This window comes from Centropristis striata, chromosome 8, assembly GCF_030273125.1.
Source record: "Centropristis striata isolate RG_2023a ecotype Rhode Island chromosome 8, C.striata_1.0, whole genome shotgun sequence".
Lineage (NCBI taxonomy): Eukaryota > Metazoa > Chordata > Actinopteri > Perciformes > Serranidae > Centropristis > Centropristis striata.
The window spans coordinates 20,932,301-21,076,479 of NC_081524.1; the positions used below are offsets into that span (position 1 = coordinate 20,932,301).

At 38.4% G+C, this 144,179-nt stretch overlaps 6 protein-coding genes across 10 annotated transcripts; 3 read left to right on the plus strand and 3 right to left on the minus strand.

Moving 5' to 3' along the window:
* Positions 1 to 13,638: 13,638 nt before the first annotated feature.
* Positions 13,639 to 80,302, minus strand: crppa (CDP-L-ribitol pyrophosphorylase A). Of its 4 annotated transcripts, none has more exons than XM_059338954.1 (10): positions 79,957 to 80,299; positions 74,305 to 74,569; positions 69,274 to 69,423; positions 60,452 to 60,556; positions 58,506 to 58,551; positions 55,617 to 55,714; positions 47,406 to 47,483; positions 47,114 to 47,206; positions 38,171 to 38,305; positions 13,639 to 15,893 (listed from the first exon to the last, which is right to left on the minus strand). In XM_059338954.1, exons 1-10 carry the CDS (start codon positions 80,184 to 80,186, stop codon positions 15,789 to 15,791), a joined length of 1,305 nt encoding a protein of 434 aa, XP_059194937.1. In that variant the 5' UTR covers positions 80,187 to 80,299; the 3' UTR covers positions 13,639 to 15,788. The 4 variants fall into 4 exon arrangements, with proteins under 4 accessions (XP_059194937.1, XP_059194936.1, XP_059194938.1 ...); XM_059338953.1 differs by lacking the exon at positions 13,639 to 15,893 and adding an exon at positions 20,769 to 21,965 and having other exon boundaries at positions 79,957 to 80,302; XM_059338955.1 differs by lacking the exon at positions 13,639 to 15,893 and adding an exon at positions 21,935 to 22,064 and having other exon boundaries at positions 79,957 to 80,301.
* A 1,118-nt stretch (positions 80,303 to 81,420) lies between these two features.
* sostdc1a (sclerostin domain containing 1a) lies at positions 81,421 to 85,120 on the minus strand. The gene is made up of 2 exons (XM_059338965.1): positions 84,879 to 85,120; positions 81,421 to 82,469 (listed from the first exon to the last, which is right to left on the minus strand). Exons 1-2 carry the CDS (start codon positions 85,081 to 85,083, stop codon positions 82,024 to 82,026), a joined length of 651 nt encoding a protein of 216 aa, XP_059194948.1. The 5' UTR covers positions 85,084 to 85,120; the 3' UTR covers positions 81,421 to 82,023.
* Positions 85,121 to 93,161: 8,041 nt separating this feature from the next.
* On the plus strand, positions 93,162 to 96,944 carry LOC131976071 (leucine-rich repeat-containing protein 72). Its single transcript, XM_059338966.1, has 7 exons — positions 93,162 to 93,207; positions 93,309 to 93,382; positions 93,494 to 93,563; positions 93,657 to 93,738; positions 95,022 to 95,135; positions 95,298 to 95,387; positions 96,285 to 96,944. The coding sequence occupies exons 1-7, from the start codon at positions 93,193 to 93,195 to the stop codon at positions 96,383 to 96,385; spliced, it is 546 nt and encodes a 181-aa protein (XP_059194949.1). The 5' UTR covers positions 93,162 to 93,192; the 3' UTR covers positions 96,386 to 96,944.
* A 1,069-nt stretch (positions 96,945 to 98,013) lies between these two features.
* Positions 98,014 to 107,743, minus strand: ankmy2a (ankyrin repeat and MYND domain containing 2a). The gene is made up of 10 exons (XM_059338958.1): positions 107,342 to 107,743; positions 106,111 to 106,175; positions 105,074 to 105,212; positions 104,887 to 104,985; positions 104,177 to 104,337; positions 103,097 to 103,311; positions 101,647 to 101,782; positions 100,807 to 100,935; positions 100,003 to 100,132; positions 98,014 to 98,980 (listed from the first exon to the last, which is right to left on the minus strand). The coding sequence occupies exons 1-10, from the start codon at positions 107,406 to 107,408 to the stop codon at positions 98,859 to 98,861; spliced, it is 1,263 nt and encodes a 420-aa protein (XP_059194941.1). The 5' UTR covers positions 107,409 to 107,743; the 3' UTR covers positions 98,014 to 98,858.
* A 7,262-nt stretch (positions 107,744 to 115,005) lies between these two features.
* pkdc (protein kinase-like domain containing) lies at positions 115,006 to 118,673 on the plus strand. Of its 2 annotated transcripts, XM_059338962.1 has the most exons (4): positions 115,006 to 115,166; positions 116,365 to 116,746; positions 117,942 to 118,142; positions 118,283 to 118,451. In XM_059338962.1, exons 2-4 carry the CDS (start codon positions 116,376 to 116,378, stop codon positions 118,308 to 118,310), a joined length of 600 nt encoding a protein of 199 aa, XP_059194945.1. In that variant the 5' UTR covers positions 115,006 to 115,166; positions 116,365 to 116,375; the 3' UTR covers positions 118,311 to 118,451. The 2 variants fall into 2 exon arrangements, with proteins under 2 accessions (XP_059194945.1, XP_059194944.1); XM_059338961.1 differs by having other exon boundaries at positions 117,942 to 118,673.
* Positions 118,674 to 121,700: 3,027 nt separating this feature from the next.
* On the plus strand, positions 121,701 to 133,479 carry herpud2 (HERPUD family member 2). The gene is made up of 9 exons (XM_059338959.1): positions 121,701 to 121,835; positions 124,417 to 124,820; positions 127,766 to 127,843; positions 128,437 to 128,544; positions 129,763 to 129,923; positions 130,811 to 130,936; positions 131,369 to 131,704; positions 131,907 to 132,018; positions 132,603 to 133,479. Exons 2-9 carry the CDS (start codon positions 124,674 to 124,676, stop codon positions 132,789 to 132,791), a joined length of 1,257 nt encoding a protein of 418 aa, XP_059194942.1. The 5' UTR covers positions 121,701 to 121,835; positions 124,417 to 124,673; the 3' UTR covers positions 132,792 to 133,479.
* Positions 133,480 to 144,179: the final 10,700 nt, after the last annotated feature.

Sequence of the window (144,179 nt, forward strand, 5' to 3'; positions counted from 1 at the left end):
ATTAAAGATGATATTTTATCAGTCGATTTGTATTTTGTATTATTAATCTGAATCTTTAAAGTAACTAGAGTCAAGTAAAAAGTACATTTACCTTTGAAATGTAATGTAGCTGTATAAAGAGCAGAAAATGTAAATATTAAATCATAAGTCATGGATCAGCTCTCCTGCTCTGATCCAGGTGATTGGAAACAACATATTTTAGGTAAATACTGCTGATATAGAGCTATCGGACATTTATTAATATGGAAAAGTTGCAGTCGTTACTTTACAGAATGAACATGAGCGTGTCTCCCCGTGTGTTTGTGTGTGTGTGTGTTTGTGTGTGTGTGTGTGTGTGGGTGTGAGCGGTGATGGATGGACGTCCTGTCTCGCCCGCTGGAGGTGGGCTCTGATTGATTGGCGCCGGAGGAGTGGAGGAGCAGAGAGGAGCAGCCAGGATGGATGTAGAGAGGAGAGAGACGCTGAGCTCGGCTGATATTTCATCGTCTGAATCACGAACAGAGCTGCAACACGCCGGGCGGACCCGCTGCCAGACCCACAGCTGCTTCCAACTAACTCTCGCTCAGCTTCAGCTCAAACCAGTGAACTCTACTGGCAGCAGAGTTAAAGAGAAACATTTCACAATGCAAGATAAGACATCAGCGTTTCTCTACTAAATCTCATTTCTGTCTTCTATCAGCGAGTGCTTCTGTAGCTCAACAATGCTTCTTCTCTTTCTTGCCTCTATCCACCTTTTTCATTTTTCCACTTTTATACTTCTTTCCTTCCATTCTTTGTTCCTTCTTTCGTTCCTTCCTTCCTTTTTACTTTCCCTTTTATCCTTATTTCCTTTTAATTTTCCCCTTTCTCCTTGCTTCCTTCCTTTCTACTTTCCTTTTTTCTCCTTCCTTCCTTCCTTCCTTCCTTCCTTTTTACTTTCCCTTTTCTCCTTCCTTCCTTTCGTCCTTCCTTCCTTCCTACCTTCCCTCCTTCCTTCTTTTTGACTCTCCCTTCCTTCCTTCCATTTTACTTTTTGTTTTCTCCTTCCTTCCTACCTTTCTTCCTTTCTTCCTTCCTTCCTTCCTTCCTTCCTTCTGTCCTTCCTTCCTACCTTCCCTCCTTTCTTCTTTTTGACTCTCCCTTTTCTCCTTCCTTCCTTCCTTCCTACCTTCCCTCCTTCCTTCTTTTTGACTCTCCCTTTTCTCCTTCTTTCCTTCTTTCCTTCCTTCCTCCCTCCTACTTTCTGTTTTCTTTCTAATATGGTTTCTACATGAAAATGCTCAAACTGTGGATTATCTTGACTAACCGGGTCATGATTTCGGGAAAGAGACATTGCTGTTGAGATTTTTCAAATGGTTCTTTTTTTCTTTTTTGGCTCTTTGATCACCAAAGGCTGAGTGCCATCTAGTTCAATTATATTCGAGAAAAGGCAGACATCTCTAGGGATGATATCGCCAACACTTGGCCACTCACATAAAAAACACTGTAGAGAGATATAATAAGTATTTTTGATTTTGAGGTGAACTGTCCCTTAAAGATATAATATGCAAGCTTTTCCTAAAGACACTCTACAGACAGAAAAGAACAAACCCCTCTCAATCATCACTTGTAAAGTGTGTGGCGGTGTCTGTATCTGTATTTGTTCTTTTCTTCTCATTTTGCTGTGTTTGGGACTTCACTGGGTGTCAGCAAAGAGACAAAATCCACAAAATCTGCCAGTGAAGCACCTTTCTGCAGGTTTGTGTGGAGGTGTTTATAAGTGCCTTAGAATGTAACCTAGGTGAAATAATTAGAAAATAATGTTTTATTCCCTCTCTTAATTCACCGTCTAGCTCACTCGACCACGTCTTTCTCTCCAGTTAAACGGGGGAAGAATGCTGACAACCGACAAAGTTTAGCTTTTGTAGCCTACATAAATTAACCAATGCAAGTTATGACTTAGATTGCTCTTTAGACACCTGACTTCCTCGTAAATTTGGGCCGTAACATGATGTTCCTTCAAAGGACATATGGGCTCGTTTTTGGGGGCCATTCTCACTTGTTTCCTTCCTTCCTTCCACCTTTGTTTTCTCATTCCTCAACCCTTTCCTTTCTTGTTTAACCCCTTCCTTTCTATCTTCCTGCCATCCCTCACTTCCATTGTTTTAATCTCTTTCCTCATGTCCACCCTCTTGTTCTCACATAAATGTTTTTTTCACATTCTTTCTTCACCTCAACGCTCCATACAGTCTCATGTTATGTGCTTCTGTGACATCCTCCATTTATATAAAGACTATTACAGCAAAAGCACAAAGAAAAAAACTCAAACAGACACACATTCACGTCCAGATGAGTCATTCTCTCCTGTTCTCCTCCGATGATGGAGCACCCATTAACCCACAGCACCCGGCCGCCTCCAAACACAAATAATCAGCTCTGATGTGCCATCGCGTCCTCCCCCTGCCATAATTGTAGATAATTGTTGGACCTAATTTGGACCAATTCAACCTATTACAGAACTCTCTCTTACATCTAATCCACTTCTTTGGCACCGGTAATGTAGACAAGGTTTGGATCTCCGAGCTGCTGACAGAAGGAAGATTACAACACCAGAAAGCTTCTGATGTTGGACTCTGTATGCAGAGGTGAAACGTTCTGTGATTATTCAGGGGGATTCTGCAAAGACCATTATGAGCATGAAATGTCATGTAAAAGGATTCATGCATAGTGACTGACTAAGTGTACAGAATATAGGGTTTTTTTTGCCTCTTTTAGCTCATTCTTTCAGTTTTATTCCATATTATACTCTATAAACAGATTCTGCATTGATATAGAGAGTCTGCTTTGGTATCAGAAGCCTTTTGGTTTTCATTTGTTGATTATTTGTAGTCTGATCAAATGTGTTTGAGCATGTTTGGTTGCATGCAGGCAGGTAAACAGTGGAAAAGAGGCACATTGGCCAAAATGCATTCTCGGAATCGACGCGCTATCATCTGACAACAATTTAGCTTTATATTTGCTAAGGCAACTTAGCTAAACTAGCTAATGGTGAAACAATCTGGCTGTAGACATCATCTCTCATCATCTCTCAGCTCCAATTCTGTGTCCCAAGTTGGTAATCTGACTGTAAACAATGACCGGCACATTGAAGAATAAATCTTGGCCCTGATATCTGTTGTCCGGATATTCTCTGGCTTCTTTGGAACACCAGAATTATTGATAACAAAAAAAAACTTATCACAAAAGCAAACTCATCATCAGGCAGATAGTTGATGGGAGATTGATAGTACAGTAACTGTTTCAGTTTAGTCAGTATATTCACCCCCAGGCAGCAGCCAAGCTTTGAAAAAAAATCACTATCTACAGACGACATCACCAACACTTGGCCACTCACATCAAAACACTGTAGAGAGCTATAAAGATTATTTTTGATTTTGAGGTGAACTGTGCCTAAAAGATATAATATGCAAGCTTTTCCTAAAAAACATTCTACAGACAGAAAAGAAGGAACCCCTCATCACCCCCAATCATCACTTGTAAAGTGTGTGGCGGTGTCTGTATCTGCAGAGATCTTCTCCCTGTATTTGTTCTTTTCTTCTCATTTTGTAGTATTTTGGACGTCATTGGGTGTCAGCAGAGACAAAATCCACAAAATCACAAAAATTCACAAAAAAGGTGAAGCACCTTTCTGCAGGTTTGTGTGGAGGTGTTCATTAGTGCCTTAGAATGTAACCTAGGTAAAATAATCAGAAAATAATGTTTCATTCCCTCTCTTCATTCACCGTCTAGCTCACCTGACCACGTCTTTCTCTCTGAAGGCTGATGTTTTGAACAGCCAAGCTTTCATAAAATCACTGTACACTACCGGCCGAGCAGCTCCAATCATAAGACAGACAATGGTAGCAGCTAACTGGTTAGCATAGATTATTTAGCAGCTAAGAAGACACACATTGTGACACTCTGTGGTTGGTATAAAGCAAAAACAGAACCAAAATGAGTGAATAATGGTCAAGTAGACCAGGCTCTTCTCATTCACGGTTCGTATTTATACCTACAAAAAGTAACACATGTATAAGCTCATCTAAGAGCCCAAGAGGCTACTGTTCATGTCCTGAGTGAAATGAAAAGTCAACGTTATTTAGTTTTATAAGTAAGCTAACTTTGTACATAAGTTCATACATACATATACATCATATACGTACCCAGGCCTTGTTGTTACATATGGAAGTAGTAATTTTAACCCAAACTTTTCTCATTTTGTCACACATAATGAACACACATGAATGCTGCTGCTAAATGTCTTAGAATGATTGATACTGTTTATCATGCTTCTTTGAGGTTCATTACTAACTGTAAGATGTCCACTCACCATTGTGAATTATACTCTCGGGTAGGATGGCCTGCTCTGGCCACTCGAAGGGCTAGTCATTGGTATACTTTCATCTATAATGGGACTGCTGCCTTCGTACATTTGCAGCTTAATTACTGTGAGAAATGCAGGATCTTATTCTCTTCGTTCACAAGATCAATTGTTGCTTTCTGTCCCTAATGCTCGTACGGAGTTGGGTAAAAGGGCATTTGTTTACTCTGCACCTTATGCATGGAATATGCTACAGAAAGAATGGAAATTAACTGAATTTTTTACTTTGAGCACTTTTAAATCCAAACTAAGAGTTATTGAGGCCAATTCCATAACATGCACTTGTTTCTCATGATGTGTTTATGGTCTGTATGTTATGTAAATATGTAACTGTATTCTGTGTTTGCTGCCTCTTGGCCAGGGCTCCCTTGAAAAAGAGGTTCTTAATCTCAATGGGATATTCCCTGGTTAAATAAAGGTTAAATAAAAAAAATAAAACATACTGCATCCAAAATCATCAGCCTTCCAACACCCAAACTTTCAGACCTGAATGACAATAACTAATAAACTCTGAACACCCCCTCAACCAGCACTTCACCATTATGCAGTCTGGTCGCAGATACAGGACTTTAAAATGGAAGAGCGTTCGCTTCAGGAGGAGTTTCATCCACTCCGCCATCGACTCACACAACAAAACTGCCTCGCTGAAAGGCTGTTGAGTGCGAGGCTGTTTGGATGTAGTCATGGAGGCTCAATGTTCTGTTATTAATTGTATCTTGTGCAAGTGTGTTGTATGTTGCTGTGTTCAGTCTCTGTGTGTCTTTTCTGTATTGAACAGACTGTGAAAACAAATCTAATAAAGTCTACATTGCATCAACACAAACAAGTCTTTCTTCTTATATATTGTTCTTTTATGGTGAATATCTAATTGCCTTAAGCTTTGTAAAAACATAATTGCAAGACTTTTACATTGAAATTCTTCCATTGTGTTATTCTAATCATTCACTGAAGGGTTCGTACTTCCTCCACTGATAAAAAGACATTACTACGACGGCGTATTAGGGCCAAGTATGAATAATAATTAAAAAAATGGATCCAGGGGACGGGGATAATATTTTGAGAAAAAACTTTAAGACAAATTTAAGAGATTAAAGTGCCAAATCTACGAGAAAAAAATTATGAGGAAAAAAAAGTCGTGAAAATAGTGTTTTGTCTTTGTCAAGGAACCCTGAACACACCACAGACGGCGCCTGGAAAGCAGGGGATGCCACACGGACACGTTAGTGAAGAGGTGCATCAGTATGGAACATATGCGTATAAATTGCGGTGAGTCCAGACAATCGGCTCCCCAAATGCCTTTTTCTTCAGCCATTATGGAGCCATTGAGGCCCAGGTCTTAGAGGGCTGCACCTTTACTCTTAGAATCTGGAGTTACAGTACCTAACTAACCTTTTATTTTGTATAGGCATCGCCCTCTAAGAGCTATTGCTATTGGGTTAAGGGCGAAGTAGGATATGGTCCGTCCGGTGCCACAAGTGCAAGCGCAAACACACACACACACTTCAGAGATGATTAAAGAGTCCCTAAACCAGCCACCATGGCATGCGTAAAGACGAATAACATGAGGTGATGGCACTACACCACCACATTTCATTCGTTTCTACCCACTGGATGTCTCTTCTTCTTCATGACTCACTCTGTTTTGGGTGTTTTATCAGAGTGATTGTTTATGAGTGATTCTACTGACGCTGCCCTCCAGCGTGCTGTCTTTTCGACCTTACTCTGCTCCTTGCTTGACAGTTACAGTGTAACGTTTGTCTTAAAAGTTTTTCACAGCAGCAGGTTTATTGTTCCCAGCCTTCATTCCTCACAGGCATTCTCATGTGATGCGTCTTTACGCGTGCCATGGTGGCTGGGTAGGTGGTGTATTCAGGGTTCCTTGACAAAGACAAAACACTATAAATCTGCTACTTTTTTTCTTGCAGATTTGCCACTTTAAATCTCGTAAATCTGTGACTTTTTTCTCGTAGATTTGGCACTTTAATCTTGTAAATTTGTGAGTTTTTTCTCTAAATAATATCCTCCTTCCCCGCATCCGTGTTTTTTTTTTTTTTCCATACTTGGCCTTAATACGCCGTCGTACATTACACATTACTGTAAAAAACTATTCTGGATCCATTTCTGTTTTACTTCACTGGATTTGAGTGCTGCAGCGAAGACAAACTTTTATTTGAGACTACTTAATGAAAGCCTGCCTTCCTCTGCAGCAGATCTTCACAATCTCATCACCTGGTGCCTCACCACACAGTCGTGGTGTACCACAGCACCACACCGTGGGCCCTGGGGCCCGTTCGAGGCTGCAGGCACGCTGACAAAGCTTCACACTGACTGAGCGGCCGAATCTTTGTTTTCAGCAGGTTGTTTTAGACGCGGCTGTCAGCGAGAGCCCTGCTGAGTCTCATTTATAAGGCGAGCCTCAGCTGTGCGTGGACCAGTGACAGCTCAGGAGGGGAGAAATGTGGATTTCATTTGGCTCGTGGGGGGACGGAGGAAATATGTGGGAGTTGGTACGGGGGCTGGAGAAGACAGAACAATAATAAATAAATAATTTCTACATTTGTTTGGTATTCAAACACGACCACGCAAGTCTGAATGAAAGTTATTCTCCAGCAGTGTTGATGATCCCTGGCATCTTAAACAAACATCTGTCTGACTGTTTTCCACTCACAGTATTTTTCTGTGGCCTTAAAGTGCTGTGGGGGAAATTCAATGAATATACAATGAAAGCACATTAAAGATAAACTCCTGGTTTTGTTACAGAGTCGTGAAATCCCCAAATTTCCCTTCAGCTAGTTTACGGCTGTTTTGAAAATCAACTCTTCTGTGACCAGTGGACACAGAAGAAGCCATATAAACAATTAAAAGTATCAGAAATAAATACATGCACATTCAGAGAATTCAGTGCTGTTGTTTGACATAAAAAAAGCTTTATTTTGGAGATTTTTTGTTTGGTTTATCAGTCTTTCGCTGCAATTTGCTTTTTGCTTTTAGTATATACATTTTCTTGATAGATTATGCCAAATTATATTTTTATTACCACACAATCAGTTCAATGTTAAATAACCACTACAATCAAAAACAAGAAAAAAATAGAAAGTGCAAGCCCCATGTATTTGTGACCGTGCTTCAGCCATCCACCAGCGTTCATTAAAATATGGACAGATTTAATTTGTAATCCTGCTGAAAAAACCCCAAACCCAACTGAAAACGTAATATCATGTGTGGAAGAAACAATATGCATATTGAACTAAAAGCAACTAAAATTGTGCATTAATGTCAAGTAATGTTCAAGTTAAAAAATCTAATTATAAGTGATCAACATGCAGGTGCATTATTTAAAAACAGCAAAAGGTCAAATCAATTAAATCTGGCAGATTTTACAAAAAAAACGTTTTTTGGATCTGATCTTAAGCAGTAACAGGGCCACAATCACCTCTATGGATATACCAAACACTATTTCTTTTTTAAACAATAATAACTTTGTGTTTATTAATTGATATCTATGCACAGACAAGATGATTACTGCACACATGCAACAGCAGCAGAGAAGAAAAACAGTGCTCAAGTGTGCAGGATGTGAACTTTCTGTGACCTCACTGTTTGTCAAGAAGAAACAGTTTAAAACAATTCACAGAAAAACAAAAAAAGAATAAAGGATAAAGCTGCACACTGAAAACATTTTCAGGGAAACTTGCCTGGATTATTTTTCTTCTTAAATTGATTTTGATTTTGACATTTTTCTGGTATTATTCTGGTATCTACTGGCTGATTTCTTGATTACACAGACCTGTGTTTGGTCTCAGGTGTCTCTGTGGCCTGTTGATTGCTCTGATTTCTAACATCTGTCCCAGTTGGTGTAAATGGTCAGTGGATTGCTGTGTTGTTTCCTGAAGAAGGCAGTTTGATTCATCTTGATTAGCTGAAATAAATGAATTTCCCATTGTTCTTTCTTCATATCTGTCTGCAAGCCAACACCTCAAAAGAATACATTTTTCCTGCAGCTTTTTATGAATTGATATTAAGCAAATGGGATATGGCAGACATAAAGATTATCTAGCAAATGCACAAATATCATTGATTTGCACACAGGAGCAAACAGAGACAGCCTTATCTAATACAGACCAAAGAGATTCTCTTGTTGTGCAACTTTTCAGCAATTTAGGTGTTTTTTGCAACATCATCTTGAATGTGTGAGCAAGAGGAGAATGCGTCATTAAATTCTTCCTTCTTGGATTTTCCCACACTGACTTGATCTCTAAACCTCCTCCAGACCACCAAAATCACAACTTAAACCCCTCAAATTCTGTATAAACTCATTTCTCCACAAACTGACATCATTCCCAACATGTTTACGCTGCAGCGTCTCTGCACTGCGATCGTTTCAACATCCATCTGTTGTTGCAGTCTGATGGAGCTTTAGGGGATGCTTAATGTGAGTTTTACAGCACCCTTTATTGCAGTAATTGTGGCTGTGTGTGAGACAGCAAACTTGCATACATTTGTTTGGATTTTGGTGGTTGGCCTGTTGAGTATTTGTTTTAAATCCACCATGGAATTCAAACGTAATCTCCACCAGATGGCACTATTCTCCACAGATGTTTCCGTCTGGATTCAGGTGCCATTTGCAGGGCGCTTTAATCTGAAGTGACGTCCAGTGCTGCAAACATTTATACTACATTTATGTTTTCATTGGTAGCATTGGTGGGAATCCACAGAAATCCAACCCTGACAGTATTTGTGCTACGGCAACACAAACAGACTCTAAATCCCACTGATGTCCAACAGAATCAGAGTGAGTTTTAAGCTCCAGGATACCAGACAATGTGTGCTCGCAATGACTTCATGAGGTCAAATTCCTGAACACCTTCCCTCCTGTATGCATGGCTGCGTTGTTGTACTTGGCGTCCCACCTCACGGAGCTTCCTGACCCTTCCAAAGTCCTCATATTCTTAGTCTGCTCTCTTGACCTCCTCGCTGTGTTTGTTTTCTAGTCTCCAGGAAGAAGTGCTTTCTTGTGGTTTCTCTCAGTGCGTTAGGCGTTGCTGGCATGGACGTGCTTCTTTTATTGTGATCCAGATTTGGGAATCCTTCGGCCATGGATGAACTCCTGGACACGGGGGTCTAAATTTAGGCTTGTCACATTCATTTGAACCCCAGGAAAACTCCAGTGGATGTGCTTGTATGGAAAGGCGCATAAACCAAGGGTGTAATCAGAGCTGTGGTCGGCTGGTCGGGGTGACGACGTGCCGTCTGAGCCTGGCAGACCTACAGACAGTCAAACTGCAGGATCTGGCTTCGTTCTCCCTCCCTGCAGCACCAGCTGTGGCACTATCAAAACAGGACCTGGTCTGAGGTATCAGCCAAGGCCCGTGGCTCTGGTTAGCATTAAGCTAGCTGGGCTCAGACAGAAGACACCACAGCAGCTACAACAACAAGCAGAGAACCATCCGGCAGCATCCACAACCACAGAGTTTAAGGGTTAAACACAGGTTTAGGAAATAAATAATAAAATAAAAAGATAATCCATGTGTGTTTCTAAAATAATTTGAAACTGTTGTGGCACTGAAGGAAGACAATTATAGAGAAGAGGGCTTTTTTTCTTAGAGCAGAGACAGCAGAGAAAAGACAGGAGAGGGAACAGCATGCAATAAAATACTCAAACTGCACACACTGTTGAATCCCTGAGCCACTGTATAATCCTCTATTTTCCATTTCCACACTTAAAGGTGCAAGGTGTAATACCTGGCCACACGCTGCAAACCAAAGACGGTATATAAACAGTGGACAGTCACCCTGACGTCACCCGTTGGTTTGTGGACTGTAGTTTGAAGCTTCGAGTTTGGCATTACGCCATCGACATCTTTGTTTGTTTGTTTTTAAACCGGAAGAGACCATATGTGGACTGGGGAGGAGCGAGGGGCGGATCTGCCTGAGAACTGAGGACACTGCACTTTGTTAATCACAATGCAGCCACGCCCCAAATCATACCCTGCTTTATTATTCATTTTCATTACATAATTAACATCATATTGTATTGTATTGACTTTAAACTAACAATTGAGACCATAATCTTGCCATTGACATTTTTTCTGAGGTAATAAATCAAATAAAAATCGAGAAGTGATCTAATACAAAGTAATAAGAAGTCTCATTTTATATTTAGATAGATAGGACCGGACTTCTTTTGCATCCAACGATGTCGCCCCCTGCTGGACTTTTTGAAAACAATGCATGCTTAAGGCACTTCCACTGTTGCTTCACTGCTCAGACCCGGAGGTTTGCATGCTCCACACTAATAGGAGGCAGAATTTCACCTCCTCCTGTCCCATATTTGAACAGTTAGAGATGTATAATAAACCTTTCTTCTTGTTCCTCAAAACTGTTCTTGCATGAGGTTTTACAGTAATGCCAAGTGGTTCCAGTATGTTGAAATGATCAATAGATTTACAGTTGGTCTACTACTGGGTCCACACATAAAGTTAAATTCACAGTCATCAGTTTAACAAATAACAGGTTAAAATGCCAACTAACCAGCAGCAGAGCAAGACCAGTACCAGACTGCTGAAAGTCTGGAAGCTGGTCAAAGTGCTGCCTGCTTTACCAGGCACACCACAGGATACTCAGAGAAATTTCGGCTTCTACTCTGTGTCAATGTGCCACAAGCAAATCTTGCAAGAAAACTCACTGAGACTAAATTATAAATGACAGAAATTACATATATTTCTGATATAAATAATGTAATTTTAATAAATGATCAAATATGCACCCATTTGAATATCTTTAAGGCTACAGACCATGCTTCTGGTAACACTTTGTCTATACTATGCAGTAATATATAGAATAATATAGAATAGAATAAATTGTAATGGGTAGATATGACTACATTTAGTAGGCAAAATAGCCTATAAAGTGCAGATAAGTACAATAGTGGAAATAAACAGCTGGAGGTGTGGTTTGAATACAGAGCATATATAACAATTACTACTTACAGTTGAAAACTATAATTGTCACCTTTTTCTGTAAAAAAGGCTATGAAACTAAACATAATTATTGTATATAACTTATATTTATAACTTAAATTCCTTTTAACCTTTTTTTTTTACATTGTTATTATTTCTCTTTCTGTAACTGTCTTCTGTCTTTTATTGTGAAGTTTATTTTTTTCCTACTGCGTCATAGTAAAGTATACACAAATCTCATAATCAGTATAATCACATTACATTTCACACCAAGAAAAGTTTAGAAAATGCTGTTGAAGCAAAATACCTTTTTTCCCAAAACATGTCAAAGTGGCAGGTACTTTCCAAGTCCTTGCACAGACAAGTCCAATGTGGCCCTCTTGTGGAGAAAGAACATATAACACTCATATCATACCAGACTTTTATACTATGATGTCCACCAGATGTCACTGTACTCAAAGAAATACATCACAACTCACCAGCCTCACCATCCAGGCAGAACAGTTATTGATGAAGTCATTCCATCCAGACTTTTCTTTCTTCTAGTTGATAATAACCTGAAACCCCTTTTATTCACGAGGTTGTCTCCCGGTCACATCATTTAAATCACCTGAGTTTCCTCCTGTTGTTGTCAGATGTTCCTGTCTTTAAAAAAAAAAAAAAAAACATCCATTTTTCTGCAGTCCCTCACCCTGAACCATGGACAAGTCCAGAGAAACTCCATGATCAATAGTCAGCAGAACAAACCAACTTCATTTTCCCTTGTAGTAATAATAACGACAGACAGACAGACAGACAGACAGACAGTTAGACAGATAGATAGAGATACTTTATTGATCCCAAAATGGGAAATTACTGGGACAGCAGCAGCATAAATTCAAATCCTGTGAGATCGCTTTTTCTTTTCCTTTATTTTAAAAACAACTGAAAATGATATAGAACAAGGGCAGCCGGATCCTTTAACTCAGCATCCACAGAAGTAAGGACAGCCAGGAAGCATTCAGATGTGTTACAAGTTAAAAGGAAACACAACAAATGTGGATACACTATTAGTTTGGATACACTATACGTTTCTTGCAGCGCTCACCATATACCTCTGTGGCTATCCCTACTTTTACTGCAGGAATTCAGAGATGCCCGGGGCAGCTCTCCATCAACAGCTGGAATTCCACGGAGAAATGCAGGAAACTGGAGATGACCCTGTGAGTGAGAGGAGTACACAGAGCGACCAGGCCTTTGTGGCCATTGCAGAAATGTTCCGGCATCAACACTTTTTAAAGACGCTTTGATGTGCACGGCTGTTTGCATCCTTTTCCTGTGACTAATACATGATCCTGAGGGCGGCTGCAGTCACCTGTAGCAACATACTCAACAAGGAGTTCTTAATATTCCCCAACATTAGGTTATGCTTCAGATATGGAACATTATCAAGTGCAGTTTTGTTGGAATATCTTTTCCAGAGAGAAATTATTGCATTTTTGACTCTGCATCTACCTGGGTGACGTCATTGCTTTCTCTCCTCTGCACTGCAAAGATGCTGCATGCTCTGGTGGTATCAGAGCCGGGTCACTGCAGCTAACAGGAGCCTCCTCGGCACAGAGCTGAATCAATCAGAGCTTCACTGATGCATGAGGTCACAGGCAGACAACCAGGCCTGCACCTGAACTTCAGTCTATCAAATCCTTCTGAAAACAGCTTCATTTGAAATCCATTTCTTCAAACACACTTGAATGTATGCATTAGTGGTCGACCGATACAGGGTTTTTTATGCCGATACCGAATATTTTGACATCAGTCTTAACCAATCCCCGACCCGATATGTGCTGCAGATTTTTCTGGGCCGATTCTTGAAGCCAATATTGCCTTTTCTCCCTCCATTTACATGATAAAAATGACACAATAATAACAAATGTTACACAAGTCTCAATTTAAACAAAAAGAGAGAAAAAAACAAAAAAAACATTAACATTTTGATAGCAAACAATGTGTATGTTGTTCTAGGCCTGGAGGTGGTGGCGCCGCAGATGATCCACATATTTGATGTGTTTTTCTTTTTTCCCGGTATCAGCAGCAGCTCACCAGAGAATGGCAGATGTTGCACCAAGCCTTGCCTGCTGTTGGCTCAGTTAAATGGGCTAATTGATCGGCGAATGCACGCATGTATCAGCCGATACAAGTAAAAAACGCATATATCGGCCCCATATATCGGTCAACCTCTAGTACGCATGATGAGTCTGCAGAGCCAGGAAGAGAAAACATTTTCTGAATTAATCCTTGTACAAGAGAATATGAAAAAATGCATTTTATCATGCCAGTTTTAAATAAGCAGTTTTAATGGAGTATAAAAATATAAGCAACCTCTTATTACATATTAGTGTTTCAGTCATGATCATGAACAACATCCAGTGGTTATGACACAGTTACATACAGGACATTCAGAACATTTCTATGACAGTAAACAACTTTTCTTTGTTTTTTGTTGACAACAAATAACAACATTGTTGTGGTAGCCGGTCTGATCTCTGCGTGAGTCCATGTGTGTGTCCCAGTCGCTGCTGCTCTGCTCTCACACTGTGGTTATCGCTGATCTCAATCAATACGCTCTGGATTCCGTGTAGAGCCACTTTAACTCTTCAACAGCTCCCTAAACGCTCCTCAATCAACTGGCAGACGTGCAGGTTGCCGGTCTCACTGTGATCCACGATGGTCTCATCTGTTTGAAGCCCATTTGTGTTAGATTTTTATATGAATGCATGTGTTGTGCACCGTTGTGTCTTCAATGCAAGAAAGTTTGAAATCCAAAGCATAGGGGCTCTAATTTAATGGGGGGAAAAAACAAACAAACAAAAAACATGTAGCATCTTTAGGATATGTTCATAAAGCTCCATCAGTGACATGACTGCAGATATGGGGATGCTTTTTTTAGCTAATGTGGACAGAAGACAAAACTGTACAGAAGAGGTTAAGGTCCAGGTAGAGGGAAAAAAATCAGTAACACTTTATATTAGGGAACACATATTCAACATTAATTAGTTGCTTATTAGCATGCAAATAAATAACATATTGGCTCTTAATGAGTCATTATTAAGTAGTTATTAATGCCTTATTATACAACCAGTAAGACATTAACTAAGAGTTTTCCCTCAATAACCTCAGAAGTATTGCTTATTAGTAGTAAGGAAGTATGAGAGTTACTATCTTAATATGCTTTACTTTATATGGACTTTATAAGTCTCTACATAGCGGTGAACGAAACCATGGAAACGGCAAATAGCAAACACCTTCATCTTCTCCAGACCTTTAACATGACTGGTGGCTCCTTTTGGATGATTGGATGAGGATTGGTAGATTGTAATGTCAATCATTACTCTACAAAGTGGGTCACTTTGCACCAATGTTAGTCTACCAGTGACCCAGTAAGTAATAAGTAAGGAAGTTTCAACAACTTCCTTACTTACTACTAATAAGCAATAATTCTGAGGTTATTGAGGGAAAACTCTTAATTAATGGCTTACTGGTTGTATAATAAGGTCATGCAGAATAAGGCATTAATAACTACTTAATAATGGCTAATTAAGAGCCAATATGTTACTTATTTGCATGCTAATAAGCAACTAATTAATGTTGAATATGTGTTCCCTAATATAAAGTGTTACCAAAAAATCAATAGGCAGAGAAAAGTTGAAATGACAAGCTACAACCTGATAATCCTCAACACGTCTAATATATGTCTAAAAAAAAAATCACATAAATTACATAATATCTGATTTTCCCAAAACAATAGTCATAGTAGCTACTACCAAGAATAGCTCATTTATATGTCGGGGGATTTTAGTTCTACCATTAAATATTGTGGTTATTGCTCAATTTAGAACATTGATGAAAATCAGGCTTCAGTTGTAGCTGCAGTAACTGTTTGGAAAGAAATCAATGCTCCTCTGATGACTCATTGACACGGGAACAATTAATCTGTGAAGCTCTCTCCAACTTTACCCAACACAAATAAAAAATAGTGTCCCTCTCTTATTTTTTCTCCTACCTGGCCCCAATCATCTCCATTCATCTGCCACTGATTCACGCCAGAACTTATTTTAGAAAAGTTTGATAGATTGATTATAGTAAAGACCATCTTTCACTGCCACAACATGTTTTTATCAGAAAGCCTGGTTTCAATGGAATAACAGCAGAGCCAATGCATTTTAAAGATATGGGTGGTTCAACAGACAGGGAGGATTAAATGAGACACTTCTGAGTTGCATTATGGGAAGTGTAGGATTGTCGAATTTAGGTTCAAAGTCCCCACCCTTTATGGAAGTGCAGGAGTACATTGTGGGAGAATCCCTTTAACCTAGCTGTAATTGACATGGATGGATTCAGAGCAGAAACACTGTCTCATCCCTGCAGTGTCCATGAGTCACACTGAGGGGACTTTCTGCTGCTGCTGCCTTCCTTCAGGCCTGCAGAAGCTGTCCCACCAGGGCGGGGCTCCTGTCCCGGATCAGGGCTGATGTGATCTCAGCGACCCTCAACACTGACCTCTCCCAACATTCACTATCCTGAGAGAGAGAAGAGGAGGAGGAGGAGGAGGAAGAGGAGAGACAGGGAGGTTATTTGTTAAACAACATGAAATTACAGACAGACACTCATTACGTGAGCTCAGTAGTAGAAGATCGTGCAATAACAAACTCAGACATCTCCATGCAGATTCACATTTGTTCACATTTATCTCTTCTCCCACTAGTCACGACTCTGAGTCTGAGTCATCCACATGTTTGTACACCAGCGGGACTGCCAGCAGCCTTCAGTTACATTCAGCAGCCAGTTCAAACTAGCGGGGAAACAAAGCTCAACCATGTTGTTCCACTTGTATGATGGCAAAAGCAAGAGGCAGGCTTGTTAGGAAGGAGTTACAACATCAAGAGTTCGCTGTGGTGGAAGAAGCACTCAGAACTGAGAACTGAAAGTCCCCCTTAAATCAAAAATGTGTTTCTTATGTTTACGTCACCTAAAATGTTTGACCTTGACTGTAATGACTTGTATCTGTGCAAAGTTTTTCATATTCCTCTACTGAAGGGGGAGATGTCTGCACACTTATGCAGGATACATAAGGTGCATCACTACTTCCAAAGCCAATCAAAACCCAGAAAATGAACAAAGATAACAAAGTCTTATTTTGGTAATTTTTACAATTTGTTTTTGGTAAATCTTTTTGGTAATTGTGTGTCTTTTTGGTCATTTTATATCTTTTGTTGCTCTTTTTTTTTCTGTCTTTGGTGGGGGTCATTTTTAAGTATTTTTTGTCTCTTTTTTTGGGGTCAATTTTACATCTTTTTTTTTGTTGTTAATTTGTGTCTTTTTGTCATAGTATTACTTTTATGACTTTTGGTAATTTTTGTCTTTTTGGGGGGCAAATTTGCGTTTTGTTTTTGTTTAGTATTTTTTTTGGTCATTTTTACATCTTTGTTGGTAATTTTGTGTCTTTTTTGGCGATTGTATGTCTTTTGGTAATTTTTTGTCTTTTTTGAGTGTAAACACAAGTACAGAGAGTAGAAACACACCAACATCTTAGCTTGTTATCTCACGTACATTTTTTCTAACAAATACTAAAGATTCAAACTGTACTTACCACTCTTACAATCCGCTAGTCGCCAATTTTTTTGGTGCACAACAGACTCCTTGTCTAGAGTCTGGAGGCTTGTCGAGAAATTAGAGCAACACTATCGTTGCGTAACCTGCAGGCACTGCTCTTTAACTGGTCAACCTGGCACGTGAACAGTGGTGCTCTCAATTAGTTATATGTTATATACTTTTCATGTAGTAAAATCATGTTAAACTAAATATTAATCATAGCAGAGTAATTCTATTGGTGCAGAAATACATAAGAAAATAAGAAAAAGTACATTTTTTAGCAAAAGTACTCTTTATGCAGAATGGGCCATTTCAAAATATAATATTACTGGATCATCATTACCGATGAATTCACGTTAATCTTGCAGCTGGTAAAGGTGGAGCTAATCTTGATTATTTTATATACTGCTGTGTAGCTTAACCTATAATGATATATCATAATTGGTACATTTTGTATTCATTGCCTCTGAATTAGTAGTGGAGTAATTGTAATACACAAAATTGTACTGAACAACACAATACCTTGGCTTCACTCTGAGCTGCATGAACAGCTCTGACAGTAAAAAGGAAGTCAGCAAGGTTCCAAACAGTATCAGCTGACATTTTCTTTTTTAAAAATGACGACACTCTATATAAAAATGTCCTTTGTTGTGACATTTACACCCAGATGCTCCTCATGAGAGGAATGTCCCGTTCCACTCAGCTGTGAGGTCACACACACACACACACACACACACACACACACACACACACACACACACACACACACACACACACACACACACACACACACACACACACACACACACACACACACACACACACACACACACACACACACACACACACTGAATTCACCACATTTAATTTGATTGTAAGAAACACAAAATCTGGTGGAGGATTTCTCGTGACTCCCATGTTATTTTATGTTTGAATCAACAGACGGAAGCAATTTTCCAAAGGAGGAGGGGGGAGAAAAAACACACACCGCAGAATTAACTTTCTTTTTTCACAAATTTGTGTTAATGTCAAGTCCTCTGAAGCTTGTGAACCAATATAGCCTACTTTGAGATTTATGGCGCATGATATTGGACAGATCTCGGCTAAACCACACGCAAGACAAAAGGAGGCCGTGCATTCTCTCATTCTCTCAGTCTGTTTCTGTTCAATGTGAACTCCACTGTTGTGGTTGTTTTGCCTTTGTGATTCCTCTCTTCTGTATCTCTTTCTTCTTCTTTTTTTCCTCTGCAAACCGCCTGCACAATGCACTTTTAATGGTTTTCACTCCCCTGACTCTGTTCCTCGGGCTACAGCGACTCCCTACTTTGATTTAGTTTCTTGATGAGGCCTGAGAACGACCTGTTTTCCATCTTTCAAAGGCCCTGAAGTTCAAGGAGCTTTACTGTTTTTACTTGTTCCTCTCACAGATTTATGTGTCATGCTCTACCTGGACTTCTTCATGAATGGATCATGGACTTTCATAAAGCTTTTGACAAAAGCTTTTGATGTTGCTGCATGCATGAAGGAGAAAATATAAAAAAAGATTTACTTAGATTTCTTTAACTTTTAAAGATATAGTTATGCCACTGAGAACACGCTAAAGGATGTTTAACCACAGGAGAGAAAAGAAAGCCTGGGACACATTTTGGTTTCACTTCAGTTCTGCATTCAAATACTTAAAACAGTACTTTCATGTTCATGTTAAAGGATAAGTCAGGGTTTCTTTTACATCCTGGATCCTGTTTTCACAGTTTTGGCCGAACAAATTGTTTGCTAAGCTCCATCCCACTAAGTTACTTTTGCAACGCCTGTCAAACTTAGTTCTTGCATGGCACAAATGCCATTTCCAATAATAATAGTGGCAGATTTCATAAATTTTAAATTCAACGACCGTGTCAACTGCAAGTTGACGACTGTAAACTGTGATGGATGTTTTCAGTGGATACTTTGGATAGTCATTTTGCTGTTTCTAATCTTTTCTAATTGGTCAGCAAACAGTAGAAGAAGTAGAGATTACGAGAGAGAGAAAAAAACAACAAAAAACAGGTTGCTAATCGGACAATTGGACAAAGAAAATGGAGAGAAGTCTTCAGCAACTGGATTCAACTAGGCAACTTATAATTGTTCTTTCATATCAGAGTGGAAACAGCTGATCAGTCATCTGAGCTAAAAGTACGCTCCGTCAGAACTTATTCAGAAAACGTGTTTCCATCTCCTGTTTACTGCATTAACAATTTTTCAAAATAGACAAAAAACACCTCAAGCTTGACGGAATTTTGTTGTTTCCATCATGCTTTTCTCATGCAAATTTTAAAAGTGTGCATAATGTTCGTGTGTCTGGTGTCTCTGGCCCCAGTTCATGCTACCAGATCTCAGCAATATATGTTTCACAGCCATTACTTTCAGGGCTGCATAATTAATCCTTTAAACATCAACAATGAATTAGGAAAAGGTGCAATATGTTTGCACAGTTCTGATTTTTTTTTTTTACTAATGTAACCAGCCAAGCATTCCTCTTTAAGAAACTTTGTCTTGTTTCTATGTGACGACTGACGACTGACCATTCTTCAAGCTAGTTACCTGCTACGTGCTAGGCCAACGTTAAAGCTAAAAGAGTTATTCTCAAGAAACTGGAGGTCTCCCAACTACAGTTTGGAGCCGCAGAGCTGGAAAAAAGCTGGAAGATAAGACTAATCTACAAGAGAAGCCTGTTTGTTACTAATGACATGCTGCACTGCAAACCACCAATCCCAATTATTCCAGATAATTTATCAAAAAAACAAACAAACTAGTGGTAGATAACAACCTGAAAATGAATGAGGAACAAGAGGGGGGCAACATTAGGGAAGCCCCTATTTAGGGCTGGGTGATATATCGATAAAAAAAATATATCGATATATTTTTAAATGTGATATGGAATTAGACCATATCGCATATATCGATATAGTTTAAAAAAATATTTTATATATATATATATATATATATATATATATAAATGCTGCCCTTACTGGGGTTTGTCATATTTAGTTATTTTCTCATATATATATATTTATTTCAGAAAAAGATTGGCCTATTTTATTTTATAGGCTATTTTTATTTAAGATTCTTTTTATGCAAATGTGCACTTTATGGAGCTTTGATTTGAAAAAAGGTTCTCCTGTTATACAGTATTTATGTTCACTTAAATAAACGGTTTCAATAAAACTACTTGTGACATGTCATATTTGGCTTTGACTTTGACTGAACATTTGCTTTCACTTTGTGGTAAGAATTTTGGGATATATATCGTATATATCGATATTCAGCCTAAATATATTGGGATATGACTTTTGGTCCATATTGCCCAGCTCTACCCCTAATTGTAGGTAAAGAAACATGCGTCATTAATCTGACATGTTAGACCGAGGGTGGGCAATTAATTTTCCCAAGGGGCCACATGAGATACTGCGAAGGTTGTCGAGGGCCGGACCAAAACTCTGAACTAAATTTTGCTCAAAATTAACTTCATGGCTTTATGAAATGCAGTAAATTATCTGGTTTTGAGCTGCTACTGGTAAGAATACATGTTATGATAAGACTATGTTAATGTGGAATAAATCAATTATAGCAGTAAAAACTCCAATCATTATCTCACATTTCCATTTATTTTAAACACAACATACATTCAAACCACTGAAACAATATAGAGCATGTATGTTAGGCAGAAAACCAGCAACTTATTAACTTTATGCAAAAGCAAAAAATTTTTTCACAAGCTAACTTTTTTTCACAAGCTAACTCAGTGTTTTTTGTGCTTATGCATGCACACACATACGTAAATTGCCTTCAAAATAAAAGCACTGCAGCTGTACCGATTTCTAATTTCCGGGTAACCTAATGCCCTGAGTATTGCAATGGTGCCATTTTAGCTATCCAGTGTATTAAACAGCCTAATTAACCTCCAATATGACTTCAGCAGACTCACAGCCCTCTTCTTTTTTTGTGTTTGTTGTGTTGAAACTAATTGTATGGCATTAAAGTTTAAGTCTGTAATCAGAGGTGAAGAGGAAGTCATTTTTTCTGCTTTAACAGTATTATTTTTTATGCATGTCATCAGGTAAACAGTCCTGAATTTTCTCTTATTACAATTTATCGAAGAAGATAAAAAAATATCTAGTCACATGTCATAGCAGGAAAAGCCCCGGTGTAACTGATGACATTATTTGACGGCTCTGTTCCATTATTACCAGAAAGCCATGACAGTGTGCCAGGACAGACAACACCAGAGAACTGCATCACCTAGTTGGGATGCAGCCATTACTACTTCAGATTTTTCTGTCGAAACATCTGCTGTGAAAAATATCTTTTACTTTGGCGAGTACAATATTATCAAAACAGACAGAAACTATGGCAAAATCTACAAAAACTGTATCCAAGTTGTAATAAATTGCAATTATCCTTTAAATCAGGATTGGATGTGACTTGTGTTATTTTACCAACTAATCTGACACTTTCCTTTTCTGGATCTATAAACGATTTCATCAGCCAGCTCTGAAATAGCAGGTTTGCTTTAAGGGAAATAAAGTAATTTAAGAGGGCTAAAGAAGGCTTTTCACAAAGCTTTTAATGTCCCAACATCCACAGAGAGGAACATAAAAATATATTAAAAATGTATCCCACTGAAATGACAAAACAGCGATGATTTGTAATGTGGAACATCCTATTAAACATATCTTAAGATCTGGTTTCTAAATGCATTTTGCATTACAAAAATGTGTTGGCAGTTTTAACACATTTGGAGCTGAGCACACGATCAACAAAACAGAAATCATCTTTCACACACTCTGTCCTTTCTCCATCTTATAGCCGAACTTCACCGGCCAGCTCCTAACAGCACACAGTTTGTGCAGGAACTGGAAGGGAATGTGACGAGGTGTGAGAGCGATGAGCGTGGAATCAGGCCTGACCGTGGTTAATGGGAGCGAGAGACCCGGGATCCAGAAATCCTGGAGCGCTCCTCCCTAATCAGAACCAGTGGAGAGGGGAGTCAGATGACATGGATTTTCCACACCAAACCGACTGAAGGGGGAACTGGAGTACAGATCAGCGACTCCAGCCTCCTCATTGATTAAAGCAACACGGAGGAATGAAAAAAAAAAAATGATGGAATCAAAATATGATAGCTTTGAATGAGCTCCTGAGGCATTCTCTGTCAGCTTCCACAATCTTTTCTTAATCCGCTTTTAGATCTACGCTTGGCTTCTTTTGAAGTTTCAAAAGAAATGGAGTAAAAGACAAACAGTGAGGCTTTCCTGTTTTTCTTTACAATGCACCCAAGTCATTGTTCTGTGGCTTAATCACTGGTACGAGGCGATGGATTGGGGAGATGAGCCAGTACATGTGTTAGCAGTCAACAGAAAGCAGCCGATAGCACATCATCGTCCACACATCCTCAGGAATATGCATAAGTTCATCGGTGATCAGTTAAGAGCTCCGAGTGAGAAATCAAAGTGTTCTAGAAATATCTAATTGCATCTTTTCTTAGTTTACACCATTAGCAATCAGATCAAAGCATTCCTCCCATTGTTATCTAAAAGCAATTACAGCTCCACACGGAAAGTATGCGAGATGTTACATGTGTTCAGAGCAGCTTAAAAAGGCCACGGGGATGATAAATGTGATGAGCACGATCGCTGGTCGATTGCCACCCAAGTGCATTGACGAGGACGATGGGAAAGTCATGGAAACGCTGGGTGCTCGGGCATATTGAAGACAGCTACAGCCATCAAGCCACAGCTAATGACTCTATTACAGAGATCTGTTTTCTTACAGGCAGAACAAAAAAAAACACTTAAGTTTGCACACAAGAAAATAAGAAAAAGCAAGTAGAGATCACCAACGAGGATCAAAGTTTTAAGCCTGTCTAAGCCCTAGCGCTGAATTATTTCCACTCCAGATATGCGGCCTTTGAAATATGAATCATGCTTCATAAAACAGCATTATTAAATCAAGTAGTTGCTTGCACAGTGGAACACAAATACGACTTGAGCTCTTCATTGACTCGTGGCACAGCTTTAAGTAGTCACAACTGCCACTCAGGCTTCAAATGTGGTTTGTGAAAAAAGCATGACAAAAGGGTCACATTACTCTGCAGCAACAAACTCAGAGGCTTCATAACGATTTGCATATCTAACTGCTTTCAGGCTGAAATCTATATGACTTTAGTGTGAGGAACATGTGATTTATTGCCACAAGTCTTGACAGACAAGAGCTGGTACCTCTCCTGACCCGGGCTCTGCTGCAGTAGGTGGGAGGGTGGTGCCCCCGTTCAGCTCATGTCTCCTCTTTCCGCTGACGGCCATCGAGGAGGAATAAAGCAGCTCGCTAATGAGCAGCTCGCTGGCTCGTTTGCTACAGGCACGCTAACATCCATGAGAGGGAATACATGTGTTGGGACACATAAGAGAGCATGCACGGAAGACAGACTGGGCAGACACTTCATCGTGTGTACATGTGCACCCTGGAATGTGATCCTGAAGGGATTTGCATGTCTCCAGATCTTCATCATCGCAGCATATGTCCTCCAACGTTTCCACCGCCTCTGCCCCAGTGTCTCTTCCAGCAGAATATGGATATGGAGAAACCAGTTAACGAGCGCTTGAGGCTGAATATTTCTCACTGTGGCAGCGCTGAGACAAACATAACCTGAGTTGTGTGTTTGGACGGACATGAGATAAAACCTTAAGCAAAGGCGTAACTGAGCCTTCAAGATGAAACCACAAGCAGATTAGTCTGATTGATAGAGCAATTTAGGCTAATAGGCACTCCTCACCTGTTTACAGTGTGGAATTAATCTACATGTGTTCCAAAGGCAGAAACGTCTTCTGTGCCAAAGTCTAAGTGCAGTTGCAGGAGGATATTTTATTCTATTCTATTCTACAAGTGCCCGTTTTTACGACATTCACTTTACTATTATTAGACGTAAGGGAACCTCAGTTTCCACTTCATAATGATTAACTGCCACAAATCCTCACTTAAAGGATCTCCTGGCCAAAAGTATCATCATTTATTCGCATTAGTGGAAGAACTATCACTGCTAATGTATGCCATGTTAAATGGGAAAGCGACACATTTACATTTTGAAATACAACACTTTTTTTCCACTGACAGCCGAGCCTCTGCTACATCGATTACTGACACGTCCAATCCCTTGGTGGCCCTGGATGGCATTTATATAGTTTCTCTTGACAGATTTCACATTTAAAAATAGAGAGACCTAGCAAACAATATATGAAACGGTATCAAGGGAAAAATACCACTGGATACGAGTCATAGCTGGAAAGAGGGCCGGGGATTTTAGCAGTGTTCAGTTTTTTATTTTGACTCTGTGCAAAAAGATTATAGTCCAAGAGACAAGCCATATTATGAAATTAACTGACAGCATTGTTTTAATACATAAACAATGCAATAAATAATCATCTGACTGGGCACGGACTAAAAGCAAAATGCTCTCAATCACTCCCATGTGTATGAATGCACAAACACATGCAACAGGCTTGTTATTGCAAACTGCGACCACAAGTTTATGGAATGGAACTTCAATCATTAGCTTCTATTTTTGCTTACTGTTTAAAGGGAGGATTTTGACAAGCCGTGAGGCGACAGGTCTTTGAAAGGGGGAACGGGGAAGAACGCATCGGCGGACCACACAATAAGCAATCCTCAAACTCTCCCTACTCTTAAATGCCACAGATGCAATCAACCTTTCCATGTGAGAGAGGAGCGCAGCAGCACTCCTGCCACACAAGAAGAGCCTGCTTTGAAGCTTAAAGGTTTCAGGCAATTAGGACCTTTAACAGTGACAATTTGTATGCCTCTGTCATTCTCCCGAGATCCCCAGCCCCGAGGACTGCTGCTGCTGCTGCTGCTGCTGCTGCTGAGGGCTTCCACTTCTGTTCCCTTCATGAAATGCCAAAAGCGCTGGGTCCTAATTGAAAAACAGCTTACGGAAAAGCTTGGCGCTGAGCCCGAGCCAAGAGAACTGGAAAGAGTTGTTAGAGTCACACCAGCTACCATAACCAAGGTGGCCAAGAACATTTAGAAAGTTTTTACGGCCTCTTTTACTGTCACTGTTTTTTTTTTTTTTATCCTGTGTCAGGAGGGTGCTGCAGTCCTGATAGTTGTAGCATCCACTTGAGGGCAGTATCATTACTAGCAATAAGGCATTCTCCACCCTGGGAATCTTAAAAAGCTAAACCCCCCTAACATGAACTTCACTGAGCATTACTCTGACTTCTGCCCCTTTTAATAGATGAAGTAATTTCTTGGAAAAACTCTCCCTAGATGACCTGCGTGTTGAATCCCAGTGATACAATACTGCTAAAAACAGCCAGCGAGGTCTTTGGTCTGAGAGAGGATAGTGTTTCAGGGCTTCTGACAGCTCGTCCCTGAGTGGGTATTGTGGTCTTGCTGCCCTCACTCCCCTCAGTGTATCATTGAAGACAGGCAGTAGCTTGGGGGCTAAACTGAGAAGAGAGAAGATGGTAACAGGTCCAATTACTGACCAGTCCAAAAGTCTGATTAGAGCTGCAAATTCTACACCGCCAAGGTGCTGCAGAGCTCATTTAGTACAATTAAGAATGGCGACAGAATGACTTTAGTGTCGCAACATCACAGAAGGAAAGTAAGGCATGAAATCTTAAGCTTCCTTTTGTTTTTTCAAGGTTTATTCCACTGAGTCTGACAGTATCATATAGATTCTGTATCTGCTTGTTCCAGCTTTTCATTGAAGACACACAAGGGAAATATGAAAACTCAAGACTTCATGTTTTTATGATTGGAAATATTCAAGATGTCCCATGCATCATTTTATACACATTTTTCCCAAAGTTCAGCCTGACATGTTTGGTATCTCTGGAAAACTTCTCATATTTTACATACATTTCCCAGTTTAGTCTGATATATTTGGCATCTTTTGTAATCTTTTGGTATCTTCTAAATTTGCTTGACTTTTGCGTTCCTGATTGGTGCTTTCAGATGAGCTTAAGAAAGAAGAGAAGGAAGAATGGGTTTAATAAAGACAGAACATTGGAAATGGAATGGAGAAAAGAGAAAGAAAATTGTAGATAATTAAGTTCTGTACTTAATCAGTTTTTTGATACTTTTATAGGTTTTTTTGTTGCTCTGTAGGTCCTTTATTTCTAGTCTTGGCTTTGAGTTTTTAGATCAGTAACAAAAGAAAGAGAAAAGGAGGTGTAAGTATTTTCCACCTATAATAATGAGCCAGATACTGACTGTAAAACAGAACAGGATCACTCAAAGATGAACAATGATTCCTCTGGTACTTGAGGTGCATTAAAGTTCACGGAGAGGAGAGAAAGCCTCCTCACGCTTCTGTGCAGTCAGTTTTAATATTTACTGCTGGGCTTTGGATCTAAACAACCTTCAGAGTGTACATCATGCTCACACCAAAAGTTCAGCCATAAATATTAAAAATGCTCTGGATGAAAGACTGAGCGATGAATTTGACAGAGACGACATCGACATAAGCGTTATTTTCGTGCTTCTGGGAATGTGTTTTATTGAATTTCTGCGAAGTATTTAGTGTCATTGCCTGAATGTCTGTACTTTAGCTACCCGTGTCGTTCCCACTCTGCCTCACTTCATCTGAAAGGGATCATAATGTAGGAAAATGAATAAGTCTGTATCCCACCCTACTTTTTTGTATTTTTCCTCAGACTTTCCAGCCGGAGGAAAAAGCAAACTTTTGTATTGATAACTGCTTTTCAGAGGCCATTGAGAGAACAATTGCTGCCACACAAGCCTTTCACGGTACGCTGGTAAAGCTCTTTCAACACGGGTTTCCAAAATATCCTGTCTAGGGGCGTCCATTGGGCAAACATAGCAGTTTGTTAGTCACGTCTAATGTACGACTTCTCTTTCTGCTCTTCAGGGAAGGCAAACAGAAGAACGGGACATCGAGGGGGTCTGTATTTCCACTGCAACCCCTCAGTGAGAACTTTCTCAAACAAGTTCTGCTGAGAGACAACTTTGTTTGAATTCAACCTACTGAAAGACATACCTCAAAACAGTAAGCAGAACAATGGCTTTTTAGTTGAGGAGGTATGAAAGCATGGAGGCATGGGTGGGATTTATGAACTGGGACATACAAAATCCCACATGTGGTGAGAGAGAGAGCCCCAAAAGCACACACACACACCCTCCACGGATGCCTCGTTCACTTATCACACTGTATCACTTACACCGAACCAAGGGAAGCCAAATACAGTCCATATCCTGGGCCATCTGAGGTCAGCTGCAGGTGCAGGAATATTTCACAAACAAGACATTTATTACAAGCAGGTTTTCATCAGCGGCGGACATGCTGGCCGAGGCTTACTGCCCTCACTTCCATCCCATACAAGCAGCAGATTGTAATCGCAGTAGGTCATGAGCCAAACATACAAACATAGGTGCAACACTGCGTTTTTGTGCTGCTGTCAAAATATCGGTGCACCGCAGACTAAACATCAGGGGGATAAAGCCAGCCGTGTGGCTTGACAGATGTAGTGTGAGAACAAGAAGGGACCGAGGCGAGAAGCTGTGAAGGGAAATCATTTTCACATGACGCGTCGTGACTGTGAGATTCATTTGACGACATTAAATGCAAGACCAGATTTAAGTTCTTGAATCCTACCTTGATATCTGGTTATTTATAACTATACACTTCAAGTTGGGGTTTTCCATCAGAGTGAGCAGGAAATTTGATTTTTAGCATTGAGGACATAATCCCAAGTCTCACCAGCCGTTTTCAACCGACTGACCTCCAGACAACTTGGTTGGTCATTACCTCCATTTGAGTTATGCTTCATGCTGTTTCAGTCCTGTTTTGTTTTCCAAAATGTTGTGAAAGGTTCAGCCACCAGCCAGCAAACAGAAGCTTGATTTATGACTTCAGTGCAGCGGCTACATGTGCTGGCTCTGATGCTATTCTGTGAGTTACATTGGACCTGATGCTCACTTCCTATATAGCATAGCACATCACCACTCTATATCGTTGAACACTATGGGGAATTCCATCACGTATGGTGTTGTGTAAATGGTTGAAATCTGATGCTATAAATTACAAATCACTATAAATCAAAACGTTTGCCATTACAGTGGTTTAACCCCTTGCATCAAGCATAAAACAGTTTGGCGACTTTTGGTGAGTTGCAAAACTCTTGTTGCTGTGGGAAAATCAAATTAAAGTTTGATGATGACACAAATCAAGTTGTAGCGATTCTGTAAAATGATATGTCACTTGGCTTTACTAGTAGAGCAACAGAAAGTCCTCCAAGCTGAGTAACCACATTGGTCATTTGTTCATACCATCTAATACGGCCAACAGTACTGTTTGCCTAAATAAGGGCCCCTAATTTATTTTCCAGTGGCAGATCAACAGATTCTCATACCTAGAGGTAACGGTCAGTTTTGTTTTTTTGAAATGGTCACAGTTTGGTTTCTAAAACAATTTGGTTAGGTTTGGTTACATATGTAAATTAACCTATGGTACGTATTTGATTTACGTTAAGTAGTAACGTTAAGTTAGCTAAAATAACCTAATGTTGACTTTTTGTTTCACACAGGACACAAACAGTGGTCTCCTGTTTTCTTTAAACGGTCAGGGTGGATCCCTGACTTTCTCCCTATGCGGACTTTGTCACCATGTTTTATACCATGTCACCCTTCTTTGCTCCAATGAGAAAATGTATGGAGAGGTTGGCGACTAACAATAAATGTTAATATAAGAATGCTTGTGAAAACAGCCAATAGGGTTGTTTTTGGGGGAAGCCAACCTTGTGGCTCTTATTAATATTCCTGTAAAGGATTCTCCAAAATCACATCCATGAGCAGCCAATCAGAATGATGCAGATCATGCAGATTTAAAATGTTTCCATTATTAAAATTACAGTTACATGCCCTCTGAGTGACCGTAGGAGCAGATGCATTGACCAGCTTAGCCAACAATTTTACCCATATTTCGGGGCACGTGGAGGTATTTTCCCTGGTCTGAATACACTGTGTGCTATTCCACAGCTATTTTCCACCACACCCCACCAGACAAGCATGTGTACAGAGAGGTCCCTGCAAATAAAAGCACAAGCAGAGCAGGAAGGTGAGCGCCGCAAAAACAATCTTTGATGAGGCCTGTTAAATGAAAGCATAATCCCTGCAGAGCTGTGCTCACCCACGACATAACTGAAGAGCTGCAGGAAAACTCAAACCAGGAGTACAGTGGGTGGTCAGAAACAGCTCAAAACCAAGTGGCAAAACAAACATACACGCATGTTTTGCTCTTTCTCTGAGTGATTGAATGTTTACAAACTAATTGTGAAGAGCTGGCTCACATTAATCCTCCACGAGTCTGTTTGTAACACTAATTCCTCTCTTGGAATGTAATTTCCAAATTGTCTGTACGAGTCGGAGTCAAGTCATATCAGCCCGAACAGCGTGCTCGTTGGTCTTTTTAATCTAAGAAATCAAAGCTGAGTAAACACCGCTTTGGTATGTCTAATTCCTTGAGCCAAACTCCAGCGGTCAAGTTTCACACATACCGACACACATCTGGAGCACTCACAGCGTGGAAGATCAAGCTTGATATCCTGCACATGTTGCGGCACTGCGAGACTCTACCGAGGCTCTGACCCTAACTCTCTACAAATACATCACTAAGGAGGGGAGCGCTCCCCGGGCTTCTGTCTGTATGGAGATGTCAGGATTCCACAGACGAAAGCCAAGTGCTCTCATCCACATTTCCAGTGGGGGATCTGAGATAAAGTTTAAAGACATAATTGTCAGAACAAAGACAAGTACTTAGGCAAACATCAGGGGAAAAGTGTGTGAAGGGGCAGGGTGGATGTTGGATGCTAAGTGCAGTGGATCAACTGGAAGTCTCGCCAAATCTGTCAGCCCGCCCAGAACCACTGTTAGGAAAACTGAAAACAGCTTCACGAAACGCCACGTCATTTCTTATCTCGGCTGCTCTCCGCAATGTTTTCATTAACTCCTCAAACACTTGTTCTGTTAAGTGTTTTTTTCGTCATACTTAAATTTCTCCTCAGCCCTCAACTGACCGACACTGGCCAACGAGGTTAATGGATACAATTTAGTGATCACATTTGTATCGTAATGGAGATAAGACACGGACATGGAATGAATGAGTCTGTCAGAGGATATTAAAGGTTTCAACGGCCTTTCATCATAGAAAATTTAACACCAGTCATATATTCATCCAAGGACAATTGTTGGATTTACAAAGAGAAAGGTCAGGAGTGTGCTGAGACAGCAGAGACAGACGCCATCCCTGATCTCCCTTGACCCCGCCAGGGTGCGAATACATAGGTGTCAAAGCAAAAGCCTCGCTTCTTGTGTTGGGTTTCACCTGTCTGCAGTTGTGGGACCTGAACAAGGCAGGCTGTGTGTTTCCTGACAGATGCAGTGTGAGAGGAAAGTGGGGACAAAGACCTCTGGAGAAATCATTTTCCCCTTGGTGCTTCATTAAGAAATTTCTCAAAGAGTGTGTAATTCATGTTGAGGGAATTAACTAAACGACCAGATTTCAGTTATGGAACTTTGCAGTGGGACCGGATTGTTTATGACTTTATAAACTTTGGCTTCACTTTCAGACTCATTTTAGCCGTGCTAGCTGTAGCTCCAGGGATGGAAATGTCAGTCGGTTGGCCCACCACTTTAGTTCAAACTGAAATATCCCAATAATTATTTCATGGATTGCAATAATGTTTATACATTCACAGTCAGCAAAGGATGAACCTTTCTGACTTTCATCCCCAGCAGGTCAAAGTTTTCACCTCAACACATCGACTACAGGGTTTGACGGAAATTGGCACGGACACTCATGATTTATGACTTCTGCTGATCCCCCGACTCGAGCACCACCATTAGTTTAACATTTGTGATTTTAAGTTAAATATCTCGGCAAGTTTTGCATGGATTTGGATGACATTTGATATATAAATTCACCCACTGGTCAAGTTGAATTTTAATAACTTTATGACCCTTTAACTTTTCTTTTACCACCGGATCAAAATGTTAATTTGTCTGATATTTTGTTTCCATCAGACTCAACACAGTGCTTGTTTTAAATGCTAATTAGCAAATGTAAATGCAAAAATTAAATGGTGAAGATTGACATTACCTGCTAAACATCTGCATGCTGTCATCATCAATGGGCATGTTGGCATCCAGATGTTAGCATTAAGCTCAAGTACAGTCTCACAAATACTATAATGGTTTTAAGACTCTGAGTCCACTAATTAAAGTAGTTATTAATAAATAATTAAAAGATCAGAACACGTCACTCACATCACACACTATTGTGCAAGCATGCCAGCTGCAGGAGGAATCAGAAGTAGGCATATATATTACTAGGGTTGCAAAGGCTTGGAAAATTTCCGGTACATTTCCAGACACTTTTCATGGGAAGCTAAGATGATGAATTCTGGAAATATTCAAAATAAAAAAACATGACATTTCAACATATTTATTTGTAAGTAGAACTTTATGTAGTTTTAATTTTTTATTTACCAAAAACAGCAACAAAAAATCCCTAATCCCCAAAAAGTCCAAATATCTTTAAGTTTCCTATAAAGGGCCAATCTTCAATTTTGTAAATTCCAGGTTTAATCCCATACATTCCAGTTAATTCTCGTGGAAAGTTTCCAACTTTGAAAACTCCTGTAATTTTGCAAATCTATACATTACTTAATTATTGTATACATTTACATATACAGTTTGTATACTCCCTTATCCTCATGCAGGGTTTGTACGGTCATGAAAAACCTGGAAAAGTTATGGAAATTGAAAATGCAATTTCTAGGTCCTTGAGAAGTTATTGAGAAATACAATCCTTTCTTAGGTTTTGGAAAAGTCATTGAAATATTGCTTGATACTATTTAGAATGTGTAAAATAGGCCTATTAAAAATAATATAATAATCCCTGTACTGTAGTTTTAGGAGTACGTTTGTTACCTTTAATTGTCGGTGCCAGCTATTTTTACAACGGCAGAGCTATGCTATAGTAGCTTTATCGCCTAGCAACAGTTTCGACCATGATCCGTGATCACATACGCGATTGATTCAACACGGGAGACGTAACTGTGGCCACCGTCACTAACTGTGCACAACGTCAGCAGCTGATCACAAACAAAGCAGCATGGCTAATTATAATAATAAAAAACATAGTGATTGTGAATTAACCAGCATAGCTAACTGTACACAGAGTGTCCGGTGCTTGTTGTAAACAAACTGTAAAACAGTATTGGATGAGCATTTAAATGTGATGGCTGCATTTGGTGCTGAATTCTTATGCATTAGTATTTCTTAAGCAGGTGTCAAGTAACCTGGAAGATGTTTCAAACACTGCACGTAACTTGGCTGTAGTGCAAATAAAATTTCAGTCAGTCATTTTTTTAAAACTTTAATACATGTAAATGTGTGTTAATAAAAATTCAAGTTGCAATTAAAACATAGCAAGGTGTATCAAAATGTGTCTGTGGTTTGATTTAGAGCCACCGACTACAGTGGTCCGACTGAAATGCGTTAATTTTTTGGTCTTGAAAATGAATTGAAAGGTTATGGAGAAGTCATTGAAAAGTTATGGAAAACCATTGCTAAAAAAAAGTGTACGAACCCTGCTCATGTGACAAGTTAATATGAGACTGCATTTCAGCAGTAAAATAAAGTTTTCTTTGCAATCAAGGTGTTCTTGTCTGTTTGGTTTTTCTGCAGCCGACATTGTCAATGTTTGTCTAGAAATAATTGGTCTCTTCTTTAGATCATTGGGTCCACAACTGTTTGGCTTGTGACACCATAAAATGAATCTGTCACATAAATCAGATGCCCCGATTCCTTTCAAGAACATCACTGTTGCTTTGGTTAATTCAGCGGAGGAAATCTGTCGGGTTTATCCTGAGAAAAGTCTGGAGTGTGCTGAAACCACAGCGTCGACAGTCTCCCTGATCTCCCTTGACCCCAGCGAGGGTACAACTCCACGAGTGTCACAGCAAGAGCTTCACTGGGTCGTGTTCGGTTTCACCTGTCTGCCTTTCAGACCTGGATCTGAACAGGTAGAGGAGAATAGGCCTATAGAGTCCTCTCCTTTTCTTCTCCTCTCCCCTCCCTCCTCTCTTTTCTCTCTCTCTCTTTTCTTCCCGGCCGGCTAATCTCTTCTCAGGTTTAGGATTCCCGGTCCGGGCTCTTTGAGGAGGAGGAAATATGGGGTTGGGTAAACATCAGGGCTCTCACTGCAGGGATTACAACACCCATATATCACCGTGACAACTCCCTTTTCAGCGGATGACAAGTGGCCAGGACCCTGTGCAAGGAGGGATCCAATGACACTTCCTATCGCCACTGCAGACACTGATAGCGTATACCGTCACCGTTTTCACAACAACGTGTCAGTTTATGAGGATCCGGTGTCTGCACATCCCCGGCCAACATCTTTAGGTTTGATGTTTTCACACATTATCGCACCTGAAGTTTGGCTTGTGGGCATCTTCGCAGAGGTAACAACACAAACGGAAAAAAGCTCTAGAGAAGTGCTTTGATCACATGTCGTTTCAGAGAGACTGCTGTTCATTGTCCATGACTCCATTTCACTCTCTCCTCTCGACGAAGCGAAGTGGCACGCATGGCGACACGCTGCTGGATGCTTTGTGCCTCGGCGGTTCAGTGTAATTCTGAATAATGTGAAACCACAGTCAGGCCTCGTTTGAGAGAATCCACTCTTGATCCAAAAAGACATCACGAAAGGTCAATGAGGTGGATCGTTTTCCCAACCTCTTTGGGACAAACACAATTCCATGTGCTCATGCATTTTAACTGTCAGAGGCTAAAATTCAATTAGCCAAATGGCCAGTCTTTTCCAAAGAGGTGGGTGCGTCCAGTAATTCCTCAGAGTGATACATAATGAGAGGCAAGGGACACTTTAATGTTCTCCACCGTTGTTCTTCTCACTGGTGTCCAGTTATGTCAGAGCACACAGTGAAATCATTCAGGGAGGAACAAAAGGGATTTAGAGTTTATGGTGGATAATATTTTAACAAGGTTTTGTATAAAAATGGGGATAATAAACAAAGTATTGATGTCATACTTTGTTTTACTGTCGATGGCAACTTGAAGGCATCACGAAATGTCAAAACTTTAGTTTATAGATAAAAATTCCATGTCGTTTTTGAGATATGCAAACAACTCTGCTCTAGTTGCATTAAAAATACATCATATTTAGGGCATGTACTACATGTTGATTCAGAATTTGAAGAATCACTATTGCAAGTCATAATTATTGTCTTTAAACCTTATCTCAGAAAGTGATGGTTTTTCTAGAGGTATTTTTTGATTAGAAACACTACATTAGTACTGCCATGTTTTCTCATTACAGGTTACCTAACACTTTCACTCCCCTGCCCATTTAGACTCATTCAGCACACGAAACACCCAAGTTTGAATGTTTTTGTTCATCATATGTGATGTTGAACATCAGATTTACACACAGAGAAAGTAAAAGTGTGCATCCCGGTCCAGGTTTGAGTCAAAATCCTGGTGCACCTTGGGGCTTCTCACCTAACGGGCTGCTGACAGCTCCATCAGACCAAGAAACCCAAAGCAGTTTTGCCAGTTTCACTGAGTGTCGTGCCGCTCTGCCTCACGCTGCTCCCTGTTTCCATCACTCTTCTCCACTTCCATTACAGTTTTGTGGTGAGGTCATTCTGAGACGAGGATTGTAAAGTTCACAGCCTGCCACGCTGTTAGTCCTGCATTGCTCTGTGAACAATTACACAGCTTAAGAAACAGATCAGCTGCGAGTTGACTCAAGGTCTTCTCGACTGAGGAGATTTAAACAGTCAGCCGAAGTCGGTGTTTGAAAAACGTGATAATCCACAAAATTAGGTTTGTTGTAAACCGCATACTTTTCCTTTTTACTTTGAGTACATACTGCAGCTGCCTTTAAAAAGTATATACTGTTGCATGCAGTATTCAAAAGATATACAACCCCATCATAACATGGCGCCTTGAACTTTGCCTTATATATTATACAGTATATATATTGTATTAGGTAGGGGGATAAAATCAATACAGCATAGTATTGTTATATTTTGAGTGGCAATATTATATTGATTCATGGCGATACTTAGTGTTCTGACGGCCAGCGGGCTGCCAGTATTTTCACCATTTTTGTTTTTTTTGGAGGCCATAGCAGGCTCACTTTTTGGAATATACTGGAGATACTGGTATCACATAAAACTAAAAGATCTAAGGAATCTATAGGCAATCTATGCTTCAGGATATTGAGTTGGGAAGTTGTCGAAATAACGATTCATGGTAATTTTCAAAGCGGTCATGTGCACTCTGACGTCATGTTATCTCAATGAAAATAGGCTCTCTGGGTTCCCACAAGTCTTCTCTTTACATACATGACTGCCTTCCAATTCAGAAGGCATGAAAAAAATAACACAATCCGTTACTTTCTTTATTTGCAAAGACTTGAGGCCATGTGACGTTGTGGAAAACGAGAGCTACAGGCTAAAGACACTGGAAGCAGATATGTGACTCCGTCGCCACGTTATTTTACGGACACAGCCATATCAAAGCTATACAGAGCAATGAAGCTTAAAGTTTTTGCAAGTTTAGTAAAAGGCTGCAGTTGTTGTCGTCCATACATGTTTGATATCAGTTGAGTTCAGTTTGACTGAATACTTTGTTGGTCAGTCTGTTGGTTTGACTCTCATTGTGGAGAAATAAAAAGACTGAAGTGAGATGAATAGACTGAGAATTTTCTCTCATTTGACAAAACAATTCTTGATTAATTTAATTTTGTGGACACAAAATGTATTTAAACAGTTAAATCGCAATATATTGTATTGCAACATTCACCTTATTGCAAAGTGCTTAAAATTGCAATAATATCATATCGTGACTCAAGTATCAGGATAAAATGATATCTTGGGGCCTTTGCTGATTCACACTCTAGTATATATGCTGCCTGAAGGACTGTGGGTCACATTAGCCATAAAAGTGTGATGGTTTTTATTCTGCAAAAGCAGACCTTATACACTAGGATATCCTGGTATTTTTGGCCATACTGCACTTGACATACTATGTATTGGGACAAACTAAATATTTCTCTGGCATACTGAACAGTATAGTAGAATGGGTATTGGAACACACAGACTGCTTTGTTGTGAATCATTTCGCTGCTTTGTACTGAATGAGAGAGTCGCAGATCGAGCTTGGGCTTTTTTTTTAATCTAATAATCATTGTTGGTGAAGCTGACAGAACACATAAAGACATACACACAAATAAAAGACACGCTCACAAACTAAAGAGTATATTGCAGGTAACTTTGTTATTAATATGAACTGAGTGAATGTTTATTGATACAAAGTGAACTGTCAAAGGTCACAGGAAGAACACATGTTGAAAACAGCAGCAGAACTAAATACTTGCAGTTTTCTTCCCTTATAAAGAGATTGTTTTACTTCCAAACAGGAAAACTTGACCTTTCCTTGCAGGGAACAGAAAATGTATTCCAGGCTGTTTTGTCGTGGTGAAAACACAACATGTCAGCCTTCCTGTGACCTTGCTGACAATAACATCATCCCTCTGGATGTTGAAAATGTTGGATTGAGTGGTGCGTGGTACTCAGTTATATTGTTGCCCATGCAACCACAGTGTCATCTCAGCTGTTTTCATGCTTTTCATGGGGCTGTTTTTCAAGTTTTAATTAAAGCCACAAACATTGAGGACAAAAACGAAGAAAAAGAAGAAAAACTGCATTTTTAAGCAGTCTGCACTGATTGTATTTTTCTTTCAACAATCAAACAGATTGCATGGAAATGTTCACAGTGTGTGCATTATTGCCTGCTGTCACATCTTTTTTTATTAAAGCCAAGGAAATAAAACAAACTTAGAATTTGTGAGCAATATTCATATATACAGTACGGCTGAGAGAGGAAGTGTTGGCAGGCATCTCCACGAGTATGAATAAGGCCATCTGGGAAGAATTATCCTCATTATAACAAAAAAAAGGCTAACAGTGATTTATGCAAGGCTGTATTCCACTATCTCATAACGATAAGCATTTTATCATGGTGAAACACGCATTATCTCCGTCCACTCCCCTGTTTCTCTGTCGAGGCAGGATGACTAATTAACAGCATTAGTTCCATAATTCGGAGAAAAACCGTGATGTCCAACATCCGATAGTTAAATCAAACTCACATGTGGTGCAGCATCTCATTCCTCGCTATCAGGAACACAAAGCATCTCGTTTTAATTAGGCGACACTGTGATGTCAAGGCCCGGATCACTGACCACAGAGGACCGGGCCTCCTTCATCAGCTCATCCTTCTCAAATAAATCCAACCGGCTCAGACATCCCCTCGCCTGAGGCCCACAGGCTTTTACAATTGATTTGTGAAGTGATGCTGCTGCCAGGAAACCTCGTTTATCACACTGCTGCAGTCAGTCATGAGCATAAATCATGATGGATGTCATATTTAAGGCCAACGACACCATGAATATTCAGCGTTTGTCTTCGGTTTGCCCTGCACATCTGGCCCAAATGTTGTGATTTGACTTGACGGCTTTGGTAGCATGAATCCTGACATTTCTCACTGTACTGGATGAATAATTCAACCTTGTATAATCCTATAATTACTGAGCAGTCAGTTATGGATTTCAGGTCAACCGCATCCACCCTGATGACTCCAGCACGCACTTGGCGGGCCTGGAAGAGGATTCCCGTGACACGAAGCTTAACTGTGGAGGTTAGGCCTACGCGTGCGGTGGGCTGAGCTGCTTCAGACCTGAAGCACCTCCGCATCCTTTTCATCCCTCTGGCGTTGGTTTGAAACAATACCACACAACACGTAAAGCGGAGGGTGAAAAGTTGATATCTTGCCCTTTTAATAACACTAGCAGGCAACACATTTATTCCCGCTTGCACATAAAGAAACTCACACCTGTCCAAGTCTGCACTAACACGTAAAAGATGTGTGATAAAAGACAGCAACCTCGCCTGAAGCATAAAAGCATGACAAGTCTTTGGAACAAGACATTTAAAAGACATTTCCCATTCTGTTTTGTTTGGCCTCTCCTTCACATGCATTCACAGCACAGGAACTCTGAGCTCACAGGAAGAAATAAAAAGAAAGAGCTTACCTTTGACTGATGAAGCTGGATGCCATAGAGGAGAATATTATGGAGCTTAGCAGCCTTAGAGGCCAGGTCCATGATAGCTGCCTGCTCCACCGCTCTACCGCTGACGGACAGCTCATCTGAAATGCTCAAATGCACCTATCAAAACAAAAGTCAGAAAAAAAGAGAGGATCTCTAACCAGAACAGCAATTATGCTCCTTTTTTTTGAGAAATTGCAGCTCATTGTTCTAGCAGTCGTTTTAACATGTTGCAACTCAATCGTCCTGCATATTTAAGGTAGTGTTTCAGAGTCGCTCTACTGTGCTGAAAGTAAACAGAGGTTGCACCGTCCTGTCTGAGGATATAATGATTCTCTAATTCAGCTATAAATCTGTAGGCCTCTGGGGTTTATTTTCCCCCAATTAGGGCAGCGTAATCCAGAGACATTGGCTCACATTACCGTGTCATCCCTAATCCAAAACTTAGCCGATTTCCATAACCGTCCTGCTGACAGAAATTTAACTCGAGATTTATTACCTGCAATTATTTTGTCATACACCCTTAAAATCTGAGCGCGATAGTCAAAAGGATCGTTTCAAATGTGTCAAGACGTTGGCTCTGAACGTGCAGTTATTACACTTATACTGGAGCATCAATCAGACGTTTGCTGTCATCAGGTGACGTTCAAGTTGAAGAGTGACTATTCAGCACATTAGTAGGTGTCAAACCTCCAGGCCACTCGTTCATGAGTCTGCTGAAGCACTGACAGTGATATTTGTGCCAATATGAATTATCAAGATCCAAAATAGAAACTGACACATGTAGAATAATGAATTATATATTCAGAAATCTGTCTTTAGTTGTGGCGACATCCTAAAGCCAAAAAGGTTGAGAAAAATGGATGTTCTACTTCATTTACACTTCATTTGGGTTACACAAGGTAACATCTTGGAACTATTAGAAACACCTTCTCTGGTCGCTGGGCTGCTCTACTGGGAGGTTAAAGGAAAGAGCTAATCTGACTAACTATTTTTTTAAAAGTACTGGAGCTGTTCGGTACTTTGTAAAGGATATGTTTCCATCCAGATATTCATAAAGCAGCTACTGCAGAGTACAATAACAGAAAATTCACAGTATAAATACAGAATGCAGGTTTTTATTCATGTTCAGCTGTTTTTTAACCGAGAAAACACTTTATTATTAGGGCCACGGGGCAATCGCAATCTTCTTCCTCTTCCGGACGCAATTTCGTCCCGCTACTAGTCCTACAACTTGAAGAGTTGCAGGCCAAATTATATATCAAAACGTGCGGTTTGATCGGGATCAGAGTGCTATTATTTTTCTCTACAGAAAATGTAGAGAAACCTCCGACACAAGTCGCGAAAAACTGCCCAAAATTTTGCATTGAAATGAATGGGACAGCTGAAAAAAAAAAAAAAATTGGAGATTTTTCAACGTCTACTTCTCCGGCATAATATCACCTAGAGACTCCATTTAAACTTTAAACAGTAGACACAAGTCTTGTGTATCGCTGTATTAATCCACGTTTCGATAGGTCATATAGTTTTTTATCAATCCCTGTTCAATGACCATGATCATTTTTGGAGAAATTCTGAGATTATAATGGGTGTGTATTGCACGGAATGTTCGTTTCACAGTGTGTGACATCATCGCCAGAGTGTAGAGGGAGAGAAAAAATTGTCAAAAAATAAATTTGAAAACTGCGCTCCAGGCCGCAAATTCCACTCTACAGAAATAATTTATACATAGAAACGTAGGAAAATTTGTCTTCTCACTCACAATCATCTGGTAAAGCTGTCAGAGTTATAGTTTGGGCGTAGGACGCACAGATGCACCACCAACATGCACCAACAGACTCATTGGCTCCCATATTAAAAACGCAGGAAGATTTCTGAAAAGGGGAGATGTAACAGTTGTTTTAGATCGCTCTAACAAAGCTATTTTTTCATTTTTCTAAAAAAAACAAAAACATATGTAGACGTTCAGGAAGAACTCAGGACGCTCAAAGTGAAGTTGGATCAATGATAGGTATTATGGTTTTGCCAAAAATGCTTTCTGTTCGAGGCCAGAAATTCCAGTCTGTCCACCTCTGGCTGCTGTCAATGTTCCGGGACATTGGCAGGTGGCAGTTAATTCTGTTGATTGCTTTGATCTGATTGCCTTTGATCTTTGATGTGATTACAGTTACAGATACACACACACATGCGCGTAAGCGCGCACACTCCTCACACATGCATACACATGCTTCAAACACACGTAAGTTAAGTTACCACAGGTAACTTTATGCGATTTTCACTACACACACACTCCTCCAGATACACGTTTCTCTCTCTCACACACACACACACACACACACACACACCACACTGAGGTTAAAGGGCATAGTTTGAAATTTCTGAAGAATCTCATCATAGTGTACACACACCGGCAGTAGCCCCCATGACCCTTTCAGAATTTCCCCAGAGGAAATTTTCTAGTTATTATTATTGGTGCATGTCTACAGCTGTTAAAGTCACTGACAGCTGATCCTGATATTTATTTGACATTAAGTGGCTATATATAGAGAGAAATTTTATTCTTATTTGAAGTGTTGAGTATCAGGGGATAGGCCTAGATAAGTATTTTATACTTCAGCCTACTCCCTTTTTTTCCGGACCAAAATGATAACAGGAAATGCGTAGTGAATATTAAGTTAACTGGTTCTTATTTCGATCTTATTACTTAGATGGGGCAGATGCATGTATAGGTACAGGTCTATATATACTGTATGTGTGTAAATGTTTATATGTTTATGTACATCTGTTTAATGGTGCCTATGTGAGTATGTGTATGAATATGTATATGCATCTAGCCTACGCTGTTGTAGTTTATGTTTGTTTATTTTTTCGGTTCGAAAAGAAGAATTAATTAATAAAAAAATAATAATAATAAAAAAAAACAATTCATGTATCTTCTGTAAGTATGGAAGAGATGAGTCAGAAGGAATAAATGTGCATAAAACAAACACTTGTTCTCTTCCTCTATCAAACCACAAATGGATACTATCAGACATTCAATAAAAAGCAAAATAAAAGGAGAAAGTAAAAGAAGAAAAACAAGAGATGCTCCTCCATCAATGCATCCACAAGTTCTTTAATTGGAGGTGCGTCTGCGTTCATGCACACTTGATTTTTAGTGGTTGCTGCTATAAGTAGCATAGGATGCCCACAAACTTAAAAATCTTACACTAGCTTAAACAGAAGAAGTGGGTGCACTAAAATGAGTAAACTCACACAAAGTGGAGTTTACTACTGCTTACAATGAGTGCTTACAATTGAAACTAAAGGGTGACTGTCATTAATTTAGTTTGTTTGCAGTGGTGGAAAAAGTATTCAGATCCCTTTCTTAAAAGTACTTATACTAATTACTAATACTAATAATACTAATACCACACTGTGAAATGACTCCACTACAAGGAAAAGTCCTGCATTCAAAACTTACTGAAGTAAAAGTACAAAAGTACCTGCATCAAAATGTACTTAAAGTATCAAAAGTAAAAGTACTTGTTTTGCAGAATGGACGCACTGAGATTATCCATCTAAATGGGTCAGTAATAATCAGTAGTAATACAATCCATTTATTGGATTATTACTGATACATTTATATAAGCAGCGTTGTAATTTTCTTTAGGTAGGGCTCCTTTTAACAACTTAATATACTGTTATGAGGTTTAATGAAAAAATAAAGAAATGTTAAAACCCTTTAAATTGTTCATGTTTTCATGTTAAATCTTGACCTGAAAAGTAACAAAAGCCTTAATGAAGAGAAGTAAAACATATGATATTTTCCTCAAAATGTAGTGGAATAGTAGTATAAAGTGACATAAAATGAAAATACTCAAGTAAAGTACAAGTACTTAAAATTGTACTTAGTTACATTTCCCCACTATTTGATTGTAACCCTTGAAACTTAGTTTCACCATTGACTCAAACGCTAACATAGTGTTAACACTAGACGTGCTGCTGTGGTTATTTGCAGTTTATTACAGCTCCGGTAATGATTTAGAAAGGTGGTTAAACTGATTGCCAGAAATATGTCCCAATGTGATTTATACCACCAATTACTTAGAATAGTGTCTACTACATAATGCAAAAAACTCCTGGAACAAACATCAATCATAGATTTACGATACCTAACAACATGAGACTTGAGGTGCTAATATCAACAACATGGAGCTCTGTCTTTGAATACGATGCTCACGGCCATGGCACCTCATTTTCACAGACGATTTGAAACCGTGACCTCCGTCAGCCGGTCTGCTTCTCTGCCCTCGAGGCTACCACCTACACTTCAAACTCTGTGATCCCACCACTGATCACTTCCATGTGATCAAACTGCGTACGTGTGCAATCTAACAACAGCCCCCTGGTGCTGAACTAAGCTTCATCACTTATAAGCGTGAAACTCAGAGGCTGCTTCACGTTTCTAGTAGTCACAACTTCCCAGACAGTTCACACACATTCTAACGTGACCATGAAATCAGGTTATACAGGGAGGGTAAAGTCAACTCTGTGTGATCTGTTATGGTAATGGATTGTTTTCACTATTTGAAAAAAATGCCTTAAACTTTACAGACACAGTAGATTTTAATATAGTCTTAGTCTTTGGTGGTTTTTGTGAGGCTGCATATTGAATATTTTCATCATCGATCAATCATCTCTTGTTAAATTTATCAGTTAGTTTTTGTCTCTAAAATATTGATCGGCCAGTCAGTCGATAAATGACTTAAATAACTTATTGTCACAATAGAGCAGACTAAAGCCTGATTTCCACAGTGATTTCCACTGCGGAACGGCCGCGCCGCGGTCACCGTTGCTGATCGCTGCCCCTCTAATCAATGAGACCATCCCCACCGGGCGCGCAATCCGTAGCATTTCTATTTTCTCCGCGAGCAGTTGCTAAACCACGTCAAGCTCAACAGAGCAGATTGCACCAGACAGGAAATCCGACACAGAATCAATGCAATAAACTTCCGCCGCTTTCAAAATAAAACACAGTACGCAGTTCATGCAGCCTAAAACTACTTCACATCAACATTACATCTTGACTGGGGCACCAGATCAGCAATCAATCATTCAAAGGGTCTCAGAGGATCGGCGACAAGGAAGACAAGAGACTGATTGTTGAAGTGGAACATCATACAATCATTTATGACATAACACATTGTTTTTATAAGGATAGATGATCAGATCAACAGATCTTCCACGTCAGAGAAGCAAAGTAAGCTGTTGGTAGTTGTTGTTTACTTTATACACATAGTTTATCACGGGATCTCGCGGTCTCCCGTACGTTCAGGATTATCGCGTGTTCTCGTTATCTCGCGTGTATACGGCTGGCTCGATACAGTGCCATTCCGTGGCCGTTCCGTGGCCGGTGGAAATCCCCAGTAGGATAGAGTGGAGAACAGTACAGTAAAGTACAGTCTAGAAGCCCAGACTAGACTGGAGTAGAGTAGAAGGGAACAAAATAGAAGAGAGTGGAGTAGAGTACAGCAGAGAAGAATAGAGTCAAGTAGGTTAGACCGGAGTAGAGCAGAGCACAGTAGAACACATCCAAAATAGAAAATACTAGAATTGGGTGGAGTAGAGCAGAGTAGAACAGAACAAAGTTGAGTAGGGTAGAACAAAACATTACAAAATAGAATGGAATAGAATAGACTAGACTAGAATAGAATAGACTAAACTAGAATAGAATAGAATAGACTAGGCCAGGCGAGAGTAGAAAACAGTGGTACAGTACAGTAGAGTACAGTAGAATACAATAGAAAATGGTCGAGTCGTGGAGCAGAATTAACCTGAACAGAATATAATAGAGCGAAGCAGAGAAGAATAGAACAAAATAAAGCAAATACAATATAATAGTAAAGTCCAAAGCAGTAGAATAACAGAACAGAATAGAGTGAAATAGAATAGAACATGTTGATAGTGGGACTTGTGGGAACTTTGACATGCTTTTATAGGGAGTCAATCCCACTAAAACCCAGATTCAATCTGTGTGTTTATACATGTGAGTGTGTATGTGAGTGTGTGTGTGTGTGTGTGTGTGCGTGTGTGTGTGTGTGTGTGTGAGAGAGAGTTCCAATCCTTGTTGAAAACTTGGTACAACAAACAAGAGCAGGGGTTTCAGTGGAGTAATGCTGCGTGACATTTGCAGTGATTGAGGCTTGTTCAGTGGTTAAAAAGAAAAGAAAAACGTCCCTCTGTACGTTTATTTTGTTCTTATTACCAACCGTTGTTATGGCACTTGCTCTTTGTTTCAGTTGAAGAGGTCAATTTCCAAATTAAAAGAGAATAAACAGGCCTCTCACAAATATTTAAATGTTTCTTGCATCAGATTTGATCAGTTTGTTTTAGGTTTATCTCAAACAGTAAGCGAGGGCGAGCTGCGGCGCTCTCCTGGGAGGTGTACGGTTTCCAAACAGCCACAGAGCTCATCAGGGGACCCGAGGTGGACTACAGGTGACGTTTTACAAGCAAAAAAAAAAGAAAAAAGACACAAGGTTTGGCTCACTGTGTGTGTGCATGTACCTCAAAGAAACCGAATCCGTTCTGAGCCAGATGTCTTTATTCACGAACATGCAAAGAAAAGTTCATTCAAAGTGTGGGAAATGATACTGAGACATGTTTAACTCTACCAGAAACACACACGTGCACGCACACACACACACCATACATTCGCTGACTTTCGAGTATATTTTCAAGGACACACAAGATCTGATAAACACCTAAAGTAGTCTGTTCTGCCCCTTCAAAAGTCAATAACAGCTTATTCTTGTAGTTTTTTTTATTACAATTAGTCATAACTTCTAGAAAAAAGTTAAAATCTGTTATAATTGCATATTCTTAACTTTTAAAAGTAGTTTTTCCTCAAAAAAGATTTGTTTGTAAAATATTGTCCAAAAAAAAAGACATTTACAGTCTAATATCATTCATATTTTTAAATAATTTAACTATTTAGACTATTAAATACATTCAGACATTCAAATAAATGTATCAATGTGAATTTTAGCTTAACCTTTCTAGTGGAAATCCTGCAGTTGCTCAGACTGCATATTAATGTTTAGAGTTATTTCCAAGGAACTGTAAAATATTCAATTCCTGTGCTTCCTTTCAAGGGAAAAGCAACCACATTCAGGATGACCGTGGGGCTGAATGTGTTGTGTTGTATTACTAGTGATGGACTGAAGAACAGCCATAAACAAAAATAATAAAAAAGTAAAAAACAAACTCACACCCCTGACACACAGACTGTATTTCAAGTGAAGAAGAAGAAAAAAACTAGAAGGAAAACCATCAACCCTAAGTAGAGTGAAAAATAATTTCTGTGTCCGGCCTGTGATTTGTACACTGACAAACAGACAAACAAACCAAAGCGGAAACATAACCTTCTAATAAATAAGTCAGATTTAAACAGATCTTTTTGTTCTGGCGTGACAGACCTGAGTCAATCCCATACTAGTGAAACATGCTGTGTGGTGACTTGCAGCTTTATTGAAAGTCCAGCGTATCAAACGCATCAAGGCAGCGGTTTAATCTAGTAATGCTGTGTGACATTTGCACTTATTAAATTGGAGTTGCCACAGAGAGCCGGCTATCCAGGTTCTGTTGGCCTCATTACCGAGTTTTATCCTGGCACCGGTCTGCTGGTCACAGTTAAAAAAGTTGAGATCGGCTTTTGCAAATTCAAGGGTTTTTTCCCCCCTGTAACAACATGCCAAAGTTAATGTAAAGTTGATGCAAGGGAGCATGTTACTCCCAACATCTATGCATTCATTCTTCTTCACTGGTGGGAGATTAGTAATGGAAACAGACAGGAGTCTACGGAGTGTGGGATACATTTGGACGTGTGCAATCTCAGGTGGCTTTGGTGACTTGGCTCAAATTACAGTTAGGCAGTCCTTCCCTTTGGTCCAGAATGAAATATCTCAAAAACTATTACATGGATTGCCATGAAATTCAAAAAGGCATTCTACTGACTCTGGCGAGACCTTGACGTTTCATCTAGAGTCACCATGAGTTTCACATTTGGATGAATTGTCATGAAAATTGGAACAAATATTAATTTCTCAGCCTCACAGAGAGAGAGATTGCCAGGGAGGCTGTGCAACTCTTGGTCTTTCTTTTTTTTTTTTTTGCAAAACCATGGCTGCAGTGGGCTGCACGGTGCTGTAATGGTTAGCATGCTTGTCTCACAGCAATAGGGTCGCCGGTTCGACTCCGGCTTCTGTGTGGAGTTTGCATGTTCTCCCCGTGTCAGCGTGGGTTCTCACAGGGTACTCCAGCTTCCTCCCACAGTCCAAAAACATGCTCTTAGGTTTAATTGGTGACTCTACATTGCCCATAGGTGTGAATGAGAGCGTGATTGTCTGTCCAGGGTGTACCCCGCCCCTTGCCCAATGCCAGCTGTGGTCGGCTACAGCCCCCCCGCGACCCGATTGTGGACAAGTGGTTAAGGATAATCAAGGTTCATACACTTTTTGAGTGGTCAAATTCAAGCACTTTTCAAGGACTTTTAAGGTCCATTTTCAAGCTTTTCCAGTATCTTACAACGATTGTAATTGCATGTTTTAGATGACTAATCACATGTTAAAAGGGGTAATTTCACTCATATCTCCATACCGACAGTGATGATTTTACACTTTTAACAACCAAAAGTACAGTTTGCTAATCTCAATATTCAATTTAGTATTTTTTCATTGAACATGTGATTATCTATAGTCAGATTGCAAGAGAAATACAGCAAGAATTTCAAGCATTTTCAAGCACTTTATTCAAAATCCAAGCACTTTTTAAACCTTGAAAATACAACATTAAAATTCAAGCATTTTCAAGGATTTCAAGCACCCGTACGAACCCTGGATAATGAATGAATTAATAATTGGCTGCAGTTTTCATGCCTGGACTCACCCAAATCACAACCAGCGGGTGAAGAAGAGCCCGATTTGCTGCCTCCAAATCCGTCAGTATGGCCTCCACTTCAGACAGGGAAGAAGGATTGACCTGGAGACCAAGGGAATCAAGAACTAGATAAGAACTTCTGAGGCAAAATGGCAATATTCTCCAAGACGAACATCAACAAATAAAGTCTGCGAGAAGCTTTTAGAAAATATAGACCCTCCTTTGCTTAGACAAGATCATGAAAATGTATGCAGATATGTTTTCATTTCTCAGAAACGCTGTGCTTAAAATAGGCACTTACAGAAACCTGGATGAAGTTCCACTCCTTCAACAGATATCTGACGTTTTCTCCCATCAGATCTGGAATGACATCCAGCTCCTGTGAGACAGAGATACCCTGATGTTAAATATACTGTTCATACTTCTAACAGGATCCTGAGTGATACCGCTGCAGTACCAGGGTCCTAAAGCATCTGATCTCTAATGACTGATTGACTTCAGAGCTCAAAAGGTCAAAATGCGTCTGGTTTTTGTTTCAGCCACTTCTTCAATCATTTAGAGTGAGAGCACACTCACCTGTTTTCCTGTCATGACTGATTTTATGATTCTAAAAAAGTCTAAATACCCTCAGGGAGTATGCAACTGAATGGCATATTTCCATAAACTGTAATCAGAAGCTTATTAAAACAAATGGAAGAAATTACAAAATAGAAACTGTTTCTGGGCTCCTTTTTACTTCTGAACTGGCAGGAAAATTCGGTCATATGCAAAACCCGGGGACATCGATCAGACACAAGCCAACTTAAATTTCATTACACTGCAAATTGAGTCAAAGGCCTACGCACGGCCAAGAATCGTAAAAGCTTTTTTGCACAAAGAAGCAGGACATTTACATCCTGATCTTTCCAGTCAGCTTAGACCTTGGCACACGAGTGACATGAGGCAACCGGATAACACGCCGTGTCCGCCATGTTCGTTTCACATTCATCTCTTGTTGTTGTGCCTAATTACAGCCTGGTACTACAATTTCACACATGCAGGAAATAAACAGAAATAAACATCCAGAGGCCGAGTCTGGCACGGAGATACAGTTGTTGTACCCATTAAAATAACAGAAAGTCGTTGGAAATGTGAAAGGCTTATGGGAAACATATGTTGGAGGGTTAATTGGTCTTGAAAGATAACTGCCCATGGCTTCAGGAGGAAAATCATTTCGGTCCGAAATGTAGATTTGCAGGGTTTTAAAAATTTGACATGATCTAAACCAGGTTGGGCATGAAATCCCAGAGTAGGAATGTTTATTTAAATTTAGGCCCGGGGAGCCAAGAAGCCACGGAGGCTCGGCGGCTAAACCGCTCTGAGGACACAAGAAAAACAAAGTGCTCAGCAGAGAATTGAGCTGCCCGTGGAAATGAATTTTATACTTGTTATAGATTTTTTTTATTTTAGACGAATAATGTACACTAGCGTAATTAGCTACTTTACTGACTCCATTGCTGGAGAACGCGAAGTGGCGGTCGTCGCCAGTTTTCAGAAGCAGGCAGGAGTAACATACATTCAAGCCACCTTAAAAAAAGACCACCAGTGTACGCTATAATCAGAATATTTTCACTGCTTTACGATGGATAGATGGATATATGGATATATGGATAGATAGATATCCTTGCTGTCTGGCAGGCCTTAACAGCAGCCATCACGTCTATGTATTCTCTCCTCAGAGCCATCAGACTCCTTAAAAACAATACATTTTGCCAAACAGAACATGCAAACTTCCTCTCTGTCTAAATGACAGATCCTCTTATAGGTTGAGGTTAATCATTAAAACCCTCCACTATGTTGATACATGAGTCTGGGGATTGTCTTTGATCTGGGCTAGATATGAGAATATTATCATACATCAAGATAAAAGGGTTTGTGTTAGGGGGAGAATACAGAGGAGGTAATTTGGCTGCTTTTTTTTTTTTTTTTAAATGAAAAAGGTCTTTCCTCGTTCATGTACTTAGGTGCCCATAAAACTTTTCCTTGTCTGAGCTTAGCCTTTGATCCAAATGCACTAATGTTTGAATAATTGATAGCTCTAAATTAAAATTATGCAATAAAAGAGGAAAGTAGGATGGTGACAGACTGCAAAAGTTAGTTCAACATGAAGGAACTCGTACATAGGAAATAGAGGTTTACCGATATTTAGTATTTAGTAGACTTTAGTATTTAGTATTTCCTTTTCGATGTTTATGAAACACGGACAATTGTTAGGTGACTCATAATAACAAAGCTTAAAATTTGCTCACAAATGGGACATCTGATATGGGACTTTGTAGGCCAGGAGTTCTTGGCATTGTTTGTAACTAGAGATGGTTTATTGATCTGACAGTATAACACAGCAGAGATGATTCAGGGTTATTTATACTTTCACAACAACTACCTCAATCACAAAACTACTTGTCTTCTTGTATGTCATCACATAGGACATGATGGCATTTTATATCATGGAGAAACATTCTTAAATTTCATGTAATTTGTTATGTTATGATTAGCTAATATAATACAACAAAAGATGTATCAAATTAGATTTGAGCAACATTTCTATTTTCTGCCTGTAGCCCCTATAGGACAGGTCAGTAGAGTAATAAGATTAAGCTGCTACTTTGTTTAAAACTGCTGATTTGACAGGCCCAAACAGTTTTTTATGTTTTAGGTTATGGGTGTACAAAGAGAAAGACAGTGGCACTGTAAATCAGGAAAATGCACATGTATTTGTTTGGGTGTTGGGTTAAAATATCTGGAATATAATATAATATAATTCTGGAATATTTCTCCAGAACTGTAGCCTCGAACTGGTGAAGACCCTCATTGGTCAAGAAGATGAAAAGGTGTGAATGACTAAACAAAAACAAGAAAAACAAACAGCTGCTCCGTCCTGTGTCCTTGTTATTTTCTACTATCTTCAGTTTCAACTGATGCTGTGGTAGTTGACGTCCACATTGGTATTGAAATTAGGGTTGCAAAGGGGTGGAAAATTTCCAATAAATTTCCTGAAACTTCTAATGGTAAGTTATGCAGAAGAATTTTGGAAATATTCAAAATAAAAAAAGATGACATTTCAACAGATTTATTTGTCAGTAAAACTTTATCAAGTTTTCATTATTTTATTGAACAATCAATATACTATAAAAAACATTACAGATCCCCCCCGACCCAAACCTAGGGCTGGGCCATATGGACAAAAAGTCACATCCCGATATATTTAGGCTGATTATCGATATAAAATATATATCCTGATATTTTTATCGCAAAGTGAGAGAAATTGTTCAGTCAAAGTCGAAGCCAAGGAGTGCCTTTTTTTTTTTTTTTTTAATCAAAGCTCCATGAAGTGCACATTAAATATCTTAAATAAAAATAGCCTATGAAATAGTCCTGCACTAAGCAGTGTGCTGGGTGCATGTGATTGAAGAATAGCAGATATACAAGTTTACCTGCATGAAATCCGGTTGTTTTAATCAAAATTATGCTAGATTGAAGACAACTTTCAATTTTGTAAATCCCCTGTTTATTCCCATTTATTGTCAAAAATTTCTGTTAAGTCCGTTGGGAAGTTTCCTAATTCCCCGAATTCTGGAACCTTTATTGACAAGCCGCGTTTTTTTTCTTTGATGAAAGCAAAATATTAGGGCTGCGCGATTATGGCCAAAATGATAATCCCGATTATTTTGATCAATATCGTAATCACAATTATTAATCACGATTATTCATCATGTTGGGGAAAACATCTGTATTTTCATTGCACTACTTTTAAACAAACAATAGGAACAGTTTTTAGTGTGTGCACAGTTTGTAAACAAACAGAGATCGCTAAGTGAACACCTCCTGCAGCAGCACATACACACTGTACTGATACAGGGCTAACTGTTAGCCTATTAGCAATTTGCAGACTGGACGCTAAGGGGTTAACATTCCTTCCGGCTCTGCAGCTGGAAAAGACTGCTGCAGGAGGACTGTGCAGATTCGACTCATTCTTACTCTTCTTAAAAAGAGCCGCCGGCCCCCGTGGCTTGTTGGGAAGAGTAAGAAGGAGTTTAGAAGAAGAAGATTACTTCATTAATCCCACAATGGGGAAATTCAACCTCTGCATTTTTTACACACAACACACACCATGCAAGGAGCAGTGGGCAGCACATTACTGCGCCCGGGGAGCTGTGGAGGGGGGTTAGGTGCCTTGCTCAAGGGCACTTCAGTACTAGACCTGTCACGGACTGCCCATAACACCAGAAAAAGTCGCTGGATTTTATCGCCAGTTATATATAATATAATATAGCAACAAAGTCGCTAAGTTGGCAACACTGCTTCGGCGGCTTTTACAAATGGTGCGTGTTGTTGTGGCGTCGAGTACCACGTCACAACAACACGCAACCAGGCTTTTTTCAGGGGAGAAAAAAGGCCCTGCTCTTCCACAGGGCCAAAAAATGTCCCTTCAAAAGACCTCTCCGGAAGGCTCAGATTCAAATTAGGGGCATTTCGGTGAGTGAGACCCGCCTCATTCCAGGTATTGGGCTGTAGTAGAAACACCCTTTATGCTACAGTCCACGGAGTGACTTGAACGTACCGCTGCAAGGTGCGCTTACTCGTTATTTATTTAGGCAGCTACATGAAACCTTAACTATGCGTTCGCCCCCTGGTGGTTGCAGGAGAGCCGCATTTTAAAATGGAAATATTTTATTTATAATTATATTATTTATAATATATGGTTAATTTAATCGTGGCGGCCAAAATCGTGATCACGATTAAAATACGATTAATTGTGCAGCCCTATAAGATATAGTACCAGGCAGAAAGAGCATTTCAGACTTCCAGATTTTGGGAGTTTGGTCATTTTTCCTTGATATTTGTGCCTCCACCATGACTTAGTAAGTAGGCTAGGTAGGCCACGATAAGCTCCAGCATCCATTGCAATGCTGAGCAGCTGCGTCCGGTGGAATAGTAAAAGCTTGAAATATTTGCTGTTAATTCTCACTGAGGCTTCGAAGCCCTTTGTATGGTATTCAGCACAGCCTGGTATTTTCAGGAGAAAACTGGATGGAGTCATTTTTGTATAAATTTTACATCGAAAGACAACCGTTCCTTTTTCTTTTTTCTGTAAGCCTGGATTTAAACTGCATCAAATGGATCTCTCAGATAACATCCTGCTGAGAGAACCCCTTAATCATATTCTTACTGTGAGCGTCTTCCTCTTACTCATAATGCTGCCAAATCCTCCACCTGTGCACACGCACACACGCGCACACACGCACACGCGCGCACACGCGCACACACGCACACACGCACGCACACACACACACACACACACACACACACACACACACACACACACACACACACACACACACACACACACACACACACACACACACACACACACACACACACACACACACACACACACACACACACACACACACACACACACACACACACACACACACACACACACACACACACACACACACACACACACACACTATAATGTCAGTTTTCAGCTGGACAGCCCAGCCTTCCTTATCCCTGTATTAGATTCACGTAATGGCACTAGGACAAAGGTAATTCTTCTTCTTCCGCTTCTTCCACTCTCCTTTCATCTCCCCCTCTATTCTCTAAATTCCCTGAAAAGGATGTATCTGATTCCAAGCACGCGTACCGGAAAAACACATCCCTCACCAGCCACCTGAGCGCAGGCGGGAATGGCTCCAATCAGCCGATCCAAAAAAAGCCCGACACCGACCCCAATCCGTCTCCGGGGCCCGGTCCAGCACCGGGACAGCCAGATCCGCCCATTTGACACCGGCTGATGAAGGACTTGGAGCGAGTTTAAAGGAGGATGGACTGTTTGGATCACGGCTGAACAAGGAAACATGTAATGTGCTCTGCCTGCTCCCTTCCACTGTCGACACCTACGCCCGGTGAATATATATAAATATATACATCAGGGTGATCCGGGAAACACGCTTCTATACATGGAGCCATGTGTGGGCGATTTGTCAACCGGGGTGTCTGCTTTGGAGATGAGTAATCGCTGATGGGCATGAAATATAAGCACATAAAAGGATGGACAGAATATCATAAACACCTGTACAATCTCATGTGGAGCTTATGATGCTAAATCTGTTTTTAGAGAGGCGTTGATAACACTCCGTCCTTACTTTTGAGGCCTTACTTTAGTGTTGCTTTTCATAGTTATTATCTAATAAATAACAATAGAAAGTGAATATATACACTAACTGACCACTTCATTAACTAGGACCAAATAAAGTGGTGGTGTGTTTAGCCCGTCTGCTTTAAGGTTGGACATGTTGTGTTCAGAGATGTTCTTCTGCATACCTTGGTTGTAACAAGTGGTTATTTGAGTAACTGTTGCTACTGTTGAGTTACTGTTATTGTTGCCTTTCTATCATCTTGATCCAGTTTGGCCATTCTCCTCTTACCTCTGGCATCAACAAGGCAATTTGGCCCAAAGAACTCACTGCATATTTCCCTTTTTGGGATCATTCTCTGTAAACCCTAGAGATGTTTGCTAGATCAGCAGTTTTTTTTAAATACTCAGACCAACAACCATGCCACGTTCAAGTCACTTAAATCACCTTTCTTCCCCATTCTGCTGCTTGCTTTGCACTCCAGCAGCTCATTTTCAGCACGTCTACATGTCCAAATGTATTGAGTTGCTGCAATGCAATTGGCTGATTAGCGTAACTGCATCCCAAGTCGGACACCGTTCGGCTTAGATTTTATCAAAATTTCACATTACCTACTAATATAAATGATCATGTTATGCTTCCAAATAATTAAATGGTGTGAAACTAAAGTCTGACTTCTTGTCTTTCGAACCGTGTATGTTAGCCTTGGGTTTACCAGAGTCTGCTAAAGGACGCTAACACTGGTGAATTAGCCATGAGCTAACTGTATCCCAAACCCGACACTTGGATCTCCTGACTGTAAAACAATGGGGGCTGCTGATTTTTTTCTGGGGAAATTAGATGTTTCTGGGTAAGCCAAATGAATAACAGCGTTACCAACCATCGTTATCAACACACCCAGACCATACTTCTGTCCTTCACAATAATACAGTACAGTAAAAATAAAGACGTACTTTTAAGATTGTCACCTGAGTGTCTCCCAGGCGTTCTTACTGCTTTCTCTCATCAAAGTTACTTTCCTATTGTAATTAGACATGTAAGTCTCCATGTAAACAAATGGAATTTCACATGTGGATTGTTAAATATGTATAAATCAATTATACCTACACTGGTGGTGGCGATCCGATAGAGGGCATTGCAGATGTGTCCGATTTGGCATACAGTCTCTATACATATTTGCGTTAAGGAGCAGTTACACAGATGTACATAATAAAGTGGCCTGTGAGTGTGTATATATATACCAACTCATTTTGTCTATTGCCTGAATTTTAGGAGCTGGACAGCAAAAAAAGGAGAGTTCATAGAGAGAATTTAGTGAAACAAGCTCAAACTGAAAAATAGGAAGGAGGGTGGCGAAGATTATAAAAAATACCTAAACGTCTCAACTATCAAAATGACGATAGCAGCTTCGAATATCACTCTTCTAGCTTAATCACACTGCTCTGAGCCGTATTTTTAGTATACAGACATTCCTCACCTTGCTACTGAAATAACTAAACTGATTCATGGAGAGTCAAACACTAAGAATGGTTCATTTATCTATACAACGGCTACGGAATATTAAAAGTGCATGAAACAAGCTCATTCTTGTGACATCCATTCTTCTTCTTTCTTTTTATAGACAACTGAAAGGTCACTTGAGCTTGTGGTTACGTGGCTTGCTCAAGGGAAACCCGGCGGTTGTTGAGGTAAAGGAGAATATTTCACATGTGGAACCTCTATGTGGTCTGCGCCGTCTGATTGAATATCCCAGACTGTCAATCTTTGCTGTTTTGCATGTGGATGCTGTTTTCCATTGTCTATTAGGAGCAATTTTACAAATTAAATGGAGGATGTTTGCAACATGGGAATTTGATGTGCCCCAAAAAAGATTGAGAGTGAGAGGGAGGGATGTGAGCTGTGATGGAAACTGGGAGCGAATAAGGTCTGACTGAGCAGAGGTGGTAAAAGGATGAGGAGCAGGAGGATGAGGAGGAGGTAAGAACTCATCACCGAACACTTGATTAATCAAGCAAACTCCCACGGTACAGGAAATATGATTGCCATCTGCTCCGCTGCATGCAGGGGAGTGAGAGGTGGGGGTCGGGGATGGAGGAGGAAAGCTGCAGAGTGGATGTCCCAGACAGGCTCCATTAGATGGCTGACCGCAGATGGCAAGTCTCACCGCCTGGCCCACCCAAGTTGGAGCTCACAGTGAGTTTGTGGGGGGATTAGAGGTACAGTGACGGGGAGATAGAGGAAAATAAAACTGGCAAACTCATGGGGATCTCCAGTAATGCTGTCATCAACAAAACCAGCATTTTAATCAGCTGTGGCTGACACGCTCTTACCATGTCGAGAGCTCCAGCAGCCTTCTGAAGAGCTTCAGCCAGTGTGACAGCTTGTGCAGATCCACCTGTGATAACACACGCCGACTGCGACAGAGACTCTGCAGGAGAAAGAAATGTGACTGAGATAACGGCTTTATCAATAGTAAGAGTTTTTATTTGCATGAACACAAACTGGCAAAATCTTCTCACAGCTTGTTTGGTTCCATCAGGAAACAACTTTTATATAAGCTTTGCAGCAAAGACTAGAAATCAGACATTTGAAAAAAGTTTGTGAAGTGAAAAGTTTTGTGGGGGGGGGGGGGGGGGGGGGGGGGGGGGGGTACTGTGTTACAGCCAAGTCTGTTTGATGGTACGTGCTCCGATTTAAAAGATTCAAAAATCTCCACCTGCTTTTTAATCAGCAGTGCTGTCTCCTAGGAGCAAGAACCAAAACAAAATTAAAGAAAAGCACCACTTTATTTCAGTCCATTAGCTTTGTTTGTGCCCATCTGATAAATCAGAAGCAGGAACACAGCTGTACTGAAAAAAATAGTAGCTAGTGGTGATACAAGTGAAATGTTTTAACCAGCAGTGTGTAGTTGGTGGTGTTTTGACCCTGTGAGCGCCATCATCAGGACAAAATGAGGTGCGAACTACCACAGAAGCGTTTTTTTTAGAACTTTGATAGGTGTTTGGAATCTGTAATTGGAGAGATTTTTTCACTGCAGCATCACAACCGTGCAAGATGCAGTCACAAAACCTGTAGTTGACATCAAAATGAAGGCCATGTTCAAAGATGGGTGTGGTCTGAACAATGGCGTTGGAAGTAGGGGGGAGAAAATAGGCAAAGGGCCATTGGCCCCTGGACCATTTGGTGTTGTGACAAGATTGCCTTTAGTAAACAAGAGAAACTCTGACTCTCATTCAAAATGCTACAAAACCCATCAGCCTATATGAAGTCTGCCGGAGCAGAAATCAGAGCGCTAGCAGGTTCAAAACCATTTGTTGTTGAATCTGGGAACAAAATACGGCACCATAGTTCCCGAATATATTGATCCAGAGTCTAAATGGATTATCCATTTAAACATCAGATGTATTATCCATCTTCTCAACATCTAAATATTTAACTTCCATCAGTGGCAGAATATTAAGCTCTGTGATTGGATGGAAGTTTATTTCATCCTTGTGGAAATTGTGAGAAATGGAGTTTAATAGCAGATTCCTCACTTCAACAGCACAATGGCGTGTCTTTATTCTTTCATTTCCAACAACCCAAAACAAATGACGCCACCCATGAAATAAAAAGTCAAGGTGCGCGACCTTAAAGAGACAGCGTCCCTATAACATAGAACAAGACACTATGGCCCCGTTTGCACGAAGGAAAATGCAGATATTTCCATGCGGTTTGGCCTCTCATTTACACGAAAACCCAGTTTTTAATCACAGAAAACGATTATTTCTAAAAAACTTCGGGCAAAGTGAAGAATTTGAAAAACTCAGGTTATGTGTTGTCGTGTCAACTGGGAGAAACAGGGTTTTAGGTTCTCACACTCATTCTACCTAGTTGTTTTGAAAGGAACAGGAAGTCGCTTGAGTTATTCGTTGTTGTTGATTCTGAGGACTCAGATTGGTTTGCATGGCTTTATCCTTCTCCCTACACTGCCGCCCATAGGTTTGGCATAGTTAAGCTCACAAGCTCACAACACAGAACACCAAGCATATACAGCTGAGTAAGATACACAGTATGGTGAATCATGTCCATAGTGTCTACTAAATCCTCAAGGTTTTTATGTGCACAGGCTCCACTTTTTTAAATCTATGAACCAGACATTTTCTACCACAGTTAAAAATATGTACTGATAATTGAGCTGTAGAAGTGCTCAAAGGTAACATTGTCTATGGAAGAAATGAATGTGATCTTTACTTCCAGAAACAGGAGCAGCAACAAGCAACTCTCTGGTGAAATAAAGGTTCCCGGTAAAAAGCATAACTTAAATTCTATGACGTTAAGTTCAGATGGCCAAATTGCACACTGTCAAACAACAACATGCTGCAAAAAGCTGAAATCCTCCAGAACAGCTGCCTCACTTAAAACGCCATCTATTGAGAAATCAGTTCTTCAGTGTTCACACAAACACATACTTCTAACCAGAATACACAAAGCCACGCGTAGGCCTACACACACACACACACACACACACACACACACACACACACACACACACACACACACACACACACACACACACACACACACACACACACACACACACACACACACACACACACACACACACACACACACACACACACACACACACACACACACACACACACAAAGTATGCGTGATCACACAGAAAAAGAAACACAAACACAGACGAACTGAAACACACGACAGTTTCTCATACTGACAGATGTGAGAATTTTCTTCCACGTCGTCTCTTAAAAAAGAAAAAAGAAAAACGCACATACAATGAATTCATTCACATCAGAGGCTCTGGGAATAATCACTGTGCACCTTATGTCATCATCAAACAGGTAACTGTTGGTCCAGGTGCTGGCAGGGTGAAATATGGGGCTGTGTTTATTTCCAAGTCTCTGATTGTGATAGTATCCCTTGTCCCGACTTGCTTTCTGTAGTATTCAGACTGCTTTACACCAGGCCTGTTCCAACCAAGCTGAACAATGCTGCAAAGAATTTGTCCCTCTCAGTACAGTGAGGGGCGACTTTTGGTTTATTATATACAACAATAAGAGTGAAAGACTCTTAAACTGCTCATTTCTGACCATTTAACCTCCGCCTTTCATGTACACATAGATTCATCATGTGTGTTTATACTATAAGAAGATTAAAAAAGGTCCACTATACACAGTACATCATGGAAGTTATGTAAAGAAAGGTAACTCACCTTTGATAATGGACTCTGCAGCAGCCAAATCCCGTTTGTAGGTTACCTGGAGGACAAAGTCACTTTAGTTTAAAGGATCAGCTCATCCTAAGTAGAACAAAAAACATTGTCATCTATAGAGCTGTCTGGCAATGTAGACAGTTTTGATTTTATGTGCCAAGAATCTGAGATATCTGCCTTGTATAAAATAGAACAATATCCCAATTCACCAAAAGGGAATGGAATTTACTTTGGCTTCCTCAAAGCACTGAAAAACTCTAGATTAATGGGTGTTTTCGGACCAGAGGAACTTTTCCAAGTACTCAGTTCTGAGAACAACCTGGTTTTATTGCGTCTGCACCACAAGAACTCCACGCGATCATAGTTCTAAGAAAACTGTTTTGAGTGACTTTTTTCTAGCTTTTTGTGTTCATTGATCAGTCAAGAAATGTAAATGTATGTTGAGAGATCAAACACAGCCAATGCAGCAACAGCAACTGCCATTTTTTTAAATTTCCCTTTAGGAATTTAACAAATGGGCACCGGCCAGCTTACATCTACTGGCTTACATCACCTCTGATGATGGTGATTCTACTACACAAAATTATATTTATTCTTTGGACCTTTCTCTAACATTTGTGTTATTCCTGAGATATTCAGTGCTTAACAAATGTATTAGACCACCAGTTTGTGCTCCAGCTGTCCTAAATTAACAGCATTAGTAATTACCAAAATCATTTTTTATGTTTCGGTAATGGTTAATACAGCAGTATGTAGATGCTCTTTAACCCAAATTATACTTTTAATGCTAAAAATATTATTATTGTTATCCATGCATTTTCAAATTTGCTGTTTTACAAAAAAAATGTAAAAATAGAAAAGCACGTTATTATTTCTTGATTCAGATGTCAAAATATAGGTATTTACTTGGATTCCTGAACAGAAAAATGGGTTTTAGTGGTTGAATGCTCTGCTCAAATCTGGCTATAAAAAAGGTGAATTCGCTCTATTTGCCAAATAAATAACAATAACATTTTTAGTCTTCAACAAGCATTTAAAAGATTTCTAAAATATTTATGTTTTCTCGTTTCTATGACAGGTGGTCTAATAAATCTGTTAAGCACTGTACTGTTAAGTTTTGCCTCTGAAAATGATTCAAATGAAGGAATCTAATAAAGTGATTCCACTGCAAGATCCAGAAACCATTTCAGAAACTGAGGTAAGGTTTGTACGGGTCTCAGTTCCAGAAACTATCTCAGCTAAAGATTAAGCGCTGAAGAAACACATGGCTTGTACATGTTGAGCAAAAGCAGCTAACTCACACAGGAGAGAACCAAGGGGACGTCTAGTTCCTGGTACGGTTCCAGTGGCTACATAGATCCTTCAACTATTTGGTTTAAAAAAGGAGGAAAAACCCCTTCTATCGAGCTCAGACACCCAATCTGTGGCACTGGGCCGATGCTTTGTATTTATCACAAACAAAAGGTTGCGTTATGCAGAGTAACCGAGGCATTGTTTATGGAAGGACAAGTTGCTCCTCAAATGTTATTTAAATGTCCTTCTTCAATGCTTTCGAAAACCACAAACAGAATTCTGTCCACGTCCATTGTATTTGTTGTGGAGACAGAAATCTTAAAGCCTCAGCACATAAAACCAAAACTGTCTTTAAGGCTAGATAACACTGAGTCTAACGAGGAAAATATGTCTAACCATTTTATGCAGAACGATCTGAAAGAGGGTTAAATACAGAACATATATATATTTAAACTAATTTCTACATGCTAATCCTAAATGTCACGTTCAATATATTAGTGGCTCCTCTTCTGCCGGCGCCCCTCTCCTTCAATCCCTGAGCTTTGTTTGTGCCCATATGATAAATCAGAAGCAGGCACACAGCTCTATTGGCCAAAATGTCACCAAATCCACAATCCCCCCCTGAACCTAAACCAGGTCCCTGGCGAGCTCACCTTCCACAGTGTTGGCGGACCCTGGATGAGCTTGGCATTGGTGCCACAGTACTGCAGAGCCAGATGGAGACACTCGGTGCCAAACTCAAAGTCTGACTCACTGCACTGCAGAGGGGACACAACAGAGACAAGCGGCTGTGGACAATGTTGACAACAATTTATTTCCACCACACTCAGTGGAACTGTGGTACACTATGTTGTTCCACTGCAGTGTTGGAACCGAATCAGTGGCTGCAACCAGCTGGATGCCAGACTGACAGACATATGTAGAGATAATCAATAATACACTGGGGATTTAAGAAAAGATGTCAAAATTGTACACGTATGTGGAAACGTTCTAGATTTTAGTGTTATCAGGCTGAACAGTCCATCATTATACTTCATTGAAAAATGTGTAAAAAACAAGACTAATAGTTTACAGTCCTGCCAGCAGCTCTGTGAGGCTGCACAGGGCAACATCTGTGTCGGAGCTAAACGCTAACAACAGCATGTTTAAAATGCCATTGCTAACATGTTGATGTTTCAGTTTAACATGTTATTCTAACATTTGATCAATAGGATGAATAACTAGAAGTGTGAATCAGCAGAGGCCCCTTGATACGATTTTACCCCGATACCTGAGTCACGATACGATATTATTGCGATTTTAAGCAGAGAAATTCCCCAAATTAACTCTTGACAAAGTGCACCTGTTAACTGAAAACCATCCAGGTGAGCAGCTCATGAATCTGACTGAGAGAATAACAGAAGTGTGCAAAGCTGTCATCAAAACAAGAGGTGGATACAAGGGATGGGCGTTTGGAAGAAACCTGCCAACTCGAGCATCGATAATGTTAACAATGTTATCAATTTAACGCTTTTATTTTGAAAGGATGAAAAGAGACTTCCTGTCGATCGTTAAACTAACTCAACTGTGATGATACTGTAAAGATAACGTCAAGGAGTTCAATGTTTTATGTTTTAGCCCCCCGAAGAGGCATGAGGTTAGTTTTCACAGTAATCTGCATATTTAAATGTGTTTTGTGTTTAAATAAGTTTTGGATAAAATTAAACCTAGTAATTCATGCTAGCAAGGTTTGATACAGTAAGATAGTTTTGCTCAAATTAATACTCTTGAATTTCTGTGTGTTTTATAATTGTTATTTCAACTTGAGCCGAGTAAAATCAAAAGTAAACAAACTTTCACTTGCAAACTGTAGCTTTATCCAACTTAATTCTCAGATCATTGGCTTATTCACATACGGCCGCAGAACTGAACGATGGGCCATGTTTCAGTTCAGTGATACTGATACTTAGTCAGAGATAAAATAAAAAAATACACAGATGGACTAAAAATTGTAATCGACCAAACTTTTAACGACCATTAATCGATCATCGATCAATTATTCTCATAACTTGTGGATAATGTGAACAATTTTAAACATAAACATATTCTGGTTTGTTTTACACTTTTTACTACATAATTATGTAAATGTTCTTCTATAGTATGTCTCCAGTATTAATCTACGGTGTTGAAAATAATAAAAAAATAAAAATAAAAACATTGAATGAGAAGGTGTGTCCAAACTTTCGACTGGTAGTGTACATGTGGAAATTTTGGCCTGATGGTGGTAGGGGAAAGGTCAGGGAACCAATAGTGAATCATCCTTGGCAGATCATAAATATCCAAACCAAATTTCATGACATGGATAAAGGTTGCCGAGATATCTCGCTTTGCACCAACACAGCCAACATCGCCAGGCTGCATTTCCAACCAGCCCAACATGTCAAATAAAACACTCATAGAAAGATTTTCATTTCAGTATCGGCATGAAGAATTGGAAATGTCTTGCTCAGTACACCTGCATTTCAGAATTTCCACATTGTTATTTCAGAGGAGTTCAGACTGTATCTGACCTGCTGATTTACCACTTGTTCGACAAGGCTCTTTTTCTCTCCAGACATTCCTGAGATAATTTGGTTCCGTGCATCAATTTGTCGTCGCCTTGAGAAATAATTCTTCTTCAACTCAAAGTTTCTATACATATTTCACCAAATATAACTGAAGCCTTTCATGCACTGTATGTATCGTGATCAGAGCTGGTGTTTGAAACAGAAGAGAAACAGGCTCATAACATGATGCTTCCTTCACCACATTTTTCAGCAGACACTTCAGCAGAGTTTTTTTTGGCTGTTGGACTGTTGGCCGTGCAAAATTCTTATCTCTCCGAATTTGCTTTCATTCCACTTTGTTCTGCAAGATGTGATGTGTTTTCTTGTTTAACTGGATGCTACACGAATGCTTGTTCCAGTATGTGTGAGAAATGAGCCTGGTGGTGACGGTGGTGAACCATTGCTTCATGTTTACTTTGTTAGAAAACTGTTCAACTCTCAATCTCAAACACTTTAACAGCGTTACCCACAGGAATTTATTTGCTTTGGATGAATCGAAAAAACATTTCCAAATATACAGTATAGTACTTTTACTAATTTTATCATAAAAGCAGTACCTCGTAAAATAGCCTTTGACTTTATTGCCCCTTTTCAACAGCAAAGATGTGACATTGTTTGTTCCAGTACTTTATTTTCCCTCGTTTTTCAAGCAACAGTTCCAAGGCTCATTAGTAGGTAAGAACATGTGGTTCTGGTATATTTCATTGGAAGGAAATGCTCACACACATGCAAATGTGATGTATTTATCGACTCTGAAAAACAGCTCAAATAAATGTGTTACCTGTTACAAAAAAACATGCGTGACTGGATGCAGATGTTACGAAAGCAAAGAGGAACAGGTCTGTCCCAATCAGCTGGATGTTACTTTCAAAAAGGAAGAAATAAATACAGAGGTATGAAAAATCTTTTTTTTTGAGCCAAGAGATAACTGAGGTCGAACTGAACTAATTAGAATTAATTCCAGGTGAAGGAAAATCTGGATGCACAAGTTAATGCTGAAGTCTGAACTCCAGTTGTAAAAGTTGTGCACAACAAATAACCACCTTCATTTTGTTGGGAACAATAGTTCACATATACATTTTTTTTAATTTGGATTTAATTGGGGATTTTCAGTCCTCAAGGACATAAAAACTAGGGCAACAAGACATGAAAATCAAATATTTGTGATATTTGATTTTAGGGTTTACTATTGATGCTTTCACAAAATATTTAAATAATGCAATTTCTTATATAAATCATCATTAGTAATGTGGAAGTAATGAATTTGGGTAAAAGCAAATAATGGAAGAGCTAGAGCAGTCTGGTTAATTGAGAAAAGGGCATAATTTTACTGGAATGCAGCCTTTAAAACCAGGAAAAGACATATTATAATATCCAAATCCAAGACAGTGTCTAGTCTCTTATCAAGACATCGCTACAGTTTTGATATTGCTGTATCCCGCCTGCTCTCCCCTCAAAAACGTCACTATAGGTCGTGTGTTCAGGCAGCAAAATATGAGCTATATATTACCCCGTCTGCAATGCAATTGTAGTGATAGACGGCCTTCGGTAGGAAGATGGGCAGGTGGATGAGTTGAACAAACCCAGGAGAGTGGGGTTAGCATCCCAAGTAAAATCAAAAGTAAACGCTTTTTAACTTAAGTTACCCTGTTTACTTAACTGACATGAATCAAGTTTTTTAACGTGACTTACGTGACCCTTGTAACAATTTACTTGTAAAAAAAAATTTACTTGTAAAAATTTACGTACATTTATTTGCTGTTTAAACTGTCTTTTATAATGCCTTTCCAGGAAGTTTTTTGTCCTAAACCTAGGTCAGTGGTTTCATAGCATAAATTCACAGAAACTGCAGCCTTTTTTACAACTGCAAACCTTATGTGTATGTATCATGATATGTGTGCTATTTCTAGAATGCGTCGCTGTACTGCGAGCCCCGAAACTCGAGCCGCCATTGGTACATATGTGTCGTAATGGGTGGTACTGACACACGATCTCTTCTGTCGTTTAGGTTGGAGAACTTGTTGCTATATCACTACAGTATATCAAATACTTTATGAGTACTGACCAAAATCTGTCTGTAGCACAAAACTGGGTGTTAACTGCTGGTAAGTTTTCTAGTCTTGTTTACTTATTCTTTAATAATTACTCATCTTAATCATGTTTAGGGCTGCAACTAATGATTATTTTCATTATTCAGATTCAGATTCAGAAGTCCCTTTATTGTCATTGATCAGAGTAATAAGTACCATTACAACGAAATTAACCATCATCCTATCCAAACGTATACAACACACACAAACAATATGACAGAGGTGAACAGGACAGGACAACAGGGAGAGAAGAGAGAGAAATACAGCACACGTGAGGATTAATCTGTCGATTATTTAAACAATTAATCAATTAGTTGTTTGGTCAATAAAATGTTGAAAAATATCAATCAGTGTTTCCCAAACCACAAGATGACGTCCTCAAATCTCTTGTTTTATCCACAAACCAAAGAGATATTCAGTTTATTGTCATAAAGAAACAAAGAAACCAGAAATATTCACATTGAAGAAGCTGAAATCAGAGAATTTGGACTTATTGTCTTTAAAAAACTGCTCAAACCAATTATTCAATTATCAAAGTAGTTGACGATTAATTTAATAATCGATTATTGTTCGATTAATCAAATAATTGTTTCCGCTCTAATCATGTTGATGAAAATTTTACTTAAAGCTAAATTAATTGATTTTCTTGCTTACTTAAAGAGAGCAGGCTAAAAACAAACATCAATATACTATCAATAAATGCAATGTTTTATGGAGAATGTGTTAGCAAACAGCTAACCCTATAGGTCCAATATCCACTCTCCTAACTCTGTTTGGGTCTCCACCAATTCCTGAAGTAATCCTCTGCTAAATGCATGTTGCTGCTATGGTTACCATGAAGTACATGAACTGATTTTGATATAAATTAGTGTTTGATTAAGATTAAGATTAGGATTCATTTAATACACTTTATTGTACCGATGAACACTTTATCTTTATTTGCGATTTGACTCGCAGCCGGGAGAGCTCAGTTCGTGTGGGTCACATGCAAGTTTGGATTGAGGCGATGAGCTCATTTGGTTTAAAATACAGTCACTACAAAGACAAAACCATGCTACCTGAGATTATACCTGGGTAATATTTTATCAAGCTATAAAAGAGAGTGGTCTTTTATCCTGTGGACCCTGGAACTCAAGAGAGAAATTACAGCAGAAATACGCTCTCGGTCTTGAGGTAATTTAACCTTTAGCATTTTCTTCCAGTACAAAGGCTTTCACTGGGGACTGGATAAAGTGTCTCCCCCTTTGTCTTTTCAGCCCTAAGTTCTTCTCCTCTCAATGGATGTCAAGCTACAAATGTGCAGCTCTCAGAGATTTTTCATGAGCATGTCCTACAGTCCTAACCTGACACTTTGCCTACCTTTTGAAAGGTCGAAGAGGAGAAGAGAGAGGGACACTTTTTTAATCGTTCCCCAACCCTCCCTGGTTTGAGACTTGACTGGCCTTGACACCGCAGCATAAATGTGAGCTCATTTTCTGAAAAAGCCAAAGCCAGCAGGGCTCTCGAAGCAATCTGAAGATCCATATGTGCCAGGAGTAAAAAATAACTGCAGACAAATGGGGCTCCATACTTTAGCTCAAAGTTTGCTGCGTCTTTCAGAATTGTGGCTATATCGAAGGAACCGTCTAATGGAGTCAAGGGTGAAATAGCAAACTGAAATACATATTTAACTTCAAGTTAAGTTTCACATTAAGTTGGCTTGCACTAGGTTGCCAAGTCTTAGCAATAAGCCCCTGCTTTCTGAGAAGAATCAACACATTTACGGTTTACGTCAGCGGATAAATTCTTTCCATTTTTCAGGTACGCATATTAAAATGCACTCAACTGCTGAGACTATTAATCTGACTCCACCTAAATGTGCCATGTAATTTCAGTGCTCTTTTACCGTTTTTCCAACCGAGCCTTTGTTCACATATGTTCCACAGACTAATCTGCTGCAGTGTGGCAGAATATATTAATGTGTCATTTCTTTCCCAGACGCAGCAGAGGCCAAGTGAAAGTGATAGCACCCACGCCACAAGCTCTTCAGAGTGAAACCCTGCAGGTTCTGGCACATCAGCTGAACAATGAAGGACTGTAGAGGCCTGTTATGATGTATGAGAACCATGAAGTCCTTTGTCATCTAAGTGGTGTAATTTTTAGAGCATAAATCTCAACCAGACTGTCATTTCATAAGATGTGAGATATTTTCTTGATGCAATTATTCAACATCAGGAGTAAGTGGCACACGCCTGCAGGACTTGATTTTTCTATTCTGTGATATTATGTTGTTTCCAGAAACGTAGCCGTTAGGGCTGCGACCGTTCTTGTACTTGTTCCGAACTATCACAGTAAGGGGCTCATCCAGTGCATGCAGAAGACATGGTACCTATTGATGCACATATGTGATGAGGTTAGCACAACAAGCTGACGTGTGCCAATCACACTATGGCGAGCACAAACTAAACTGAGCTTGAAAGCCCACCAATGGCTGCACGGTCAGCTACAACAGCAAAGGAAAGAGAGTTGTGTACAACACAGAACAGCCTTTACATACTGCGTCTCTACAAAAGTGCCACAAAGAAGCTCTGCTGCCATTACACTTCAGGACATTTATAAGGCGTAATACTGGCGTTCCCAGTCTATGACTTCACATTGCAATCCAGCATTGTGAAGCAACTTCCTACCGGTTTTAACAGATGACATCACATCACCCCAATTTTAGCTTCTTTGCACTGGCTTCCTGTTCATTTTAGGATTTGTTTTAAGATTTTACTGATCACTTTTAAAACTTCTTTAGGTCTGGCTCCTAGTTTTTTATCCGAGTTATTTATTCCGTACGAGTCAACCCGTGTCCTGAGATCCTTGAGTGGCACACTTCTGACTGTTCCAAAGTCAAAACTGAAAACCAGAGGAGACCGGGCTTTCACCATCAGAGCTCCCAGACTGCCCAAGGAGAAGGCATGCAGAGTCAGTAACTTCTTTTAAATCAATTCTTAAAACCCACTTTTTAATAGACTTGCTTTTATGTAATGCTTTCTATCTTACTTCTCCTTTTTACTTCTTTACTTTTAACTTTATTTTACTACTTTTACCTTCTAATTTTGTGTATCTGAGAATGTCTTGTGATTGTTCCTACACTCTCTTTAATTGTTTTTTCTTTGAATGCAAGAATTGTTTTTAGCTTTATGGCATCATTCTCCTTGTAATTTACTGATCTCTGTCAAAGCACTTTGTAAGATGTTGTTTTTAAAGGTGCTATACAAATCAATATATGATTATTATTATTAAAGTGGGAGGAGACGGTAGTGCTGTGTAACAGAGCAGCAGCAGTTTGTGCAAAATGAGCGACAGTAGTGGTGAGTGCATTCAAAATAATGATGGTGGAAGAACTGCCCGTCGTGCTGTTTCTCACTGCAGAGATTCTACAACTCCAAGAAAAGTTATTCTGCATTTAGCTGAACATGATTCATTACTGTCAGACTCAAGTGGGAGGCGTTTCTGATGATACGTCATCACTTCCTTTTTTATTGTGCTGGTCACACAAATAACATATTTTTCGTCCTTGCTGGCTCCTCAGGTTTACACTGATCCTGCCTCCAACAGTTCGGCCGATTTTCCGTTTTTGTTGCTACCTCCAAAGGAGGTACAGGGTCCGGATCACTCGGCCCCCCCATTACACCTAAGGGACGTTCAGACTGAAGGCAAAACATCACAGAGGAGTAAATATCATGGCTTGAAACGGCAGTCTGACAGGGGGGCACAGTGTTGCATTGTTAAAGGGAACACATTGAACATGCTATTTGACAGCATCACCCAGATGTGTCCATCAGCATGTTGGGGTGAAAGAATAGTAGATGACAGGCATAAATGTGACCACTGTACTTTTCCCTCTTCGTTTAACATTCATGTACATTCATGTATGACATGTGCAATAGGCTTTATTTTTACTGTAGAACATGTGCAATAAGATTGTTCTCTGTGTGACATGTGCAATAGGTTATTCCTTTACAATGTGTCTGTCTTTACAGTCCCTTACTTTTGTGATTTGTGTGATGTCCTTCTTTTTCGTTTGTTTGTCTGATGCATGCCTTGGTTGGTTATTTATTTAATATTTATCTTTTTTGCACTGACAGGAGAGCTGTGCCTCAATTTCGTTGTGCTAAAGTATATTTTTATACTAACGTGCAATGACAATGAAGACTCTATTCTAGTTTATGCAGTATAACAGTACAAAGACATGAGGTTCTGTCTTTCTCATCTCCCCCTCTTTCTAGCTTTTTGTTTCTGTCACTTTTATTTCAAATATCTGTGGATGTTTAACGTGCCAGACATTATTTCAAGTAGCTAACAAAGTGGAAAATGCTTGTTTGAGTTGAGTGGGACACCGTAATCAAAACTACATGATGTTTTAAACCCACATTAAATTCCAATAAAGGAAACTGGACAAAGACTGGACTATTCTGGAATTAAAAGGGAAAACTGCCACAGGAGGAACAAGCTGTAGTTTAACTTCATTTTCACTTACACTGGCACTGAGGCTCTCTGCTACCCTCCCCTTAATTCTGGCTAGGTTTATGCTTCTTCGCTCACTGATTAACAGAAGTCACATCATTTTTTGCTATGTCAACACTAGATCATTAGTGACTTAAGCTGCAAAAAATTTGACACCTTAAATTGAAGCGTATTATGTCTTACTTGTGTTTTCTTCTCTTATTAATTCACTGGTTGTTGCCGTTATCACCAATATAACCACACTGACGACATAGTAATGCCCTCTTGTGTGTTAAAGCGAAATAAAATAAAACAGAGGGAACATACCCTCTGATAGGCTTGATAGATGACATCATATGTGAATCCCTGAGGCATCTCGCTGGCTCGGTACTTTGCTCGCTCCAGAGAATGATCCAGGTAACCCTCTGAGGTGGTGGCGATCACTGTGGAAACGAGCGGGCGGATAGCTCCTGCTGCCTGGGAGGAACAAAAGAGTGAGTTTTTAGTTTTGGTTTTGAATACAGGTATACAGAGATATTATACCCCTAGCCATGCTCTGTAAAGGGTGAAATTAGTCCTTCAAAATAAAACCAAACATTAAATATTGTTATAAAAACATGTAGCCCTCATTCATTCATTCATTCTAAACTCAGGTCATGGGGGCTGATCCCCGTTGACATAAAGGTACATCCTGGACAGGTTGCCAGACTATCACAGGGCTGACATAAAGAGACAGACAACCACTGATGCTCTCATTCACTCATACGGCAATTACACCTAAGTGCATATCTTTGGACTGTAGGAGGAAGCCAGAGGAGAGAACCCACGCCCACCCATGAGACCTCCACACAGGAAAGCTGCATCATTGCAGTTTGCTTAACAATACATACAATTTGATGGTGTCAAATTAATTTCTCTTTGGGTCATAATAAGGCAGAAAATAAATCCCCGAACAAAGGCTAATATTTTCCAAACACCTTAACTGAGCACAAAGTGTGAAGTGAAGCAACTCTATGGGTGTTGTTTTTGTAGGGGTTCAAAGGGGTGTAAAATGTTGGAAATATTGGTGAATTTTGGAAATATTCAAAATAGAAAACACGACATTTCAACAGATTTATCTGCAAGTAGAACTTTATCAAGTTTTTATTATTTTTTTATTGAAAAACCAATTATTTCATTGTCCAACAAAAACATGAACGCTGAGTTAAATATTACTCATAGATTCACAGAGATCATAATACATTTTGCCTTTATTTCCTTTGGTTTATCCATCTCAGCCCCAATAAGGTTATTAACTCTTACAGTTCCGGGGGTTTTGAATTTTGGTTGGAGTGTAGACATCCCAGTCTCAGTAAACATATTTACCATGTGTTCCTGCAGGTTCACTAACCAGCAGATATTTAGTTGGAGCTAAATAAATACAATACCGGTTTGCGCTATCGGGAAAATTCCAATGTTTTTTGAAAGAAAGAAGTTGCTCTTTACAGCCAACATGGTGTCATTACGGTAATTTCACTCGCACTTCTCCTGGAAGCCCACAAAGCAGGAATACACACACTCAGCGGTGGATAAATAGAAACACTGGATTATGTATGAAAAAAGTTGACAAAGACGAAAACGAAGGACATTTTCACTATAATTTTAGTTATTTTTTTTAACCACACAATACAGTTTCAATTAGTTATCGTTTTTTTAAAAACTCTCGTTTTATTTTTATTTCAGTTAACGAAAATGTTTTTTTAATTCTAGTTTTCGTTATTTCGTTAATTTTCGTTAACTATAATAACCTTGATCTGGACCAAAAACCACAACATACTGATGCTTCACGCCTGATGCAAACACTGCTTTTCACTTTAGATGTCCCCTGTAGGTGAAAATGATCAAAATGTTGACATAAGATGTCAAATCTGCAGTGTTTCTTAGAGGACTAAATCATGATTACCAACTTTAACCACAATATTATACTGTATAATTCTGAAACACAAATAGGGATCACAAGATGCTGTGGAAAGCTAGAAAAAAAATCTAAAAAGTTGATCTCGAGTTCAAATAATATTTTCAAATTCACATTTCAAAGAGAGAATATTTCCCCGATCTTACTTTGAGTTAGATCATATTATATAGTAACAATAAATCCATCTTAACAAGCCCAGCTGGAGCACGCCCTGCCTGGAAATCCAAAATAATCAACATTTATGCGATAATATTTTCTTCTCACTTTAGCATGATTGGAGGCAGTTTCCAGGAGTAGCTGGTCAGCGGGCGTGTGCGGGGGAACGTCTCGCAAATGAAAGGAAAGCAAACATGTGTTCTGTGTGTTACACATGCTGTTAAAATCAAAATGAATCTGCTGCTTTTCAGTGGAGACAGGCCCTCTGCCATGAGCATGGACACTGGCAAGATAATGAAGAACAGACCGCCTGCTGAGTAAGTTCATCACAACGCAGAAACACACCAGAAACGCTGGCCTCACATCAGGGAGCTCTTGTTTTCTTCACAACCTGTGTGACCTGCTGAGTCTCTGCCATGAATCATTATGAGACTAATCTGTGAGTGTTCGTCACAGCGGCTGTGACTCGGCCCCAAATGTTTTCCATCTATCACTGGTGGAATAAACTCCACCGCCGGGAGCGATGGATCTGTCAGTGTGATAAAACGTTTCTGAAGAAGACGGAAAGAGCTCAAGGTGTGATCACACGAACAGTTTGTCTTCTTTGGTTCTAACCCCGACTGGAAAACTTGACTTTGTTGTGTTTTTATGCTGTGGTTTGTTTATGTTCACACAGTGAAAAATGAAGCTCAGAGCCACACAAACAAAAGTCACGTGTCGGTTTTTGGGTAACATGTCATCAGGTGTAAGGTTCGACTCCAGATACTCAACTGCAGCTAACCATGATGGATTTGTTTACACTGGACGCTATAATTGACTCTCTCTGGTTAAAGAAATGAACTATGAGCTCCAGTTGAGATTTAATTAGCTGTACGATGCTTTCCAAGCATGAGGAACTACTGGCATTTTGGGCTTGTTTCCTCTTTTTGTAGACACATTACGATCTGTCTCTGAACTGCTTTTCTCTTGGAAATAGACACATCCTGCTTTATGTGTTACTGGAAACACTGACAATCCATAGAGGTTTCACATTTTCAAGTCAAATTTACAAATGAGGGCTTTGGAGATCATTTTAATATGATCATTTCCAACTTTTGACATTTACTGAGCTTTGAACGCTTCCTCATAGGAGAAATTTAATATTCGCAGTGAGCAACGGCCTCATTTCCACTGATTTCTGTCGGAAAAAGGCAGTACATTTCTACATATACATTTCTATATCCTCGATATATCCACAAGGTTTGACAAGTAGGAGATGCATGGTTCGAATGAGCATGTATTTTAAGGCAGCAACTAACAATTATTACTAGGGCCGGGACTCGATTAAAAAGATTAATCTAATTAATTAGAGGCTTTGTAATTAATTAAATCGAAATTAATCGCATTTTAATCGCATATAAATATGTGACCTGAGAACAGTGAGAAGTCATTTTTTTCACATGGATTTTTAGTATACCATTGAATAATGACTGAATACATTAGCTTAAGCAACAAAAATATTGTTTATTTTTGTTCAAGCAATTTTTGCCATTAAGTGTAGCAACAGCATATTTAGAAATACATTTCAGAAATTCAGGTAGCCTTTTGGTAGGTCGACCTTCTGTAAACTAGAATACTTTGGTTTTTTAAGTAGAAACATAATCCACGCTAGCTACTACACTAGCCGCTAGCTGCTATATGTTTTGCATTGAGGTGATACTTGAGGCTGGATGTGCTGCGGTGATATGTGAATTCCTTGTTGCATAGCAACACAACCATGCTCTTATCGACGCTTCCATCCGTTGGTTTTTTGTAACAAAATGTCCCATCATCCACGGGGCCAACCACAGCGTCTCATCAGCTTCTTCCTTTATGTTCACTGTGGTTTGTTGTTGTCTGAACTCATGAGCGCTAGTTGGTGCGCCAGTATAATCGGTCCGCCTGAAACTCATCCAGTGAGAAACGTTCCGCGGTGCAAAAATAAGTGCGATTAAAATGGGTGAATTTTTTAACATTTTAATTTTTGTGGAATCAATTAATCTTAACTAACACGTTAAAGTCCCGGCCAAGATTATTACCATTATCTAATCATTTGAATATATTTTTCCATTTTCATTTAATCTCAAATGCCTGAAAAAAGTGACAAATGTCCATTTCCTAAGAATTTTTTTGTCCTATACATAGCTACAAATAACTGTTATGCTCATTACCAATTAATCTGCCTATTGTTTTCTTGATTAATTGATTGTTTGGTCTATAAAACATCTAAAATAATGAAAAATGGACATCCCAGTTCCTCAAAGTCCAGGGTGATGTCTTCAAATGTCTAATTCTATCTGACCAACCGTGTAAAAGAAACATATTCAGTTTAATATAATATCACTACACTACAGAAGCAACAATTAGTTGATAGAGAATATAATATAGAAAATATAATTGTAAACTACTTGTGGGTCATTTTTCAAGAAAACGTGCAAAATATTTCATAGTTTTAACTTCTTAAATTGGAGCTGTATTGCTTACTTCTCTTACATTAAAGTCAATTTATTATTTTGGGGTTTTATACCATCGGCCAGACTAAATTAGACGTGTCACCTAGGACTCTATGAAAGTGGGATGAGGATTTTTCAGTAATTTCTGAACTTTTATGGGCACAATAAATCAGTTATAAATGGTAAATGAAGTGCACTTATATACTGCTTTTATCCAAAGCGCTTTACACTACACACTACGTTCATTCACCCATTCACACACACATTCATACTGGTGGCCGAGGCTACCAGGGCACACTGGTGCCACCTGCCACCATTGGGAATTAATTCATGAACGCAGCATCAGGAGCAATTTGGGGTTCAGTATCTTGCTCAAGGATACTCCGACATGTGGACTGCCATGGTCAGGGATCAAACTACCAACCTTCCGATCAATGGGCTACCACTCTACCAACTGAGCCAATGGTTTTCTCCAGTAACTGCCTCTCCAGTTAATGGAGAAAACTATTGATATGAAAATAATTGTTGCAGCAAAACCTCACATTTGAAGAGCTGGAACCAGATAATGCTTAACATTTTGCATGACAAATGATTTGCAGCTATTCTGATAATATGATCAACCGATAAATTGTTTTCGTACCAATGTTCTCACGAAAAAAATGATGTAAAAACACCCTTTATGTTAATGAGAAAAGACAGCAGCCTGCAGGGATTATAGCTTGCAAAGTTCTCCAAATACTTTGGTGTTGAAGTTTTAATAACTTCTATCACACTGACCCCTTGTTCCTTAGCAGCCATTGTTATCTTGTAGAGAAAGTCCTCCTCCACAAACGGCCGCACGGCATCGTGGATGATGACCACCTTCGGCCTCTCCTCGTCCCCCTCGCCCAGAGCCAGGACTCCGTTACATATCGACCTGTGTCGAGTCGAGCCGCCTGGCACCACTCGAACCTTCCTGTGCTGGAAGCGCTGGATGATGTCCGTCATCAGGTCCATGCTTTCTTTGGCAACAACAACCATGATGCTCTGAATCCACGACACCCTGCAAGAACACAGGTGAGAGGTCAGAAAGACCAGGGAGGATACACAGAACATGAAACCCACCCAGAGCTGCTACATTTAGGAATCATGGCTGCAACTAATCTATTAATTTCTGCTTGTTTAATCTGGAAAATATAAAAAACATGTTTGTTGCAAAGAAACTCCCACAGTGAAAGCAAATAAATGTATATTGTTTGCAAGTTAGACAGTGTGCGGGAGTTTCTTTGCAACTTTTGATCTCCCCCTCCTACACACCTGTCTGTAGGATTTCTGGGAAAAAAATTGTTTATTTAAAGTTCCCAGAGCTCAAGATGACAAAATGCTTGGATTGGCCGACAAACAGTCCAAACCCAAAGAAATTCAATTAACACAGATGTAAAACAGAGAAGAGCAGACAATCCCCACATTTGGGAACACACAACCAGCAAATGTACAATACAAAAAGTGTTACAGCTGTTTCCCACTGCTGCCTGTCTTTATGCTAAGCTAAGCTAACCGGCTGCTGGCTTTGGAGTCACATTTAGTGTTCAGACGTGAGAGAGGCAAACTTCAAACCTGACTCTCAGCAGGAAATTTAAGTTTTTACTGAAACTATTGAACTATTCGTTGAATAAACTACTTTGATGAACAACAAATTATTGGTTTCTTGTTTAACAATGAACTTATCTTTTCATCTTTGGGAATTGCTTAAAATATATCTGATTACCTTGATTAAGTACGATAAGTTTCACCAATATGACAATGCTTCTCTAGACCGTGCATCTCTACTCATGAATAGGGTTGCAAAGGGGTAGAAAATGTGCGGTAAATTTCCAGAAACTTTCCATGGGAATTTTGGAAAAAAAACATGACATTTCAATAGATTTATTTGTGAGTAAAACTTTGATCAAGTTTTAATTATTTTATTGAACATGTGATGGAGGAATGCACAGTGCATGTAGGGGGCGTGGTGTCAGTGGGGGGCGTGGCCTCAGCAGCCCTGCATGTGCATGTGACTGAGGAATAGCAGATATTCAGGTGTACTTGCATGAAATCTAGTTGTTTTAGTCAAGATTATGCCCAGGAATTATAATAAATAATATATTTCACCAACAATATTTAAGTTCCCTGTTTAGGGCCAAACTTCAATTTTGTAAATACCGTTTATTCCAGGCGGCAATCTCCATGTCTGAGCATGGAGGCAAACCAGGAAGTGCCTTAAGCTGCATTCTACCGAAAATTCCAGCAGGGGTGCGCTAAGTATGGCTGCAAAAAAATCTGTCCATTCATATCAGTGCAAAATTTGAAAACTTCTCACTTGATTTATTACCTCAGAATTTTTTTTCAGGACAACACTCTGGTCTCAATCGCTAGTAAAAAATCTTCTTCAAGACAATCTGATGTCAATAGTTCTAATAATGGCCCCATTTAGAAGAAAATAGAAGATAAAGAATTGTATGATTTGGGGCGTGGCTACCTTTGATTGACAGGTCACTAACAAGGCGAGCCGTCATCAGGAGAGAAGCAGAGCAATGCGTATCACGGCAACGTGTCAATAAAGTTATATATAACGTTATATTGATATAAAAAAGGACGTTTACCGATTTGGTCTCATAACTTTGACCCTTTCACTGTATTTTCACTTAATGACAGTTTATTTGAACGTTTTGTTCATTAAATGTCTTGTTCAGCGTTTGGTTGGACTAACAGACACTCCAAGGAGTCGCTGTTCAGTTTTCTGAGGTCAGTAACATACATTTTGTTTTTTGTTAGCCAAAACTAACATCCTAGTTAATGCTCCAGTTAATGCTAACATGAATTAGCAGCAGCTTCTCTCAGTCAGGTTGAGGTGTAGAGAGGCTGTAGTCAGTGATCAGATCCCTCTCCTCCTCCACAGTCCCGATATGGTCTGCTTCCCGTATCGGAAACAAGATGGCGACGCAAGATGGCGACGAGTATAACACTGAACTCGAGGCTTCCAACGGGCAGTCCACAAACCAATGGATGACGTCACAGTGACTACGTCCATTATTTATATACAGTCTATGAGATATTCAGGTGTACTTGCATGAAATCTGGTTGTTTTAGTCAAGATTATGCTCAGGAATTATAATAAATAATATATTTCTCCAACTATATTCAAGTTCCCCGTTTAGGGCCAACCTTCAATTTTGTAAATACCATGTTTATTCCCATAAATTCCTGTTAATTCCCATGGAAAGTTTCTTTTAACTTTCGAAAATTCCCAAAATTTTGCGACCCTAGTGGTGACCAGGCTCAGATTGTCTCACTTTTAAGCACTGACACCAATGGCCTCTGACCTCCCTGTAATCAACGAGGCCACACAGGCAGCACCTCCACCGGCTCTCTAGGCCCAGGATGTTGCTGCGTTCATTTCCTCACGACATGTAAACACTGACAACAAGCTAAGAGGAGACCCATCTGATAATAAACACCGGTTGTTATTGTGTTGTTGTAATGAGGGACAGGCATTGATCATGCCACAGTGTAAACATCCACCTTCTCCTCATTGCTATGGAGCCTGAAATCTGTAAGAAAATATCACCGGCTGTCCTGCAACGGTGAAAGAAATGATTTGGCAATACCAGAATGTGATAAACAAACTACCTGCATTCAAAATGTACTACTACAGCACATCATATTTTGCAGTACTTCTCTTTTCTTTTCAATATTTGTATGCACCAAAATACTAATATTTGTATGTGAAATCCTACTTGTAAATAAACATGGTTCTGATGTTTTATTTGCTTATCTTACATATATTACAAGTACATTTACTCAAGCACACTTTTGAGGTACTTCACTTGAGTATGTCCATTTCCTGCAACTTTATAGTTCAACTTCACTACAATTTACAGACAAATATTGAACTTTTTACTCCACTGCCATATTTTACGCTTTTAAATTATTATTATTAAAAATTATTATTATTAAAAATATAAAATATAATCAACAAATAAAGTCTGGCAGAATATATATATATAGTTATGGAAAAAAGGATTAGACCACCCTTGTTTTCTCTACTTTCTTGTTCATTTTAATGCCTGGTACAACTAAAGGTACATTTGTTTGGACAAATATAATGATAACAACAAAAATAGCTTATAAGAGTTTAATTTAGGAGCTGATATCTAGATATTTTCCATGGTTTTCTTGTTAATTATTTTGGTTATTATCAGGAAAACCAATGGAAAATTAAACTCTTATGAGCTATTTTTGTTGTTATCATTATATTTGTCCAAACAAATGTACCTTTAGTTGTACCAGGCATTAAAATGAACAAGAAATTGAAGAAAACAATGATAATAATATATATATAGTTAAATTAAAAAGCTGAAAAAGTAAAGTAATGTACATATTAATGCGTCATAATAATAAGTCACTAATATAACATAATATTATTCTGAAACACACCATACTGCATTATAACGTTTACTTTTTATACTTTAAGTATATGATGATGTACGTGAACTTTTGATAGCTGGGCTTTTATTTGAATCAGAAAGTGATGAAAGAAATATTATGATCTTTTTCTTCAGTGAAAGTAACAATACCATTTAAATAAGTACAACAGTACAAACGTCTTAGCATTAAAATATACTGAAAGTAACAAAAGTGAAAGTATGCAATATGCAAAATGGCCCAAATCAGAATCATTATTATCCCTGGATTTTAATTATTATTATATTAATTAGTATTATTAATATTAATGTGTACGACCCTAAATAATGTTAATAAATGTGAACTCCTTTTAATTACTTTATATACTGTTGAAATCTATCATAATATATTAGCTAGAGCCCCACAGTAGTATCGGTTGAGCCATATTATCAGCTGATATTGGCCTATTAAAGCCATATCGGTATCGGTGTATATGCTGTCCAAAATGTGCCATTATAAAAACTTTTTTTACATGATACAAAATGCAGCAAAAACATGACATGTAATACAAGATTTCTATAATGTATAATAATACATAACAATGTTTATTATTAATGTTTATTATTAGTAGTATTATTCAATAAAGTGTTGTGTTGAGAAAGTAGCTCTCTGGGTACATTTGCATGGTGGTAAAAAATCAGTGCACAATCCACATAAAAAGATCCATTTTCATTCCAGCTCAAAAAATGACTTACATCAGTCTCAAAAATCCCATATAGTTCTGGCTCTAATTATAACCAATATACCTATTTAGATTATTGATACAAAATATCAATAAACCAGGTGACTGAAATAATTGTGGTGGAGTAAAAAAAGTACAATATTTTTTCTCTGAGAGGCATTGAAGCAGAAGTGTATATAATGTAGCAAAAGTGGAAATACTAAGTAAAGAACAAGTACCTCAAAATTGTACAGTGGTTAGTTACAGTACTTCATTACTGTGATATTGCTACTTTTACTGAAGTAAAAATATTTGAGTACTTCTTCCACCACTGATCTGATAATAATGTGCCTGTTGCATATTGTCACACTGTTAAAATAATCGCCCATGTCATTTTTTGTCAAAATTGGGTTTTTTTGCCTAAATCATCTCCTCATGACGCCGACCACCTATGATAAAATTGCCTACATCCTCAGTTGATCAGATCATGTGATTTTACCCCTTTAAGATAATGGCCTATGTCAAGTGTGACTTAAGCAGATTTATTATGCCTAAGTCAAAATAAAATGTGACTGAGGCAATTTTTTGAACATGCCTTTTTGTGACTTAAGCAAGATATGGTAACACTTTATTTTGAAGGTGTCTACATAAGAGTGACATGAGCGTGTCATAAACATGACATGGGATGTGTCATGAACATTAATGACACTTTGAAGTAACATTAATGCTCATGATACTTGTCATGTCATGTTTCTGACAGGCTTGTGTGACTCTTATGTAGACACCTTCAAAATAAAGTGTTACCATATCTTGCTTAAGTCACAAAGGCATGTTCAAAAAATTGCCTATGTCATTTATCTCTTAAGTTACATAATTTACACACAGTGTTATTACTATGGCAATAGCCATCCTTTGTTACATCCTTTTTGAGTGAAATTATCAATAAATGTCATATGTTACACTTTTGGTGAAGTTTTTTGTGTTTCCTGCAAAACTTGAAAAAATGACTTAGGCGATTATTTTAACAGGGTGACGATATTAAAAATAAGAGCTCAAATTAAAGTAATTATTTACCGAGTAGTTACACAACTTGCTTCTGAAAATAACAAAAAATAGCGGAGCACTTCCAAAAATTAAAATACCCAAGTAAGTATGAATATGAGCAGCCTGCAGAGACACAAACCGACCGTTAGAGGAACTGTTTCCCTCTGCTGCTGTCAATAATGTTACACCTGTACCTGTGTCAACAAACATTTAAATCATATTCTATTTTATTCTTCTCCTACCTTTCAAAAGCCTGGATGGTGTAGCTTATGAGCGGCCGACCCAGAAAGGAGCAGAACTGTTTTGGCGTCTGTAGCCCGGTTCTTTCTCCGGTACCACCGGCAGGAAGAACCACAGACACCGGGAAGTCCATGCTGTGGTCCGCCGGCTGGTGGTCGCTCTTCCCGGCCTCGCCGGTTGGGAAAATCCCGGGATGAGCGGGCCCGCGCGGCTCACAACTACCGCTCTGCATGTTTTTAGAGATGACCTGCACCAGTCGGTGGGTGAGGGGTCGCCACCGGTCACGGCAGGTCACTATTAGAACTATCCATCCTCGGCTGATGATGGGCGGGGTGTGAAAACAGCGGAAACGTGGATGGATGGAGGTTTGGGAAACACCGCTGTCAAGCTAGTGCCCTTTAATGGCGTTTTTCCGGTAAACACTTTCAACATAAAAGCACACAAGCCTTTTTCTTTTTTAAATTGCATTTTTTGGGGGGTGTAGCCTACGGTAAGTCTGTAACTTTATGCAGACTGTTTTTAACATATATATTTTTAATATAAAGACGCTTAACTTACTTAACTTACTAATCTTATTTTATGATTCATTTAATTTATCTGTAAAAATGTCAATGTGTAAAGTAACAGAAACTGCAGTTATCATATAATATAAAGGTGAGATGTGGACCCTCAGTTAAGATTTTTTTTTTTTTGTCTGAATAAAGGTTTGCAAGATAAATGTATCTTTATTGGGGTTAGGAGAGAGGTTCTAAAACTGGAAATAAGATGAGATAAGGTAAACTTTATTGATCCCATATTAGTGAAATTAATTTGTATTGTAAATAGAAAATGTAATATTTATATACTGAAAAAAACATTCAAACATAACATCTTTACAAGACAAGAAAGATAATAGTGGGACTGGTTGATTGTGAAAATTAAGAGCACATTAAGTACAACATAGGCCTATGGCTCACTCAGCATAATTTTACACACGTTTCTTTTAGTTTAGATTTAACTTTAATTTTAAATATATTTTGAATTTCCGGCCAAATACAAGTGTACGCTTCACGTATCTTGGACAAGCACCGGCAGCTGCTGCAAGTCGCTGCATGTCATCTCGCGTGATTTTAGGGCCTCTCTTACTGAGAAAAAAAGTCTCGCGAGAATAAAAAATAATAATTTTGCAAAATAATTGCAAAACTATTATTCAACTTGTTTACGTATGCACAAGTGCACGATTCATATTTGAACCAGTAACAGAAAAAAATGGTTTTTTTTAGACTTTTTAATGATTGTCATTTTGAAGAAATTGTGACTTCCAACTTTCATCAGTTTAGCGACACAAAATGTAAAGGTGAATATCATCAGTTACCAAGTCTTAGCTAATCATATATGACTTTAATATTGCCTAATTAAAAATGAGTTATCAAGGTAACCTGTAGTGTCAAACCTGGTAAAGCCTCCACTGACAACAATAGATCTGATTTAAAAAAAAGTGATATTTATTTCATATAAAGTTATTACATGACTGACTGATGGCAAAGCTTTTCCACATATCATCCACCTGCTGACACTTAAGCAAAACTTATTATCATATTATATGTTGCCACAGAAAATATATTACATCATACATCATAAATCTTACATAGTAACATTTTATACACATGGCCATACTTCAAAAGGCAAGTAAGAATTTGATATATGTACAAGTATTTACAAAGGATTGTTTGAGATGTTTGGTGTTTACTGGTTGGTGCCTTTACTACAGATCTCCATCTGCATATGAAATTAATCTAAAGAAACACATGCACATGGCTACAACAGGGACAATGTGTGTTGCTTTGGGGCTCCAGAAGGCTCTGCAGACTGCACACCCCGGTTCTGTTCACATTTTTCTTTTTAACCACACGGATTGAAATGTAAAGAAGAGTCCTTAGCATGCTGTTTTGAGTTCTCCATCATAGTGAGGAACCAGCTTCACCTAATAACAAGTCCCAGTCACATTCAGAGATAATCCACAAGCTCTGGACGTTGTGTCTCAATGTCACCGAGACAGAACTCCTGCAGTTTTATGTGGATTTAGAGTCTCAGGGTTCAGTGTCGTGCCAGTTCTCACTCAGACGGTTCTTCCCCAGCCTCCTCTTGCTCTTGGACTTGTGCTTGTGCAGGAGCTGCGGCGGCGACAGCACCGGCTCCTCGAACTTGGTCCCCGACTCGTTGTGCTGCCTCGAGTATCTCTTGCACTTGCAGGAGGTGACCACGGTGATTTTGTACGTTCTCGTGCTGCCATCCTGGCACTGCAGCTGGATGCGCTGGGTGCGGGTCTTGTCTGTGACACACCGCCAGTCCTGGTTGCTGCTCCTGCGGCTCCACAGCTTCCTGCCGTGGGTGCCGCCGATCCAGTTCTGAAGCATTTGAGCTGGGAGGCACTCACCAGCACACACCAGCTCCTTGATGGGGTTGATGCTGGTGCAGTGGCCATCAGAGATGTACTTAGTGGATCTCAGCTCTCTACAGCCGATTTGGCTTCGTTCTGTGGAAAGACATGAGAGTAATGAGAATCTGGCAGCTGCAAAGGATGGATATGGGAGGACATTCCTAAATCATGTTAAATAGGGCTGCAACTAATGATTATTTCCACTTTCAATTAATCTGCAGATTATTTTCTGTCTAGAAAATATAACTAAACAGTGAAAAAAGCCCAAGATAACGTCTTTAAATGTCTTTGTTTGCAACAGTCCCAAACCCAAAGATACAAGATACAAAAAGGAAGTGTTTACATTGAGAAGCTGAAACAAATACATTTTTGCTTAAAAAAAAGTTGCTGATTAGTTCCTATAAATCGAATTGTTGCAGCTCTGATGTTAGATCCATCTCTGAGAATCTTGAATCACAATGTCCTTTTCAGCACTAATTGAGACAACAAAATTGCACATCATAGTAAGTCTGTGTCATTACTTCATCATGATATTGAAAGGTTAATGCATGATAATAGTGCTCTTTACCCTGTGCATTATATTGGTTATGAGCCCCTTTGTAGCCTCTGGCATGTCACAGTAACTCAGAAGAGCACAATAGCACTTTGACCTTTCGACTTCAAAAAGCAGAGGAATTATGACATCTAAAAAGGAAAAAACTTTCTTTCTTATCAGCGTGGCAGGGATTTAAGAGGAGGATTACCTCTGTGCAGCAGCTACGACTGTCTGTGTTATTCTGCTGCAGGCTACAAACACTGTCCCCCTGCTCGCCCCTCCACTCTGTAACCCAAGCTCACGTCCATTCACACAGCTCCATACAGCTCAGTGACAAAGCCCCCCACCGCCCCTCCTTCTCTGACAGTGTTTGATGAATGAACTCCCTCACTCCCCTCCTTCACTGCCGGCTCCTGACTCCACTCACAGGCTTCCTGTTCACCTCCATTCAGCTGCACTGACACCCAGTCCACCGGCTACCTGTACCTGCCTGGACGACAGCCAGCGAGGTGTGTGTTACACTGAGTGTTGCCTCAGCTCACTGTGGGGACGGGCAGGGAAACCATCTCTGCTGGGAGTCACGACTACAATAACAGAGCCCCCGTAGGAGCTCAGTGAGGGTATTATGTCACTTTTATAGTAACCCTACTATGCAATGCCTGTGCAACAGGCCCCCTCCTCCCTCACTGAGCTCCTCCATCACCACACCCCTTCCCGTAGCCTCCGTTCCTCCAAAGCAAATCTCCTTGCCCCTCCCATCAGGACCAAGTACTGAACCTGGGGCGACACAGCCTTCTCAATAGCCGCCCCCTCCCTCTGGAACTCTTTCCCAAAAAACATAAGACTGCTCACATCCACTCACCTTCAAAAAACTTGTCAAAACCCACCTGTTCAAAACTGCTTTTAATGTATGACTAATGTTGCTGATTTTAATTGTTTGTTTTTATTTGTAATTGCATTTTTACTGTGTTTTGACTGTAAATCATCTTTGAGTACTTGTAAAGCGCTCTATAAATACAGTTTATTATATTGTATTTATTATTATTTTTATTATTATTATTATTAATAACACTAATACTAACTTTACAGTGATACCTTAATGATGTAATTTGATAAATAACTGCAGGATTCCTGTGCTCCTTTTTGCAAATAGTAGCTGCATGATATTTTGATGACATCTATCTTGTTTTCGCACATTTTTTGTGATTATTAGATTTTTAACTGTCTGTAAAGCACTTTTGGCTGCACTCACCTGTATGAAAGACGCTACATAGTAAAGTTCGGTTTACTGATTAATTGATTTTCTGTCTGTAACTTTGCCAGTTAATTTCTGCTGCTCAATGAAAATTAGATTTTTAATATTAATAATAATAATAATCTCAATTAGGAGTCTCCTTTTTCGATTTCTAAAAACAAAAGTAGTCTATAATCTCTGAATGTGCAGGTAAAATTGATGATTGGATTAAGCACCTGATTAAAGGTTCCATCATTTAACTTTTTGAGATGTAAATGTAGAAGAAGAAAAAAAAGAAAATTTAGATTCTTAAACCTGTACTTTCTCAAGAGTTCTACGTTGCATGCATCCTTAAATAAAGAAATATTAGGAAAATTACACAGTAGACAAGAAGGTAAATAATCCAAATTTGAAATGGTACAGTGTGCATGTGTTACTTATGCTCCTTGGGCTACATTAACCACTTAAAGTAAAAGACTGCACCACAGAAATCCATTACAAAATTCTGGAAAGTCAGTTTTCAGATGTCATCACTGTTTTGATATCATGCAAATATCACCAGATTAGAAATAACTGCTGAAAATAAAAGGAAGCATTGCAAAAAGGAAAATATTTCTAAGAAGTAAAAGCACAATAACTTGTTCTAAAGTACCACACACACACACACACACACACACACACACACAAATTCTGGTTTCTGTACAAGTGATAAAGCGGAGCATCCTCCGGTCCTCACCGCCTCTGTCCTGCACCCCGCCGCCGGCTCCTCTCCCGCCGGTCCGTGCTCGGTTCAGGGTCACATTACTCTGAACCTCCGGTGCCGGCGCGCTCACGTGCGAGAACAGCAGCTCCGTGGCGTCGTTCTTGAAGGCTTGGCAACTCCTCAGGAGGAGGCAGAGTACCAGCAGGGAATGGCACGACTCGTACGCGCTCAGGTGCATGGCTGCTCTCCGGGTAAGAGGAGAGATGTAGGTCCGACTGAGAGGAGACTGATGCTGGGTGACAGGCGTGTGAGAGCCGGGCTTTATACAGCCGGACCGCCTCGCGCTTTGGCAGCTTCTCAGGTGCGTCTCCGCTGCGAGGCTGTGATTGGTCGACACAGATGTACGCTCGTATTATGACCCCGCCCACTGATTTTACTGTTGAGGGTTTACAGTTTTTCTCAGTCACTTTGGTGCATTTCTCACATCACTACTAACATTTGCACAACATATCGTTCAACCTCCACACCATTTAGTCATTTGTTCTCATCATAGTAGCAGTTTCTCATTCCTTACACATTACAAATGCTTTTAGACAGTCATCAATTGCTTTCATACACCTCTCTGCTGTTTTATAACATTATCATTTGCTTATGTCATGTCAGTCAAAATTACTAACTTGTGAATGTTGAATAGTCATCCCATATGAAACTAATAGTTCTCATGTAATTGCTTGAGTCCTTACATTCAAAAATGTTGAACTAGTTGTCAAAATCTGTCAAGCAAATTTTTGAACATTTTTGAAAATCTTTATTTTTTACTGAAAATGTCTCCTAAATCGAATAATTTCTCTCAGGTGAAGCTCAGCTTTCACTGATGAGAAGGGCTGTGTGAAGCATTAGTTGAACCAATGATAAGCCACTTCTCTACAATCACTCAGAGCTGAATCCATAAACCCATAAACACTTTACAACATATATGAACCAAGCAGGACATAGTGCGGACCATTTCTACAACACTGTGACACTGGACTGTGACAGCTATACCCAAAGGGACTTTATGTTTGTTGTAAATAAGGGTTTTTTTCTTTTGCACAATGCTGCAAACAAATTAGAATTGAAAAGAGCATATGTAATAAAAATGTGAAACATAAATAAACAAGTGTGTTGTACTCAGTTACCTCACTAAATACAGTAATGTGTAACTTTATTGTAGTTTTCAAACGGCTGTGTAAATAGTATATAGTGCTGTTTTGAGCATTTTCAGGTAGCATCACCAATATCTGACTTTTTTGCATTGAAAACATTTCCATAGTAAACTGTCATAATGAAAACATGACAGAGACATTTGACTATCTTGTTCATAAACATGGTGTCAGGACTTTTCATCTTGATGTCACTGACACTTTCATTGACATGAATACTTGCTTTGAGGAATGAGCTATCCATTTTGAGCAAGTGACACGCTTTTACAGGTTATCAACTAGGTTTTGCAGTTTGTACTAATTGTTTTGAGAAATGCATTAACTGTTGTGCAAATGTCAATAGTGATGTGAGAAATGCACCAAAGCAACTGAGAAAAACTGTAATATTTGGTGCTGGATGCTGCAGAGATTTATATCCATGATGATGATGATGATGATGATGATGATTATGATGGGATTACATGCCTGAGTAATTGGCACATTAACACGTGGATACCAGATTTCATCAGGGATAAAATACAGTTTTGGACTTCTTTCCATTGTTTTTCTTGTTGTTTTCACAGTGCACCAAGTATTTCCATTTAATGCGACTCCACGAAGTCTCGAAGGAAAAATATTCTCCTTTTTCATCATTTATTCACTCATTTATCTGACAGGTTTATACCCTTCTGGGGTACCGCATAATGTTTTTTTCTGCTAAAATAAAGCATGAAGTATTCCTTTATGTGTTGCAAAAACTTTCCTACTTCCTAAAGTCAATAAACTGGTGGAAAATGCATCGACAACGCTGAAAACAGCTGTTTCTGACTCTTTAGAGATACATTTTTGTCACAGGACAGCTAACATATAATGATGTTATACAATATGATGCATTGCTGTAGATTAAACCACCAAACAGTATAAAAAGGACTTTAAATATTTAGAGAATTAAAAAACATCATACACATTCATCCAAAAACATTAGATACAATAGTAAAAAAAACACTGGCTGGGAACATTTAACTGCATGATATTTTTGACTACTTTTGACACTTTAAGTACATGTTTCTGGGTGGATAAAGCTGTAATTAGGTTACTTGAGAATTTTTTTAGACACACCCATCCTTCACTGCAGATTAATTCTGCCTTAACATATTTATTATTGTAATATCTGAATCTATTTAGTGAAATATGAATGGCAACTTAAAGGAGTAAGTTCCTACAGGCTGTAAAAGAAAACATAAATAGTCTGTTTTGGTATATTTAGGTTGTCTAAATACAGCAGCTTCTACTTTTTAAATTAAGCAGGAATGTAATTTTACATCATTATGTCCAAAAAGATAAAATCACAGAAAAAAAGTGTTTTGAAGCTACTGTACATTCACATATTTCAATCCTACTGAATAACAATCTTTATTCAAAAATAACAACAAAGTTCTGGATCTAAATGTTTCCACATTTGGCAGCTGATATCCATCTTCCCAAACATCAATAAAGCAAGATTTCTTTCATAAAATATGTGTTGTTGTTCATTTTGATAAACAAGCTTTGAAGTTAATATTTGCAGTAAACTGTTATGATGCTGCGTGGCTTATAAACAGACTTTGCTTTTAGTGACTCCTGCTGTTCTTGGATTGTATTTGTAGTTTATTGCATGTTGTTTTCACCATGGAAAGCAGAGTTTTGTTTGTTTACAGTATGTTTGGTTTGTATCACTTTTCCCATCCTTCTGGCTTTCATATAAAATCTTAAGTAGCCCTTCACGGCGGTAGCTGTGTTGCTGTGACCGGAATGTTCCTACTTGTTTCAATCTCTGCATTAATTAGTTTAATTTGAGGGGAAATTAAATGTTCCTTCCCTCTCTAGAGTACAAATCAAAGCCGCAGCTGCTCTGTAAGGTGTGAGAGAGTGAAAGTGTGTGTGCAGTCGTGTGCTTCTTCACACACACACACACACACACACTCATGCAGCACCTTGGAAAATCATTGAGAAGGCTGATAAACTTTTCTACATGCTTCTTGTGACGCTGGATCATACTTTAACACTCTGATCTACAATATTGTCATTCTAAATTTCAGAAACATTTCAGTGAAATTCTGCATGTCAACCACTCCGCACACATGCGAAAAAGACCAAATACTTTTTGTGCTGTTTTGTATGGCGAATAAAAGTACTGTTGTGTTGTCTCTCGGTCAGTTTTCAGATCAGCTGAAGAAGGAGGGAAGAAAGAATTAAATAATAATAAAAACATTTAATTATTCCCGTATTTCTTAATGAAATTTGGGTACATGATCACACACGGTAACTTCTCAGTCCGCATGTTGTTTCTCAGACGACAGATAGCAATAAGTCACCCGATTCTAATGGAGCCAGACGATAAATTGGCCGTTATCAGCTGTCATAAGCCAATAAGTATGGGTGATAGTGGTTTCCTTCACCTGCTGGTAGGCCAGTAGGTCGTTATCATCCCAATAAATGAGTTGACATATTAATGTGTGTTATTTAATGGCGCCGTCTACTGGCCATAGTAATTATGGCCAACGCCAAGATTGAAGTGACATGACAGAGTGACTTCACAGTGTGAAATCAATGGGGGAAGCAAGGAAACGGAGTAAAAAGAGTAAAAAATGTTGCTTTTATTGTGGGAGCGAGTGGAGGTGGATGGGTCAAAGAAACCAGGGTTGGTGTCCCATGTTAAAAACAGAAGTCAATGATGTTATTTTAAGTAACGTCAGTAAATGTCCATGCATCACGATTTTATGTGACCAACGTAAATATGTCTCTTCCGCTGCTCGTGTCATCCTCGTAACGCCTTAACTGCCACATTTATTCATACATGCATTTATGTTACTTTGAAAACTATCTTGTAAAACAACAAACCAGGTAGTTTTTTGCCCTAACCTTAGAGAAGTTTTTTGTCGCGTAGTTTGTTTTCAGCGAGTGGTCATTGAATGGGCTGAGAACAACCTTCTGAACCTGCCAGCAGGTGGAGCAGGCCTCCATTTGCCTATACTTATGGGCTGATAACCTCCATTCAATCGTCTGAAAACATTTGAAACGGGTGAATATGTCTGCTTATTTAAAGCCAGATGTATCAACGTTTAACAACTTCTCTCGTGCACATGGAAAAAAGTTTGCTCTGACTATTATGTGAGGACATATGTTCAATAAACATGGTTGAAAATGTTGCAAAATACGAATGATTGTCTGTTTTATCACTATATTTGCCAGTTTTCTAATTTGCTTTGTCAGACACCGAATGCCTGTTTTCATTTTAATAAAGTTAGCTGGACTATGAAAACATCAGGGACAATAATAGTATTTTATTAATATGTTACCTACTTTTAATAAATCAACTCAAAGCTGCCTAGATGCAGAAAAGCCCACATGATCAATTGCTGAGCAGCAGTTTTGCTGACTCTCTGAAATTATTAAAATCTGGGCTCTCTCTGGCATTTGATGTGTTTTCCTGAGTGTCAGACAAATTACAGCTATTATTGCAAACATCATCTGACCCTGATCCGGCCCACAGCTGCTCATTAATCAGCAGTGGCGGAGCATTAATCACACGTGTGTACACAGCTGATGATTTCAGGCACAAACTCATGTTTTACCTTTTGGTTACTTTCTCATGTTGGGTCTTCTCCACGTTGTGACTTGTCTCTCTCTCTCTCCTTTAATTCCAGAATGAAAGCCGATATTGTCTGTGTGTAATTTGCTGTCTGTCTGTGCCATCCTCCCTCTGCCTGCTTCTCAATCCCTGTCAGTTACACGTCTAATGATTCGAGTGCCCAGACTAACTGCAGTCTTTGTGTGTCCTCTGCGCAAAACAAGGAGAGGTGTAATTACTTTTGTGGGGAGCATTTCAATCCAGGCTCGTCTTACTGATTTGAAAAGAGGCGTCGCGCAGAGACACTAATTGTTGCTCATGTGAATGAAAGCTGATACGCAGATCACTTGCTTTTATTATCACACAAGCACGTTTTTTTAGGGCTGTGGTCCCTTTTCAGAGTGGAGAGCGGAGAAGGCCTGAGGACAAGGCTTTCTTCTCCAGAGTGAAAGGTTATCGTTTTAATCAGTGGTGGAGGAAAAGTCAAGTTTAGCAATGCCAGAGTTAAATGTCACTGCTAAAAAGTGCACAAATACTTGCAAAGAATGTATGCAAAAAAATGTAAGTGTTTAAAGGGGGAATATTATGCTAATTTTCTGGCTATATATTTTGAGGTTTTATAGAACACCTTTACATGCTTTTATGTTAAAAAAACAAGTGATTTTTATCAAACTGTCTGTTCAAATATACCTGTATATTGGTCAGTGTTTCTGGGTCTTCCACATCTGCACTCTCAGCATCTCTGCACCATCATTGCAGCCAGGGAATGACTGTAATTATAGTATGGTTTTGACATTGTAGTATTACAAAAGTTACTGAATACGGACCATGTGCATTTTGTGTGAGTGTTTTGATACTTTCACAGTTTGCTTTATAATCGGTAAAAGCCACAGAAATCCCTTTTACAATATGGGACCCTTAAAGGAGTGATTATGAAGAAAGGCAGACTTTAGTTTTACAGTCAGTTTAAAATGTCACGCCCCCAATTTTGGTTACTTTCAAGATTTGAAATTAGGAAGAAAACAGAAATAATTTGGAAACAAAAAAAGAAATTTGGAAAACATGAAGGTAGGAAGGAAAGAAACTAAGCAATAAATAAGGCAGAGGGGAAGAATGAAATTAAGGAAAAAACTAATGTATTAACTGGCGGAGAGGAGGAGGGAGAGAAAATAAAGAGGAAAAAGTTACAATCAGTGATGCACGACGGAAAAAACTGTGAACAAACAGACACATTTGTATGCTTTTGGTCTGGCTATTTCTTGTGTTTGGCCTTTTTCTGCTTCAAACGGCCTCAGTGCAATAAAACCTGCTCCATATAGCAATGATTTCCCCAGTTTGGTAAGGAGGAACTTGACCTTAACTTCAACACCTTTGGGATGAAGTAGGATGCAGACTATGATCCAGGCCTCTGAATTGAGGCTGTAGTCTGACTCACCTGCCATTGGTCCCGTCCTCAAACGTCATTCTCAGTCTGCTTCGAGTATCTCTGCAATCTCTTTTGCAAAGGCTCCATCACTGCATCCTTGGCTTAGCACCACCCAAGACGAATGTAATTCGTTTAAAGAAATATAAGCAAGCCAGAGGAACATTTGTGCAACCGATAAAAGAAGCAAAAGGTGCAGCCAGACCTTTCTGACACAGCCCTGTGTAGATAGATCTGGCTCTGCAAGACCAGGTTTTATGTGTAAACAGCTTATTACAACTCATATTAATGCTTGTTTTTGGCGGCAACCTCTCGTGGTCGTAGTAACTATGACAGGAGCAAAGAAGAAGGTCGGCTCAAGTAGTATAAAGAGCAAAAAAGTCTGCACAGAGAGGAGGTCGGGTGGATGGATGTTCAAATAAAACAAAAGATTGACACAGGAGTCAACTGTGACCGTGTGACTGTTTCAAAATGTCAAGTAATAAAATAAAATGTCTAAATCCCACTTAAAAACCCACCTCTTTTCTCTTGCCTTCAATTAAGATTTTTTTCCTCCGGCAAGTGCTAGGGAATAGTGTCCACTAGTAATCCCACGGTGCTTTTAAAATGGTCCCATCTTCTTTTAATTTATTTTAAATTTAATTTTGTTTAGTTTTTTGTTTGTTTCTTTTTACCTTTGTCAATTCTGTATTTTATTGCACTTTGGTGCGGCTCAGCCATCTGTAAATGCGCTATATAAATAAATTTGACTTTGACTTTAAAGTAAAAATGACTTAAATGTAATTTTTGTAGTCATCAGCAAACAACCCAGTTTGTTGTTTAGGTATGAAGATGTAAAGTTTAGGGGATAGATCTGGCTTTGCAAGACCAGGTTATATGTGCGAGCATGTTATTATGACCCAAATAAATGCTTGTTTTTTGGCGGCAACCTCTCTTGGTTGTAGTAATTATGACAGGAGCAAAGGAGAAGGTCAGGTTATGTCATGTAAAGAGCAACAAAGTCCGCACAGAGAGGAGGTAGGAGTGGATGGATGTTTTAGTAAAACAAAAGAATAATACTGTGACCGTGAAACTGTTTAAAAATGTCAAGTAAAAACATTGGCAAATAACCAATTTCATTGTTTAGGTATGATGTAAAATGTAGCTGTCCACATACTTTTGGCCAGGTAGTTAAGTTCATGAGTACTTGTGAATCTCCTCAGTCTGTCATTAAACTTCACAGTTTCTGTTGTCGTTTCCTCTCTTTTGTTTGTCCTCAAACAGAAGCAGCAGAGGCTCATTCACTCCACTTCCGACAGAGAATAAAGGACAACATGGCGAGCTCTTTCTCAGCAGACTAGTAACACTTCGACGCCCCTCCGAGCCTCTTGTGGGACCGGGGGTCAAATGAATGCAGGAGAGTGAACATGATAGGCTTCGTCTTTTGTGCCCTCAGCAGCCGGAGACTCGGCAGCCGGAGTTCGGTTGCCCCTAACCCTCATGGGAAATGAAAGGTGGCTGGGTTAATAGCGTATTGACAAGCAGCATGGCGGGTGTGTGTGCGTGATCAGGAAGCGCCCACATGCAGTAATGGGAGGTGTGGCGGGGGTCGACAGGAGGGGAACAAAAGGAATGCACAACACCTGGAAGAAAGCCAAGACAGAGAGGTCACGGAGGCTACAGAATTTAGAAAAGATCCCAATAAAAACATACAAAGGATGGAGGGCTGGGTCTCATTCACTCCTGTTATTATTGTGTTTTCTAGTAATTTATATTCCTGTGTCTGGTTAAATCAGTGAATTTAGCTGGTTGACTTTAATGCAAAGAGAAATTATTCAGGGCATCCATTCCACATTATCAGAAATCACAATAAACCTAAAAACTAAAATGACTTTGTTTGCTTGTTAATTTTGGTGAAACACTGCCCTCTGTTGGACATTTTCCTTCCCTGCAGATAAATTATGCAGACTTAATCACTCATCTGTACTTACATTTAACAAGAAGAATAATTAATCTACCACAATCCATGCATGGTAGACAAATCAACTTATATTTAAATATATATATTTTTTCAAATACAAGAGAAGAATTATTTCTGGTTTGTTTTGATTTGAGTTTCCTGGCAACAGGTGTGCAATGCAAAGGTGACAGACAATGGAGGTGGCTGAGGTAGACAGCTTTATCTTTGTCCCTGATTATAAAAGATACATTAATACATAACTCTTGTTATTTTAATCTGTATTTTTTTTCTTCTCATACCCTAAAATCAGGACATTAAGGAGTCTCTTCAGAAGTCTGGAATAAGGAGGAACATTGATGTTTGCCAACTCAGCCTGCCCAAAAAGTAAGAAACTTTTTTCTGCATTGAAAATAAATATATCTGTTGAGATTCACACTGCTACAATTATTTTTTTAAATGTTTAGAGATTAAAATTTTAGCTATTTTGTTGAACAGAAAACTCACCAGCGTCCCTGACTTATCAAGATTTCACTTTCTGAGGACGCTGTGGCTGAATAACAACAAGGTAAAGCTGCATGTATTTCTGCAACAAAATGATTTTTAAAGTTAAAATTGAGACAAATTCATTCTTATGTAATATAAGATGTAATAATTTCAGATCAGAGAGCTCAGCTGTCGTTCACTCAACTGCTGCTTGACTGAACTTTACCTCCACAATAATAACATCAAGTCTATTTCTGGTAAGTTTTCAGTTACAGTATGCTCTCTGTGTGAAGATAATGTGAAAAATGTGATGAAATTAAAAGGGCATTCTGGTTGGAATCCATAGACAGAGACATCGACTTCAATCCTGGGGGTTAAAGATTTTTTTTCCTTTATACAGGTGCATCTCAATAAATTAGAATATCAAAGAATGTTTATTTATGTCAGTAATTCAATTCAAAAAGTGGAAATAGTACATTATATAGATCCATTACACACAGAATGAAACATTTCATGTCTTAATTTATTTAATTTCTTCTAATTATAATGATTATCGCTTCCATTTAATGAAGAACTAATATTCAGTATCTTAAAAAATGTTTAATATCACAAAAGACCAATTTTAAAAAGTATGTTTGATATGGAAATGTTGGCCTCTGAAAAATATGTCATCTATATGACTCAATACTTGGTTAGGGCTGTTTGACTTCAACTACTGGAGATGGACTTTTCCATCATATTCTAATGTATTGAGGTGCGCCTGTAGATGGCACAAAAACTGGGGTCGATTTATGGTTTTTACAATTTATTTTCACACTGTTTTATTAAGGACAGTGTTGGAGCTATTTAGTTCTTGTTAGTATTTAGTTGTCTGTTTAGTTTATTAATAACAATGAGTATCGTTGATTATTCTAGACGTTTGTTTATTTTGATATTTTGTTTAGCTAGTTAATTATTTAGTTTAATCATCATTATTGTTTAGCATATTTAGTTTACATATTATTTTTGTGTTTTATGGAATTTGGGTTGGCACCGTGGGCGCCTGATGTTATATAGGCAGGTGGGTAGGCAGAGGGCCGTCATGCACCTGGGTGGGCCTATGGTTTTTTTTTTTTTACCTCTACGAAGAGAGGCAGCAGGAGCCATGTTTCTTTGTTCTTTTTGTTTGCTATGGATAAAATATTTTATGGATAAAATAAACCTTTTGGAACTCACAGCCATGCATGGACTTCACCTTCTTTGCCTGCGTACACCACACGCCCATGTTGCATCAGTGGCATTTTGATTAAGTTTGTTTTAAGTTTAATTTTGTTATTTTTTCAGACAAAATTGCAACTACAGACAGCAAGTGCAAGTTATGATTGTTTTCGAGAGATGTGCAGTAAAGCCCTTAATGCTCCTTTAACCCACAAACAGTGAGACCAGTAATAATTTTTTGCAGCTAAATAAATGCAAAAACCACTCCAGTTTTGAATAGAAGTTCTCTTCACTTTCCCTTGATAAACAATAAGAAGACACTCTGAATTTATCTCTCATACAGGAGCCTTAAACCATCTGACCTGCCTCCGACTTCTTTTCCTCCACAACAACCAGATCAGAGGTCTGGAGGACACCATGCACGAGCTCAGGAGGATGCAGCAGCTCCAAACTGCCAGTGAGTGATTAAAACTCGTAAAGACGACATCTCGAGCCTCAGGCAGTCTGTGTTTATTCTTATAAAACCCAGCGAAATCCACAAGATTACACAGCAGACTGAGACTTTACTTAGACTAGATATTTGTTGGATTCTTTTTAAAAGTAAGGGGCTTCTTTGCAGCTTTTTTCCTCAATCCCATCTCCCATGAACCCGGGTATCGACTGCATGTGATCCACTGCTTGCCTTCTATCCAGGTTTTAGATGTAAAAGGTAAGATCTCATGCATATCTGTCTAGCAAAGCCTCAAAGTGCTACACACAAGATTTTTTTCCCATGAAGATCAGGGGCCAGATACACAAAAGTGTTCTTAAGATAAAACTTAAGAAAAGGATGTTAGGATGTTCCTATGAATGTTCTTAAATGCTATTCACCACTGTTTTCTTAAGAATTGTCGTACGTCTTAGGAACTTCTTAGTTTTCTCATTTAGGACGTTCTTAGATTTTTTTTACTTAAGATGACTTGCATGGTTTCAGTAACTTGGCCTACTTAAATAATATGTTCATATTAATTAATTAATTAAGTAGTATCAAATACAACAACTGCCTCCGTGATTTATTAAGAGTACATTGTAGTGTAATCTAGGAATAGGCCGACATGTAACGTACTGAAAGGACATTTCAATTATATGTCAACTGCCAGAATAAGATTTATGTGATACATTCACAAAAAAACTACTCTGACCAACTTCAAAGAACAAAATTTGTCAACATATCATCTAGAGCTAAACTAAATATTAAAGAAATCAAATGAATGTCATACAAATTTGTAAAGTAAATACAAATCAAGACTTTCCTTTTCACTGTAGCTGTTTTCAGACTGCTGAGGGCTTCTCTTAAAGTTGTGAAGAAATATCAGTAGAAATCTAAAAACTTTGTTTTCAAGAATCTCATTTGTTCTCAAGCTTTATCTTAGGAAAAAACTTAAGAAGAAAGTTAAGAAAAAAAATAAAGAAAAGATAAGAATTTCTTTATGAAAACCAAATCTTAAATTTTGTCTTAAGAGCAAAGCTAAGAAAAAAGTGGCACTTATGAAGCTTTTTTTAAAAAAAAAGAATGCTTTGTAAATCCAGCCCCTGGAGTGCATTCTTTACCTTTTTCTGTTGTTAGAGGTGAAGACAGTGGAGAGGAGGAGGTCCATCCAGATTTACAGCCAGGAGCGCCATCGTGTCCTCCAGTCTGTGGCCTTCTGCAGACGGGCAACAAGCTGAAACATTTCCAGTTATCACAGTGCAAAGATGTGTTTGCAGTGTAATAATAACTCTGATCTGCTCAAAATACCCTTCAATGATCAGTCAAAACACTTTTTTAACATTCTGCTTACTCAGGGTAATCTATATAAAACACATCTAGGTCTGTTTAGTACAGTCGACGGTTTAAATTTAGGAGCAATTTGTTTAAGTGTAACCCAAACCAATCAGTAACTGTTTATGATTTATTTATGGGCTGAAAGAGTCAAAAATATTTCCATTCAGTGTTGCTTTTCCCATCCATCCAAATATGCATTGTATGGTTTCATCTTTAGATCAGCAGACTAAATATCAAACTTAGTGTCTGATCTCAATTCAAACCTGATTAATTTCTTAGTTTAGATTTAAATTTAAACATTTATTCTCATTGTTAGCGACCAAAGATCTTCCTTAGGAATAAGAGGCTAAAAATGAAACACCAAAGTACGGTAAACATTTTGTACTACCTTATCATTTGCAAGTGCCTTCATCATTTCATTTCAAATTTGATTAAAAAAAAGAAACATTATATATATATATATATATATATATATATATATATCTGTATCTGTATCAAGATTACAGTAACGAAATAACGAAAACTAGAATTGAAAAAAAAAAAATTGTCAACTGAAATAGAAATAAAAACTAGAGCTTTTAAAATAACGATAACTAACAAACTGTACAAAACTAACTCGAATTATAGTGAAAATGTCCTTCGTTTTCGTCTTTGTCAACTTTTTTCATACTTAAACCTTTTTGGTTGATATGAAATCTATTTCATCCATCTGGTTTTATGACTTAATAAACTTATTGGGGCCGAGATGGATCAGACAAAGGAAATAAAGGAACATTTATTGTGACTTTTTTAAATCTGGCACCCAACAAATACCCCATTACAAAAAAACTAAAACTAACACTAAAACTAATCAAATCTAAAACTAAGCATTTTCCAAAAAATCTAAACTAATTGAAACTAGCAAACTCACTCTTAAAACGAATTAAAACAAACTGAATATAAAACTAATGAAAAATCCAAAACTATCATAACCTTGCTCTGTATGTCAATCATCCATAAATCTGTGAAGAAATAGTAGAAAAAAGAAGCTGCGGACAACAATTCTCATGTCAAATTTGCTTCAGTATTTAACTAATCCAGTAATAGTTGTCAAAACATCCACGGGTACAATGCAAATAGGAGCTGCAAATAGCTAGTTCTGCATACTTTTCATAATGTCAGAGTGCCACAATGCAAACAAATATTAGCTAAAAATAAGGCTCAAGTTTGTTGCTCACAGCTTACTGACTGACTTGGACATAATTCCTTTTACAACCCCAAAAAACAAATTATGGAGCTGTAATTTGTAAAGTTAGAGCATCATCATCTCCCAAATTAAGTACTATATGAAAGAATAATAGGAGTTAAAAAAATCAAATCAAATAATATAGGGGAGCATTACTGGATATCAGAGGCTTCACAATGAAGACTTAGATGCTGCAGGTACATGTGAATGACGCTTTGAGAAGTCAGAAAATCAGTAATTCAGAGATAATAAAGGTTTGTTGAAAAATGAAGAGAAACCAGGTAAAATATATCAATACGATCAATGTGCACTTTGATGAAATTGGTCTTTATTTGATGTGATTAAGCTCAAGTTGTTTGACATTTTGGAGATTATCAGAGTTCAGGACAAACAAAGCCTCGTTGGATCCGTCGTTTGACTCAAATGTCTGTCCATTCAGGCTGCACAATAAATGAAAGAAGATGAAAAACATACTGCTGAAAAGTGTCCTAGATGGCGTTCTTGTGCTGTGATCAACAAATGATGTTGCATTTTTTGGGGGGGAGAAAAAAAAATTAATTTTCTTACCATTTGGAAAATCCTGAGCATTAACCTTATCTTTCACAAAACACTAAAAATACATTATGTTTATGTTAAAAAATATACATTTTTGGTCAAAATTGTGCAGCCATGCCATCCACTCACAATCTGCCATGAAGTTATCAGTACAAAAAACGTCCCAATAACAAATCAAGTATATTGCAAACAAACAACATCTCCGACTGGCTACACAGTCACGTCTTCCCCACACAGGTTGCTACAGTTTCTTAAGGCAGAATTTCGTTCCATCATCGATGTGAACAATTAGCTCATCACATGTTCCCCCTCCCTGTGACCTCTACCACAAACACACCAGCCTACGCAATTTTCACATTCACATATGACAATATAATTTGAAAAATTAACATATAAAAATGACAAAAAGGATGACCGCCGTGGCACAAACCTTCCTCGTTAATGTGTCCCGCCTCTGTGACAGTCTCGGGTCGATAATAAATAGGTTCTTTTTTTCCTGCTGGACCAGTCCTCGTCTGGCTTTCAGTCTCACTGCCAGTTTGCTCTCTTGTCTGTTACGTGTGGATTTATTCTGGCTGCTGACTTTGAGATGTTCCTCAGTTGTCAGCAGCTGGGATGGAAGTGGGGTTTGAGGTTTCTGAGGGGGTGACCTCGCTGTTTGTCTCCACTGAGAGCTCCTGCATGGAGTCTGAGGCCTCCTGCACGTCTGCACTCTCCTCTGAAACACAGATAATACAAAAAAAGTGAAACCCACACAGGAACATGATTTGTGCAACACTTTAATGTCATTTAAATAGGCTTCAACATCATTCCAATATATTTCGAATGCTCATGACAATATATCCAAAAGCTGAAATGTTTCTTGCAAGGAAACCAATAAATAGAAAGTGTTTGGGGGAGAAAGGTCAATGAGATTATTTTGTACTTTGTTCTTTCTTTTAGTGTACACAAACACATATTATATGCCTAGACTGCAATGTTAGCCATGTTGTATTTTTAAAATCTGATTATTATTATATATTTTTTTACACATTTCTTTAAAAATCAAATTTTTACCCATTTGAAATAACTCAATTTTGTAGCTTTTATTTTCTGTTCAAAAATTAAAACAAAAATACAGAGCCTTTATATTTGACATTTACTTATATTATTTACATTTTATTCATATTATATTTGTATTTTTAAAAAATACTCTGATTTTTTTCTTTAAAAAATAAAACAAAAATACAGAGCCTTTTATTATATACTTATGTTTTTTAAATTTATATTATATTTGTATTTTTTGATTAAAAAAACCTGCTCAGATTTTTTTAAACTTTAAAATAAAATTAACAAAAATACAGAGCCTTTATATTTATTATTTACTTATATATGTATATATATATATATATATATATATATATATATATATATATATTTAATTGTATTTGTATATTTTGTTTATGCTTATATTATATTTAAAAAAAGAAAAACAAACATACTCTTTCAGGTTTGCACATTTTACTAGAGTACTCTGATGGATGGTGTCTTTGAAATAAACACCAAACTCAATACACATTCCCCTGGTCACAGTTTTCAGATATTTGACCGTCTTTAGACACTACTTGTTATTTCTAGTTCTTTTTATTATCATGAAGAAGTCCCACTCCATTGATATAATCTGTGTGTGTGAGAGGAGTGTTTACTGTGCTGTAGTGTTTCAGTCTGTGTCACATTCTCTCTCTCAGACAGATGAAGTACCTTTGCTTTGCTGCATCCTCAGTTTGGCTGATTCCTCCTCCTGCTTCTCTCGCTGCTGCTGGAGCGCCTTGCAAACTTTCTTGTGGGTGAACCAGTGCAGCTTTTGGCAGGCCTGGCCGCAGTAGATCACCTTGTACCATAAATAAATAAACAGTGTTGACTTAATTATACAAACATAAAGAGAGGATACGTGCCAACATTGAGATAGTTTTAAACATTATTAGTGTATTGTTGTTATGAAATTAAATTGTATTACAAATTTAAATGTGAATATGTGATTTGAAAAACTTAAATAGAGGAAAAGATTTTCATTGTTTCATAACTTTTATTGCTGATAAGTTGCAGTCAAAAAGTTTCTGCATATGTAGAAAAGAGGTAAATGTATACACTACCACTGAAAAGTTTGGTGTTGTTTCCCATGAAAACAAACTGTTTTAGTAATGAAATGAGTTACAAAATGAATCGAAAATATATTAAAGACATTAACAAGGGTAGAAATAATAATTTTAACCTGTACAAATCTCCAACTTCTCCTCTAGATACTCAGCCAGCCTGAGGAAGAATCATTTTATTGCTTCTCAAATTTTTCAGCTGTGCTAACATAATGCTCAGGTGTTTTAATGATCAATGAGAAAATCAGTCGTTTCCAGCTTTAATAGTCATTTACCAAGTTAACAATTTCTACACTGTATGTCTGCCATTTTCATTTAAAACAAATTCTGCTTGTCTTTCAAAAACAAGGACATTTACAAGTGACCCCAAACTTTTGAGCGGTAGTGTAATTGCTGTCATTTTGGCGCTCACCATTTTACAGAGGGAGCATCTCTTCTCGGCTCCTTTTTCTCCACAGGAGGTACAAAACTCTGCGTCCATGAAGCCGACCTGACCTGTGATGGCCTGAGTCAGCACCGACAGAGCTGTGGGGTCATTACCCTGCCATGACAAAGAGAAAAAAAAATTAAATATTTGACAAAAGGTGCAATATTCAGGAATTTGACTTGGTGAAAAAACAAGAAAGTTGAAATATTAGACTGTGTACAGCTTAGAATGATGAAAATGCAACATATAGTGTTTTACAATGCATAAACAAAACACCAACTATTTTAGTCAAGCAAGTTTTATCTATGTCTATTTATTGTCTTTTACTGTTTTAGTCTGGCTTTTAATAGGTATAGATATTTGTATATTTGTCTAATTGTTAACTTTTTTAGTTTAGTCTTTAATTGGGTTTTATAATTTATTTGTATTGTTTTCTGTTTAATTCTTTACTGTATTTTACTTTTGTAGTTGAATCTTATTTTTTTTAAAATTCATATCTGTTTAATTATTTACTGTATTTACTCTTTTTTGTGAAGTCTTTAATTGGGTTTAATTATTTTCATTATTCATTTATTTTTATCCTTATCCATCTAATTATTTACTGTATTCACTCATTCTTAGATTAGTCTTTAATTGGCTTTTAATAGTTTTTCATTAGTTTTGCATTGAGTCTCATTCAAATCCAATGTAAAGTAAAACGAGAGGCTTATCTTTCAGATCTACTGTGATATACAGAGTAGCAGCAAAATACTGGGTTTAAAAAAACAAAGTTGCATATAGTATGTTATAATCTCTTATCAGTTTCACTCGTTCATCCAGACTCACGATCTCCACAGGGGCGATACTCCGCACCAGCTGCTGCAGCAGCGTGGCGTCGCAGTAAGGAAACTTGCGGATGCACTCTCTGAGAAACTTCTCCTGGTACACGGGGAAGCCGTCGCTGTCCCGACCCTTCAGCAAACTGCAGGACAGGGATCAAGAATCACAAGACACACATTAGGAAAACTTTCATAATTGTAAAGCAGAAGATGTTGGAATAGACAGAGCTCCAGTCGAGGTAATTTCCGTTCTTGTCTTGTCAAAAAATACCTACAAGGGAGTCTAAATCTGCATAACATTCTACCAAACCTGGAGTAAAAATGGAGCCACCTGAGTAACAGAACTGACTGAGACAGAACCGACAGAAAGATAATTCTTCATCCTCCATACAGAGGGAGATATATTTACAAAGCCGGTAGAAAAATAACATATACTGACTGAAAAGTAGAGGTGGTAAGCTATAGGTACTGTATTGTTTGTTTACTTACTTATAATAATAATTATTTTTAATTTTCCATTTAAAAAAATAGCATTTTCTCTCAAAATTGAAATTGAGATGATTGTAAAAAAAAATTTTTTTTTTTTTTTTTACTGCTCTTCACTTCTTTCCAGATGTGTATTTGCTACATTACTGTCAATCGTAATCATAATAAGTAGTTGGATATTTGTTGTTTGTAGCAACAGTGTGTTGTTGTTGCAATAAAAACATTACTCAAAAAAAAAAAAAAAAAAAAAAAAAAAATATATATATATATATATATATATATATATATATAGCTATCAGGCACTGCAAGTTCTTAATTCAGCACGGAATTTACTAAGATTTTACTGATGTAAAAGAGCTCTGCCACTCATTTTCAGTAGCTCATCTGATTTGCATGAAGTGCCACTAAAGCAATGGAGCGCAAAAAATAAGAAGAATTTAATTAACTTCATGTTGTCAGCTCAACAAAAACTTCAGAGACTTAATAAGTTTTGAAAATTAGTAGGAAATTTTGAAACCTTTAAAACTTCTTTGACTGGCTTATTTGAAATATTTGTAAATAGATCATATAATGGTATATTGAATGACTATTCCCAGCTGCTTCAATCACTGAACACTGGACTTAAGGTCAGGACAAATAGGCACAAGGGATGGACAAGAAACAGAAACATGAAGTTGTGTGAAAAATAACAGACTCTTGTCTTGTTAAACAGGTTTATAGTGCGTCTTTATATCTGCATCTCTTTCTCTATTTTGACCTGTCTCTCCCCTTCTGTTTGTGTCTGATGCAACAGTGCTGCAGATGTTACACCTGCTTTTCCCAGATGCTAAAGATTGCACAAAATTTTGTCATGTGCAGTGTTAAATCAGGAGCAGCAGCTATTGTGCAAAACCTCAATGTTGCCCTTTGGTAAATAAGGAAAACCCCAATCTGACTATTTGGACAAATATCATATAATATCACAGTTTCACCTCTTGATGAGACCGTCCAGCTTGTCCTCGCGGTCCTTGAGGAAGGACGCACATTTTCCCAGCACGCAGCTGATAAAATGCATCTTCATGGCCAGCACCTCGTTCATGTCCTGCTGCTTAATGCACTTCTCGCAGATGAGCTCCATCACCCGGCGGCATTTCTCCAGAGCCTCCACCTCGGCCATCAGAGGGTTCTCCTTCACCAGCATCACCATCTGCAAGACATAACAGATACTTACTCAATTTTTTACAATAATCAACTTTTTTTTAAACCAAAACAGACTTTGTGGAGTGTATTTACTGCGTCCTTTTGTTGTAAAATGAAGCGTCTATTTTCTTCCAATTCTGTTCAGTTAACAATGCAAGTAGACTGCAGCTAACAATCATTTTTATTTATTAATTATGCAGGCACTTGAGTGTATAAGTTGTCAAAGATAATGACAATCCCGAAATACACATTTCCACAATTAAATTAAGTTAAATGGAAAGTGAGTAAGTTGGCAAAAAAAAACCTGACACAAGAAATGAGGAGCAGGCTTCAGAGATCTGGTCACTTCTTTCCAAATTCAAACTTGTCGTCTTCCAGTAACATTACTTGAGGCAATTTATCAGATTTTATGCTCTGTGTGAAGCCACAAAGGGCTGCATACCATTTTTGTTTACATACATACAGTATTTCTACCCCCACATAGACTTGGTGTGTAAAATTGGTCCAGTTCCCCTTTCAGCCTCAACACTAGGCAATATTGTACAAACTAGCTCAAATGCATGTATTTTTGGAACAAAATGAATGCTGTTTTATGCTCTAATGTGTGGTGAACGACCCAAGAGGCCCAAGAACATGCTGGTTTCCAATCTAACTCATCATTACAGCGGCTGATGAGTTCTCTGATTACTTGTCCCCTCGCTGCATGAAGGAATATAATCAGTGTAATTGGCTGCTGGTGTGTTTGGAGACAAAAACCTTTGTGCACAAAAATGTTATATCTGCTGTCGGGTAAAGATATATACTTATTTGTAAAAACATTTACTATAAAACAGCATCTTTCGACCACCCTTCTCTGTCCAGCGGTGTCCTACCTTGACAGGGTTCAGGTTGGTGCTCATGATGACCTTGTGGAGGGGTCCGGCAAGTTTTGGCGGCAGCTTTGGTTCCTTCTCCAAACCCTGGGGCTTGGTGTAGTAATCCAGTCGGGCCCGGGAGAAGAAGTTGTTGATCACTGTGACACAGTCGTGTTGCCCTGCGGGGGAAAAGAAGAGACGGTTCATTTTTCAACATAAATGTCGTGTTTGTTACATGTTTATATTTAGTGAAAGCAAATTACTATTTAAGTACAACACAAGACAGTTTGATCAGTGAAAAGAATTTCAAACTGATTTTACCAACTTCAGACCAGCTGGAGCCAAACAAGATGTTTTTTTCAAAATGCATTTGATTTGGTCAGTATGTTCAGGCTAGCAGCATAGTGCAAGTGCCCTAAGGATGCTGAAAAATGGAAGTTTAGCTTTCAGAGGAACATGAACAGAAGTCAAATTTAACAGCATCTCACAGACATCTGCCACTGTAAAAATGATACCTAGTAATTGTCGATCTTGTGACTTTTTTCAAATAAATCTGACTGTAAATAGATATTTATAAATAGGTATTTACACAATGGTATAACATTGATCTTTGCATTTTCGGATTGCTGGGACTGAGAAGTGCTTTGTGATCCCAGAGCCTTTGTGTGTATAAGGATACAAGGCTTAACAACACTGGACTGTTGTGTGCATGTCACAAACAGACGTACCGACAAAGGCGGCCATCTGTGCAGCGGTCCTCCCAACAGAGTTGACAACGTCTGTTTCCGCCCCCGCGTCCAACATCATCCACGTGATATCGGTCTTTCCTGCACACAGAGGAACAACAGTCACAACTCAAGCAAGGAAATATGCTCGAACATTGACAATATTTCACCTCTTACATATAGAAAATACCTGACAGGCCAGCAAACATCAGCGCTGTGTATCCGTGCTCATGTTCATTGCAATTCACATCCGCTCCGTGTTGCAGCAGCAACTTGCACATGTCTGCCTTTCCTTTGTAAGCAGCGTGCATGAGAGGAGTCATCCCGTACTGTGGACGAGACAAAAAAAGCTGACAAATACTGTACAATATCGATGAATAATAATTGAAAACTCATAGCTTCCTTTACTTAACAGAACATCTGTTTTAAACACCTGACTGTGACAGGTGGACACAAAGGAGTGACAGACAGACGGAAGGAAGGCCAGACATTAAGGACCCCTTCAAAGCCCTTCAACACGGTGACTCTTTATGTGTGGTCCCCTTGTCCTTCACATATGGTACTGAACAAAGGCAGAGCTTTGCTTAAGGACATCAGCACATCTACTCTTCTACAAGACAAAAGGCACCTACACATTTTTTGCAGGACAAGCCTCAGATTGTGCATCTAATGTTTTGTGTGTGCGTGTGTGTGTGTGTGTGTGTGTGTGTGTGTGTGTGTACTATTTGAGGATGAAATGTCTTGAAAAATGTATTAGAAATTGCAGCAGGTTAAGTCTGCTCAAATTACCTGCCAGTGTGTAAATGAAGTTTTCAAAAATATAACAAGATGTAACCAGTAAGATCCTTTATTCATCCTTTATTGTGCAACATTTTTTTGTGTTTCATATACATAACATACATACAGTATATACATATAAAATATATACATAAACTGAAGCCTAATTAAACAAACACACAGGGAATAGTGGAAACACATCACACTAAAACACTTTACCTCCATTCTACCATTTTCTACCTGTTCTACTTGCACACATACACATTTATTTTTTGTCATCATTGGAGGGAGCCTGAGAACAATAATTTCTCACCAATGATTTGAGATTTGAAATCTGAAAGGATACAGTAGGGTTATCATCAAATACACTTACCACTTTAGGACCTGTGTCCTTTGTACAAATTAACATGCACAAAAAAGGTTAAATCATAATAAAAGAAGCTCTATTACCTCGTCTAAGCAGTTTACTCGAACATCCTTACAGCCCAGCAACCTTGAAGCCTCTTGGACGTTTCCTAAGATCATAAAAAAAATTACTGCATTTTAAATACATTTTATACAGTTTATGCAGCTCTAGACAGTAAACCCACCTGTTTTTACCTAGATTTAGTACCTAATTGATCTGTTATAATGTAATTGTTACATAATACATATACGATACAAACATTTCAACATAGAATACATATAAAGGGCAATAAAGTTCACTGAGGTGGGCTTGTTAACTCCATGGAGTCTTGGGCTATTTTGTCCATTTTTGAATCCTTTTCATCCTGCCTGTATACACCACTTAAAAATGTTTAAATGCCATGTTGGTCTATTTTTTTCCAGCACAACCTCACCGATGCGACCTAATAATATTTATTTTATTTTTTATTCTGACTTACTGGATCAACATTTTGAACCAAAAAGAAAAAAAGAAAACAACCAACATAAATGTGATCTTGATCTCGTGTGGCTCTATTTCGTTTGTGTCTTGTGTGTTTAGTGTAACGATTTTGTGTCTTTTGTTGTGTCTTTTTTTGTTATTTTGTGTCTTTTGTTGTGTCTTTTTTTGTTATTTTGTGTCTTTTGTTGTGTCTTTTTTAGTTATTTTGTGTCTTTTTTTGGTCATTTTGTGTCTTTTAAAACACTATCATGCTCAATAAGGAATTTTAAATGTTGCAAATGTGAAGAAAGGTTGCAAATATATCATATAAGATATCCAGTTCTATAATTTTATACAAAATATATTTGATCTTGTCTCCAATTTTACTTGGTATATCATCATCAAACTGAAACTGGCCTCATGGAGTTTACAGCCAGAACTTTAGAGGTATATTTACAGTAGGGCTCCACGCTGCTTTGTTTTCTAGTCTGGATGCCATGAAGAAGTCATGCTTTGGTGCTTTTGGAGACTCCAGAGGGTTAAGACAGCAATCAAATCAGGAGAAAGCTACACGTTACACATTATTAGCAAGCTAACTGTCATCTGTTACTAGCCACTACCAAGTCTAGTTAGCAAACACAAATTTAAGTTAACTGCTGTGGTTTAACAAGGCAGCCACCAAGCAGCAAAAACACCAGTCTGACATTATTACATAACATGTATTAATATTTTTAACGTAACTTATGAAACAAGCTAACAGGAGCTAACCGCCTGTGTGGGTTTCTAGGGGGATTAGCGTTAGCCGCAGAGGCTTACCTGCTGTAATAACCTCAAATAACTCCTTTTCGCTTGAAGACAAGTCTCCCTTCTTCGGAGCAGACATGTTGGTGATTAATAGTGTGAAATTAGACTATGACGGCACAAGTAAAACGCGGAGTTGTCTGTTAAAAGTCAGCTTTCAGTGCTTCTAGCAGAGTGGTGGGCTCGGCATGGAGGCTCGCTCAGGTTGAGCTGTCATGTGGAATGTACCACTGTGGAAGCGTTAGCGGGGGTGTACTAGCTCATAAGCAAAAACATACTTCAAAATGTCTAGGGCTTGAACAGATTCTGAGTACTAAGTACTATTACCAGAGCAAAGCACTATTAACATATACATCCAGGCTATATCATAGTATCTAACAGCAAACATGCCCACATGTGAACAATTACAGCGGACATAATACCCCCTTCTTGCACTTAAATGATCCGTGCCATAGAAGTCGAGAAACTTCATTCAGAATTTACCATCAACGTGACCGACAGGTGAGAAGAGGTGTTTTATACCCAGAATAATAAATAATAATAATGGAAAAATGGATATAATGATCTGTTGTAATTAAAAAAAAAAAAAAAGATATTCAAACAAACAGCCAACATGAAATAACATGGGAAATTGATGCGGGTCATTTTTTTGACCCATGTTGTGCATTAGAAGGTGTTTATATGTTGTGCATCAAAGGGTTAATGTATTTCTCTGAGCTTTACAATAAAGACATGGAAGATTAACATTTCCAATAATACTTTATTAACAATGGATTGGAAGAAAAAACTGACAAAACAGTGGTGCAAAGTAAATAAATACATTTATGACCTATTCAGATCCTTTACTCAAGTGAAAGTAGCTACTAATAGGCTAACGAGTTGTACAAAGAGTCATGATGATATACCTCTGTTTGACCTACATGAGTAAACCAGAACATCAGAGAGAAAACTGGCTGTTATTATATTCTAAATTTCTGTTCTTGGGTCCAATCCGCATCAAAATAATACTAAAAGTTTTTCGAAAAGCAAACCAAAATAGTCTATGTCTACATTTTTCCCATACAAAGGTGTTTTTTCCTCTCCCATTAATTTGAATTTGACCCATCAGACCATTAAGAGGCAGCTTGACCCTAAACAACTGGACTGAAATACCTGATATAAAGTATTTAAAACTAGATCAACATTGACCAGCCACAACAGTGAAACTCTGCTTACAAAATGTATCATCATCAACAGTCTAATAACATCATAGGTCTACATAATATATAATAAAATATGTATATTTTCTGCAAAAAGAGTACTTCTACAATAGCCTAAGTAAACAGTCTGAATACATCTAAACTTCTAAACTACTACTACTTCACTTAATTTATTGATGTGTAAGTACATTTTACATATAGAAATGCTCCAAGAGTTTAGAGCAAAAACTACTTCTCTCTCCCTTTTTGCCATTTCAGTTCCGTTCCTTCATAAAAACTCTTCCATCAGGCTGCTTTTTCCACCCTAAAACATTCGTCACACTTGTGTTGCTGAGCTTCTGCTTGATCTGAGGAATAGAAAAAAAAATGAACAAATTCAAAGCAAATATTGAATCACAAATAACATTTTTTCCCCCACCTAAGGGTAGTGGAAATAATTTGAAAGCACAACATATCACCTTTTAAGTTGATCGTTTTTTACACATTCAGCAGCAGGTCAGTTCAGTATTCACTCTCTTTTAGCTCTGGTTAGCTTTTTTTTGGTTCTAATTCCAATTCCAAGTCCTGCAGAAAATATCTGACTCCTAGCTGCTAAATGGTTCAATGTGTAACAAGCTTGTTGCCACCTCAACTTAAATTAAAAGTAGATAAAGTCGCTTCTTAAAACTCACATTATTACTTGGTATGTGTTAAAAAAATCTGTTATTCTGTTTCTTTGTCTGTCTCTGTTGTCTGTCTCTGTGCATGACGCAGGCCACTATCAAAGGTCACTATCAAATGCATGCCTAATTCACTGTGTGTGCCCTCTCTCTATGCATTTATATATTAATCATGTAAGATGCTTTTGATATAATGATCATGTGCTAATATTGTTTTAAAACTACGATTACTCTAGATCAGGGATGGGCAACTGGAGGCCCGGGGGCCGCATCCGGCCCGCACCCTCACTTGAAGTGGCCCTCAGTACAACTACATGCATTTGAGCAACATATCTTCACTTTCCCTTTTATTTTTAAACTCCGTAAGGTCACTTCTTTCTTGGCATCTTTCATAATTAGCCACTAGAGGGCGCTGTTAACTACAAACATAGTTATGGGGTATTTTCGGCTACTGCAGAAACACATTGACTTGCGTTTTTTTTGGAAGAAAACCGTCTCCAAGAGCAGTACATTTATATATGTATGGCAGAAGAAATTCCAAAGCTTCAAGAGCTTTTGATGGACATTTTTTTAAAGTCAAACTTATTTTCCAGCGTGACAGTCTGATACCTAAACTGTGTGGTTAAGAATTCCTTAGCGTTTGGTGTAGAAATTGTCCTTCCACCACATTACCAAAGTCTGAGTCAGGATGCATTTACTTTACTATAACCACTAATTACCTCTAATCTTCCTCCCGGTATTTGTTGTTTACAACCAGCTAGACTAAATTTACTACATCAAGCAGTAAACTACACAGTGGCAACATTATACTAGTCAATCATGTCTATCATCAATTTCAAAAACATTAACTCTACATTAGGGAGATTATTTTATTCCTGTGACTTACTTGATTCAGTAACTGATCTTGCACTGCCGCATCGTTCAGATCCAAGCCGTTTGAGCTGATTCTCACTTTAATGAAACTCACAACAGGACCTGATATAAAGAGACACACACATTTTGTTATTTTTCATCAAACAACCCATGATACTTAAAGCTGGTGTGCTGACCTATTGCTATTTTGCCAGGAGGAGAGTGAATGGCAGTGCTGCACTGAGCTGCTGGCACCATAACTGAGTCCAGAACTCCAGCTTTAACTGATCACACTGTAACACTCTGAACCCCAAATGGTTTCATGGCGTTTTTTTTTTTTTGATGTTGCTCTTTTTACATTTTATTCACTACAATATAAAAGTCCTGCAGCTCTATGGAATCAGCACAATCACAACTAGAAGTTAGAACAACTCAAAAATGTTTTTTTGTGCGAAAATAATACCGTTATAAGGACATAAATCATTAGAAAAAAAAATTTCATCTCATTTTTTTTTAACACATAACACTTCTCCAAGTTGCCACAAGAGTCACACATGTTGGAGAAAAAAAAGGGTCATCACATGCTCTACATATTTAACTTTTTGCATATTTCCAGCCTCTCCTGTCCTCTCCTCTCAGCTCTGTGTAAACAGATTTTCAGTGAATATTTGTCACATGACCGTTCGTCTCAGCATAATCAATCATGGTTTCACAGTTTTTCGCTGAGAAGTGCATAATTTTACGTTTTTAACAGGATCTAGTTATTCCAAATTGGTTTATTTTTGGCAACATTTTAAATGATACATGAAGAATAAAGTGATTTTGACAGAAATTTCACAATTTTAGGCTTCGTTTTGATTACTTTTTTTAGTATAAAGAATATAAAAGAACAACTTTGCTTACAGCTACAGAGGAATGGATGCGCTGCATCACATGACAGATTTTCCCATTGACCAGAATTTCTTCTTGACAAAGCACCACATTTTCCAGGATAAGAGATTGCAGGAAATAGGCCTGCTTTCCAATATCTAAACGAAGATTTCGTCTGGTCTGACCACCCCCAGTCGTCTCTGAAGAGGCCAACCCACACCCTCAGGTCACCGGCTACTTCCTGGATTATCAGGCTTTCCTCCTCGTTCCTCACACTGGCCAGATCTGTGTGAAAAGTCCTGCAGTAGTCCTGAGCATCAGACCAGCGCATCGTTGTTGCAGTGAGAACATACTGGTCACGACCATGCTTTTTTCCTAAAAATGAAATGAAATGAAAAATCAAAAATAAATGAGTCAAAGTTGTATAGAGTTTTTGTTGTTTAGACATAGTGGGCAATTGAAAGACTCACCATCAAAACAAATTGCACGTTGATGGAAATAACAGAAACGTTCATCCAGTTGCCCCCCTTTGTAAGCCCCACATCTCGCATTTGATTCCATGTCCCAAATCAAATAGTCTCTTTCTCCCTTTTTGTAGAAATCTTTGTCTGCCAGAGACCAGTGCCACCCTGAAGTGTTCTCTTGTCGAACCCCTATCCACACAGGATCATCGTTCTTGTCCTGGACAGCTTTAAGAGCTGTTTCCATCTCTCCCATGTCGTCTATAGTGGCCAGGTCAAAACAATTCTGTCTGCAGTAGCTCTGCGCCTCCAACCAGGTTTTTTCCTTATTAACTAAGAAGTACTGATGCTGGGGGACACATGAGGACAGAAAACACAGCACTGTGCAAGAAAATGGGAATGATATGTAAGGATTACAATGCAGTCAAAAAAAAGCAAATTATATGCAATTTTTTAGTGATAAAATACTATACAGACAATGAGAAGAAAGCAGTGGAAACTGATGTGGACAGAGTCTATCATGTGTTGTCAGATAAGCTGTTGTAAATATATTGAAAATTACTACATTACTTCTCATAACTTGAAAGGAACTAATAACACTGACCTGAAAGAAGCAGAAGTAGATGTATTATCCTTTCCATAGTTTCTATAAAGATCAGAAAAACTGACACTTTAAGAAAGCCAACTGGATTTATCAGCTGTAACACCTAAGCTTACATTAAGCTTTTGCTGTTCTATGTATTTATATATATTCTAGATGTTACATTTATCCATGTGAGGGAATATAGAACAGACTTACCTTGCCTTTGGTGGATCCTGATGTGTGTAAGGATCCAGTGCTTTCTTGTTTGTATTTATGCCTCATTGGAGTTATTCAAATCTAACAACTCAGTACATAGATTTGATTGTTATTTGTTTATTTTTTTGAACAGACCTAACTAAACTCACACTCCACATGCCTTGTGACTTGTAGAGTCTCAGTGAATCATGAAATGCAAATTAAGTTGTAAATCTGGACTTGTGTGGAAAGGTGTGGACTTTACAAATGGAAAGCTATGTAAAAATATAATAATTAAAAGACGAGGACTGTTTGTGTTGAGAGTTTCCTACTGGGACGGACTATAGAAGTCTACAGCAATTTACTAAACAGGTTTTTTTTTTTTTTACAATGACACTTGACCTTGAATTCGATCAAACAAAAAATTCAACTTAGGTACAACACAAATAATGCAACTGATGTGCTGTACAAAGAGTTTATAGCTCTTGCTAATTTTCCACCTCTTGTCCCTAGTTGGGCTTGTACATGAACAACAACATAATCAGCACAAAATGATGTAAATGATCAACATGCTAAAACTACATGATACAATAATACAAGACATATACATAATCAGCATTATAGGATATAAAAACTAAATTACACAGTACACTAATATAATACCACTATAATACCACATACTATACTGTGTATATCCTCTGTATATATATATATATATATATATATATATATATATGTATGCATTGATACTACTACATGCAACAACCTATTTAACATGGTAAAATATTTTTCTCTAATGTGCAATATCTGAAAAATGCAAAGTACTCTCAGGAAAACAAACAAACACAAAAAATATTTATTAACAATGAATGCCAAATAGCAGCCATATAAGTAATTAATGTATATAGGGTGTTTAGAATGTATGTATACTGTATGTCTTATTTTTTATATTCTTTATTCTGTTTTTTATATCTATGCTTCTGTGTCTTGAGCTGCTGTGACGACTAAATTTCCCCACTGCAGGATAAATATGTCATATCTTATACCACAAAATCTGTACTGTATATTATTAAATATAACATCTACATCTACTTAAATACCAGGACTCGAAGAGTTAATGTGTTCAGCTTTGTTTTCTTTTTGCCAACACTTAACCTTTGTTGTGAACAGTTTTATATCCGTATGTTTTATATATTAATTTGATTTCAGTTCTAAATGTAGATCTACTGTATGGTTTTTTTCAGTTACCAGTCACCATGCTCCTGGTTACTCTGTTACCATCACGTCATTGGATGAATCTGGAAAGAGGCTGTGGGGCTAGACTATGTAGACATTTGAAAATGAATTTAAGAAACAAAGATGAGTGTAGCTCTCAAAATGATGTACATTGTATCTGTTAGATGTCTAAATGAATCTACTGCACAAAGATGTCTAGTTATTGACTTTGTCATCTATCAGCTGTGACCTCTTAAACTTTTGAGCAGCGTGTTCTGGATCTCTCCGTGCTGATTCAGCTGATTATCTCATTATCAAGCAACTTCAGGAATTCATAATGGGAATCAGCTGTGTTGGAGCAGGGAGAAATGTAAAACATGCAGGACAACAGGCACTCCAGGAGAGGTTTGGAAAACACTGCTTGATAGAAGTGGTTCCAAACCCAGAGTTTAACACTCTGGGTGCACACATTGCAAAGCTTTTGATCAGAAATGACATGACCTGACATAGAAATATCTCTGAGGAACAAGGACTTAAATTTACAGACAGTGTTGGACTATTGGGCTTCACTTTAGCTCAAGTTTTTTTTAGCACTTTCACCTCAGGTTCAAATTCGGCCTGTGGCTCCCGTGTCAGCGTGGGTTCTCTGGGTCCTGGCTTCCTCCGGCTTCCTCCCATAGTGTAAAGACATGCAGCTTAGGTTTAATTGGTGATTCGTAATTGCCCGTAGGAGTGGATGAGAGCGTAAGTGGTTTAGTCAGGCGGCTTAGCTTAATAAAGGGGACACACCAGACGAAAGCACCAAATTTTTTCCACATGCTCTCTATCACCATACCTTTCAACTTCTGGTAGCAGCCACTTCATCAAGATTGCGGATCAGAGATGGCAGTCATATAAAGTCCATGAGAAGCAATATACCTTCCAAGCCACTTAAAAGGTCAATCTTGGTGTGAAAATATACATTTTCTGGGTCAAGGAATCATTTAAAGCTATTCCAGCGGACAATGTCAGCTGGGATTGGCTCCAGCAACTTGAACTTGATACTAATACTATCAAATGCTAAAAACACACACTGTACTTCCTTTATCCTCACTAATAAACAAGTGAAACTACAATAACTCACTTCTAGCAGCAACTTTTTATTTTTTTTTGCTTCACACAGTGTCCGCTCCTATGAGGGACGAAAAATGACGTATATATAAACGTCATATATAAACGAAGTATAAATAAATAAATAAATAAATAAGTGAATATAAATAATAAAGTGAATATAAATAAATATATACATGTATAAAAAATAAATACATGTGGAAATGTAAAAATAAATGTGAATTAAATGTTAAAAAAAGAAAAAAAAAACACATATGCATCTTTTGCATTTATTTATTTATCTAAACATTTTTATTTATTTATTTATTTATTTATTTATTTATTTATTTATTTATTTATTTATTTATTTATTTATTTAATTATTTATTTATACTTATATACTCTTCTTTCCCTCCTTTAATTAATTAAAATCATACAAAATGCCACTCTGGATGGTCTCCAGTCCAGCAGGTGGCAGTGGTGTTCACCTGCCTTCCTTTATTTCACGCCTGCAGCTTTAAACCCAACAAAGCAGGCTGCAGAGAACACTTCCTGTAATCTGACATGAAGCTGAGTGGAAATTAAAGCTCATACATTCTGTCTCTACAGAGTTTTGGTATATTTTGTGACAGTTATTGTCACATACTAATAATTTCCATATTATTTTGGCTTCTTATTGTAGCCTGGATGCACCAAGCTTGATCATTTGTGAGTCAGGTGAGTGACATACCATAGAACAGTGACCATCAGCAACAATAACAACATGATCCATGTGTAGGGAATGAAATTGAGTATTCAGATCCTTTACTCAAGTAGAAGTACTAATACCACTCAGTAAGAAATACTCCACTTATAAATAAGTATGTAAGTATTGTCAGATAAATGCTCTGTATGTTGCATTTTAATGCTGTAAATGTTTAAGGTTGTGCTCATTTGAACTCCTTTTTAAACTGTTGGGTAGTTTAATCTGCAGCAATGCATCATATTCTATAAGCTCATCATATGTTTGTAGCATCACTGTCCTGTGAGAACCACATGTCTTTAAAAAGCCAGAAAAACAGTTGTTTATTTATTTATTTAATTTTAGATTTTTGATTATGCATTTCCAGCTGATCCAAGAGGGTTTTTCAATAGTTTATCGAGCTTAGAAAGTAACAGAATATACAAGAATATAGGACCAGTTTATCCTTTTCATTATCACAAACTCATAAACTCAAAATAACCAAATTTGAAGGTTTTCACTGGACAAGAAGAGTGTGAAAAACCTCAAACTAAAGCTGTAAAACAAATCTAGTGCAGTGAAAAGTACCTTAAATTCACTGGTGGAATGTAACTAAGTACATTTACAATTTACAGTTTTGAGGTACTTGTACTTTGCTTGAGTATTACCTTTTTTTTCTACTTCATTACATTTTGAGGCAAATGTTGTACTTTTTACTATATTTAGCCGACCGCTTTAGTTACTTTTCAGGTCGAGATTTAAAATAAAAAACACGATAAATTTGAAGTGAATAGACATTTTTTTAATTCAACCACATAAAAGTATATTAAGTAGTTGAAATGAGCCCTATCTTTTCAAAATTAAAGCACTTCTTACATAAATGCATAAATAATAAAAATCCAATGATATATTTAGAATATATAAAACAATCTGAGTGGGTCCATTCGGCATAACGGGTACTTTTAATTTTGATGCTTTAAGTACAGTTTGATGTTGATAATTTTGTACTTTTAAATAAACCGGTTTTGAATGCAGGACTTTTACTTGTAGTGGAGTAATTCTGCAGTGTGTGATTGGTACTTTTACTTAAGTAAAGGATCTGAATACTTTTTACACTACTGCTTAAATTTCTACTTTATCAGATGTAGTTAATAGATGGTAAAACACACACTGCACGTCCTCTTTGTTGTTCAGTTGGACTGGAAATGAAACAGCAGCACCAGGACCTCATCCTGCAGGCGTGCGGTGCTTCTTCCCTGCGTGTCGGTGCAAAGATCCAGACTCTGTGGAGCGGCTATGGGGAGATAGTCCGGCTGCACCTGGAGGGCTGCGAGCGGCCCTCTGTGGTCGTCAAACACGTCAAGTTCCCGGAGGAGGCAGAGCACCCCGGAGGCTGGAACACAGACCGCTCACACACGCGTAAAGTGAGATCCTACCAGGTGGAGACGCACTGGTACCAGAACTACTCCACCAATCAGAGCTGTCGGACCCCTGCCTGCCTTGCTGCCTGTTCCCATGGAGACGAGATGCTGATCGTGCTGGAGGATCTGGATGTGGCTGGTTATGATCTGAGAAGGTATGAACACAGAAAATGATGCATGCAGCTTCAAATCTGTAGCTTTGCAAAGGAGAAGGAAAAAAAACCTCTTTTTTTTTTTTAATCAAAATGATGCCATTTCCTAATTTCTTCACACTGCCAGGATATAATTGTGGTGGAGAATTACAAATCCCTTTTTGATATTTTAACTTTTTGCTTAAAAACAGTAACATTTAAATATAATTTGACTAAAAATGACTAAAACCCACCATGTCAACATCTCTATTTGTTTATTAAAATCTATGTTCACGTAATTTAAGTGAGGTAAATTTAATTAAAGTAGTAATGCAACTCAACAACTTTTAAAATGTAATTCTATTGAGTAAATCCACTATATTTTCTTAAACTAAAGGAAACACAGTTAAGTTAAAAAAAATTAAGTTAATTTATCTTATTTATTTTTTACTTAAATCAACTGTATGTTGTAAGTAATGTGTACTGAGAATAAACATGATCCAAAAATACTTTTAAAACATTTATTTAAAGACAACTCATGGGGGAAAAATAGCAGATGACAGCATATATGAATCAAACAATTTATTTATTTTTGCTTTCTTGCTGATCAACATTATGTGATTACAGAATGTAATCTGTTCTTCAGGTTCTTAAAAAAAAAAAAGAGGAAAAAAAAATCCCAATTTTGAAAAACAAAACTGAGGATATATTCTCAGTCTTGAATTCAAAGCCTTTTTAACACATCATGCTACAAAGTAAAAAACAACAACAAAAAAACAACATTTCTTTATGGCTCATTAGTTTTGGACACAAGAACCCTTAAATATGAATTAGAAAGTCAGCAGTTCAGCTTTTTAGACCTCATTCATTATTCATATTGTATGTGTGTAGATATGATAAGAGAATAAAGGCCAGACAGATATATTTGTATACCACCATTCATACACAAGGTCATAAAAACACATGAAAAATACAACAGACATTCAAATAGACATTAAAAGCACTAAAAGCAGAATTAAAATATGACATTGTGATGTTAACAGTGTATTTTGAAGACGATAAAAACAATTGAAACAAGGAATTAAATGATTTTTTAAAAGATATCTATTGTGTTTATGAGAAAGATGAAGGAAACAGTAATATTTTCAGCAGACCTCCGGTGTTCAGGGAGGCTGAAAAGAGAAATTTCATGTTGGATAAATAGTTTTCCTCCATATAGGACGAGCGTGAAGGACAGAGAAATAAAGGCTTGTCTCAGCTGGCTTGCCCACTTCCATGCTCTCTTCCTGGGCGTGGCCCCGGACGGCCTGTGGCCCGTCGGCACCTACTGGCACCTGGAGACCCGGCCCGACGAGCTGCAGGTCATGGACCACGCCGAGCTCAAAGCGGCAGCCGGAGACATCGACAAGATACTCAATGGGTGTGTGTTCAAGACTATTGTTCATGGAGACGCCAAGTTAGCAAACTTCTGTTTCTCCCAGAGTGGACGGGACGTGGCGGCGGTGGATTTTCAGTATGTTGGCGGGGGCTGTGGGATGAAAGATGTTGTGTACTTTTTAGGAAGCTGCATGGAGGAGAGGGAGTGTGAGAAGAGAGTACCAGGCCTGCTGGACTATTATTTCACTGAACTAAAGCAATCTGTGAGTCGAGATGTGGACTTCTTGGCCCTGGAGAAAGAGTGGAGGGAGATGTTTGCATTTGCTTGGACAGATTTTCATCGTTTTCTGCTGGGATGGAGCCCAGGACACTGGAAGGTCAACCGCTACAGTAAACAGTTGACCAAGGAGGTTCTCCGCAAACTGAAACTGTAACCAGAACCACAAACTTTTACCTCTGAGTGTGTTGGCTGAGAGTTGATCTGTGTATTGAAATTGAATCACTCACAAACACCTTTGTACAGTAAAGCTTGCTAATCAAAACAAGTCTGGTTAAATAAAAGTTAGTGAGAATTGCTCTGGCTTTTCTTTTCTATTCTACACCACTTTGAACTGGGAACAAATTGTACCATCTTTATTATTATTTTTTATTTTTTTAAGTAGGTTCTAGCTTCTCTAATGAGAAGATTTAATATTTTTTCATTTTTACCACTGTGTATTGAATTTTTTTAAAGTTTTTTTTTTTTAAAGATTTGGACTATAAGGTGGAATAAAACAAACTTTTTTAATATTTTGAATTTAAAAAAAAAATTCAAATCAGCATGTATACTTTTTGTATTAAAATGAATTAAAGTAAAATAACTAACTTCAATTAAATTATACTGAGTAAACCTTTCTGTTGTGTCGCAGGTCAAATTGAGCCATTTCAAAGTTTAAAAATCTAAAATAAAAAAAATTAAAAGTTAAATGTATTTTTTCAAAATGAAACTTCTTCTGCTTTGCTTAAGTGTAATCAATATATAAAATATGAATGGTTCATTTCACATATTTCACGAGTGAATTATCCTCATCGAACCATGATATGTGACAAATTATGATCACCATAAATATTGATTGAAATGGTTAGTAATGAAGTTAATAATGAAATATAAACAATATTTCAGTTTCTTTCAGTTTATTGGGATTTTTTGGTTTCTGACACTTTTGGATGATTAAACATTGTTAAATTTCATTGTCAAATTGACCCAGAAATATTATTGCTGTTCCTAAGAAACAAACATAAAAGTCATAAAGACAACACAATTATCAATATTGTTTTGTTTTAAATTAAGTTAAATTTATCATTAGATTTTAATATATAATTTAAGTTCAGGGAACAAACAGCCGAGAATTCATTTTATTTTACTAAAAGAATTAAATCAACTGAACTTGGTATGTTGTACTAAGAATAAACATAATACAAAAATATTTTAAAAACATTTATTCAAAGACAACTTTAAAAATGGCAGACAACAACATTTATGAATCAAGCAATTTATTTTTTGCTTTTTTTGCTGATCCACATTGACATAAACTTCATTCATATGGGAAATAATAGGCCTAATAGACATTTTTCACTACTTTCTGACATTTATAGACTAAAAAACAATAAACAAACGACTTGATGATTAGTTGGAGTTAGTCCTGGTGTTATTACACTCAATGCACTCTTCGCATATGCGTATATCAGTGTTCCGTTTCTTGTCTGACAGTCTGTAATATCCAAAATATCTTGGAACGTCTCCCTTCTTTTTTTTTTAACTACCCCTAGGTGGCATTAAAACTTTTTCATCCCTCACAAGCGGAAGGAAGGAATGCCACGTCATGTTTCAGCATGCATCCTGTAAGTGCTGGTGATGATGTAGGCTTGTTTAAAAGTCACAGTCTGCAGTGAGGACTTTTACCTTTAATAAATAAATTTTACTCATTACATATTTATTCATAAGTATAGTTTTCAATGCAGGATCTTTACTTGTACTAGAGTAGTTTTACAGTGAAGCATTAGTTGATTTACTTGAGTTTCTGAATCATTATTCTTACTTCAAGAGATGAGATAAGGCAGCTCTGTCCTGGGATGCCCCCTCGACTCAGTGGAGGTGGTGGCTATAAGCTTGAAGAATGACTCCCACCCCCTGCAGGACAGTTTAACTACACTGAAGAGCTCCTTCAGCGACAGACTGCAAAGTGTGTGAAGGAGCGATATTGCAGCAGTCAGACTGTACAACCAGCACTGCTCCCAGCACACCACACACACCAAAACAGACAATAACTACACTATAATGTACACAATTGTGCAATATAAATACTTTTCTCTGTGTAATAGTGCAATGTCAACTGTTGAGTCTGTCCAAAATGTATATATTATTCCTAATTGTTTATTTCTTATTGTTTAAAGTGTTTTTACTTTTTTATATTTCTTGTTAATATTGCTTGTTTCTATTCATTGTTATTTTATTGATATCTAAAGGAATATCTTATCTAATCTTTGTCTTATCTCCATTGAAAAATATATTAATATTATCATGGTGTGATTTGTTTTACTGTGATGAGCTTCACCTATAACTGTTTGGAGCCCCCATCAGCATGGCTCACCTCCCACTTTGAAATCCTCTGGTAGAAGAGGTATTCAGGTCCTTTACTTAGGTAAAAGTACTAATACTGTACTTAAAGTATCAAAAGTATAATCACTCATCATTCAGAATGGACCCATTCAGATTGTTGAATGATAAAAATGAGAATTGCCCAACTATATATATAATTGGACGATTGGAATTTAATTTGACAATTCTCTCTCTTTTTTTATTTATTTATTTAAGCAGCATTTTAATTATTTTGTATTGTAGGGCTCATTTAAACTACTTGATATAATGTAAAAAAAAAAAAAGAAAAGAAAAAAAGAAGAAGCCTAATCATTTTAAATTGATAATGTTTTTCATGGTAAATCTTGTGAAGTAACTCAAGCTGTCAGCTAAATGTTGTGGGGTAAAAGTACAAGATTTGCCTCTAAAATGTAGAACAGTAGAAAGTTACATAAATGAAAGTAAACTCCAAGTACAGCACTTGAGTAAATGTACTTAGTTACACTGCACAACTGAATAAAAGACATGGCAGAAGACTAATTGTATGATATTTAGGTAATAACCAGCTCCAGACTACACCAAGCTTAGTTTTTTTTTCTGGTAAATACAGCATTTCACATGACTGGCCTTTTTTAAAAGTACTTTAAAGTAAAAGTTATCATCGTTCACTCCTTCTGTAGTCCGTTATTTGAATAATATTTTTTTTGTCTACCCCTATGTGGAGGAACGGAGGACGGCCACGTCATGTTTCAGCATGCATGAATAACAATAAGGTAATCATAAACGATACTAATAGTCGCCTATAAAAGTCGAGACATTTTTCTGCAGCAAAAACTTTCACTTTTAATAAGGAGGAGACATTTTACTAGTAGCATGATATTTTACAGTGTATTATAAGTACATTTAGGTAGATAAAGTGATTTGAACACTTGTTCTACCACCGGTATTTCTGGTTTCTAACCGGACTTTTTTTTTTTTGATCAGCTGTTGTGAGGAGAGTGCTGACGTGGCTTCCGGTCTCACACCCGACATTACAACAACAAGGCAGGGAGCAGAGAGAGAGAGAGAGAGCCCCGGCTGGGACGAAGGGACGACGGCACCACAATAAAGAGTAAACAGGTAGGAGAAGAAAGTTGTCTCTGTTTTAAAAAACCTGGCGCCATTCCGTCACGTTAAGACCAGTGAATGTGTTGTCACTGCGACCAACGGTTTGCGAGTCCAACCGAATTATCTGACGATGCTAACGTTAGCCGGAAAAGCTAACCCTGTTACCCTGTTTTCACGGAGGGTCAAAATATGAGAAGAGCCGTTTCGCGTGACCTTAAGCTGGTTTCATGGGTTTATTGTTTCGTTTTTAAACATCAGGATTGTACTAGTTTACGTCGTACTTCACTATAAACCCACTGGTTTACTGTCAGTTAGTTGTTATGACAGTTTACTGTAAAGCTGATGCAACATGGCAGGTGTCAGAAGGTCTTAACTGAAACTCAGCAGCGGTTGGTTTCATGCTTTCATGTTTTTGCATAAAAAATACAGAAGTACATCTTATTCCAAACCAAGCTTGACAAACTCTATGTACCGTATGCCAGCTAAGCTAGTTAGTTTACCTGTCAGGTTAACTTGTAGGGGTGTGAATCTTTAGTTATCCTATGATTTATATATCATAACACCAGGCTGTTGAGGTTTGTGGTATACATAGGTGTCCAAAAAGTTGCTGTACATCAGACAATGAATGAGCAACACCATAAAAGCTTAAACAAAATCCACTGGAGACCAACTTAAACCATTAATAATAATAAAAAGTAGTTTCATGAGCAAATTTCTTGGTTTTTAAACCAAAAAGATGGCCAAAAACCCACTGGTTTAATTTCATGCTTGAATGTTTTTGCAGAAAAAAATACAGAATAACATCTTATTATAAACTGCTAATATAGCCCCAATATACATGTAATGTAAAAGCTTGACAAACGTTGTGTACTGTATGTCAGCTAAACTTTAAACCTTTAGGAATCCTATGATTTAACCATTATATCATAACACCAGACTGTAAGTGTTGGAATTCTAGAGGTTTGTGGTATTATTACCACATATGTGTATGAAAAGTTGAATGTACAGCAGGTAATAAAAACGCGTCAACAATAAAACTTAAAAACCAAACTTGGTAACAACAAGTCCACGGGGGACCAACCATTAGATCTGGTGAAAACGCTAGTTTTTTTATAGTCATATTTATTTGTTGCACTTCACTATAAACCCACTGGTTACCAGTCAATTAGATGTTATCACACTGTAAAGATGATGCAACGTGGCAGGTGTCCATAGGACTTAACTGAAACTCATGACCCCCACCTCAGGAGCGGTTAGGTTAATGTTTGAATGTTTTTGCCTAAAAAACACTGAAGTACATCTTATTATAAACCAAGCTTGACAACCCCTATTTACTGTATGCCAGCGAAACTAGTTAGTTTACCTGGTTATTTTTTAGGAGTGTGAATCTTTAGGAATCCAATAATTTATATAATATCAGACTGTTGGTGATTTTTGAGGTTGTGTACAAAAAGTTGAAAAAGCAACTCTCACAGCAGATAAAAAATGAGCAACACCAAAAATAGATGACTTAAGTCAAGAGACACACTAAAACAATGTCTGCATGGTGTGGAACAAATATATCTCATTGCAATTTTAAAAAATGATACTGTAATTTCTGTATGAATCATGACAGTGGAGGGAATAATAACTTCTGCATCTTTATTCCCTTTTTCATTTAAAAATATATTAAGTAAATAATAAAATTTTTGTGAGAATGTGTATCAAAGATTTTTTACTAAGCATGTAAAATAAAAAAAAATTGCCAGGAGATCTCTACGGCACCACAATACACAGAATGGTGTAAAGTTTGCCTTAAACAAATACTGCACCTTCTCTGTTTGGATATTACACTTGACCATATTGCAACTTTGATAAAATAAAAATAAAAATGTGCGGCCCTAATATAAATGAGAGAGAGTGGACAAGCTGTTGCAGGAATTTGCTAAATATTCACTGTGGAATGTGCAAACCTTCACAGCAAGAAGCGAAGTACAATAATATGTGCATGTAGGAAGATAGTAGGGATGTGTGTTGATGTATTGATCCTACTAACAGGTACTGTCATGGAGCCTCATAGTTGTCCAATAACACAATCATACTGCGTGACATTTTCATCAGAGCACTGTATCTATGTCTGAAAAAGTCCCCAACAAATTGTTTGTTTGGTTTGTAAGAAAGAAAGTAGAGTGCAGAGCTGATTTAGGAGGTTACTTAACCCTTTTAAAAATGAAAGTACATGCTTTTGAACCACTTTTAAAGGTATGCAGGTACTCTGTTAGTCAACATGGACCTAGGGCGAAGATTTACAAACAGGTTTGGGAAGGGGGGGGAGTTTAGGTTTTGGTCTTTAGCTCATCCTTTCAGTTTCTAAAATCAATGCAGAAACTGTCATTCTGAAAGTATTGTGAGAGGAGCAGTGGTTTACTGGCCGATAGTTTAAATTTACAAGTGAATATTTCCAAGTTCATGTACCTGCAACTAATACAGTCTAAAATAACAACAACCCTGAAATAAGTTTTACCTCATTTAAGGTTCATAATCAGTTTTAAAGAGATGTTGTACCAAAAGCTCCCCTCCTTCAAAGAGACTTTTCTTCCTTTTTTCCCACTAGAGATCCAAGCGATATCCCCACAGAAGAATTTCCATCGATACAGTTGGAAACCACCGACTTCCACAGCAGAGGAGACAGATGTTGTAGAGGGGGAACCACATCCCTCCACACACAGCAGCAGTTTGAGGTGTGTTTTAGCTGAGCCCAGAATGGAGAGGATTTGAGGGAGTTTCCTCCTCAGGAGAGTCCTGAGTCGTGACACTAAGCTCTCTTGAGCTCAGGTGCTTTCAAAGCCCAATCTTCTAGTAATATGAACCATGGACTCCTGGGCAGTTGATAGTCCTGTAACCCTGGTCATTAAGGCCCCCAACCAGAAGTATGAAGACCAGACAATCAACTGCTTCCTCAACTGGACTGTGGAGAGGCTGAAGAGTCACATCTCCAACGTGTATCCCAGCAAACCGGTAAGTGGCTCTCATGTTTGATGGTTTACTTAAGCAACTTCCCTTAGGAAAAGTAAAGTTTAATCCCATTTTATTGTATTGACTCTGAGGTAAATACACATGAAAAAGAGTTTAAACTGGCTCATCGACCAGAAGTGACTTAGAACACAGAACCAGATGGATTTTGGCCTTTGACTAAAGTGTACCGAAAGACAAATATAGTACTGCAACTAACAAACAGTTTTTACATAGAAAAACACAGTAATAATAAATAAAAAAACACCAAGGAGCTAAAAAGTAGAATATATAAATAATGATTGGAAAGAATTTTATGGAGACTTTAAAATAGAGTCAGACATGTATCAGTAATATATCAGTATTGGCGTACATATCTCCGATATGCACTGACATGGAAACGTTTGTCTTTTCAGAATATAATGCCGGAAAAGATACTTTTGCAATTTCAAAATAGTTTCATGACACACGCCCGACATTACTCTCAGGAGTTATTTTCATAACCAATTAATTTGCCATTGATTAGGGGTGTAACAGTAAACAGACGTCACAGTTTGGTGGGAACTTGGTCCAACAGAAAAACAAACTAATGAATAAGCAGAAATTTCTTAAGTGTTAAAGACAGACAAAATCATCTTGCTTGGGACTGAGGTGTAGGGTTACACTGTACAGACTCTTAGCAAGCACTTGTTACAGCCTACCATTTAGTTTGTCTTCTCATGTTACTGATAAACCGGTTGTGCGACAATTTCCCGGAGCCAAAGTACTAAAGGAAATGACAAATATTTGTCATATTTCCTTGAAAATATCTTTGGCTGATTCATTTTGTGCCTAAAATCATTGTTTCGGCATTAGATAAATATCTATCCACAGTTGAATAAGAATTGAAATTGCACATATCAATCACCATCTTAAGCATTTCAGAAAGCGTAAGAAAGAATAAGGAAAACATTTTCTCATTTTAACGCTTGTGCACCAAACACTCCTGTATACCTCTCACCAACTTTATTTATTTTTATTTAAATGTATTTTCTTTTCTTTACAGTGTGTAAAAAAAAACCCCTTTTCAAACCACTCCCTGGTAACTTACACTGAGAATGTTCCGAACAATCATATGAATAAATACGACCCTCCTGTCTTTATCCTCAGTAATGACTGGCTTGAGGTTGTCAACAGGTGCATTGTGTGAATTACAGGGGCACCTGCCACCTGCTCACATGTTCGGTGATAAATAATCTCATCTTCAGGTTACTATTTAACAAACAGACTGCTCATTTTTCATGGAGAAGTTAATCAGTTACTAGGTGAACACTGTAATTTTCATTGTATTTTTCTACAAATTTCAAACTGCATTGAACTTAAAAAGGAAAAAGAAACAACTGAAGTTGCGAATCAAAAATGTAGCATCCAGATTCTGATCCACTCTGTAGGAGATATTTTATGAAATGTCACAGACCAGCATAAAGGATAAAGCGGCTTGTTATTAACAAAAACATCTTAACAAGGCAAAAGCTTGAGTGAAAATGTCATGAGTGGGTGTTGTGGTGTGAAAAGGAAAGGAAAACCAAAAGCCACAGAACAAAGGTGGAAGGAGGAGGTCTGGCCACAACAAGACTGGCTGCTGCTTACAGGGCCCAGGTGTGTCCTGTGCTGTTTATTACACTCAGTCAGGTACGCAGCCCCAAAGAGAGCAAACTGAAGGTGAAAAATGCCTTTTCAATTTTGTCTTTCATGTTGTCATGACAAAAAGTGGAACACAGAGCAACAAGCAACAGGTGTTAAAATGTATAGCACTGTTATACAATGGATTTATTTTATACCCTAACGTCAGGTGGTTTTCCATAATTGGCAAATGTCCTTCATAAAGTTACATGAAGCACAAAGCCTGGAGAAGCACAGTGATTATGGTTGAATGTACTGCGTATGTGTTTAGAAAGATTTGAAATCTAAATCTCCAGCCCAGCAATCTGATCTAATCCGAAGATGCCTAATCACTTTATACACATTAAGGATTTCACATCTCATGTTATAACACTGCACACGACAACAAGGTCTTCCCCCTTTCACAGCTCAAAAACAGGAACATTAGATCCTGCCAGGCAAGGAACATTTATTTCTACAGCTTATTCCTGCAAAAAAACATGACAAGTGCAAAAAAAACACCATTAAAGGTAATTCAAATACAACAACTAAAAAGTAATTACAAAAAGCAAAGAGAGAATAAAATAATCATTACTGAATAGAATAAGATTTGTATAAAATGCTAGAATTAAAGTTACAGTGCTGTGTAGGAAGTATACAAATATTTGATTTAATAAAAGGCAGACGGACAGGAAGGCGACCTCAGAACTGGAATGATATGATCTGCTAGAAAATGTTTGTGTATTTAAAAGGATGATGTTTCTGCTCTGCCTCACAGTGCAGGATTACAGGGGACTTGTCTTGACAGGGTTGGCTGAGAGTTCATTTTTGACCTTCAAAACAGCAGTTCAGGAAGATGGCTCGCAACAAGGTCCATTTTGGATCATTTGGTGCTTATGATAAGATTACATGATCTCCATCAGCACATGACGTGTGTCCAAGTTCTCATGGAATTATAGATGTTCAAATTTTTCCTTTTTTCCAGAGGACTTGGAGGAATACTCATCGGATTTGCTTTATACCTGAGTTTTAGTCCTCACCTTGGCAACATTTGTTTATGTTTAACGTTTAAGCTGTGAGGGTCAGGTTTCCTCTCGGGTTCTTTTTTCTATGAGGCAAAGACACCCTTATCTGTTTACACTGTAAAGAAAAGATTGTTAGGCGCTGAAATAGTCACACAGCCAGTGACCTAAATGTACTTACCAGTTGCTGTTTTGACAAATAAAAGAAAACAGGTTTACTCAGCTTCACACTGTCTGTGCCCACTGGTCTTTTCATTGTCTCACCACACAATGCTGTTTGTGTTGCAGCTGTCCAAAGACCAGCGGCTGGTGTACTCAGGAAGGCTCCTTCAGGACCACCTACAGCTCAAAGATGTGCTTAGAAAGGTAAGAGGCAGACATCCAAATAGATTTGCTCCTGTCTAAAAAAAAAAAAAAACAACTACTACTGTGGATTAATTTCTTGATAAATTATTTTGTCTATAAAATGTCAAAAAAAAAAGTGTAAAATGCCTGTTCTAATTCCCCACAGTTCAAGGTGACTTATTAATATGTCTTGTTTAGTCTAACCCCAAAGTATTACATTTCAAATCATGCTTGATAGAAAAGCCTCAAGCGTACATATTTGAGAAGCTTGGATCAGCACATTTTTGGCATTTTTGTAAAAAAAAATCACTCGAAGCACACCCAGCTTGTTCACATGTCTATGTGTGTGTTTGCTGTGGGGGAACTGAAACAGGCTGCCTGGGAAACAAAAGCTGATCTGATGTGTTTTTACCAACAAAGGGGGAGTATTGTGTCTGAGTTCTGGCCACTTCCATACTAATCCTTCCTCTCCCCCCATCTCTCTTTCTCTGTTTCTTGTTTGTTTTACCATCTGCTCTCTTGCTGCCTTTACCTCTTCCTCCTCCTTCTCCTCTTCTTCTTCTCTCTCTTCCTCCCACATCATTGACTTGTGCCCTGACCTTGTCGACCCGCAGCAAGATGAATACCACATGATGCATCTAGTGTGTACCTCTCACAGTCCTCCAGCCTCGCCGATGCCTCGGAGCTCTTCCATGGCCCACTCTTCTGCTTCTGACTCCAGCGTGAGTAGAGCGACACAGACACACACACACAACATCCTCTTCACCTCCTACAGGACACTTTTAATGACAGTTTTGTTGTTTGGAGTTCAAAGCTTCCGGTTGTTTGATTTAAAACCTATTATTTTGTGATGGTAGCAATCACCAGCTCTTGTATGGTTGAAATAAACCCCTGATCCACAGATAGATGTGAAAATATGCTCTAAAAGGCTCTAAATACTGCCCCTTTCTCTTGTTGCTAGCCTCTTTGTGCTACTGGGTTAACATGCTGAATGAGAGTCTGTCACTGAGAAGTCTCATGCTGTGTTCCAATACCCATACTTCCCGTACTTACTATACTTAGTTTGAGTATGCAGGGTGTTCCGATTCCGATGGCGGCAAAAAGAGGTGTACCTAAAAGACCCGGATGTTGCACTCATAACGGTCAAAACGTTGAGTGTGCAACGATGTACACTTAACGCACTCAACGGCCGCCATCTTGTCTACGTAGCGGAAGAGGCGGGGCCAGGCAGAGCTACTCAGCTCGAAAAATTTTTTTGTAATGGCGGCCGACGATGCTGGCGCATTCTCCACATTTGCTGCGTTAATGGAGCCATATTGCCGGATTGTAGAAGTAAAGATTAAACAACACAAAGGATCATTTTTTCGCCGTTCAAAGCCGGAAGTTTTTCGCGGGGTGACGAGCCGCGGCGGCTGTCGCGAGCATCATTTCCGGTAAGTGCACCACGGAGTATTAGATTTGGAACAACACTCACCTGCTGAAATCTGCGTACTTAGTAAGTGTGGATAGTGTACTGCGTTTAAGTGTACTCATGGAAGTATGGGTATTGGAACACAGCATCAGAGTCAGACCTATTCCACACTTTGCTTAAGCTAAGCGAAGCTCTCACTGGTTCTTCAGAGACCGACCATTAAATAAGACAAATAAAATCGGCCCGAATGAAACAACCACCGACGTAATCCCCCAAACGCCGGTAGCCGATATATTTATCCAGTCGCCCAACCTTACTATCTGTTTCAGGAGGGGAAAATATATGATTAGATTCATCCAAAATAAACTGTAACAGCTTGTTTAGACTTTGGTCTGGCTTCTGTTGCCTTTTGTATGCAGTCACACAGCCTTTAAAACCGCCTTTGGTTCAGTCTTAACACACCTTCCACAGAGAACTGTTTACTTTCATTCATTCAACGTCTGACTAGTGTTCACATCTTGTCCCTCAGAGTTCAGACGGAGCCGGCTCCCCCTCCTCTGCCACCACACCAAATCAGGACAGTCAGCCAGCGTCCTCCTCCTCTTCTGTCCCAGGAAGTTATGATGGCCTGAGGTATCGTGGCGGCTTCCCCCAGTACAACCCCCAGAGCCCTGCGGGTGTCCCTCAGTGGTAAGCAAGTCTCTGACTAGAGGTGGGCGATATATATCGTCTACAATAATATAGTTAACATTGTTTTGACGATATGCAATTTTACATTATCAAGTATTTATGATATCTCAAATAGAGAAAACAAACTGATGTTTATCCATTTAATGTCTCTACAATGAAGTTTAACTGGGAGTCTCTTGAATGTTTAAGTTTAAAAATATAAACAAGAGCTGTTGTTCTGAAACATTGTGTCCATCCATAGATGTCCTGGCAAGCAAAAAGATTTTTGACAGCTTTTTTTCTTTGGTAAAGAAATCACATTTCAAAGGATGTTGATGGATTATCGTTGTCTGAATTTTTTTTTTTTTTTTTTAAATAATCAAGATATTATTTGTTTGCCCATATCCCCCACCCTAATCTCTGACACTACAATATACCTCATTGTTAATGATGTTTCCGCAGACTTTTTATGATTTATTTTAAGTGTTTAACTACACGAAAGACAATTTTGACACTCATATTGCCATGGTTGTGCTGACTCCATAGAGGTGCAGGATTTATATGTTGCAGTGAAACAAGGTCACAGTGAGAAAATGTAAAAAGAGCAAAAAACACCCTAAAATGCCTTGTTGGTGTCCAGAGGGTTACATTTTAAAGGGACTGTCTAATCTAATATGACCCAATACAACAGTCCAGGAATAAATCAAACTATTTTAAAAAGATTATTGTAATAATAAGTTTGAATGAGCTTAAGCACCCAGAAGATAACATACTTGCAGAACATTTCCAATGTGGATAATTGAGAGTGAAGACCGAAAAGGCAGACAGAAGATGCTATTGTCATGAGACGATGTTTGTTTGTGCACAATATTGACACATTTAATAACAAAAAGGACATTCCTCCACAGGCCAGATGGAGCCCAGGTCCCTTTACAAGGCGACCTCCCTGCCAACATGCCGGCTCACCCCATGTACATGCCCATGCAGATGCTCTGGTGGCAGCAGATGTATGCACGCCACTACTACATGCAATAGTAAGTGAAAGAAATGTTTCTGTAAATGGTCACGGCTGTTTTTACACTGATTTGATCTTTTTCTAAGCGATACACATCATGATTATGAACAAAAACAGTCAGGACTTCAACATTTACATATTTGACTACATAGAAATCCTTTATTAAAGCTTCTTGCAGGAATGTAATTTGTGTTCTGTGGAAGTATGTGCAATTAATATTTTTGAAATAATTTAATTGAAGCACTAATATATAAATATGAAGGCAATAGGGAAGCATGTTTCCCTCACTGCCAATTGCTCAAAAAAGCATCAGGATTCAAATTTTCATTCTTTTTCCGCGATTTTCTTTCTCTGTTTCAAATAAAACAAAGCTTAAGTGGAATTATTGCAATTTTGTCTGCATATTTTAATCCTGTTTGTCTCCTTTTCTCTCTTTTCGCCTCCTCATCAGTCAAGCAGCTGTAGCCGCCTCTCAGCCTCCCAGCACCTCCCCTCCTTCCTCTCCCTCCTCCTCGCCCCTTCAACCCGCCCAGCCGAATGAAGCTGTGCAGCCCCCGCTGGGGCCCAACCCGGCCCCCAACCCTCTACCCGAGAACCAGCCGGCCAACCCCAACATCCAGATGAACGCGCAGGGCGGGGCAGTGATGAACGACGACGACCTTAACCGCGATTGGCTGGACTGGTTGTACACGGTGTCTCGCGCCGGCGTCCTGCTGAGCATCGTTTACTTCTACTCCTCCTTTAGCCGCTTCGTCATGGTTATCGGTGCCATGCTGCTTGTCTACCTGTGAGGCCATTATAATTTACATTTCTGACTTTGGCTTTAATTTGTATTCAGATTGCTGAATGTTTGTTGAAGGTGAAAATGAAGGTTTCAATGTTTTTTTTTTTAACTAGAGTACAACATTTGATACATGTATGTAGGGATTTTAAAATGAAAAGCTTTACAAACAAGTTGCAGATGCTGATGTTTGTGTTTCTTGCCCCAGGCATCAGGCCGGTTGGTTTCCCTTCAGGCCAGAGCAGCAGAACCTCAGAGGAGCAGAACGGGCCAGGCCTCCTCCAGAGGAACCAGAGAGACACCAGGACATACAGGAAATGGTGAGCTGAAAAAATACAAACTTGAACATAATAAGATAAAATCTTATTTGAAAAGGTTGGACTAAAATGACACAATCATTGGTTGTGGCTGGACTAGATTCACTGATATGTTTTATATAACCTGATGACTAAAAATAAATGTCAACAGTTTTAATTGACCAATCTAAAATAGTTTTCTTTGACTGAGAGTCTAAAATGCTGAAACTGAAACTGAAAATGTGACCAAAAAAAACAGAATGCTGTTGACTAAATATGATAACAAGCACATTTGACACAAGTCTATGCAGTTAAATATGATTTTTGTTCCAAGTAAGATTTCATACACTATTAGTTGCATCAAGTTTTGGAAAACGTAATTGGATCTGCATCACAAAAGACTAATTTGCTCTTTAGGACACAGCCAAACATAACATTTTGGAGACTTATTGCTGATAATCAAAAAAGAACATAATGGATCAGATTGTCTGAAAAAAAAAAATTATTCCTAAACATTTAATCCAAATGGCTATAATTTAATGGTTTGATTCTGCAAACTGTCTTTTTAATTTTAAAAAAATGTCTGTCTGCTCCCATCCGTGTCCCAGGAACGTCTGATGGATGAGGGGGTGGAGGACGATGACAGTGGTGAGGAAGCAGGTGGAGGCCCCGAGGACCAGGCCCAGGCTGCTGCTGCTGCTCTCCCCGAGCCAAGCTTCATTACCACCGCGTGGTCCTTCGTCAGCACCTTCTTCACCTCGCTCATCCCAGAGGGACGGCCCCAAGCGGCCAACTAGGCAGACCCCACCCTCCTCATATACCCCTCCTCTTTCTGCCAGCAGGTACCGCTCTACAGAAGTATCACAATAACCACCGTCATATTTACCGTCTTAAATACTCCAAAAACCATCTTCAGACACCCTTTTATCCCAGACCGCCTGGTACAAAACTTCCAACATGCTGCCAACAGACTGACTGATATTTAAAACAGGCTCCCCTGAAGTTTAAAGGCAGGAGCAGCGAGCTCTGCAGGAGGGTAAGAGAATAAACGAGAATGTAGAAAGTTAATCTCATGTTGTGTTAATGGAGTAAATGCTTCAGCAGTGAAAGTTTTTTTTTTTCTTTGAACGAGTTCATTGAGAAGTGGCAATGGTGAGAAACCCAGGAGGGAGCTGTCTTCCATTTTAATCAGTGAAAGGTCATGCTTTTAAAAAATTTCAATGTGAGATGTGACCCCACCCCACCACCCATAAGAAAAGAAAGATGGGAATCTCCCCATGAGGGAGATTTTTGACCCTAACAAATCATGAAACACCACATCCCTAAAGACATTTTCATGTATGCACACGATGTGCATAAAGACATTGCAGCTACTGAAGCACATTGTTTTCCCACTTTGTGTATTTGAACATTATTTACACATGTAAGTATATGCATCTTTAATTCCTGAATATATGCTTTTTATGAATAAAAATCTTGCTGCGGTTTGACTGGGTTTTACTTCCTGTGGTTCCTCTGATGTCCTGCAGGTGGCGGTCTTCACTCACGGATGTTAAAGTGGCTCAGAGTTGACAAGTAGTTTGCTGATCCTTGTATGAGACTTTTATTAACTGTTTTCATGCAACAATTGTTTGCACACTTTAAAGGGCTACTTCTTTAACTTTACTGTTGACATCGGCTTGTACAGATTTGCAGCATTTTCTTATTTGCATATTTGTTATGTCCCAGTTTATCCTTTTCATGTTGTTTCCATTGCACAGACTATGTTGTTGTTGCTTAAAATTTAAGTATAAAGTTAAGTATAAATTTAGTTTACTTCAAAAGGGACAGTGCAAATCAATAAATACACATAGTAATCAATAAATACACAACACAAGAAAAATGTCAGGATTAGCCAAGATCCAGATTGAAATATCTCAAAGCCAAAATTTGTACGAATGATCAGAGTGCACTGAGAATGCAACTTGGTGATCCTGTCACTTTTCTTCTAGCATCAATCATCAGGTAAGATTTTAATTTGTCTAATAATTACATTCCCTTCAGCCAGTGGTAATTAATTCATGTCCTCCTTCTTTTATTCCTTCATTATGTCTATTTTATTTATGAAATGCATTGCAAGGCATCATTCTGCATCAATATATGAAGTTGACTCTGTTTCACCATCATTCTATTACAGTTATTAATCTTATATAGTCAGTCACGAATGGATACATTACCCCATGGCTATGCTTCCTGCGAAAGAGCTGTGTTTAGAAAAAGAAGAAAATTAAAAATAAATAGTTTTTCTTTGACTCGCTTCCAAAGCAAATGCACACACTCATGACGGACCAAGTTCTTTACGACAAGAGGAGATGGTGCTCATGGAAACGCAATGCTTTTTTTTTTTCCTTTTTTTTTACCACATGAGCTGCTAAAATCAACAAAAATGAAAGTCTTTTGTAGTTGCTATGCACATATAATCAGTTGTAGAATTTAACTAAGTACATTCACTCAAGTACTGTACTTTAGAACAATTCTGAGGTACTTGCACTTTACTTGAGTATTTACATTTTATGTAACTTAATACTTCTGTTTCACTACATTTTGAAGCAAATATTGTTCTTTTTACTCTACATTTAGCTGACAGCTTTAGTTACTTTTCAGGTCGAGATTTAACATACAAAAAACATGATCAATTTAAAGTTTTTTTTAATAAACCACATCTAAGTGTTAAGTAGTTAAAATGAGCCCTATCTGTACACAATTTAAACACTGCTTACATAAATGCATCAATAATAATCCAATAATATATTTAGAATATATAAAACGATCTGAGTTGGTTCATTCTGCATAACGAGTAATTTTACTTCTGATACTTTAAGTACATTTTGATGCTGATACTTGTGTACTTTTATTTCAGTAAGTTTTGCATTCAGGACTTTTACTAGTGGAGTGATTTCACAGTACTTTTAATGAAGTAAAGGATCTGAATACTCCTTCCACCACTGCATATAATATACCTTAGAGAAGTACAGATAATAGTGTCTTATAATTCCACTGCACAGCTCCAGTGGAGCACAGGGAGGGTAAGTGCCTTGCTGAAGGGCAGCTTAATGGTGGATTGGAAGGCGTGTTTAATTTACTCCACCTGGTGGTTTTTAATCTATAGATTGTCGTGACTTTCAGCAAAACCAAGCACATTATTCACAGACCTTATGAAGGAGTTATGTCTTAAGTTTTAAAAGAACCCTATTGAGAGTTTGAATTGTATCCCTGTTGGATGTTAAAGTTGAACATGCTTGGCTCTGACACTATCCTCACTGATAGCGAGGTGAGCAGGGAAGCAGCTCAGACAGCGATGCACTTCAGAGAGTCCTCCAAAACCCCCTAATCAAATGACCATGGATTTTTTTGTAGTTGGTCGTAGAAGGCCCAATTAATTATGCATGACAGCGGCTTGACGGCCATTTGATTTCGTTACGCGCGCCCCCTCCGAGCCGCCGATCCAATCAGGTTAGGTTCCCCTCTCTCTCCTCGGGGTTAGACTCCCCTTATCGGAGGGAGAGATTTCTTTAAGAGGGTGTTTGGGGCCTTGTAGGACATTTCATCATCATAATAAGTCCTTGTTATGCAGACGGCTCTCTCCTGTTTCCCTGCTATCAGGCCTCGTTGTCTTTGGAGAGGCAGCAGTTGGGCTGGACACATGCCACGGAGATAGACTGACTTTATTAAGTAACACAGAGAAGATGGGGGTGAGAGATAGAGTGTGTGACACCTGTAAGGACGGGATGGTGATGTGCTGTAGCACCTGCTTTCAGTAAAAGTGCTCTGACTGAGCATGTGCAGTAAAACTTTCATGTCTAGACGAGACCGATGCGCGAGAAGGCCGATATTATTTGGCACATAGAATCAAATCAAATCAAATCAATTTTATTTATATAGCCCAAAATCACAAATCACAGATTTGCCTCAAAGGGCTTCACAGACTGTACATGGTACGACACCCTCTGTCCTTAGACCCTCAATACAACAATAACAATAATCAGCAATCAATTGCAGAATGGAAATGCCAAAGAAAAGTCTTAAATAATTATTAAGAATTATTGTTAAGAGTTGTTGCATTTCGATCCAGATGTAGCACAATTTTTAACTGAATTGCCAGAAAATCTGCAAAAGAAAATGCAAATTAATGCATGTTTTGATCCACGTCTTTGATGTGAATATTAGAAATCAGGAGCTCATATTTGTATCAGCTGAAAAAAAACCCTTCTATGGCTCTAAGTATAGACTCAGGCGTGTGTCAGAGCAAATAAAAGTTAAGTTCCTCGGCTGTGTCTGACACTGAAAGGAAAACTTGCACTGCTGTCAGAAACATACAAGTTATGTTTGTGATTAACGTGATTATCTTGTGATTCAATTGATTCCAAACAGAACTCTGTGTTTCTTGCTTTAGCTTACAGCTCAAGTTTGCCTTTTTTTATGAGTAGTTGTGCATTTTTGTAGCTGCACGCTGCTCCTTACTGAGTGTGATTTTAATAATGTATACAAAATCAAAGATGCACATTTAGGCAGTGGTGGAAAATGTTTTCAGGTCTTTTACTGAGGTAAAACTAATGAAAATAAAAGTACTTTTTTTTAGTATCGTAGCAGTCTTTCATTCTTAGATTGCTCTCATTTCTTCACAATGTGTTTTAGCTGTCTGTCACAACTCCTCTGAGTTGATTGGAGGTTATTCAGATCACCTGTTGCACACAGTGTGGTGATTGGTTCCTAATTAATCAGATAAACAAAAGCAGCTTGGTGCATTTTTCTAATAGGCCAATCAGAGTGTGATGGACTCCCTTCTCTAGGGCTTAAGAGAGGTGGAGACTTGCAAACCTAAGAAATTTAGGCTCTATTTAGATGGAGACGATGTGGACAGAAAATGCAAAAGTTGCGCTCTCACTTTTTATTCTGCGTTTAGACAAGTGTCTTTAGGGGGAAATCTGCGTGCATACGGTGATGCAAAAGTGTGAAATTTGATGTACTATGTACTCAGGTGGCTAGGTGGTACTGTGAAGCACTGCCACACAACACCAGCAAGACCTCATGCTGTTTAGATACTTCTCTTCTCTCATACTTCTACTCCTAGTAGTGCAAAAATAGCCTACAGTCGAAAACCAAAACATGGCGAAGAGACAAAGTAAGACAGATAATTTTGTCCGGACAGATGAGGAGGTCGAGCTATTGCTGCAAATAATGTTAGATATGTCGATACATGGCCCCAGTTTGTTAGTCAGTATGGACATACACTTGGATGTTACTTAAGTGCGTACGTGACAAGAGCCAGCATGAGCTGATCAGAGCACACTTTGCGTTTTTAACCCTTTAGACGGAAATGCAATGGTGGAGCGTTTTTAAGATTTCCACTCTGGATGGTGGTATCTTTTTTTTTTTTTTGCGTTTTTAAACCCAAAAAACGGCACCACCATCTAAATGAAAGACACATCTGATCAAATATTTTGTCGTGAGTGTTGTCGTGTATACAGGCCCTTAGATCCTTCCTTGACTCATTGCAGACCTCATTTTATCAGATACTGTCAACTACAAACTCTGCTTTTTAGAGCCTTCTTTGCTGCCTTATGCTTTTCTGATTGAAGGTGATTTTGAGCAGACTGAACCCTTGTTTGGGGAATATGAAATTTACACCTTTGAAATAAACTTTGACCTGCATCAGGACAGATCTTAGTTCCATTCGTGCAAGAGTTTTACTTTCCTAACAATGATCTACCACCTACAGGCTTTCTTTTTTTTTTCATTGTAACCCCCTTTGTACACATATCCTTATTATAAGATGCATTTGTTCATTATCAAAGCGGTATTTCTATGTTGTGAAGGCTCTTGTGAGATTTGTTTCTCCAAGTAAATACTTTTTTCAATTATGTGGTTAGGAACTGGTTCTCTGACTTCAGCATCAGAACAGCATTTGCATTCATCACAGTCCTTGCATTTAAATTATTTTGAAACCGATCCAGTATTTCAAAACATAATATCGCAACACTGTGTACCTTCTACACATCCAGCTCTGAGATATATTAATGACACGTGCGTCCAATAAACACCAAGATTGCAGATACCCAAAACCTTTTTTTCTTTTTTTTTACAGTTTTTTTTTAAAGTTCCATGATTGATCATTTTCTCATGAACTTAACAAAATGTTTCCACAAAAATAACAAAACACAGAATTTGGCATTAAAAAAAAAGACTTCTCACACACTTAAACACAGACACACACCTGAAGCTGATTGCACTGACCTTGTTAAGTACACCTGCATCAATTATCCCAAAACAAGGATGTTCTGCTTGGTGGTTAGTTGTAGACATAAATAATGCTAAAAAGTATAAATAAAAAACTGACAATGGGCACCATTTTATAAACTGATCGTGTGGGTTTTTTTGTTAAATTGATATTTGAAAAGTTACTATAGCAGTCAGATAATAAAATGTTCACTATTTCTTTCTGAGATTCAGTGGAGTAGAGGTATAAATTAGCATAAAATGGAAAAACTCAAGTAAAGTAGGGCAGTTTAGAGCTTTAAAAGACAGCACGCATGTTTCACCTCTGATTTTGGGTTATATTTTAATGGCATTACTAAGAAACATGTTCAGAGTCTCATAAAGATTAGAAGTATTTTGACAGCAGCCTCAAAGTCAGACTGCATTTAGTCACACGAACCTTTAGTAAAATCATTTGTGCTTGAGCAGAAATCCAGCCATTTTTTTAGGCAGGAAGTGAATTTAGTTGGAGGCCTGTCGTCTCTGTTTGTCCTCAGACAACTTTGCTTTCAAGGTGTATTTCCTCTAAAATGATTTTCCATTGTTTGCCAACAGGTTTCACATTTCAGCACAAACTCCTCTCTGTGTGTTTGTGTCCTTTGTCTTCCCTGAAGCACTTTGTGGCCTGTTTGTTAAAAGCGCTTTATCGCTAAATTTGACTTGGCACGTCTTGTCAGGACAGACTGCGGCTGATGAGACTCTCGACCTGCAGATAAAACATCCATTAAGTGGCTTGTCTGGGGCGATTCTGTCCTCTTACCCTATTAGCATATTGTTAGCCATTTGCAAGATGGGTATAGCAATGGATGCACGCTGCCGTTGTGCAGCCAGTCACCACGCCATAAAGAACCACCTCTCACTCTGTGCTGTGCTAAATGACGTCTCGGACATTGTAATGCTCGCTGGCTGTCCTCCGCCAGACGATTCAAACGACCGCTAAAAGCCCGGGGGAAGAAAAAAAAAGGGCCAAAATGCAAAATTGATGGAAATGACATTAGATTCAGCTCATGCTCCTCACTGTGTAAATTATGCCCCAAAATGGACTCTCTGGCCCGACTGTTGGCTCCAATTTGTTAGGCCATACCTCATGGTGGCTTGTCTTGCCCTTCCCCTCTCCCTTTAATCCAATCAGAGCCACACTGGATGTTATTTATTTGTTTATTTATTTATTTTCGAAGGATGTAACCGATTCTTATCAGGGCTGAAGTGGGGCCTTCTTCCTGGTGAAACGGTGACTAACGTCCAGCCATCGATCTGTCAGTTCGTCTGCGGTGGCGGGTGATGGTTCTGGTGATAGACGACCGTGTGTGTGTGTGTGTGTGTGTGAGTGTGTACTTTGTGTACTGGAGTCAAGAGTGCAGATATGGGTGTGTTTTTCAGTCCATGGATTGTGACTGAACACGAACACTAAACAAGCTTATAGGAACGCTATTTTGAGTCATGACATTGTTTTATAAGCTTCGCCAAGGATGTTTTTTTTCAGTTTGGTTTGTCTGTTTGTCAGCAGGATTACAGAAAAACTATTGGCCTAATTTTCATGAAACGTATTGCAATGGTTTAGCATGGGTCGAGGAAAAACCCTCGAAAATTTGACATTGATCTGAATCCCGGGGCAGATACACAAACTACTTTTCCAACCCAGACACAGGAATACATATTGACATTTTTAGCCTCTGCATACCACAAATATTTTTTTGAGTCTCTACATGTTTTAATCACAGATATGTTGAATATGAACACTGCAACCCGTTTCCTATAGCCTTCCTCATATTGCGTTTTTTGCAAAAGTGCCATAACGAAGCTCTGCCGTCGTTCTACTTTTATACTGATTCTGCAGTGACGTAATATGGCCGTCCTCATTCTGTAAATTCACATTTCAATCGGTATGGCGGAACGAAGTGGGAGGTGCCGTGTAACAGAGCAGCAGCAGTTTGTTTACATAAGCAAAGAAAACATTAATGGTGGAAGAACTGCCCGTTGTGCTATTTCTCTCTGTAGAGATTCTACAAAATCAAAGAAAGTTGTTCTGCATTTTGCTGAACATGATTCATTACTGTCAGACTCAAGTGAGAGGCGTTTCTGATGATACGCTCCACTTCTTTTCTTATTACCCGAGTGTTGGTCGCACAGATAACGTATGTCACCTTTTTTTCAGTCTTGCCGGCACTGTCGGTTTACATTGGTCCCGCCTCAAACAGTCACGTCAATTTAACAGCTGTCTTACTACTTCCGAAGGCGGTACAGAGCCAGGATCATTTGATCCCCCAACTATGTCTCCGGGACGTTCAGATTGAAGGTGAACGTCACAGAGGAGTAGATATCGCAGCTTGAAATGGCAGTCTGAAAGGGGCCACTGTTACAAGTGATGACCGCTGCTTTAAAAATGCTGCAAACATGACAATTGAGATTTTTTTCTCCATATATTGAGTTGGATTATTATTTGTTGGGTTTCCATTTTGTCACCCATGATTTATGTTATACTGCTACACTTTTTATCTTAATAATAGTCAAGTGGTATTGTCTGATTGTTCAGGAAGCAGAAAATCTTGGTGCTTCTGCCAGGGCCTCCTGTAGGCCTGGAGGAGCACTGCATAGACCTGAGGAGCCACAGCTGAACTGAATCCCCCTATAATAGCATGTGCTTTTGTCTCTTGTCTCCATACACTCTGAGGAAGGTGCAAGCCGACACACGTTGGTGTTTTTTATATTCAACCCATGTAAAATAAAGGGTTTTTAACTTTTGTCAATCCACCGGAGTGCCTGCATTTTCTTCTTTTGAGATGACAATCGATGTTTCAAACTATTTGAAAACACTTTAAAACCACTTGGTGAGGTAAAAGTAGCACATAAACACTTCTTGCGGACACAGTCCAGGGTTGGTTGGTTGGTCCCATCGGGGTCATCCCTATGTTCCCCAGGTCCTTTTTTAGAAAAAATGGCCTGTCCTATGTTCCCCGTTTTTCCCAAAAAGGGTCCTAGGTTCCCCTGTAGCACACATATGTACGTACCTAACCGGGGAGCATAGGACCCTTTTTCGGAAAAAGGGTTTCTAATAATGGTAAATAATAATGGCCTATTTGCCATGGAATTGGCAAATAGGAATTGAACATGGAATTTGGCAGTATTGGTGGAAAAAGTAACAGACTGGGGTACATAGGACCCCTTTTGTGAAAAGCGGGTAAAAAGGGTCCGTTCCCCAGTCTCATACAAAGAGGGGAAAAAAGACACGCTCCCGGTCCCATCCACTATGCAGCTTTAACATCATGTTGTTTGGTCCCCGATCAAACAAAAACATGAAATATTAACGTATCTGTGGTTATCAGAAACGTACACTGGCAACATTTTTTGCTGGTGACAGGGCTGATTTCTCATTTTTATTACAGGACACGGCAGAGGTCCTTGTCTCTGACTGCACTTCTAGTTTATTTCAGTTTTAGTTATAAGCATTTTTGGACCCATTCAAACATAAAGTGCTGCTGTTTGCCTTTAATGTTAATGTTCATAAAAGCATCGGCAAAATGCCTGAAATGTAAATCTGCAACACGTCTGCTCTCCCATTTGAGGATACTTCTTATGCAGGTCTATTAGCTTATAGAACATTAGGATTTATGATGCAGAGCTGGCTTTAATAATTTAACAACTCTTCAGAGTTTCTGAGTGGATGTTTTTCGTCTCATTTAGTCCATCATTCATTGTGTCGTTTTTGCAGAATCAGACTCTTTGACTTCACCTTCTCATGCTTTGTTGCATGACACCTTCAATTAAACAAGAATACAACTGGTGTTATTTCATATTTTCCTTTCTGTCAACAAGAAAAGACCAAAACCAACTATATGAAATGGCCATGAAATGGTTATCTTATCTGGGGAAAGACAGGAGGTCATTTTCTCCAGAAATAATGGGTTAAATATCTTGTTTTTGCAATAAAATATGAACTCATGATCGCAGCTGTTCTCTACTTATATTAAACAAAAACAATGCAAGAACTACATGTACAAAGAGATTAGTTCTTGTACAACTTGTTTCGGAAAACTTTCACCAATGAACATTCACCAATGTTCTTGTGTTTTGAATTTTCTCTTTAGCACAAACGCAATTTACTTTGAGGAAAATTTGAGATTTAAAAGTTAAGATAAGAATACGAAAATGTTCTTGTATGAAGCCCAATGAGTTAACTCTTCTTTAAGAACTTTCCAACTCCCATTTCCCGTCCAGGGCTCTTAACCCCAAGCATTAATTCACTCTTAAAACAGGTTAAACAATTTCCTAACACAGCTTCTCACTGTAGTTCCTTAGCAGGAGGAAATAGATGCACTATTTCCTGTTAGGGACTACTTTCAAGGGTGGAGTAATCCACATTTGCTGTTAAAACAGCATGTTTGGTGTCAAAACAAACTAGAGTGTGTTTGATCGTTGTAATATGAAGCAAGTTTACTGAGAGCAAACCAAAGTACTCACAGGATTACAGGAATACAGTCTGATATAGGAGAATCACATAAATCAGCCTTTTGTAAGACAAAATGATCCTTATTGTAGCATCAGTCCATTGTTGGTTTGTATCTGCACATGAAATAAAAATAATCCCCTCATTTGTACTTTATGCTTTCTTGACCTAACTTATATTTTTAGATTAGATTTTGTACATGTTAAAGTAAAAAAATATAAAGCAAACATACACAGGAAACTCTCAGTAAACAACATGATAAGTAGAGCTGCAAGTGCAAGAGAAGAAGGATAGAACAGAAATAAATATCTACTGAAAAAAGAACATCATGACTTTTATTGCACCCTAAAGGACATAAAATAATCTGATATCATGTAACTTATTTCGGTCAGCAAATCACGCTGCCACAAATTATTTTACATTTGATTGTGTATGATCATTTTTTACCCAGAAGGCTTAAAGATGCTGGAAATACATTTTTAAATTATGAATGCATCTTTATAAACAAACAGTCATGGGGGTAACACATTATTATTTTACATGTTTCACTTTGAGTACAACACGTGAAATATTCTGTTTTGGAAAACGTATTTTTAAAAAGCCAGTTGGCAGCTGAATATCAGTAAATATCGACCTTTTTCCCCACAGAGGACAGGTTGACCTGCAGCAGGAAATCACAGGTGTTACTGATAACATTAACGATGGCTCTGTTCTGTTCAAGTGTCCCAGTTAAACCGTGTGACCTTGCATGCATGGAAGAAGTATTCAGATAAAAATATTAACACCAAACTGTGTAAATACTCCACCACAAACTGTAAAAAAAGAAACCAGCAGCTGTGGTTGCCAGAACTTTACCGTAATAAATACTGTGCAACTTTTTGTAATATTACAGTAAAATTATATTAGCACTGTTTATTTCACATTTAAGATTGCCATTTTGTTCCATATTTTACCATAAAAAAAACAAAGTTTTTCCATCAAAAGAAATGCTGTTCTGCCATATTATTGACAAGAAAATACTTTATAAATGCCGCATAAATTAAAGATTTTACCATTAATTATTACAGTATATTTTTGTTAGAGATATGGTGTTTAGTTAATTTAACAGTGAGAAAAAGTATTTTTACAAAAAATAAATGCAAAAATTACACTGATGGCTTGTATCTATATAGGCTATTACAGTATATGTTTGTTACAAACAAGGTGCCAGTGTATTTTACAGTGGAGTAATTTTTTGGAGTATTTTTTAATTTATTTAAAAAATACTGTTTTGGCTAATATATACATTTACGATGTTTCATTGTTACTGAAACTGAATTAACCCATTTATCATTTTACGGTCTTTTACTGTCGTGGTTTAGCAGTTTTTCACCGTAAAATCTACAGACATTTTTTATAGTGCAAGTAAAAGTCCTGCACTCAAAAGCAAAGTATTGTCATCTGCAGC

Coding starts and splice junctions, on each gene's coding strand:
- crppa (XM_059338953.1), bottom strand. CDS start 80,186: ATGCAGAGCGGTAGTTGTGAGCCGCGCGGGCCCGCTCATCCCGGGATT. Junction 38,306..47,113: donor ACCCGCTGGTTGTGATTTGG/GTGAGTCCAGGC, acceptor TTGTTTTGATAG/GTGCATTTGAGCATTTCAGA. Junction 21,966..38,170: donor TCCAGCTTCATCAGTCAAAG/GTAAGCTCTTTC, acceptor GGTTCTGATTAG/GGAGGAGCGCTCCAGGATTT.
- sostdc1a (XM_059338965.1), bottom strand. CDS start 85,083: ATGCACCTGAGCGCGTACGAGTCGTGCCATTCCCTGCTGGTACTCTGC. Junction 82,470..84,878: donor CGGGGTGCAGGACAGAGGCG/GTGAGGACCGGA, acceptor GTCTTTCCACAG/AACGAAGCCAAATCGGCTGT.
- LOC131976071 (XM_059338966.1), top strand. Junction 93,564..93,656: donor TGTGGCTGAATAACAACAAG/GTAAAGCTGCAT, acceptor TAATAATTTCAG/ATCAGAGAGCTCAGCTGTCG. Junction 95,388..96,284: donor CCAGGTTTTAGATGTAAAAG/GTAAGATCTCAT, acceptor TTCTGTTGTTAG/AGGTGAAGACAGTGGAGAGG.
- ankmy2a (XM_059338958.1), bottom strand. CDS start 107,408: ATGTCTGCTCCGAAGAAGGGAGACTTGTCTTCAAGCGAAAAGGAGTTA. Junction 103,312..104,176: donor CCAACCTGAACCCTGTCAAG/GTAGGACACCGC, acceptor TATGTCTTGCAG/ATGGTGATGCTGGTGAAGGA. Junction 100,133..100,806: donor GATGCTCCCTCTGTAAAATG/GTGAGCGCCAAA, acceptor TTATGGTACAAG/GTGATCTACTGCGGCCAGGC.
- pkdc (XM_059338961.1), top strand. CDS start 116,376: ATGAAACAGCAGCACCAGGACCTCATCCTGCAGGCGTGCGGTGCTTCT. Junction 116,747..117,941: donor GCTGGTTATGATCTGAGAAG/GTATGAACACAG, acceptor TCCTCCATATAG/GACGAGCGTGAAGGACAGAG.
- herpud2 (XM_059338959.1), top strand. CDS start 124,674: ATGGACTCCTGGGCAGTTGATAGTCCTGTAACCCTGGTCATTAAGGCC. Junction 124,821..127,765: donor ACGTGTATCCCAGCAAACCG/GTAAGTGGCTCT, acceptor TTTGTGTTGCAG/CTGTCCAAAGACCAGCGGCT. Junction 130,937..131,368: donor CGCCACTACTACATGCAATA/GTAAGTGAAAGA, acceptor CCTCCTCATCAG/TCAAGCAGCTGTAGCCGCCT.